This window comes from Daphnia magna, linkage group LG5 (assembly GCF_020631705.1).
Source record: "Daphnia magna isolate NIES linkage group LG5, ASM2063170v1.1, whole genome shotgun sequence".
NCBI lineage: Eukaryota > Metazoa > Arthropoda > Branchiopoda > Diplostraca > Daphniidae > Daphnia > Daphnia magna.
Genome location: NC_059186.1, coordinates 2852585 through 2988568, shown reverse-complemented (window position 1 = coordinate 2988568; position 135984 = coordinate 2852585). Strand labels below are relative to the sequence as shown.

General features: G+C 39.9%; 19 protein-coding genes, 7 long non-coding RNA genes, 3 other non-coding genes and 2 pseudogenes across 42 annotated transcripts; 11 read left to right on the top strand and 20 right to left on the bottom strand.

Annotated features, from left to right (window-relative positions):
- The first annotated feature begins 5309 nt into the window (after positions 1–5309).
- Positions 5310–9334, top strand: LOC123472588. The gene is made up of 3 exons (XM_045174451.1): positions 5310–5567; positions 5727–6518; positions 6644–9334. Exons 1-3 carry the CDS (start codon positions 5310–5312, stop codon positions 9332–9334), a joined length of 3741 nt encoding a protein of 1246 aa, XP_045030386.1.
- Positions 9335–9436: 102 nt separating this feature from the next.
- On the top strand, positions 9437–11559 carry LOC123472280. Its single transcript, XM_045173560.1, is given in 2 exon segments — positions 9437–10643; positions 10645–11559. Coding segments are annotated over 2 exon segments (1893 nt in total). The 5' UTR covers positions 9437–9572; the 3' UTR covers positions 11467–11559.
- A 5552-nt stretch (positions 11560–17111) lies between these two features.
- LOC123472279 lies at positions 17112–19758 on the bottom strand (annotated as a pseudogene).
- Positions 19759–23945: 4187 nt separating this feature from the next.
- On the bottom strand, positions 23946–26357 carry LOC123472226. The gene is made up of 4 exons (XR_006646569.1): positions 26060–26357; positions 25738–25991; positions 25628–25675; positions 23946–24584 (listed from the first exon to the last, which is right to left on the bottom strand). It is a non-coding gene; the product is annotated as an uncharacterized LOC123472226 (long non-coding RNA).
- A 9770-nt stretch (positions 26358–36127) lies between these two features.
- Positions 36128–37155, bottom strand: LOC116930799. Its single transcript, XR_004398567.2, has 4 exons — positions 36885–37155; positions 36634–36816; positions 36477–36563; positions 36128–36408 (listed from the first exon to the last, which is right to left on the bottom strand). It is a non-coding gene; the product is annotated as an uncharacterized LOC116930799 (long non-coding RNA).
- Positions 37156–38257: 1102 nt separating this feature from the next.
- LOC123472544 lies at positions 38258–39009 on the bottom strand. The gene has a single exon (XM_045174248.1). The coding sequence runs from the start codon at positions 38993–38995 to the stop codon at positions 38258–38260; it is 738 nt and encodes a 245-aa protein (XP_045030183.1). The 5' UTR covers positions 38996–39009.
- A 16-nt stretch (positions 39010–39025) lies between these two features.
- Positions 39026–40607, bottom strand: LOC123472587. Its single transcript, XM_045174450.1, has 3 exons — positions 39812–40607; positions 39348–39750; positions 39026–39274 (listed from the first exon to the last, which is right to left on the bottom strand). The coding sequence occupies exons 1-3, from the start codon at positions 40402–40404 to the stop codon at positions 39026–39028; spliced, it is 1245 nt and encodes a 414-aa protein (XP_045030385.1). The 5' UTR covers positions 40405–40607.
- Positions 40608–46355: 5748 nt separating this feature from the next.
- On the bottom strand, positions 46356–48633 carry LOC116916939. 3 transcript variants are annotated; one of them, XR_006647023.1, is made up of 4 exons: positions 48110–48630; positions 47779–48045; positions 47181–47693; positions 46356–47050 (listed from the first exon to the last, which is right to left on the bottom strand). It is a non-coding gene; the product is annotated as an uncharacterized LOC116916939 (long non-coding RNA). The 3 variants fall into 3 exon arrangements; XR_006647024.1 differs by lacking the exon at positions 46356–47050 and having other exon boundaries at positions 47151–47693; positions 48110–48394; positions 48514–48633; XR_006647022.1 differs by lacking the exon at positions 46356–47050 and having other exon boundaries at positions 47151–47693; positions 48110–48625.
- A 483-nt stretch (positions 48634–49116) lies between these two features.
- On the bottom strand, positions 49117–63366 carry LOC116916940. Of its 7 annotated transcripts, XM_045174242.1 has the most exons (15): positions 62176–63366; positions 61955–62089; positions 57167–57290; positions 54864–55202; positions 54545–54802; positions 54409–54486; positions 54269–54346; positions 54133–54210; positions 53993–54070; positions 53853–53930; positions 53710–53790; positions 51915–53635; positions 51520–51856; positions 50912–51462; positions 49117–50853 (listed from the first exon to the last, which is right to left on the bottom strand). In XM_045174242.1, exons 4-15 carry the CDS (start codon positions 55131–55133, stop codon positions 49557–49559), a joined length of 4905 nt encoding a protein of 1634 aa, XP_045030177.1. In that variant the 5' UTR covers positions 55134–55202; positions 57167–57290; positions 61955–62089; positions 62176–63366; the 3' UTR covers positions 49117–49556. The 7 variants fall into 7 exon arrangements, 2 of the variants coding, with proteins under 2 accessions (XP_045030177.1, XP_045030178.1); XM_045174243.1 differs by lacking the exons at positions 61955–62089; positions 62176–63366 and adding an exon at positions 57554–58065; XR_006647019.1 differs by lacking the exons at positions 49117–50853; positions 50912–51462; positions 51520–51856; ... (8 more) ...; positions 54864–55202; positions 57167–57290 and adding exons at positions 59970–60605; positions 60738–60843; positions 60941–61259 and having other exon boundaries at positions 62176–63197.
- Positions 55244–57017, top strand: LOC123472545. Its single transcript, XM_045174250.1, has one exon. It carries the CDS (start codon positions 55751–55753, stop codon positions 56354–56356), a length of 606 nt encoding a protein of 201 aa, XP_045030185.1. The 5' UTR covers positions 55244–55750; the 3' UTR covers positions 56357–57017.
- Positions 57551–57623, bottom strand: Trnar-ccu. Its single transcript has one exon. It is a non-coding gene; the product is annotated as a tRNA-Arg (tRNA).
- Positions 58211–59913, bottom strand: LOC116934581 (speckle-type POZ protein B). The gene is given in 3 exon segments (XM_045174449.1): positions 58211–58894; positions 59154–59264; positions 59724–59913. Coding segments are annotated over 3 exon segments (864 nt in total). The 3' UTR covers positions 58211–58331.
- Positions 63367–63717: 351 nt separating the features above from the next.
- LOC116918031 lies at positions 63718–66715 on the bottom strand. The gene is made up of 6 exons (XM_032923688.2): positions 66500–66715; positions 65945–66445; positions 65681–65851; positions 64444–64577; positions 64280–64386; positions 63718–64215 (listed from the first exon to the last, which is right to left on the bottom strand). Exons 1-4 carry the CDS (start codon positions 66683–66685, stop codon positions 64566–64568), a joined length of 870 nt encoding a protein of 289 aa, XP_032779579.2. The 5' UTR covers positions 66686–66715; the 3' UTR covers positions 63718–64215; positions 64280–64386; positions 64444–64565.
- A 408-nt stretch (positions 66716–67123) lies between these two features.
- On the bottom strand, positions 67124–69787 carry LOC116916011. Of its 4 annotated transcripts, none has more exons than XM_045174244.1 (8): positions 69650–69787; positions 69451–69583; positions 69098–69337; positions 68304–69037; positions 67930–68104; positions 67706–67867; positions 67500–67642; positions 67124–67422 (listed from the first exon to the last, which is right to left on the bottom strand). In XM_045174244.1, exons 1-6 carry the CDS (start codon positions 69665–69667, stop codon positions 67716–67718), a joined length of 1452 nt encoding a protein of 483 aa, XP_045030179.1. In that variant the 5' UTR covers positions 69668–69787; the 3' UTR covers positions 67124–67422; positions 67500–67642; positions 67706–67715. The 4 variants fall into 4 exon arrangements, with proteins under 4 accessions (XP_045030179.1, XP_045030180.1, XP_045030181.1 ...); XM_045174245.1 differs by having other exon boundaries at positions 67519–67642; XM_045174246.1 differs by having other exon boundaries at positions 67706–67864.
- A 183-nt stretch (positions 69788–69970) lies between these two features.
- On the top strand, positions 69971–72577 carry LOC116916569. The gene is made up of 3 exons (XM_032921829.2): positions 69971–70082; positions 70173–70293; positions 70367–72577. Exons 2-3 carry the CDS (start codon positions 70173–70175, stop codon positions 72517–72519), a joined length of 2274 nt encoding a protein of 757 aa, XP_032777720.2. The 5' UTR covers positions 69971–70082; the 3' UTR covers positions 72520–72577.
- Positions 72578–80028: 7451 nt separating this feature from the next.
- On the top strand, positions 80029–83870 carry LOC123466372. The gene is made up of 6 exons (XM_045174251.1): positions 80029–80991; positions 81075–81190; positions 81353–81767; positions 81830–81853; position 83408; positions 83695–83870. The coding sequence occupies exons 1-6, from the start codon at positions 80507–80509 to the stop codon at positions 83866–83868; spliced, it is 1215 nt and encodes a 404-aa protein (XP_045030186.1). The 5' UTR covers positions 80029–80506; the 3' UTR covers positions 83869–83870.
- Positions 83871–85719: 1849 nt separating this feature from the next.
- LOC116933510 lies at positions 85720–87083 on the bottom strand. The gene is made up of 3 exons (XM_045174448.1): positions 87078–87083; positions 86921–87007; positions 85720–86853 (listed from the first exon to the last, which is right to left on the bottom strand). Exons 1-3 carry the CDS (start codon positions 87081–87083, stop codon positions 85771–85773), a joined length of 1176 nt encoding a protein of 391 aa, XP_045030383.1. The 3' UTR covers positions 85720–85770.
- Positions 87084–87719: 636 nt separating this feature from the next.
- LOC123472547 lies at positions 87720–88850 on the bottom strand. The gene is made up of 2 exons (XR_006647026.1): positions 88008–88850; positions 87720–87943 (listed from the first exon to the last, which is right to left on the bottom strand). It is a non-coding gene; the product is annotated as an uncharacterized LOC123472547 (long non-coding RNA).
- LOC116933524 lies at positions 88770–89710 on the top strand. The gene is made up of 3 exons (XR_006647021.1): positions 88770–89179; positions 89246–89498; positions 89561–89710. It is a non-coding gene; the product is annotated as an uncharacterized LOC116933524 (transcript).
- An 894-nt stretch (positions 89711–90604) lies between these two features.
- On the bottom strand, positions 90605–92559 carry LOC123472546. Its single transcript, XR_006647025.1, has 2 exons — positions 91670–92559; positions 90605–91606 (listed from the first exon to the last, which is right to left on the bottom strand). It is a non-coding gene; the product is annotated as an uncharacterized LOC123472546 (long non-coding RNA).
- A 2914-nt stretch (positions 92560–95473) lies between these two features.
- LOC116933523 (protein ALP1-like) lies at positions 95474–97055 on the bottom strand. The gene is made up of 5 exons (XM_045174447.1): positions 96827–97055; positions 96611–96752; positions 96424–96552; positions 96035–96339; positions 95474–95821 (listed from the first exon to the last, which is right to left on the bottom strand). Exons 1-5 carry the CDS (start codon positions 96950–96952, stop codon positions 95474–95476), a joined length of 1050 nt encoding a protein of 349 aa, XP_045030382.1. The 5' UTR covers positions 96953–97055.
- A 3578-nt stretch (positions 97056–100633) lies between these two features.
- Trnar-ccu lies at positions 100634–100706 on the bottom strand. Its single transcript has one exon. It is a non-coding gene; the product is annotated as a tRNA-Arg (tRNA).
- A 1244-nt stretch (positions 100707–101950) lies between these two features.
- LOC116933517 lies at positions 101951–105571 on the bottom strand. 2 transcript variants are annotated; one of them, XM_032941276.2, is made up of 9 exons: positions 105422–105571; positions 105186–105339; positions 104936–105127; positions 104345–104853; positions 104152–104294; positions 103389–104089; positions 102808–103313; positions 102616–102740; positions 101951–102550 (listed from the first exon to the last, which is right to left on the bottom strand). In XM_032941276.2, exons 3-9 carry the CDS (start codon positions 105004–105006, stop codon positions 102125–102127), a joined length of 2481 nt encoding a protein of 826 aa, XP_032797167.2. In that variant the 5' UTR covers positions 105007–105127; positions 105186–105339; positions 105422–105571; the 3' UTR covers positions 101951–102124. The 2 variants fall into 2 exon arrangements, with proteins under 2 accessions (XP_032797167.2, XP_032797168.2); XM_032941277.2 differs by having other exon boundaries at positions 104152–104276.
- Positions 105572–105724: 153 nt separating this feature from the next.
- Positions 105725–106832, top strand: LOC116933521. Its single transcript, XR_004400152.2, has 3 exons — positions 105725–105881; positions 106355–106550; positions 106633–106832. It is a non-coding gene; the product is annotated as an uncharacterized LOC116933521 (long non-coding RNA).
- A 163-nt stretch (positions 106833–106995) lies between these two features.
- On the bottom strand, positions 106996–113040 carry LOC116933518 (trafficking protein particle complex subunit 9). Its single transcript, XM_032941278.2, has 18 exons — positions 112775–113040; positions 112512–112715; positions 112293–112446; positions 111919–112226; positions 111711–111828; positions 111485–111635; positions 111298–111429; positions 110884–111100; positions 110753–110827; positions 110445–110646; positions 109919–110371; positions 109608–109799; positions 109195–109369; positions 108941–109123; positions 108708–108868; positions 108259–108633; positions 107364–107947; positions 106996–107290 (listed from the first exon to the last, which is right to left on the bottom strand). Exons 1-18 carry the CDS (start codon positions 112847–112849, stop codon positions 107090–107092), a joined length of 3960 nt encoding a protein of 1319 aa, XP_032797169.2. The 5' UTR covers positions 112850–113040; the 3' UTR covers positions 106996–107089.
- Positions 113041–113278: 238 nt separating this feature from the next.
- LOC116916228 lies at positions 113279–114969 on the top strand. 2 transcript variants are annotated; one of them, XM_045174239.1, is made up of 4 exons: positions 113279–113411; positions 113562–113722; positions 114265–114502; positions 114590–114969. In XM_045174239.1, exons 2-4 carry the CDS (start codon positions 113570–113572, stop codon positions 114958–114960), a joined length of 762 nt encoding a protein of 253 aa, XP_045030174.1. In that variant the 5' UTR covers positions 113279–113411; positions 113562–113569; the 3' UTR covers positions 114961–114969. The 2 variants fall into 2 exon arrangements, with proteins under 2 accessions (XP_045030174.1, XP_045030175.1); XM_045174240.1 differs by having other exon boundaries at positions 113304–113411; positions 113527–113722.
- A 7770-nt stretch (positions 114970–122739) lies between these two features.
- On the bottom strand, positions 122740–123540 carry LOC116933514. Its single transcript, XM_032941275.1, has 3 exons — positions 123475–123540; positions 123309–123409; positions 122740–123223 (listed from the first exon to the last, which is right to left on the bottom strand). The coding sequence occupies exons 1-3, from the start codon at positions 123512–123514 to the stop codon at positions 122927–122929; spliced, it is 438 nt and encodes a 145-aa protein (XP_032797166.1). The 5' UTR covers positions 123515–123540; the 3' UTR covers positions 122740–122926.
- Positions 123541–123545: 5 nt separating this feature from the next.
- On the bottom strand, positions 123546–124642 carry LOC116933527. Its single transcript, XM_045174446.1, has 3 exons — positions 123937–124642; positions 123734–123880; positions 123546–123655 (listed from the first exon to the last, which is right to left on the bottom strand). The coding sequence occupies exons 1-3, from the start codon at positions 124325–124327 to the stop codon at positions 123546–123548; spliced, it is 648 nt and encodes a 215-aa protein (XP_045030381.1). The 5' UTR covers positions 124328–124642.
- Positions 124643–128495: 3853 nt separating this feature from the next.
- On the top strand, positions 128496–129407 carry LOC123472586. Its single transcript, XM_045174445.1, has 2 exons — positions 128496–128917; positions 128991–129407. Exons 1-2 carry the CDS (start codon positions 128708–128710, stop codon positions 129405–129407), a joined length of 627 nt encoding a protein of 208 aa, XP_045030380.1. The 5' UTR covers positions 128496–128707.
- Positions 129408–129468: 61 nt separating this feature from the next.
- LOC116933509 lies at positions 129469–129811 on the top strand. Its single transcript, XR_004400147.2, has 2 exons — positions 129469–129569; positions 129632–129811. It is a non-coding gene; the product is annotated as an uncharacterized LOC116933509 (long non-coding RNA).
- A 5029-nt stretch (positions 129812–134840) lies between these two features.
- On the top strand, positions 134841–135321 carry LOC123472585 (annotated as a pseudogene).
- The last annotated feature ends 663 nt before the right edge of the window (positions 135322–135984 follow it).

Below are 135984 nucleotides of genomic sequence, written 5' to 3'. Positions count from 1 at the left end.
CGAATTCTTCCTCTTCCTCTCTCTTCACCGTTACCACTTGGCCTTCAGCACGGTCTTCAATTGCCACCTTGACGTTCTTCTTGTCTTTGTCTGGTACTCCTGCCCTCGCTGCAAAAATGTTGGAGACAATGATGGTCCTTACTGGGCGTACCTGTGGTGGATGCTGTTCACGATATCGTGCTGGGCATAGGCTCCTTAGTGGTGGTGGTATCAGTCTCGGTGCCAGCGTTGGTGTTGGATGTACCAATGGCCCTAGTGGAAGTGGAATGTGAGGGTAAATTTGCTCCTCTTTTACCACAACTATTGGTTGCCGTTGGTGTTCTGGCTTCAATGATTCCAGATATCTGGCCTTGTCTGCGTTGACTTGAAGGTTGGTTACTCCTACAGCATCACTGCGGGGCAGGTACTTGATGGCCACGCTGTAGAATCCTGTCTCATAGAAGGCCAACTTCTCATCAATATGAACCCCCGGTGGTAGAGGTTGATAAGGCCTGGTAGGTGTAGGATGCAGTGGGTGAGGTCGTTCCCCAAACTGTACTTGAGCATGGAACTCTCCTAACCTCCTAATTTTCCCCAGGTACTGTGGAACAGGGTTAGTAAAGAGATCTTAACTTATAACGTAAACTTAATATACTCTCATCTTCTGGTGCTCTTCGAAGGTGTATGGCCTTTGCCTAGGGAGCATTGCCTATAGAGTAGTGTGACAACTGCGATTTGACCAAATGGGAATGGTTAGTTAGGAACAGAAAGGTCAAACAAACTTACACTATAAATTAATAGCGGGCTGAAAATTTCCCTAACACGTGATGCCTTACAACACGTGTTGAATCTCTCACTCAAAGTCTACACTTTAAATTACGTCAATTACTTGGACGATATCGTCAGTCTCAAAAAAGGTTCGAAGGACCATGAAAAGTATTTAAATCTAATTAAGAACTCTAATACCTGCGATTCAATACCTTTGTAAATTAACTTAGGCAGGTTCTACCACTAGTTTATTTGAAACTGAGTTTTGACACAAGAAATGGCGTCTGCCTTTACACAGGGAAAAATTCTAACAAAGGCTATTGCCGATATCGGCCACCAAGAAGGCTCTGCTTGGCAGCGCCCCTGGCGGCCTACACAAGGTTTACAATTATAACATAAATTATAAATCAAAAACAGTAGGCCGTCTGACGGGCCTTCCAAACTTGGATACTCTTTCTTCTTGTGGGTTTTTACAATCCGCAACAGGGACTAACAAATAATAAAATCACTAAGAAATAAGACCCATGAAACACCAAACACATTTGTTTTGACACATCCTTATTTCACTCCACTGACCGTTCGGCGGCGACACTCGTCAGATAGGGCAAAACTTGGCACGCGATCCCACCGAAGGGTCGGAGTCCACCACGGAGACCATGTTGTACTGTACACTCTCGGCTATCCCCAAGACCGGCGGGTGTTCAGTAAAGGGTCCCAAGATTCCCCGCCAGGTTCGCTAGTATAGGAGGCCCCTCGCCTCTCGGGGTATAGTAAAAATTGGGGTTTTTCGTTCGTTATCTATAAAATTACCAATCAATGTGTCCAGAAATTGATTTCATTTAAGCTTAATTTAATTCCCTGTCCTTAAATACCTAATTTATCTAGATAAGGCAATTATTAATATGTTAAATTTGTGATTGAAATTCAAAATTTTTTGAAATTTGCGCCTTTCGCAACATTGCCTATTTCATTATATTAAACACGTTTGTCTTCTCTCTAGTGCAGCAACTTTTACACCTTTGTTAAAAATGGATATATTTAATAAATATTGACAAATTCTATTTCTAATGAATTCTGCACTAGAGAGAAGGCAAACGTTCAAGCGCAGTATTGGACCTAAGCGACAATAGATTACCTTCTCAATCAAAAAGTGTACATCCCAACGTGGATGGAAAACGCAGCGAACACACTGAATGCAAATTTAAAGCTTTGGCTGAGTAACACTGTAAAAATTTTGTACATTTCACTAATCCTAAATAAAATTCGTTAATTGGTAAGAAATTCATTAATATTATCTATCAAATAATAATATATTCTTACTTCTGTTCTAATGTCAAATTTGTTTCGTAGTTCTAAAAGAAATAAAATACAGCAAATTTTTTTTCACTAAAAAGTTTATTCTTTTCAAACATATATATATAGATTTTAAAAATACAAACACAAAAACAATTCACTTTAAAACCAAATCAAAAGCAAAAAACAAAAACAATAAACGTAAATAATGGCTGCGATAACTGGCAGCTAGACGATAAGTTTCAACTACTGAGCTAGACGATAACTATCACTCACCTCTACAGAAAAAGTAGCGGTGCAGCTTTGCCATAGGCTTCGTCCAGACGTGCGCGACCATGTTGCATTTGGAGACTACTGCTGTTGTCTAATATCTGCTCTAAAATGTTTGCCAACTTGGGAATTGCACTATAATTAAATTATTCATAACAAGCTGCCTTTAAAATCCAAATCGCGTTTTCCTGCTTCACTATATTCCGGCCTTGTTTAGATCTACAGACCTTTTCGATGTTGGCTATTGACGATGGTGGTCGTAAGTATTTGCGTAGTCGAATTTTAAGGTTTTTATAGTAATGGAGTTTTTGTTGGTTTTAGTTTACTGTACTAGAATGTGTTGGTAAAAATTCTCATTTCTGCTTCTCTTAGAAACGTATTATTCAAATTAACGTGTTATCTGTACTAATCAGTTTACAAACTAAGATATTCCTTCCTAGGTACGATGATCGTAGATTCTTGTTTGCATTTCGACAGATTGCATTTTGTAGGCTAAGGAAGTCAAAGTCAACTTCAATTTTCAAGATTGTGCTGGGTGTTGGGAATGTAATCGCCCAACAGACGACGACAACCCGATCCGGCCGCCGGACGACTGCACCCGCGCATTTGCGCGACTATTGTCTCAGGGGCCCCCGATAGGTGGCCCCAAACCCCCATTGTTTCCCCTCCTTTAATTGTTACCCCCCCACTAAGTGACTGTAAATCTAGCAGTGTAAATCGAATAGACGGTTGGACCAGACACAGTTCTTAGTGTCAATTTAATTCTCAACTTAAACTGTAAGTACGGTACGACACACCGCAAAAAGTATTACAAAGTTTACATGGTCCTTCGAATCCTAAAAAGTTAACTTAAGCCAGTGAAGTACTGTGTCCTTCCCATCCATCACATTCAAAAATTTAATTGCTAAGCCGTTTGGGGCCATTACTAGAAAGGCCCCTCAAAAGAGGGGAGTAACAATCCTTGAAAAAAAAAAAAAAATCTCTTTGAACAATTAGGTAAAGAGGGGCGGCCATTAACCACGCTTAAGTCACGTGTAAGCCTAAGGCTTCCACTACCGCACACAGTTAATAGCCACCGTTCTTTCTCTCTTTCTTTAATTTCTTAAACTTAATCGCCTTCACACACAAAGAAAAAACACTATCACGTCTCTCTAACTTTCCCCTTCTGATTATTGGCTATCTCGCCCTATTGTTATTTGGGATTGATATTAACAAATTCTATCTGTTTCTCACCTGAATTATAGAGGAGTACCGTAAGGTCTCCAAACAAAAATCAAAATAGGCAAGAAGAGTCAGCGAATCAAAAGGGCGCAGTTGCGCCGAGAAGGGCTTTTGCCCGCATGGGTGGAACCGCCCCGTCCTCCCCCGGCACGAGAGCGTATTCCGGACGAGCAGTTGCCAGCAGGAGCCCTCGCTCCTAGTCTACAACCATTCTTGGAAATTGCCCGTAGACACATCACCGTCGAAGAACTAGTAGAAGCGACCCGCCCACGATACTACGGCGATATCCGCTACGCACCTCCAGGAATTCCGGTGGGTTACCCTGCACTCGTGCCCGTGCCAGTACCTGCACCGCAACCCGCGCCAGTGCCAGTACCTGCACCGCAACCCGCGCCAGTGCCAGTACCTGCACCGCAACCCGTGCCAGTACCAGTACCTGCACCGCGGCCCGTGCCAGTACCAGTACCTGCACCGCAACCCGTGCCAGTACCAGTACCTGCACCGCAACTCGTGCCCGTGCCAGTACCCGCACCAGCATCAGAACCAGGACCCGCGCCCCAGGATCCAGCAGCTACAGCTGCTGGTCCAACCAAGCCGCTAGTTTGTAGGCCAGTTGAGGAGGAAGACGAACTACAACTTTGCTGGATAAGTTCGTGCGACTCGTCAGAAGAAGACAATACCTCCACGGAAGAGGACCAGAGCGGATACAACCAGTCAGTGGGGAGAGCAGCTTATCTCAGAGCAGACCAGACAAGACAATTGCGTGGCAACTTCACCGGTCGACAGGGTCCGAGCTGGACTAGAAGAAACACCAGAGGAAGGGAACAACGGTAATACCAGCATTGTATTCATTGGAGAGGGCAGCAAATGAAGACTGCTAAATACATCTGGTAAAATAAAAATTGCAAACGCCGTCCATTCTTCTTAAAAAAAAAAAAAAAGATTTTTTCTAGTGTAAGGAGCCCGGGTAATCGGTGACTTCAAATAAAAAAAAAAAAAAAAAGTCTTGTCTCTCTCTTGTGTAGTGACCACCGCATGTGGCGCTACCAGAAAAAAAAAAAATAAGGTCTTCTCTCTCTCTTGTGTAGTGACCACCGCATGTGGCGCTACTAAAAAAAAAAAAAGGTCTTGTCTCTCTCTTGTGTAGTGACCACCGCATGTGGCGCTACTAGTAAAAAAAAAATAATAAGGTCTTCTCTCTCTCTTGTGTAGTGACCACCGCATGTGGCGCTACTAAAAAAAAAAAAAAAGTCTTGTCTCTCTCTTGTGTAGTGACCACCGCATGTGGCGCTACTAGTAAAAAAAAAATAAGGTCTTCTCTCTCTCTTGTGTAGTGACCACCGCATGTGGCGCTACTAAAAAAAAAAAAAAAAGGTCTTGTCTCTCTCTTGTGTAGTGACCACCGCATGTGGCGCTACTACTAAAAAAAAAAAAGAGTCTTGTCTCTCTCTTGTGTAGTGACCACCGCATGTGGCGCTACTACTAAAAAAAAAAAAAAAAAGTCTTGTCTCTCTCTTGTGTAGTGACCACCGCATGTGGCGCTACTAGTAAAAAAAAAAAAGTCTTCTCTCTCTCTTGTGTAGTGACCACCGCATGTGGCGCTACTAGCAAAAAAAAAAAACACCATTTCTCTCTCTTCACACTAGTGTTACCACAACAAGCGGTACCATCTAAAAAAAAAAAAAAAAGAAGGGTTCTTGGTTAAAACTATTTAAATTTTCTCCTTCCTTCTAAACTCTCAATCTCAAAAGCCCTTAGAAGCCACCTCTCTTAGGAAAATGGCTCCGACAACAAAAGGCTCGAGAACGGCCATTAAGGGCCACATAACAAAAACAATCAACCTAATCAATGGGTTGAAAACTGTGATGACGCAAGAAGAGCTCAGCAACCTAGAAGTCCTGGAAACTAAGCTTAAAGGATGCTACGAAGCCTACAAAGGGTACTCAACAGCAATCCAAGACGAACTCAATGAAGCGGATGCAGCTCAGGCGGAATACGACGCCGAAACTGACATCACGTACCAAACACAAGATGAGGTATCAAATGCCAACGCAGTCATCAAGTTAAAACGTCAGGAATGGCTAAATATGTTAAAGAAAAAAGAAAAAGAGGAAGAAGAAAGAAAACAAGAAGAAAAAGAAGAAGAAAGAGACAAACGAATTCTAGCCCTCATCCAACAACAAGTGATGAATCAGGCAACCATAACCCGCGACATAATCACACAAGTGATTGCAGCCATACCTACGCCTCAAGCGCCAGTGGTTAACGTAACCGCAGCAGCTCCACCACAATCGACACATTCGATGAGGCTACCAAAAAGGCAAATTAAACATTTCAAAGGGGACATTTTAGAATGGACCCAATTCTGGGAATCGTTTAATGCGGCGATTCATTCCTCAACCCTTACCAACGTTCAAAAGTTTGACTATCTCAAAGAGTATTTGAAAGGCGAAGCTAACTTAATTGTTAATAATCTTGAATTAACAGATGCTAACTACCAGGTAGCCATCGACGAGTTAACAAGAAGATATGGCAAAAAACAGGTTATGATCGACGCTCACTTCAACAAACTGCATACCTTGCAGCCAGTGAAAGACGGAAATGATGTGCCAGCCCTCAGGAGTTTTCAGCTGAATCTCCAATCGCACATCAGTGCCTTGGAGACATTAGGAGTCCCAACGTCTTCTTTCGGGGGACTCCTCGGTACTCAACTAATCAAATTAATTCCTTCAAGTTTACAGCTAGAATGGGCAAAATCAGAGTCCAACAAATCAACGGACATTGAAGGAGTAATAAAGTTCATCGGCGACCAAATCGATGCAGCCGAAAGATTCAACAGGATTAGAGGAGTAGAAAAGGAAAAACCATCTCCAGCTTCTAAACAACCAAAGCCTTTCAGCCCACCTCTAGCAACAGCGTCCCAACTGGCCGTTGGCGCTAAATCAAAGCCAGCTCCACAGTTCAAACCAACTTTAACATCTAAAAGTGTTAAATTTAGACCTAATTGGATTGAATGTGAAAGGCCTTGTATATTTTGCGGGCAAATTCATTGGCCGACAAGATGTCCAAAAGACTTAGCGGAGAGAAAATCAATCATTAACAATTTAAAAAGATGCGTGAATTGTTTCGGAGGGAAGCACGAGGTCAAGGATTGCACATCCCCCGGAACTGCAACAAATGTGGAGGGAGACACCATTCCGCCCTCTGCGATAAAGGAGACATCAGAGTCTCCAAACCATCAAAATCGGCAAGCATCGTGGCCAGCAACTCCATCTCGGCCACTACAGCCTGCGCAAGTACGTTCGGGCAGTTAATGTTAAAAACGGCAACAGTGATTGTCAATGGACCAGACGGCAACGAAACTAGAGCAATTTTATTTGCTGACGACGGAAGTCATCGATCATGGGTGCTAAAATCGCTCTCATCACAACTCAAATTGAAAACAGTAGCGGTAGAAAATATCAGCACGAGAGTGTTCAAGAAAAAGGAAGCTAGCCAACCCGAAATGACAAAAACCGTTGAAATGCAAGTAAGGGGCACCTGGAAAGGCGCCCCAAAAATTACATTAATCGCTTTAGAATCAGACCACATTGCAGATACTGGCCCTTACATAGGATCCGAATTTGCAAGGAGCCTCTGGATCCAAAACGAAAAAATGGCTGACGACAGATTTGAAATGGCACATGAGGAAGAAGACCCAATTGGGATTCTGGTTGGAATGGACCAAATGTTCCAAATCATGTCAAATGAAGCAGCAATTCAGAGTCCGTGCGGTCTACGCGCATTCAAAACGAAGCTGGGAAGAATGATAGCCGGTCCCTCACAAGAAACTAATTCTAAGACAGGCAATCAAATAATCCAGCACCTAATTTTAACATCTAATTATCCAGTGCCGCAGATAACGTCATCATTCGCAACAAGCAGCCGAATCGAAAGGAAAGAAAATCCACAACCAGGAACATCATTTTCAGATGCACCAACCGGATCCTGCGGAGAAACAGACACCAAACGGGTTGAACACGACGAAATAACGGCAACCAATTTCGACCTTTCCCACTTTTGGAAAATAGAAAATTTTGCGAACCTAGAAGGCGCTGAAGCAGTGGAGTCAGAGGATCGTTTCGACTCCTTCGACGAGAAAATAACAAGATGGCCAGACGGAAGATACTGTACACCAATACCTTGGTCAACAGATAAATGGAGACTCCAGAAAAACCTACCGTTGGCCACTGGAAGAGTAGAAAGCACAATAAGCAGATTGAGAAAAAATCCAGGAGACTTGGTGAATTATCACCAAGAGATCCAAAAACTGATCGATAGCAAATTCGTGGAAGAAGCAAATATGGACTACGACCAGCCCCATACTTACCTTCCACATCATCCGGTCTTCAGAGTCGACAAAACAACAACGAAAATAAGACCCGTTTTCGATGGAGCGGCAAAGACGAAATTTGGTCCTAGTCTAAACGACGTGCTGGAGACCGGACCGAACCTTAATCCCGATCTCCTATCGGTATTAATGCGATTTCGAAAGTGTAAGATCGCCTGGATTGCGGACATTGAAAAAGCCTTTCTCAACATCGCCCTACAGCCTGAAGACGCGGAGGCAATCAGGTTTTTATGGCCCAAGGATCCAGCAGTAGCTGGATCCCCGCTCAAAGCTTACAAGTGGAAAAGGGTGCCCTTCGGCCTTAGTCCTAGCCCCTTCCTGCTACGTGTAACCATAAACAAACATCTTAAATCACTAAAATCTCGTTTTCCAGAAACAATAGAGCAGCTGGAAAAGAATCTATACGTAGACGACTACCTTGGCGGAGCGAACGACGTGACAATCGCCAAACAAAGAGTCGATGAAACCGACGAGATTTTCAGCGACGCCCAACTCAACATGAGAAGCTGGGCAACGAACAGTGACGAGCTAAGACAACACTTGAAGGAGAAAGGGCTGTCGAACCAAGTCGTCGGCCTACTCTCCCCAGCGTTGGACGGACAACAAAAGGTGCTAGGAATCCGGTGGGACACCGGATCCGACTCCTTTCAATTCGACCCAACAGCTATAATTCAAGCAGTAGAGGAAGTAGGAACCGAGATCACAAAAAGGAAAATTCTTAGCATCTCGGCAAGGATTTTCGATCCAATCGGATTTTTAGCACCTACTGTCCTTCTATTAAAGATTATTTACCAGAAACTTTGGGAAAAGGAGATAGGTTGGGACCAAACTGCTCCAGCCGAAATCCAGAAATCATGGAAGCTGGTGATGACGAGCCTAATCGATTTCACCCAATTGAAAATTCCACGCTGGATCGGATTGTCAGAAATGATCATCTCCCATGAACTCCACGTTTTCGGAGACGCATCAGAAGCAGCGTACGGAGCCGTAGCATACGCACGACTTCAAAGGAGACACGAAGAACCGTACGTCGTCCTACTGACGAGCAAGACCAGAGTTGCACCACTACCCAAGAAAAAAGTAACTTTACCTCGGTTAGAATTACTAAGCTCGCTTTTAGCCGTACGCCTAGGTGAAGTCGTCAAAACAGCAATGCAAATCCAGCATTGGAGGACAATTTACTGGTCGGACTCTTTAGTCTCACTAGGATGGATCAGAGGCGAACCAAACAAATGGAAGCCATTCGTTCGAAACCAAGTAGAAACGATAAGAAAGTTCTCTCAGCCCGAGTGGTGGAGACACTGTCCAGGTCTCCAAAATCCGGCCGATCTTGCCTCGCGGGGGAGCGCCAGCGCCAACGCTGGTAACTTCAACTCTATGGTGGAACGGCCCGATCTGGCTCAAAGAAGATGAATCGGAATGGCCAGATTCCCCCAACACCCAAATTCCACAAACAATTCAATTTGAAATTGAATCAGAAGCAAGGAGTACGACGGTCAGCACGACAGCAGCCATCACAGCTCCAACAACCACCATTGAATGGAATTTGGACAGAATATCTACTTGGAATCGACTAGTAAGAAGAACGGCATGGATCGCACGATTCCTAAGAAGGAGTCAAGGGATATTAAGACCCCCTGGACAAGAATTTATGGAATCAATAAAATTATTCGAAAAGGTGATCCAAATTAACCGACTATCTAGAGAAGAATTGGATGAAGCGGAGCTGACTATTTATCGGCAGCTCCAACGGGAGCGATACCCCAAGGCATTTGAATCTCTGCAGCAGGACAACACAATCCAACCCAAGGAGAAAATCGCATCTCTTCTCCCAATCTGGGACCAAAGAGACAGACTCATCCGTGTACAGGGAAGAGTGTCACTTGCTTTAAGGGATCGAAATATCGAACCCCCAATTCTGCTTCCTGCAAAACATTTAGTAATCTCCTTTTTAATTACAGACAAACACGAGTCTTTACTACATGCAGGAGTAAAAGGAACACTATCGGAACTAAAGGAGAAGTTCTGGATAGTGAAGGGACGGCAGCAAGTTAAAACCGCTTGGTTCGCTTGTGTTGAATGCCAAAAACTAACGTCACCACCGTTCCAAGAACTAGCAGCCCCACTTCCGTTAAATCGACTCCGCCAGGCGCAAGCATTCCATATTACAGGAGTGGATTTCGCTGGACATTTGTTTTACAAACCAGCCCCATCCAGAAGGAAAGCGAAAGCCCTGACATCAGTCCAGGATCCGACTTCAACAGACGATCCAAATAAAGAGCCAGCTGAGGAGCTTATCGCAGAAGAAGACGCTCCAAATGAAGCTCCGCTCGCAGGCGAAGAAACGCCAACAGAAGAGGATATCGAAATCCAAGATATTCCACCGACAACGACTAAAGCTAAGAAGACTAATCAGCTCAAAAGTTATGCTTGTCTTTTCACATGTGCTGTCACTCGTGCGATTCATCTGGAACTGATGCCGGACATGACCGCACGCTCCTTTCTATTTGCCCTCCGCAAATTTGCAGCTAGACGAGGACCTATATCGGTGATGTATTCCGACAACGCACAAACTTTCCGATGTGTCGACCGACATTTAAAACTACTCAACTCCGATCCGACTGTCCAGGATTATCTTGCCGCCAGGAAGACTCTCTGGATATATTCCGCCAGCCGCCCCCTGGTGGGGCGGGTTCTGGGAACGAATGGTGAGGAGCGTCAAGGATCTGCTTCGACGCTCCAACGGTCGAGCTTGTCTGGACTACATGGAATTGGAAGCAAGCTTAATTGAGATAGAAAGCGTGATTAACGCACGCCCGCTCAGCTATATCGGAGAAGGAGCCGATGATCCGCTTCCAATCACTCCTAACCAATTCCTCAACAATCGACGTTCTACTCGCGCGGACCCGGAGCCAGCTACTAATTTAATAGCTCCTACCTCAACTAGCACCAAGTTGTTAGAAATGGATAAGCTCAGAAGAAATTACGTTGCCGATATCTGCTCCAGATTTGTGGACGACTATTTACGTCAACTGGACAACTTTCACTCCAAGGGGAAGTCCGGAAGAAAAATCCGCCTAGGAGAAATCGTCGTAATCCACGACGAAAACTCCAAACGTTTAATGTGGCCGATAGGAGTAGTTAAGGAATTAATACCTAGCCGTGACGGACTTGTTCGTTCCGTGATGCTTAAAATTCCCAACGGGAACCTCATTAATCGAGCAATTCAGTCCCTTCACCCCACAGAACTAAGAGAAGATCGAGATGAGGACATCGAGATTGAAAATCCGGATCCGACCCAGGAGCCGGATGAGGATCCAGCTCCACTTGTCCTAACACCGGAAATTGAGCCAGCGGTCGGAAATGTGGTCCCGGCCGCCGGAGAGACGGACAACGTCGTCGGAGAAGTCGAGCCAGATGGTACGGGCTCTAGTGGGGAGTATGTTGGGAATGTAATCGCCCAACAGACGACGACAACCCGATCCGGCCGCCGGACGACTGCACCCGCGCATTTGCGCGACTATTGTCTCAGGGGCCCCCGATAGGTGGCCCCAAACCCCCATTGTTTCCCCTCCTTTAATTGTTACCCCCCCACTAAGTGACTGTAAATCTAGCAGTGTAAATCGAATAGACGGTTGGACCAGACACAGTTCTTAGTGTCAATTTAATTCTCAACTTAAACTGTAAGTACGGTACGACACACCGCAAAAAGTATTACAAAGTTTACACTGGGCATATTCGCTCAACATCAATCACTCTTGGCTCGTTAAAATCTTTTCTTGACAAGTGAATTTTTGAATGTGTGCTCATGAAAGGCGCATTTGTTTGGGGTAATGTGATAGTCAAAATGAAATTATTTGGATTCAAGTTAATAATTACTTATGTTTATTGCATTATTAAATAATTTGAAAAATTGTTAAAAAGTAGGGTGACAATGGATAACTTCGCATTTCAACAGATTTTTTTTCTGCTGGTACAGTATCCTGCACAAAAATCCGAACATCGATTTAATTTTTTAAAGCCACCTATTGGCGGGGTAAAGGGTTTTTTGTTTGTTTTTCTTTAAGAGGGAGGGTAGACGGGGTGATGGACACATAGGGAAGGGTTGGGTAAGTCTAGACATTTTTTTTATGCCTTAAGGTATTACGCTTTAAGGCAAGTAACAGGTCGGGACATTTTTGCAACCCCCAGGGTGGTGTGTTTTTTTAAACGACAGTTGGAAATGTTGGACTTAGGCTGTGTAATACTCCTTACCCAAATAAATTAGATAGCTGCCTGTGCTCAATTATGTCGACATCGATGGCATATGTGTAGAGCCTCTGATTGCGACGCAGTAGATCAGTGTTCGATTCCCAAAAAGGAATTGCAGAATATTTAGTATCGTTATAATATTTATCATTCGAATTTGCTGGGAATATTAATTTCTCTAGAACGAAGGAGATTATTATTTTTAAAATTATTTAATAAACAAAAAAAGCACATATTGCTCGATGAAAATTTGTTTTATATATAACTTAACCATAATAACTCATCACCTCATCTGGAATCGAACTCCGATCTCAAGCATCACATTCAGAAACGCTACACCTACGCCATTAACAGCGACGTAAACATTTTCAGGCAGCTGGAACATAAGCTAAATTGTTTCGGTAAGCAACATTACCAAGCCCAAGCCGTAAATTTCCAACTGTCGTTTTAAAAAACACACCACCCCGGGGGTTGCAAAAATGTCCCGACCTGTAACTTGCCTTAAAGCGTAATACCTTAAGGCACCTTTTTAAAATGTCTAGACTTACCCAACCCTACCCTGTCGTGTCCATCACCCCGTCTACCCTCCCCCTTAAAGAAAAACAAACAAAAAACCCACTACCCCGCCAATAGGTGGCTTTACAAAATTAAATCGGTGTTCGGATTTTTGTGCAGGATACTGTACCTTCCTCTGCCATTGAATGGTCTTGATGATGTTGCCCCATTAAGATTCGAATCGATCGGGTCGCCTGGTGTGATCCCGCCGAATCTTGCCAGGGTCGAGGCGCCGGTTTCCCTTGGCTGGAAGCTGTTGAACGATGTACCCTGCTGGGCGTCGTTCGGGTCGTACCGCTGATGATTGGAGTGACCCATCGGTCTATCTGCATGCCCCTCATGGGGGCGAGAATGATACCCGCCATTGCGGAAAGGTTGCCCTGACAGGCGTTGGACTGGTTGTAGATTACTCAACTCAGCTTGTTGCTGAGATGATCTGACCATGGATTTAACAAACGACTTGCCAAAGAGGGCGCTAGCCTCATCACTAGCAAAGTTGTCCTGGTCGTCCAGCAGATAGAGGTAGGACGGGCTTGTCTGACGGAGCACGTTCTTCCGTCGCTGCTGCGTAACCTCATGGAACGCATCCCCCAATAACTGCAAAGCATCCTTCACCGCCTCCCGATGTGTGTCGTCTTGGAGCTTCTCGCTCGACAGGAAAAACAACGGGTTGGCTGCGTCCAGAATCTTTTGCTGCACGCCGTACAATGACCTCTCGTTCTGGTTGATCGTGTTCTTGGACGCCGACGATCCCTTCACCTGTCTGAGGCGTTGATAGAGGGCATCGTCCAACGACGGGCACTTAAACGCTGCCGAACGCTTCTTAACCGAGACCAGGTATCGTTCTCTCATCATCCTACCGTCCGCGGACCCCAATCCTCTATTAAACGGTTTAAACAGCTTCCGACTTCTATCTTTTGATAGCTTGAACTTTATCACAGGGTCTTCTTCCCTACGCCTCTTTCTCGGTCTCTCTGTTCTTTCTTCCTTTTTCCTGCGTCTACTCCCGCCTTCTAGTGGCACCTGAGGGTCGTGTGGTATCTCGAGAGCCAAGGATGCCTCCCGTTCGGGGGTCCTCGATGGGCCTGGTTCACCTGTGACTACTGATCCCGATTCCTCCGCGTCCACCAAGCTGAGAGCTTCAGCCTCTCTAGCTCTCCTTACTGCCCCATTCGATCTTCTTGACGACCCACGCGATTCCCTTTCGCTATCACTGGAACTATCCGTACTGGCACTTGAGCTAGACATTACCGAGCCGTAACAGAGCTAGAAAAGGTCTGAAGCAAAAGGGGGCGTATCACCTCCCAACTCGACAAAAGAAAAAAAAATCAGCTGTAAAGAGCTAAAATATACTAGGTCGACACAGTTCAGGTTGAATCGAACATTCGACCACAATTGTCTTTCATTCACAAAGGGGCGTTGTCCTTAAATAGTCCCGACTTGTAGCTCACTACATGGCCACTTGGAGTGGGCTACCTCGCAGACATTCAAACGATACATTGTCTAGCTGCCAAAGCAGCTAAGACGCATTCGCCAGACCACCACGTGGCCACTTGGAATGGGGTGCTTGGGCAGGGATCTGGGAGATACACCGTCAAGTTCCCAGGGCAGCTGAGTCGGGTTTCCCAGACCACCACGCCATCACTTGGAGAGGGGACAATGATCTGAGAGCTACACTGTCAAGTTCTCAGGCCATCACCAGTCCGTTGTGCCATGGATGGCCCATGAATCCTCAAGTCGTTACTCGAAAGAAAATTTTTATGCTCTAGGTGGATTTTGTGTTATCATGAAGAAAAATACCTAATTTGTATGTGAGAAGTAGCTCAGTGTTAGAGCACTGGCACGGGAAGTCATAGGTCTAAGGATCTATTCCTAGATAGGCAATTTTGCAATAAATTTCCTATTTTTTGCTTAAATTTGTGTTTTAGAAGAATTGTTTAGGAAAATAATAAAAAAAACAATTTTTTTTTGAAAAATCCGGCTGAAAAATTTTCGCAGAAAATCACCAAAAAAGATACCACCGAAAAAATTTTCACCGGAAAAATTCCACCGAAATAATTTCCGCAAAAAAAAATTCCGCAGAAAATAATTTCCGCAGAAAAAAATTCCACAGAAAAAATAAAAAAAATTTAAATAAAAAAAAAATATAAAAAAAATTATAAATTATAATAAGTCAAATAGAATTCAATTAAAGGCTTTATATTATCAACTTAAATGTTCATTTAAAAATCATAATCAGTTGGCAAAACAATTTCAGTCAACAGATCCGTCATCAGATATACTCGTGGTATTCCAAATAGAAGGCGGAAAAGAAATTTGACAACTCTTAAGAATAAGTTTTGACGTAAATATCTTGAAAACCAATAACCCACTGACAACATGGAAATGGAAGTAATTTTCATGTTCATATAACGATGATCATTTCCAAGTTTTCTAACAACTATCCCACAGATTTATCACAAATAAAGGTGAAACAAAGCCACAGAAAATGACAGATGCACTGTTGAATTTATGAAAATTAATTAACATTGGAAAACAAAAAATTGTTTTTTTTATTATTTTCCTAAACAATTCTTCTAAAACACAAATTTAAGCAAAAAATAGGAAATTTATTGCAAAATTGCCTATCTAGGAATAGATCCTTAGACCTATGACTTCCCGTGCCAGTTCTCTAACACTGAGCTACTTCTCACATACAAATTAGGTATTTTTCTTCATGATAACACAAAATCCACCTAGAGCATAAAAATTTTCTTTCGAGTAACGACTTGAGGATTCATGGGCCATCCATGGCACAACGGACTGGCGATGGCCTGAGAACTTGACAGTGTAGCTCCCAGATCATTGTCCCCTCTCCAAGTGATGGCGTAGTGGTCTGGGAAACCCGACTCAGCTGCCCTGGGAACTTGACGGTGTATCTCCCAGATCCCTGCCCAAGCACCCCATTCCAAGTGGCCACGTGGTGGTCTGGCAAATGCGTCTTAGCTGCTTTGGCAGCTAGACAATGTATCGTTTGAATGTCTGCGAGGTAGCCCACTCCAAGTGGCCATGTAGTGAGCTACAAGTCGGGACTATTTAAGGACAACGGCCCTTTGTGAATGAAAGACAATTGTGGTCGAATGTTCGATTCAACCTGAACTGTGTCGACCTAGTATATTTTAGCTCTTTACGGCTGATTTTTTTTTTCTTTTGTCGAGGTGGGAGGTGATACGCCCCCTTTTGCTTCAGACCTTTTCTAGCTCTGTTACGGCTCGGTAATGTCTAGCTCAAGTGCCAGTACGGATAGTTCCAGTGATAGCGAAAGGGAATCGCGTGGGTCGTCAAGAAGATCGAATGGGGCAGTAAGGAGAGCTAGAGAGGCTGAAGCTCTCAGCTTGGTGGACGCGGAGGAATCGGGATCAGTAGTCACAGGTGAACCAGGCCCATCGAGGACCCCCGAACGGGAGGCATCCTTGGCTCTCGAGATACCACACGACCCTCAGGTGCCACTAGAAGGCGGGAGTAGACGCAGGAAAAAGGAAGAAAGAACAGAGAGACCGAGAAAGAGGCGTAGGGAAGAGGACCCTGTGATAAAGTTCAAGCTATCAAAAGATAGAAGTCGGAAGCTGTTTAAACCGTTTAATAGATGATTGGGGTCCGCGGACGGTAGGATGATGAGAGAACGATACCTGGTCTCGGTCAAGAAGCGTTCGGCAGCGTTTAAGTGCCCGTCGTTGGACGATGCCCTCTATCAACGCCTCAGACAGGTGAAGGGATCGTCGGCGTCCAAGAACACGATCAACCAGAACGAGAGGTCATTGTACGGCGTGCAGCAAAAGATTCTGGACGCAGCCAACCCGTTGTTTTTCCTGTCGAGCGACAAAAAACATTTTATTATTACGTTTGGTTTATTGAGCTATATACGGATATGGTTTGCACATATCAATCAGAATTTTTTTCATCGAAAATAATATTTTAAAGAACAATTAAGAGACTTTTAAAAAGTTAGTCCCATAAGAGCCCATATAAAAGTAGCAACTCCATCTCGTTCAGGGGCCTGAACGCTGTCAGGCAAAACATGACGACAACTCCTGTTAGGGTTCAGGTCCCTGGCCTCAATTTGCAGCAAGAGACAGGCAGCTCAATTCGCTATACTAGCGCAACTTGCCTTACGCATTCAGTTGCAACTCCATCTCGTTCAGGGACCTGAACCCTGTCAGGCAAAAACACAAAACCCCCGAGCCGTTATTTTTTTGTTTTGTGTTTGTTATTATTTATGTTTATTGTTTATTTTTCTTTCTGTTTCCTTTCCGTAATACAATGCCTTTTAACTTTATAATTTTGTGCTTGTTTAAAATTTATATTCATTTATTAGAATATTACTTAATTAAGCAACGATATAATTTCATTAAAATTTGTACAGCAGTTTAAAAGCTCCTGTCCCTATGGACATTGGAATCCCCATGATGATACACTCGCTAACACCAGTGATTTCATCTTCTTTGCCGTAGTAAGACGCGTCAAATAAATGATCGGATGTTCTCTCGAACTAGCGTGGAGTAAAAAAAATAGAACCTTTATAGTTCAAATCACATAAGAATTATTAGGCAAACTTACTGATGCTAACATTAAAACGGACTCTTTCATCTTAGCCAGCCCGTGTCTTGTTATTCCCAATATCTCGCCTCTGCAACTCATTAGATCGGACAATAAAGCGACATGACGACGATCTACACTCATGCCATGAATTTCCATGGTATACTGAATTTCCTTAGCAATTGTGGCCCTAGATTATTGAAAAGGAAAATTTAATTAACTTAAACTAATCTCATTTTAGGGCATTTCAAATTACTTGGCAGCTTCGATTCCCAAAGTGCTAAAAACTTCTAGGATATTATTGGATGTAGTCGAAGTTCCTTTTACACCGTAAGTCGCCATGACTTCGCGCATGTTGTCACCCTCAACTAAAAGATAATATCTCGGTGGCTTTTTGCTATCATCGACATTAATAACTGCTCGGCTGACGGTTGGTAAGCCCTGTATCCAGAAATGAAAATAAATTAAAACGACATAACGTTGTATATAGAATTGTGGTAACAACCTTAATGACGATCTTGGGCAGTTGTTCTTTAAGGTTCTGCATCACGTGATACATTGATGACTTCGCAGTTGGAGCAGGTTTGACAATAACTATCGTTTCACTAACCACTTTAATGTACGACGGTTTAATTTTAAGCTTACACATGCAGAGACTGAAATCGGGAAAAATCGTAATAATAATTCAAATTATTAATAGTAATGACTAAAGTATTGTTTTTTAATGCTTGTTTTTTTTTTCCAGACCTCTACTGGATGGAATTTGCATCCACCTCAAGTTTCAATAAACGGATTCTATTCATGTCCAGTCTAGTAAGCATGAAACAGTCATCGGGGAGATAAACTTCTTCGAAATATTCCGTCACCTTTTAAAGGTAATGATCAGATATCAAGTTATAAAGCGCAAAACTATTTGTTTTTACCTCTCCGAGTAACGTCTTTTCTATTCTTCCTTTTACGCGGCATGCGTATTCAGGGTCGTTATCTACTAAGAGACTGGTGAAAATAACGGGCGTACTGATGGCTTTTGAAGCATTTATGATTTCCTTAATTCTAAAAGATTGAAGAAACTTAAATTTTGAGCTGCAATTCTTAAACGAAAGAGAGGGGGGGTGGGTGTACCTTGGAACTCCCTGAGTGATGTTCATCGATGCTACACCAGCAAAGTGAAAAGTTTTCAGCGTCATCTGAGTGCCCGGTTCTCCAATACTTTGCGCGCAGAGGGCTCCAACTGCGGTACCTTTGACAATAAACGAAGGTTCGAGTTATCTAGCGTGACAATAGTCAACAATTTGATACCTGGTTCAATCTTAGCCCGTTGATACTTCTCTTTCGAAAACTCACAGAACTCTACAAGTTGACCTACGGTAATACGCTCAAGATGTTTTTCAACTGTAAGGAGCGACCGACCTTCCATGTTTTAACGCTCTCGCACCTTTTTGATTCGTTTAACTTGGCTTTCAACGAAAATTCTGCAAAGCGCATACAACATTAAAGAAATTGAAAACGTCAGGGAAAACAGATAACTAACCGCAGTTCGTGTTGGAAGTCGACTCCAAGTGATTTGAATGGATCCGTCTCCATAATTGTGTTAAAAGCTTGCTGCAATTCCACATGATCCAAGGGTTCTTCATCGGCATACGGAGACGCGGCTTTGATGTGGTCAAGAGATCGTTGAAAATCGACAGGGCGATCTTTCGCTTCCATGTAAGTTGGATCAAGTCCATCACCTCCGTAAACAAACTGAATGATCTCCCCAGTGGAGTTCCTTTCGGTAGAATCATATTGGCAGCAAAGATCTTCCAATGATTTTACAAGTCGCCGTTGCATGTACCTTAAGGGCAATTTTTTAATTTATAAGGACCGTTGTAAGCACCGTCGCAACTAAAATTTTAAGCTACGAGTATACCCAGTTTCGGCAGTCTTCACGGCAGCATCTACCAATCCTTCACGTCCACCCATGGTGTGGAAAAAAAATTCCGTGGGCGTCAGTCCCGAATAGAAACTGTTTGAGACAAAACCTTTTGCAGCCGGGATTTTCGAATGCCGTTTGAAGTGAGGCAAACTGCGATCCTCAAAACCATTCGGAACTCTTTTGCCATTTAAGGCCTGCTGGCCGACGCAGGCAATCATTTGAGAAATATTAATGTAAGATCCTTTTGATCCACTTTTAGACATAACTAAAGGACTGTTGCTAGGATGCAGCTCTTTCTTGCAAACTTCTCCGGCCTGGTCACGGATTCCAGAAAGCTCTGCATACAAAAAGTAATGAAAATTGATTGACTTAAAACATCTACCAAGAAATGAAGAAAAAAAAAACCTTTCAAGATTTTCGACTCCAATTATTCTTCTTCGTTACAACCGGGTAGACATGGAAGTTGACCTAAGGTAAGTTGACGAATGTATTCGTCGCACTTGGCGTAACCACTGTCCAAAAGTATTTGTTTTTCTTGCGGAATTTTTTGCGGAAAAACTATAAGTCCAAATTAAATAATATTTACAGATATCAATAGCCCTCATCAAGATCTATCTATTTCTATTACAAATTTTGAACAAATATTCATAGAAAAAAAAATTGAAAAAGGATTATATTTTTTACTTTTGTCAATAGAGCAGTAAAACATGCTGCGTTGCGCATTCTCCACAAATGTTAAAATCTCATTTGTGTCCAAATTGTCTGCAGCCGCTGCAACCTCTTATGGAGAAAATACCTTTTTCGCTTTTAAAATTGAGTTTTGTAAAAAAAAATTGTGATTTCTTCCCTTCTCTTAGTGAAATTGTAATCGCAACTCATTTCTTTATAATCTGTAAATTTTTTTTAGACCCAAGTCATTGAATTGGTTTTAAATTTAATTATTTATTATTAGGGGTTTATTTTTGTTCTTGTCTTCTAGCAGAAGAATTTCATTGTCATTGTGCGTTTGTTCTCGTTAGAAACGTAAAACTTGACAGGTGTCATGAAGTATTGCGTCTTAAACTGTGTAATGCAACACACGAACGGAGTAAAGTTTTCTCTTACTAACTGCGGATACACTATTATTCTGGTGATAATTTAATTTTTATTACAATTTGAAATTCTAAATAGTTTATTTTATATTTACATTTTTGTAAAGTTGTTTTTTTTTTTTTTGACCAGACGACATGGCTGATGGTGACAATCATGTTGTCATCAGTGAACCTGTTATTACAATTTTTCAACTTAGTGATTTTGCAAAAGGGTTGGTTGGGGTTGAAAAGGAGTTTTATCTTGAAAAATTAACAAAGTGTAATATAGACTGCCCGTATTACATTCCAAAGGAACATTGGGTTTGTGATCCATCCATCATTGAAAAAATATCCCCACGCCAGCTGTCAGAACATGACGTCTATATGTATTTAATTGCTAGAAGTCAGGACACAGGACTTCAATTAAAAGCCATGAAAACTATACAAACAGCCAATTTGGTAAAAGTCTATTTTACCCGACCAAAGTATACTTAATATTTTTACTTAACTAACTTAACTTAACTTAATCTTAATTAACTTAACTTATAATTATACTACTGAAGAAACTAAACGGGACGGAGCCCGAGCAAAGCGAGGAAAATAGGGGATTTGGGTGGGTAAAGTAAAGTATAGTATAATAAAGTAATAATTTAGTAAAGTAAAGTGAATGAAAATATATAAATTGTACATAATAACTTTATTTAACTAAACTATGTTAACTTAAACTTAATAAACTTAACTTTTAATTTTACTAGAAGAGATACTAAAAGGGGACGAAGCCCGAATAAATCGAGAAAAATAAGGGATTTCGATTGGTAAAGTAAGGTATATCATAGTATAGTAATATACTATATTAGTAAAGTACAGTGAATGAAAGTATATATAGTTTACTTTATAATTTTAATTTACTAACTTAACTAAACTAAAACTAAAAATACTAAATTTAAAATTAAACTACTAAAGAAACTAAGCGAACGAAGAAGACAGGAAATTTGTTTAGGTATATTAAGTACCGTTAAAATAAAATATTTACCAATATTAGTTATCCGTATTAAAAAAAGAAAACTACACACCATAAAGTCTAACAACCAAATGACAGGGCATTATATTAATTTTGTTTTTTCCCACCCGATAGGAGAGCCTCTTGCGGGTGTGTAGTTCTCCTCCATACCTGTAAATCGCTAGATGGCAGTCCCACGGAGTAGAAAATCCTTCTTATATATATTTCTATTTTTTTTTATTATTTACAAAAATGACAATGCCGATTTCAATTACTTCTGCTAATTATGTTTCAGTCATATAAGAAAAGTAAAGTAATAATACATTTTAAAATTCAGAATGACATCGGTCCAAAAAAAACAATTAATTACTGAATTAAAAACTACACTTGTAGATAAAATAATTAAGTTAGAAAATGAATTAAATGAATCTAATGAATGCAAGGAAGAATATAAGGTAATTTATTACTATAGTTGCATAACAATATATTTATATATAATAATCTGATTACAGAAGGAGAGTGAACGTTATAAAACTCTATATGAGGAAAGTGAAAATAATTTGGCAAGTCTTATTATTTTATTTCATATACAATATTACAATTATTTATTTAGTTAATAATATTTAATATAGATAGAACAAGTAACAATGTTACAAAATGAAAAAAATGTTCTCCTCGAGAAATAAGAAGAAAAGGAAAAAGGTTAAAAAAAATTTGTACGACAAAAATTTCTAAAGTTTTTGCAATTTTTTTGTGACTTTATAGAAATAAAAGAATTAAAGGAAAAACAACTGCAAATAGATAACATAATAATTCCTGATATAGAGATGAACAACAATGTGATAATTAAAACAGTAGAAGAACACAATGAGGATTCAGAGGACGAACAAGACCTGAATATGGTTAACAATGACTTAAAGGTATATCTATATAAAAAACAAAAACTCCAAGGGTTAAATACTATATACAAATTCATTTTAAGTTCTAAGAAGTAGATAACATGTAAATATTTCTTTATAACAACTATCTATAACCCTAGTGGAGTTTTTTGGTGTGGATCTGGTGTGGTGTAAAACACTTATTTCAAACCCTTCATTTATGGTTCAAATTGGGTGTGCTTCACGCAACCGAGGAATTTCAAATGAAAAGCCTCGTTTAACGTATTTCTGGATTTGCGATGTGAAAGCTGCATTTGATACTCTTCGGATCCTCGTGTTACGAAACTATTTTGCCTCATTTTTACTTAGAGTAAAGGTAATTTTTGTAAACCAGATTCAAGAGCATTCCTAACGGGTGCAGGACACTCCTTAATGATATTTTCCCCTCTAGTTGATGGCATTTTTCGGAGGGTGTCTGACACCAATATGAACTTTAGGTAGAACTAGATTTAAGCACCATAAAAATTAATCTAGTTGGTGTTGGGGATTTATTCGGGGAATATTGGTTTCATAATAGTGTCACACACTTACATTATTTTGTGGTTTCTGCGCCTTTTTAAGTGTGTGTGACACCAGTTTGAAACCGTGGGTAGGCTAGATAACGAAACAGCATATTGGTTTACTTTTTCTGTGATAAGGACTTAGAAATATTCATCAAAGTGGTTGACATATAGCTTTTAAAATTACATCTATATGCATTTCATATTGGTTTGCCACACCCATATTTTTTATTTCAATTTGTTACCACAGTTTGTAAGGAACATATTGGTTTGACACTGCAATGAAACGCGTCTACATCTTGTTTCATAAATATAGTTTTCCATCCAATGTTTACTGCGTTTCAAACGCTCCCTTTACAATATTGTAAAACACAAGTGGGAATGCAGACGACGACATATTGTGGTAGCCATGGATACCAGCAGTAAGAATGCTTTTGCTGTCGCTTATCAATCGTCTTTTGTTATTTGACTTTCCATACCTTTAGAATTCTCCAAGCTGCAAAAGAGCAGACGAACTTGGAAAAAAGATATATCGCGTGGTGATCGCATTTAGTGGTGAATAACGCCGATGGTAAAACTAAGCTTATTAATTTAATATTTCCCGACTAATGTTTAATTATTCCTCGTGCATGTCAGTTGGGAATTCCTGTTGACGAGTTTGTGTGAATTTGTTAATTCAAGCATTAGTTAACTGTTTTAGTCTTTAATTTGTTTTGTTGTTGGTATAGTAAGAAGATTCCAATGTTAGGTTTTTACATTGTGATAATTTTTATTTAACATTTCATGGTTATTAGACCTTCTGGACTGCATCAGTCAATCAATTACTTGTTATGTGCCCTAATGTCATGCTTTTTCATTCAGCAGTACAATAGAAATAAAATACGTGGCAGTAAAAAGCACTTGTCTGTTTACTGAAAATGTCTAGCTTGTTTGCACTCGTGAAAGAGACGGACTAAGATTGTAACTGTGAAAACTGGTATGTTTGAAGGGTTCAAAACCAGTGCGATGCACCAAAAAAATGCAATAGGGTAACACTAGTGTGATCTACCAACAAATTGCATGAGATTAAAACTGAAGAAAATCACCAGTACATGTAAAGGGTTTGATACGGGTTTATGCACCCATTATACAAAAATTTCAGCTGGAGAAGTTCACCAGTTACATATTAGTGTATTACACCGGTTAATATAGTAGGGATAATCAGAGAAGTACACTGGGACAAATTTGAGCTTTATACGGGTATATTTAACTAGAACAATACCGGTGCAAAATAACTATAAAATTTTCGGGTAAAGCTTTATAACTTACACCGGTGTTAAACCCGCCCTATCAGGCGAACAAGAGGTGTAACACCAGTGTGTTTCACCAGTGTCACACTTCACACGGGTGAAGCACACTGGTTCAACACGGGATCCGACCCGACAAAACTCCGCTAGGGAGACTATATACATTAAGTTAAAACTATACACTGCACGATTAAAATATATATTAACTTATTACACAACTTTAAAACAATTCACATTTCATAAAATACTTATAATAATTTTGTTTGTTTAGAAGTTTCAAGACGTAGCAACATTTACAATACCAGCTAAAATAAAAGCTCTTCTGGAAACAAAAGTGCAAAACATTAAACCAGAAGATTGGACGTTAGATACACTGAAAAGTTCTGGATATACATTGTATAGATTCCTCAGTGAATTGATGACATCATCATTTACTGAGGAATACCTAAAAAGTAATATATATATATGTATAAAATTATCAACTAATAACAATATAATCTGAAAATCACAATTTAGCACACAAGAAATCTGGTAAAGGTGGAAAAACTGGTACTGTAAAGCGGGAACCCATGGATCCTAAAATAATAGAAGAAATAGTCGGTAGTAACAAAAAAAATATGATTTTGATCAATATCATTAATTAACATATTTTAATTTTGATTAGATTACACTACACAAACATGGAAGGACCTCAAAGGTACAACACCGCAACTAATGCGCCAGGCCATCTCAAAGTACTCAGGCCAATTCTTAAATAACATGGGAAAAAAGTTAAAGAAATAAATATTTAACTATTTCTTATATGACAAACATGAATGACTACAAATTTATTACAATAAAATAGCCATAATTATGAACCAGGGGTCTATGACTATTTGGGATCTGCCCCGCGCCCCACGGAACCGTTCCCAACCGATTGAAAAGTAGCTACCCGAGTTGCAACCAAACGGCAATTTTTCGGGTAATTCGGTGTGTAATCGGGGCCAATCCCTAATGACCATGCCAACATGTAGATAATAAAATAAACCAATTTCGCAACATTGATAGTTTTCATTTATTAATCATTTTTAAAAATGTCTAAAAAAAATTCACTGGTCCAAAATATTGAAAAATCATGTAGGCAAATTACAAAATGAAAATGAAAACTTCTAGCGCTGCAAACACAAATGTTTTCTGAGATTGTTTATAATTTGTCCCAAACAAGAAATGTAACAAATAACAAATAATTCATTAGTTTAAATTGTATAAGTAATAAATACAAAATCAATTACGTATAATTGAGAACTATTTCATTAATAGATACAATCATCAACAGAATATCCACCATATAGATAGTTAAATTGTAACCCATAGCCAAAAACTAAAAATTTAGTAGTGAAATCTAGATTCATATTTGATTGTACATTCCACAATTTTAACTTCATCAGTTAGCCTGTAATCTTTATCGGTTACAACTAACCCAAGCACAACAGACATGCCATAGTAGATCTTTCTAAATATGGAGTGCATGCCACGAAGCTATTGTGTTGGGGCTATAATAAATTTGTAAATATACACTAATTACTATATCTTACAATCACACACAAGTTCTCAATAACAAAGTGTTATAAAAAACTTACCTCGATTAGTGTTTAGCCCTGAGTTTGCCATGGATAGCATGCCAGCACCTACACATAATGAAACAATATAAATGAAGAAGCCGTGGTTCTATATTTATTCAGGAAATAACCTGTATTGTATCATTCATCATGTAGTTCATCAGAGTAGTTCACTAATATATATAGTGAGCTCACCACCTATTTCTTTTATAATCAACATAATAAAACAATTATTCTGTCACCTTGAATCGTAACTCTCAGATGATGCGATGAAATTTTATGCCAGAATAACAATTCCAAAAAGCTGTGCACAGTTTCTGCAGGTATTAGTGTCACGGTTCCAAAACAACTATATAAAAAGTTCTCCCATACTGCAAGAAAACATCTGAATACCAAAACATGCATTATAAGATGATCATGTGAAATCTTAATCAGAGTATAACAAAAGTTTACCAACGTAGTTTGAAGTACTGAAAACGGTGTTCCCCAGAATCAACAGGAATCGATACCAACCTACAGCAAAACACTATATTTAAGTTAGCAACATTGACAGGTAATTGAACATGGAAAAAAATACAACTGTTAGTATTTTAATAAATTAAATCAAAGCATCCTTTGTGCACAGTAGTATGCATAGTATATTATGGAAAACACCCTGCGACGAGCATAAAATGCGGAACGAGGACTGCAGAATACATTTGCATAGTCGGAACAACTAATATCATCAACAATTATAGATCAATTAATAAATTTGTCAACATATTAATATTTTTACAGTAATACAACAGTAATACAAACAACAGTAATACCTTAAAGATGTCAAAAATACCTTAAGAATGTCAACCAATCCACTGGTCCAAAAAATTAAAACTTACTATAGCCAATTTAGAAACAGAAAACGAAACATTAAAATTAGCACTAGCAGAATCAAATGGAACCATAAAATATGTTGAAGAAGAAACTAAAAAATTAGAAACGGTAATAATTATTAATAACATCACATATATTTAACTTCATACTATTTTTCCATTTCTGGTTTAGAAAATAACAATAGCATTAGGACAAGAAGAAACAAAATCAACTAAACCGGATCTCAAATCAACTTTCCAAAACCTATCAATATTAACCGATGTAAATATAACTATTACTATAATAAAACTTTCTATTACTAGTTACAAGGAAAACAACAAACTTTAGGAACTAATATCAAAAACAATAATCGACGCATCTGAAAACTCAATTAAAACAGAAGAAAACACCACACATCACCAAATTTGCACCACCCCATTAAACAATACGGCAATAAATTTTACTTTTCAATCGACTCTCTAACACACTTAAAAAACTATTTCATAGGCATCCAACTTTACATTCAGTGTAGACTCCCCAAACTTAAACTTCTCCACTGACATAGCTGACGAGACACCTATTCCTAATCAATTTTGTTTTTCCGAATAATAAATATTAATATAAATTTTTTGTAAAATAAGTTAAATAAAGTAAAGTATGTTTTCCTTACAAGCACTCTTTAAACGTTTTGTTTCAGTTACATCTGTAGTAGAATCATCAGAATACAATTTAGCTGCATATTGCATAAATAACTTAAAGCCATCTTTTCCTTTCCATTTGGTACGCAGCATAAAGGTTGCTAAATAACCAGCAAACATTTTTTTGCTTCTGTTTGTATTTGGAAGACTTTTTTTAGCTTAATTCCACAATCCTGAAAAAAACAATAACTTATTACTAATCAGACTAAATATAAATTGATTTACCCTCTATTTGGTTGGTATGTGCTCCATTTTCTAAATCTTTAAAATGCAAGCTATGATTAACTTTCAGATGAATGTAGTTATTGTGGTCCCTAATTTAACAACAAAAATTATTAACAATAAAACATACATCAAATAAATATAAGTAAAAACTAACTCTATTTTGTCATATGCTTTCCAGCAATCAGATATAATGATAGAACCAGGTAGAATCCATTCTTTGATTACATCCAATAATGTATTTGCCGATCTATCACTCACTGCTACAAGAAAACATTTTCCAGATATTCTTTCAACTCCACCAAAAACCCATACTCCCTCTACCCTTTTGCCTCGATTATATTTTCCTATAAAAACGTTAAATTACCATAACTAAAATCACTACAGCATCTAACAGATTACTTTTGCCAAATTTCAATTCGTCTATTTCTACCGTAATACCAAAGCCACCAATCTTTTCAGAATTGTTAATTACTACATCTTCCGAAACTTCACGGCAAAAATTGTACCAATCAATGGGAGTTCCATGAGCTAAGAAAAAAAAATTAACAAATAGTATAGTATAGTATCGTATCATATCGTATAGTATAATATAGTACAGTATAGTATAGTATAGTATAGTATAGTGTAGTATAATATAGTATAGTATGTTACAGTACAGTACAGTACAGTATAGTATAGTATAGTACAGTACAGTACAGTACAGTACAGTATAGTATAGTACAGTACAGTATATTATAGTATAGTACAGTAAAAAATAACAGTACAGTAAAATCATATTAAGTAAAACATAGTTAACACACTAAATTAACAAATAGTTACCTACATAAAACAACAATAACATACCTAAATCCAAAACATTTTCCACATACTTCTGAGAAATTTCACTCCACCAATAATACGTTAGTGTTAAGATCTCATGAATCGTTAGATGAGATTTGTGAAACCAAGAATATCTTCTAATAGTAAATTTTTTAGAACACAACTTTGTTTTGTTAGTACTACCATTAACTCCAATTCTATTATTACATTTCAGTTGGCAACCATCAATGACAGTAGTAGAAGGAATCTATTAATAAATGTAAATAATACAACTATTATCTTAGTACATAGCTTATTGTAAATAATTACCAATGTTAGTTGCCCAGAACACTGAAGACAATAGGAAGACACACTGGTATCAATAAATCCAATTTCCACTAAGTATTTGTACAAATCCATTGGAGTAAGCACAGAACAAATCATCCCATATAGCACATTTCAGCCGTCGGATGTCCGAATCATGGCCGAACATCCGTTAGATATCTATGTACTCAATGGGTAGTTCCAGGGATGTCCGTCGGCTAGTCACCTTGGAAGTGCAATGGATGTGCGAAAATTATATTCTACGGACCTCCTTCCAACAGCCAAAAAGATTTTCAATTGTTTCATTTAAGGATCGGCCTCGAGCCAATCGGGGCGCTTTTTTGCAAATCGGGTTTCTCATTCCGGGCCAAGGAGGCGTGGCTCAGGGTGGAAAATTCTTCTCCCCGAATTCAATTGGGGTTTGCAATCAATTGGATTGCAATCAATCGATTCATCAATGCAAAAAACATTATCGATTGACCCGATCTATCCGATAACAACCCCGATAATAGCTCGTTCTACCCGCTTGCCCCGATTTTAACTCTGAAACCGAAAGAACGGCATTTTTTTTTATTGCTTCGGGGCAACGGGTTAACCTCAAATTTTTTCCCGCACCGCCCCGGTTGAAAAAATGGCACCTTATTTCAACCCCGAATGCACTTTATCGGTGCGGGGCGGTTAACTCGATTAGAACTAATTTGGGGCCGATCATTAAGTTTCATTATTAATTGTCAAAATTTCTTGAGAGGGGGAAAACTTAACCGTGTTCAAATTTTTCCCTTGAACGTATTTTTATTTGAAGTCCAGCATTTAAAATGAAAAATTTAAAAAATAAAGGAGTAATGATCTATTTGCCGGATGGTTTATTTTAAAATTTATTACAAAAAATGAATAAAATATATGAAAGTCGTGAGTTTGTTTGCACAAGCTTTCCGTTTAGCTTATGGGAACCAAGCCATTGAAAATTAACTCACAGAAAATAAATATTATTCGGCATCTAATAATATTAAAAGCAAGTATACTTATGATAGGATTATAATTTCAAATAATAAAAAACTACTTTAAACTTAATAAATCATGCTGAAGTTTAAAATTCAAAAATATTTAGCATAAATTGTTTAATTTCAATTTATACACCTCTGGTTTAACCTAAGTTCGACATCATCTTGACTTTTTAAAAATCCTGTATGTGATTTGTTATCGAAAAAGCTCAAGTGTTTTACAACAATTCGATTGTATTGTTCGAAAATGATACATAATATATCTGTAGATTGGCACAGTGGAATAAGATTCGACTGTGATGCGGGAGACCCGAGTTCGAATCCTGGTATAGCCTAATGTTTTTTCATGAATAGATGTCCAATACATGTCATATTTATAGCCAAATGAAAGCCCGCTCGGATATCCTTAGAATGTCTGACGGCGCTGTTTAGGGCGGTCAAAACCAAAAAAAAATACATCCGTAGGACATCCAAATCGGATATCGGGCTGTCCGGAGGATATCAAAAAGATGTACTCAACATCCGACCCCGACATCTGTCGGACATCCGACGGACTGCCTTGTGTTATGTGGGATTGTTATGGTAAAAGATGTCCAACACAGTTCATCAAATGGTATTTGTGATTTTGAACTAGATTTCCTTTTTTTGCATTTGAAATAAAACTTTTCAAGCATTTCACTATTACTCTTAATAATATCACTTGAGGAACTCATGAAAATAGATACATTAGTAGCCATACCTGAATCAATACTAATATTAAGTAACAACACACCCCTAAACATTAATTAATTAAGTATAGTAAAAAAAAATTCTAACTTAATTATCAAAGACCTACAATACTTAACTAAACAATACTTTTTAAAATGTCGTAATACTAATAAAGTAAATACTAGAATCACTTTATCAACTTAATAACCAATTGAATATACTGAATACTAAACATATAATAACAAATTTACCTCGGACAACTAGATTTGAACCCAGATTCTTTTAATTAATAATCCAGTGCTATACCACTGAGCTAGCAGAATAATGACTTCATATTGTAGCGAATGGTTTCTTGCTATTCATCCTTCATATTCTAGCGCATGGAAGGAGAGGGCGATAATGCAGGAGCAGGTGGACGAGATGTTGCAAAAGGGAGTAATCGAGCGCTCCAGTAGCCCCTGGGCTTCCCCTTGGCTTTCCCCCGTCGGAAAAAAAAAGATGGGAGCTGGAGGTTTTGCGTGGATTATCGGCGGTTGAACGCCATCTCGGTGAAGGACGTATATCCCTTACCGAGAATAGAGGAAACGTTATCTCGTCTGGGGAATGCTTGTGTTTTTAGTACAATCGACCTCGAGAGCGGGTACTGGCAAGTACCCCTCCACGAGGCCGATAAAGAAAAGACGGCTTTTGTGACGCCGGACGGTCTTTACCAGTTCTTAGTGATGCCGTTTGGTTTGTCCACGGCCACAGGGACTTTCCAACGGATGATGGATTTAGTGCTTACAGGTCTCAGGTGGACAGTCTGCCTCGTCTACCTGGACGACATTATTGTTTACGCGGCTGGGGTTGACGAGCATTTGAGCCGAGTCCGTCAAGTCTTGTCTACCCTACAAGGAGCGGGGTTGAAGATCAAGTTAGTTAAGTGCCAGTTCGGGGCGGGCGAGATCAAGGCTCTAGGTCATGTAATCAGTGGGTTAGGTATTCGCCCAGACCCCGAAAAGATAAATGCCGTAGTCAATTTCCCTACCCCCACCTCGTTCAGAAAGCCCAGTGAAAGACTGAAATGCGTGCGTAGCTTTGTGGGGCTGTGTTCGTATTACCGCAGATTTATCCCTCAGTTCGCGCAGTATGCTAAACCCCTGACGGACATGTTTAAAAAAGGGGGGTGTTTTGTATGGGAAGCGCCACAAGAGACGAGTTTTTTCGCCTTGAAGCAAGCCCTGGCCCGAACGGCCGCTCTAGCCTATCCCGACTTTAATAGGCCATTTGAAATTCACCCCGACGCGTGTGATTACGGCATAGGGGCCGTACTATTGCAACGCGTCGACAATGTTGAGAGGCCACTAGCGTATGCGAGTCGACTCCTGTCCAAGAGTGAGTGCAACTACTCCATAACAGAAAAGGAGTGCTTGGCTCTAGTGTGGGCTGTGAAGAAGTTCCGCAGTTACATCTGGGGAATGGAGACTCTGGTGGTGACCGACCACCACGCCCTTTGCTGGCTGCTGACGAAGAAAGATCAAGCGGGACGCCTAGCCCGTTGGAGTCTCCAACTCCAGGAGTTTTTACTGCGTATCGCGTACCGAAACGGGCAATTACACTCGGACGCCGATGCACTGTCTCGTTACCCAGCTGACGCACCTCTGGAGCTTCCTGAGGAATTACAGTGCATGTTTACCGCTCTGAGTGTCGACCTAGAGACCAAAAGTGCAATCCTGAGTGCCCAAAAAGCCGAGTGGAGTCGCGCCTTTTCTGAACTGGAAGAGGGGAAGCGATATCCCCAATTCCGTCTCAGAGATGGAATGCTATGTCGAGCGCAAGAAAGAGAGGACGGCCTCCTTTTACGATTGTGTATCCCTCAGTCATTCCGAGAGGAAGTGATGCGTGCCTGCCACCATGACATTACTGCGGGACATTTGGGGTTAACACGGACCCTCCACAAGGTGCAAGCTCGGTATTACTGACCGGGTATGGGAAATGACATTCGTGAATTTGTGCGGAAGTGCCGCGAGTGTCAGTCGCGCAAACCGATATACCAGCGTCCGGCTGGATACATGGAGATCCAGCAGAGTGAGCATCCCTTCGAGAGACTGGGAATGGACATTCTAGGCCCTTTCCCTCAGTCCAAAACTGGTAATACCAACATCGTTGTTGCCGTGGACTACGTTACAAAGTGGGCGGAGACTAAGGCTCTGCCGAGAGCGGACGCCGCGGAGGTGGCTGACTTCTTAGTGAAAAGTGTATTGTTGCGTCACGGAGCCCCTCGTCAGTTGACAACCGATCAAGGACGCTGTTTTATGGCCGAGGTGACACGAAAGGTACTACAGGCGATGGAAACCAACCATACGCCCACCACGGCATACCGGCCCCAGGCGAATGGTTTGGTCGAACGGCTAAATCACACTCTGGCTGATATGTTATCCATGTATGTAAGTGCGGATCACCGGGATTGGGATGAATCCTTACCATACGTTACCTTTGCCTACAATACCAGTCGTCAGGAGAGCACGGGAAGAACCCCTTTCTACCTCGTGTATGGGAGGGAGCCCATTCTTCCTGTCGACGGAGCCTTAAATTCCGACCCGAATCTTGTTCCTCCTCGCGACCAAGACCCCACGGAATGGGCCCTAGGAAGGTTACACCGAGCGCGTCAAGATGTACAGAGGCTCAGTGCTGCTGTACACAGAAAACAAAAGACTCGGTACGATGGGGGACGCCGAGAACCCCCGACTTACCTGCCGGGTGAGGAGCTGTTAATTTACAAACCAGTCCGGAAGATCGGGAAGTCGGAAAAGCTTCTACATCGCTGGTTTGGTCCCTACACGATCATACGCGAAACCACCCCCAGCAACTACGAGATCAGACTTGGCAGGTCCCCCAAGTCCAAATTGTGCATGTGGAGCGCATGAAGCCCTTCATCGATTGTGTGAGCCCTAGGCCCCAGGTGAAAACTACAAGGGCCTTGAGCTCCGGCGATGAAGAGGCCTCTCAGCAGGACTCGCCCCAGGCCCCCACTGGAAATCGGGAGCAGGTCCAACCACCGGAGCGGCCTCCGTCGTTGGAATCAACCATCGCGCAGCAAGCTACAACAGCCGCTGAAGAGGTAGGCGGAGGCCTCCGTCGTTCCGCGAGGATCCGGGCGGCCAGAAAAACATTCTTGTTGACCTTCCCGCTCCTATTGTTTCTCACGGTGATGGGAGAGTTTAAGCCCACCTCAACCAAGGAAGTAGTGGCTTACCAAGGGGTGATTTTTAAGTCAGAGGGCGAGGTATCGTTCTCTGATTCCGAATGGGTCGTGGCTACCGACCTTACGTTTGATCACCTGACGACCATGATGAAGACCCTGCAAGAGTGGCTCGACGTGAGGATGGATACTATGGCTAATCGTTATGACGGCCCTAGAGACAAATTCAAGCTAACGCTACAACAGCATGTGAAGGGGAGAGCAACCGTCGAGCTAGGGAAGCTGCGACGCTGTAACCAACGTTTCAGTGATCTAAAGGTGGCCGTCAACCTGCAAGCTGCGAGGCGAAAGCGAGGACTAATCGACGGAGGTGGCAAAGTCCTAAATTGGCTCTTCAAAGTGTCCACGCAGGAGGATCTCGAGCATGTACACGGTCGCCTTGACAGGTTATCCACGCAGACTACGTCCATTGTGCATGCTTTGGAGGTTCACGCAACTCTCATCAATGAGACCTTGTGGGAGACTAAAGCAGTCGCTGACGCTGTGGCCGAATTACAGACCGCTTTCGCACAAATCGAGAAGGAAACCTGGAAACTGGACCAAAAAATGGATGGTGTTGCACGGGAAATGGAAACTCATTGGATAGCTATTTCGAAAGTGGAAGATGCGTTTCGGCAGGTGGAGTCCGCCATCGCCTGGCTTGATGAGGCGCTGAATAATTTTTCGGTTGGCATCGCCACTATGTCCATGGGGCGGCTTCCTGTTACTCTTTTCCCTCCATTGCAAGTGCAAGCGGTGCTGAAGGAAATCAAGGCGGTTTTACCGCCCGGCTGGTCGCTGAGTCCCTCCATTCAGAACGGGGATATCTGGAAGGTTTACACAGAAGCGAAGGTTGTCGTAGCGACCGTAGGTAAATACCTCCGCATTTTTATACATTTACCCGTGTTCGAGTTCCCCTTTAGGTTTACGCTATATGAGGTCGTCAGCTTACCGCGCCCCATTGGCAATGCCACACTAGGTGCTCAGTTTGAGCCCCTTCCTCCATTTCTCGCCGTGGCTAGAGATAGCCAGGCCTTCGTGGAACTGACGGCCCCCGATTCTTCCCGCTGCGTGGCTTCACCTACGTCCATATGCCCACTCAGCCGAGCCGTAAGTAGGAAGCACCGGGAGTCGAGCTGTGCTATGGCACTGTTTTTGAAGGACGAGGTGCGGAGCCGCATCTACTGCAGAACTAAGCTTTCGCCCTGGAGAGGCCAACAGACGGTTTATTTAGGTCACCGTAGATGGGGTTACTCCACCACACAAGGAAACACTATCACGTTCACCTGTCCACACAAACGCGGGAGGCCCAACACCGTCATCGAGAAGGAAGCGTTTGATGTCTTCGAGGCTCCCATGTCGTGTTCCGCCCACACCGACGACTGGATTTTTCAAGCAAGCCTCAAGAAAAGTGTCATACATCCACTCAGTAACCATACTTTACCGACTCTGACGCAGCTGGAGAATCGAGATCAGCTCCTACCCGAGGACGCTGAAAGAGAAAATCCCCCTCCCGGCGAGAAAAACAGTGCGCCTACCAAGCCCTTACTATCGCCACACGCTAGGTTTGGGAGCCGTCTTTCACTCATGGGTGAGCACTTGCGCGCCATTGAAGAACAAGAGAAAGCGAGAGTGGATATGGAGGTCAACCGCACCGTCGGCCCCCGATACCCCTATGAACTAGCCGTAGCCATAATTGGCCTACTGCTGGTTCCCGTGACTGTGCTATTTTGCGGCTGGCGCCGATATCAGTTGTCGCTCGCCCTGCTGGTTCTCGCCTCAGTTGTTACTCGAACTGGAAGGCCGATTAGCTTTGCATGAAGCTGAAGTGGAGGGACGGTTGTAATCCGAACCCCCCCCCCCCAAACACAGAACAACTTATTTCAGTTTTGATTTGTGTCATTATTCTTATTCCTAACTGTTTTTTTTTCTCTTTTTTTCCTCCCTTATATGTAGTATGTCCGGTATTTTATGTGTGGTTTTTCTGCCGTTAAAGTTAGTGTGTTGAATTGGTTTCATGTATGTTAATTAGAACGAGACATTAGGCCCGTCTAGTTTCTGTTCGAGGGAAAGTGCGATCGGGTCGAGTCGCCGGCTGAGGAGGGGGATGTAGCGAATGGTTTCTTGCTAGTTCAAGAAATACGAGAGTGGCGTGAGAGAGAGAGCTTCGACGCCCGTTCTCACCCTCCGTTATGGGTGTAACGGAGAGACTCGCCATCCGTCAGAAATGGTCATGTTACATCCTCCAATCGCTTTAGCCTTGAATGGACGGAAGAGTCAAACGATGAAAAACCCGGGGGGAGTTGAGTAGGCTAGCAGTCTTGTGTTAGTCGTGAGTTATTTTCATTCTCTTTGCTAAGTGTAGTTAGTTTTTCTGTCTTGGTGTTACCCTCTTCTATTGCATCTTGTGTACTTGTGAGTGTTGATCGAAAATCCCCTAATAAATAGTGTTACCCCGTGATCGCTCGTGACAATATAAATATATGGCAATATCTATATACGAATTTAATCTATATTACCAATTAATGACGGCAACATTGCATTCCAACAGTTGGCAACATTGGAATTTAAGCCGAACATTTATTCAGTTTACAAGTAAATACATATCAGTTCAGTATACTTGCTTCTCTGAATTCAGTAAAAGTAAAGTAACAATAAAGTTTACTTTGGTCGGGTAAAATAGACTTTATCCGCCAATTTCATGGTAAGTAATGGTTGGGTTAGTAAATTGTGTGCTATTAAACTCCGACATGGGTCATATTTAAAGGAAATGTACGACATTCTATGAGTTTCAACAGCACATTTTGGTTGTTCAGCCTTTTCTGTCTTCATGTTGTGGAGCTCAACATTGAGACAACTAAGTGAAGCAGCTAATTGATCAGTTTGCTCCATTAGTTTATGATTTTCAACCAACAACTGGTTTTTTTCTTCTGTAACAATTTCCAGTTGTTGTCTTAATTCAGCAATGATTACTTGAACCTCATGTGAGAAAGATTTGATAGATTATAAGTGTAAAAAAAAAATATTAAGTGATCTTAGACAATTACTTGATCTCTATCACCATCAACTAAGTTGCTGGAATCTTCGAGAATGCAATTATTGTACGACAAATTGTTATCAGTATCTTATATGACCTAATGTATGTTGTGAATGAATTAATAAACTGAAATAGGGTAAATCATTTTAACTGATATTCTTACTCACAGGCATTTCAACACCAATTTCATTTTTTTTTTTGATTGGCTAGTTCCCTTTCCATTCTTCGGGAGAATCGCTCCTGCTTCAGTTTGTTCAACCGATGTGATTTACCTTTATCATCAAATGTTATATTAAGTGTAGGGGCCCAGTCAGGGTGTGAGTCATCTAAATGAGATGTAAAAATGACTTCTAAAAACATAGTTCATGGTAAGTATATAGCTATATTATATGATTTTAACAAACACTAAAATTTTTACCTCTCACAAAATGATAGGAACAAACTCTAGAATGTTTGTTGATGTTACACTTCTTTAACCATAAATTTTTTAACCACGCTTTCCTCCGTAAACTCTGAAGTTCTTGTAATTTTTTACTACATCGAGGATTTCTTTTCGGAAACACCAAAAACTTTACTCCGTTCGTGTGTTGCATTACACAGTTTAAGACGCAACACTTCATGACACCTGTCAAGTTTTACGTTTCTAACGAGAACAAACGCACAATGACAATGAAATTCTTCTGCTAGAAGACAAGAACAAAAATAAACCCCTAACAATAAATAATTAAATTCAAAACAATTCAATGACTTGGGTCTAAAAAAAAATTACAGATTATAAAGAAATGAATTGCGATTACAATTTCACTAAGAGAAGGGAAGAAATCACAATTTTATTTAACAAAACTCAATTTTAAAAGCGAAAAAGGTATTTTCTCCATAAGAGGCTGCAGCGGCTGCAGACAATTTGGACACAAATGAGATTTTAACATTTGTGGAGAATGCGCAACGCAGCATGTTGTACTGCTCTATAGGGTCGAGTATATCCATAGAGCGCAAAAACTATAAAAAAACGTCTTGTCTTAAGTTTTTTGTTTATGAATATTTTTTCATAATTTTTACAGAAATGGGTAGCTTTTGATGAGGGCTATCGATATCTGTAAAATTTATTTAATTTGGACTTATAGTTTTTCCGCAAAAAATTATTGAAGTTTTACATAAATCAGGGAGGTGGGGGTTACCCGATACCCGTGAAACCGTACCAACCAAAGCAAAATATTGTAAATCGGTTTACTACCCTAGTAAAATTTTTTAATGCGATAATTTTGCACAAATGGATTGATCTAATCAAGAGCTATCCGTTCCTGTAATTTTTTTCAAATATAGAGATTATGGTTTACCGATTATAATTCATTTAGTTCACGATCCGTCAAACCACACCGACAAAAATATCCAATCGGTTTACTACTCGGTTAGGCATTTTTTTAAGTAAAAATTTTACGGAAGTGGATAGCCCCTAGGGTGTTCCGTTTTACAGAAATTTTCGAATTTTGATGACGCTCTTCTATTTTGGGGTGTTCATAGCAATAAAAAAAATTTTTAAAAAAAATGGCGACGATCAAATAAAAATTAGACCCCTCAGCGGGAAAAAACGTGAAAAAGCGTGAAAAAACGCATTTTAAATTCTATATCTCATTATACCGATACAATTTTTATAGTGCTCATCAATAATATTAATTAACACTATATTTTCTACTCATATAAAAATTTGATGAAGATTAAGCTACATTTAGACATCTCAGAAGTTATTATTGTAAAAGAAATTGTATTATTTTCGTTCAGTGATACAACAATTCAAAGGTTTTTCAAACTAGATTTATTGAACGATGTTAAGTGTGTTCTGTGATCTTCTATCACCTGGAATAAATACTCCTGGTCAGTTACTTTTACCACCGTATCTTTAAAGTCTGAAATCAATTTTATCGCCCTCTCAGCGCAGTCATTTACAACTTCAAATGAACGCACAATCTTTTCAATTTTTTTATACCCAGCCATATTTTTCCAAGAATCCACTGGTGTATACATCCAATCAAAGCATTCATCACCTAAATTCAGCAAAGAGAATAACAACCAGCTACAAGGCCCGAGGAAAGTTGTCAATTGATTTGGGTAATCGATAATCGTTCCGGCGCTATTTATTTTGGGAAATTTCGGTTTCCCGGGGGCGTACGATTTAGGACGAGGGATCGTTAGCAGCTTTTCAACCAAACTCTGTCTTAGAGCAGAATCAAGTTCGCTGTCAAAAATAGATAGTACCACTGCTTCTTCAGTTAAGTACCATAAATGATTATGCACAGACTTTATCGCAACGGTAGCAGCTGCCAGATTTTCTTGTTTGTACAGTTGCATTAAAGACAAGTATTTCAAATCCACTGCTGGTGAGATTGTGGACAGCCTGGATTTTAAAAACGCTTCGCTGTGAAAAAGCGCAATGAATATTGACATCTCGTTTACAGCTTTTGATTCCTCGTGGCTCATTTCAAATTGATAAGAAAGAAGTTGCATTTTGAGAAAGTATATCGAATAAGCCATAAAACGGGCATGGTGGTGCGCACCTATTATTCAGAATACAAGTAAACAATATGATGGATTAGACCGTTTCCGTTGAAATAATGAAAGTAGCGAACCTGGTTTTCTGAATCGAAAGTCAGGGACAGTTCCGCCCAAAAATAAAACTGTAAGTTGAACTAATTCACGATAGTCCTCGCCAGGAAATGTTTTGGACGCAAGACATCCCGTTGCCCATTCAAGTACTTGATGTCCAACGTTTATCAGATCATCATTTACCTCCCAATCAAAGAGCACCAGATTCTGAAGGATAAAAGAAAATGTGTTCAATACTTATTCATTTTCATTCACTTATTGTAAGGAGGAACCAACTTACACTTTGTTCTTGATCAAAGTCTTTCCAATCCTTTTGAAACCGGACGAACAGCGCTTCTGATGGGCTGTTTCGCTTTCCCATTACCGAATCAGATACATGTTTGACATGTATTTCGTAAACGTGATGTCTACATGCAAACCATAATACTGCTCGACCAAGTGTTTTTTCAATACTAGTGGCACTTCCCTTCAAGCGACCGGTGTTACTGGCCGTAGTGTCAAACACCAAACCAACAACTTTGTCAAAAACCTTCCACTCTCTAAGTAAATCAATGACGGCGTTGTGTTGAGCTTCCCCAGTAGAATTCGCTATCACTGGAATGCCCAGTAATTTAGGGTTTTCAAGATCAGGTTTTCCACTTATTAGGATCGCAACGCGATCGTCTACTTTTCCAGTTAGATATCTAGTGAACAAAGAATTTTTATTAAGAAAGACATGTAATCTCTCGGATCAATTTAATATACTTGATGAGCTTAGAGTCCCAGTGGATTAGAATGGACGATGGTGGAATAAACCTTTCTTTGATACCATCCGATATTTCTTTCCTTAACTGCTGTCTTTGTCGGTGAACTGTGGTGAGGGACATCGAAAAATCATTGATATTGCCACCTCCAGCAGCAACCAAAGCAGATTGGATCGTCAAATGGTCACGTAAACTAAGATCTCTGCTATCTGCTACCTGGCCTGTTGCTTTGGTAAGATTTTTGGCAGGGATTTCTAATATTACCGATGATGGACGTGGGGTTCTGCGAGGTTCATAATATTCTTCATCACTGGAAAACTGCGATAAGTCCTCTGATTCGTTGCTGCCGACAGATATTGATTCATCGGATGTTTCATTTGATGCGGGCAACGAAGGTGTATTTGTTCGTGAACTTCTCAGTGATTGAATATTTGCTCTTTGAGCTTCGTTTCGGTCAACATTGGCCATACGACCACGCTGTGGATACTCTCTTTGTCCTATTAAGAACATAAAATCTTCTTTCCAGTACGTTTTTCTTGATGCCTTCAGTTTGTTTTCTACATCACTTGGTGTCAGATCGCACAAAGTATTCATTCGTGTCTTAAAATTTGCAATATGCTTCTTTGAATTAACAGTCTGTCTTGAATCAATCTTAATTTTGGTAATGGCAAACCAATCTTGGTGGATTTTGAGGAGTTGTCGTAAACAGTTTCTGTCAACTTTGATGGGAATGGCTGCTCTTCCCCAGATTTCTTTAAGCTCATCAAGAATCACTCTGAATATTTGTTTAGTCGGCTTGTTAACATCCAACAGCCTGAAAGAAAGAAACCTACGCATGACTTTCAGTTGCAATGGAAGTCGTGAGCCAATAGCTAAACTTTTATCGCACGCTTTACCAAGTAGCCAGTCTTCTTTATTTCTATTTACACGAACTGTTTTCACGATTTTTGTAGTTATATTAGTTTCACGCCACACAGTTCAATTAATTCGCACAAGAGTAAAACACAGTAAAAGCAAAACTAGTAATGCCGGATTAAACTGTCAGATAGGAAGAAATATACATAACCAGGGTTGCACAATTCACAAAAATAACTTCTGAGATGTCTAAATGTAGCTTAATCTTCATGAAATTTTTTATATGAGTAGAAAATATAGTGTTAATTAATATTATTGATGAGCACTATAAAAATTGTATCGGTATAATGAGATATAGAATTTAAAATGCGTTTTTTCACGCTTTTTCACGTTTTTTTCCCGCTGAGGGGTCTAATTTTTATTTGATCGTCGCCATTTTTTTTAACAATTTTTTTTATTGCTATGAACACCCCAAAATAGAAGAGCGTCATCAAAATTCGAAAATTTCTGTAAAACGGAACACCCTAATAGCCCCATCATCGGCTATCCATTTTTGTAAAATTTGTTTATTTCGACCTAATATTGTTACCTATAAAGCTATTTTAATTTTGTGTACTGTGATACAGGGATTACCCGAGACACGTTAAACCGCACCGACCTACCTACCTGAAAAATAGCTGATGGGTCATTACTCGGGTAGGTGCTTATCAAGCGGTTTTCTTTCGTTTAAAATACCCAATTTAAAAGATATGGCCCAGCCTTAACTTAAAATGGGTGTGCAAGTGAAGGAAAATAAATAAAACTATGATGTATTGCAAAAAACAAGTCAAATAGGGTACACAGTAATCATATCGGGTTTTGGAACCGGTTCCACTACCCGAATACCCATGAGTGGAAATTCACAATTGTATGAAAATTCGCTCACCTAAAACCTTGTGTCGACCCGTTTATTAGCTGTCTTTCAAAGTGAGTTTTCTTCTGGCCCCCTATCGGTCTTACCCCTCAGACCTTTTTCAGCTGTCGCTCGAAGCGGTCATGTCGTCGAGTAGTGCCAGATCGGGTTCAAGTTCGAGTGCAGGTTCAGATAATAGAAGTGGGCGTAGCCGACATGACCGTTGAGGAGAGGAAGAGAGAGATAGGAGAGATCAAGAGGAGAGAGAAAGAATGGATCGAGAGGACAGAGAAGAGAGAGAGAGAACCTTAAGAGAAGAGGTAGAGAGAGCTAATCGAGAAAGGGAAAGGGAGCGTGAACGTCGCCGGGAAAGAGAAGAACGTGATAGGGAATCACGCAGCCGTTCAAGAGACCGTCCACCACGGGACGGTCCTCCGGGCATGGACGCAGACCCAGGTGTGGCCCCAATTGCTCCAGCCCCGCTCAGCGGAAAATTCACCCTGGACCGCGAGATGGGCAGAGACTTAAGATCCTGGATGACTGCAAAATTGAAGCCGGCGGAGGGTAAGCAGTTAAGAGAGAAGTATGTACCAAGCTTCAGATCGGATTCCTTTGAGCTGGTATGCCCGCAGCTGGACAGCTCTATGGCGAGAAGACTGAAGGATTTGAAGAGTGTGGAGGCGACAAAAGCAGAGTCCATCGAGAAGAGTTTATTGGCCGAGCAATACAAGATTTTGGACATCGCCCGGCCGCTGTTATTCGTATGGGAGAATTTATCGAAAGAACCAGCCTTAAAGGACTCTCCTTTATCCGAAGCCACTGGGACGGCCTTGCAGCTCTGGGGCAATTCATTCTTCAACCTGACGGCGAGGAGACGGGAGAATATTTTGAAGACTACAGACCCCAAATTCGTGTCTTTGCTGAACGAGCCTCATCGTTTCTGCAAGAAAGAGACCGGGTCTCTCTTTGGTAGGAGCTTTTTGAGAAGGATGGTGCGTGATGCAGACGACGACCGGAAGCTGAGAAATATGGGAAGAGCCGGCGGCTCTCATCAAAGATCCTACACGCGTGATAGCAGCAACTTCCGGAGTGGCAGGGAGCATGGACGTTACAACGGGCGTTTCCAGCCTTACAGAGGTTCGAACGAGTTCAACAAGAGCGGTAGTTTCAACCAACAGTCAAGGGGAGGAAGGTATGAACATTTTTCTATCCCTTTAGTTAAGGATTCCACCGGTGACATTCATCATCTGGGTGGTAGAGTTAAACGTTTTTCCGAGTTTTGGCCGACTTTGACTCAAGATCGGTGGGTCTTGGAGGCAGTCTCATTAGGAGTGCGCATCCCGTTTTTAGAGAGGCCAACGGTCACCTTTTATTTAAACAACATGCGTATGAGTGAGAAAGTGATGGCAATTTGTGACGAGGAAATTAAAGCTTTAATCGAGAAAGAAGCGATTAAAGAGGTGGCTGGCCCAGAGCAGAGATTCGTGAGCGGGTTATTTGTGATACCGAAGGGTTCGGGCGGCTATCGGCCGATTATTAATTTAAGACGGCTTAATCGGTTGGTGGAGCCGAAGCATTTCAAAATGGAAGGTATTGGGGTTTTGAAAGAGCTAGTGAGGGAGGGCGACCATTTTTGCAAGATCGACTTGAAGGACGCGTATTTGACTATCCCACTCCACCCAGACGACCAAGAATTTCTTCAGTTCAGGTGGAGGGGGAAGGGTTATCAATTTTTATCTTTATGCTTTGGCCTTGCGTCGGCTCCATGGGCGTTCACCAAAATTTTGAAGCCGGTGGTCGCCTTTTTGCGTAGACAGGGGATTAGGCTGATAATTTACCTGGACGACATCCTTATTCTGAACCAGTCCAAGGAAGGGGTAGAAAAAGATTTTGCTACGACAGTGCGGATTTTGGAAGCTTGTGGGTTCTTAATAAATACGGAAAAATCGATAGGAGAAGGGGCGAAGTGTATCGAATATCTGGGCCTCCTAATCAATTCAGAGAAACTTTCCTTGTCACTTCTTCCGAAAAAGATAAGTGAGATTGTTCTGCTTTGCGAGAAAGCCCTGAATACAGAAACAATATCGTTGCGGGATATTGCAAAAATCTTGGGTAATTTTGCGTGGGCTGTGCAGGCTATTCCATTTGCTCAAGCTCACTTTAGAGTAATTCAGCAACTGTACATCGAGCATGCAGACCGGTTGGGTGAGAACCTCCAGTCCAAAGTCATTTTGAGCGTGGGAGCCCGTCAAGATTTGAGTTGGTGGAAAGACAATTTGGCCATGGTAAACGGGAAAGCTATTTCAGCGAGCATTCCCGATTTGATCATCTACTCCGATGCCTCGCTCTCAGGTTGGGGCGCAGCGCTGAATGGGGCGTCGGCGAGTGGCCCGTGGACTAGTGAAGACAAGAGTCGGCATATTAACGAGCTAGAGTTATTAGCGGCACTGTGGGCGCTGAAGTCCTTTACGGCAGGAGCTTCCAACATTGCGGTTCAATTAATGTTGGATAATCGTACGGCTGTCGCTTATGTGAACAAGTCAGGAGGGACGCGCTCAAAAAATTTATGTTCGATTGCGGCGCGGATCGTAGAATGGTGCGAGGATCGCCTCTTAACGGTGTCGGCTTTATACCTTCCGGGTGCTCTTAATATTCTTGCAGACCGGTTGTCACGGATGCGCCCCGATGTGAGCGATTGGATGCTGGATCAGTCCGTCTTCCGTCAGCTACAGACCATTTGGGACCCACAAGCGGACTTGTTTGCTGCGAATTGGAATCGACAGCTGGAGCTCTTCGCCAGCTGGCAGCACCAACCGGAGGCAATGGCCGTGGATGCTTTCAGCCTGAATTGGAGCCTCTTCGTGGGATATTCCTTCCCCCCAATGATTCAGCGTTGCCTGAACAAGATAAGGAAGGATCGGGCAGAGATGGTTCTGATAGCCCCGATTTGGCCAGCGCAACCCTGGTACCCAGTTCTGATGAGTCTGGTGTGCGAGCCCCCTCGGATTTTACCAACATTCAACGGGATCCTGTCGGATCCGTTGGGATGTCCGCATCCGCTAGTATCCAGTCGGACGTTGTCACTAGCCGCCTGGAGATTATCCGGGAACGATATGAGGCCCAGGGCCTTTCGAAAGGAGTGGTCGAGCATACCAGAGCGCCTGGAACGGTTGGCGTACTTGGTGTTTTCGTCAGAGTGAAGATCCCCTGTCTCCTGGTTTGAATAAGGTATTAGATTTCCTAGCGGGGTTATGTAACGAAGGAAAGGCCTACAGGTCGATAAACGTTTATCGCTCGATGTTGAGCTCGACTCTGAAGGCCATTGATGGCTTTGATGTAGGGAAGCACCCGATGGTGAGGAAGGTCATGCAGGGTATTTATAATGTTAAACCCCCGGCTCCTAAGTACAATAATTTTTGGGACGTAAACGAGGTTTTAAGATTTTTGGATTGGCAGGCAAATTCAGAAACACCCTTTGCCAAGTTATCAAGTAAGACGGTAATGTTATTGGCCCTGACTTCCCTGTGCAGAGTGTCGGAACTGGCGTCAATATCTCGTGACTCGATTGCATTTAGTTCCCAGGGAGTAAAATTGAGCCTAACGCGTCCCAGAAAGGCCCAACGCCAGGCGGCCCTAAAGGTGTTCAACTTGAGAAGGCTGGACCCACCCACTTTTACTTGCCCGGTGGTCTGTCTGGAGGCTTACGTCAAAGCGTCGGATGTATTTAGGAAGAACGACCAGAGTCTTTTATTCCTAGCCACCAGGTCCCCCTTCAGATCAGTGGGAGCGTCAACTATTGGTCGATGGATTAAGGCCTTGTTGGCGGAAGCCGGAGTAGATACTTCTGTGTATTCAGCGCATTCGACGAGAGGAGCTTCAGCATCCAGAGCGGCCAGTGCTGGAGTATCAGTCGAAAATATCCTTCGGAGCGGAGGTTGGGCATCGGAATCAGTTTTTGTAAGACACTACAGACGCGAGGTCGATTCAGGGAGAGAGTTTGCGAACGCAGTGTTGCAAACAGTTTGAGTTATTGAGTATGCTTTAAAGTCACAAGGTTTTAGGTGAGCGAATTTTCATACAATTGGAAAATTGCTCGAAGTCGCGTAGCGACTGAAGAGCAGTTGAGATTGTATGGAAAGTTAAAGCGAAACCTTAAACCTTGGTAAAAAATATCCCACCCTCCAGTCCCAAAGTTAATTCTCTGATGTATTTTTATTTTCAGAGGACGAGGCGGATCCTTCGCGAACGGCGGTCGCCGTGGTTCATAGGATTCATCGCGTTTTTGTCTGGGATTTAATGTGGCTCAATTTTTTGTTGTTGTTATGTTATGCTTCTAAAGGTCTGAGGGGTAAGACCGATAGGGGGCCAGAAGAAAACTCACTTTGAAAGACAGCTAATGAACGGGTCAACACAAGGTTTAAGGTTTCGCTTTAACTTTCCATACAATCTCAACTGCTCTTCAGTCGCTACGCGCCTTCGAGCAATTTTCCAATTATTACAGTAATTTTAATGAAATTATATCGTTGCTTAATTAAGTAATATTCTAATAAATGAAAACAAAATTATAAAGTTAAAAGGCATTGTATTACGGAAAGGAAACAGAAAGAAAAATAAACAATAAACATAAATAATAACAAACACAAAACAAAAAAATAACGGCTCGGGGGTTTTGTGTTTTTGCCTGACAGGGTTCAGGTCCCTGAACGAGATGGAGTTGCAACTGAATGCGTAAGGCAAGTTGCGCTAGTATAGCGAATTGAACTGTCTATCTCTTGCTGCAAATTGAGGCCAGGGACCTGAACCCTAACAGGAGTTGTCGTCATGTTTTGCCTGAAAGCGTTCAGGCCCCTGAACGAGATGGAGTTGAGACTCCTATACCTTGCCTGTAAGAAAAGCCAACAGCGATGCCAAATTTATTCCTTTTCGACCCAAAAAAACAAAAACAAACTTGAAACTTCAAAACTTGATCCAAAATGTAATTTATAGATATTCCATTAGTTGTATGCCCGGCAGATTGAAACATGTCAAACATAACACTTACGTGCGGCATCTCTGTTGTTTTCGCTGTTCTTGCGATGACGTGTGGAGTGGACGAAGGACTGATGGTTGATGGATGCTGATTGTTGCTACTTGCTATGTACAAGGAAAACCGATTGCTGTTGTCGTGATGGCACAGCTAGAACTCCGTACTGCGGGTTAGGACGTTACGACATCTTACATTGCAACTGTAAAGGCGGTTGTCGCCAGGGAACTGGCCATGTCTTTGATAAATAACGCCACTGGCCCTAATGCAAATGTTCTAACGTATCTGGTTAGCATCCCAATAGTGAATTCTATGGGATGGAAGCTCTCCTATTTTGTGGCTCAAACCATGAATTTAATCAGCCAGTAAGGATTCTAGTTGAGCAATCCAGCCCAATAAATCACCACAACAAAATTAGAATGGTTACCGGAAACCAGAACATTCTCTCTCTGTTCTGAAATTGTTCTCCTCTGTTAAAAGCAAATAGGAAATGAAAGAAACTCTTGGATTACATGTAATGTGACATTTGTTTAACATCTAAAGATTATGACCTCGATTAAAAAGCTCATCTCCTAGGAAAATGCTTTATTTTGTCAATACCTTTAAATACACATCATTTGACTTCTGAACCCGTTAAAGCATTTAAACAAATGAAAAACAGCAACAAACGGAAGAGTATCAGCCTGGCGGCGATCAAAACGTAAACACACAACTAGAGAGAAGCACCAGAATTAAATGAACTTTTTTCAATCCTCCCCTTCTAATAGCTGACGTTTGAAGAGGAGAAACTAGCAAATGGTCGGCCATTTTGGATTTCCTTTCTCTCCCTTCCCTTTTCCCTAACTTACCTAATAGGAAACTACCAAACGTGTCACCTGTTTGCCTTAAGTAACTGCCTCAGTTTCAGAAGACGAGAGAATGCTTACCTTTTTGGAAAATTTCAGTTCACTAGTTCACTGTCAACAGCTGTAATGAGGATGTTGTGGTTGGTGATGAAATCTTCCACAGCAAACACAAAGCATCACTGATGAGGCGTTGAAAGACGGGCAAAATGCACGCTGAAGTGAAGTGCTGTCAAGTCCCGATGGCGACAACCCTCGCGTCTGTATGACGCTTTGTAAAAAAAGAAGGAGTAAGGGTTTGCTATGGCGGCCATCATGGATCATTTGCTCTCCCCTTTCCCTTTGCTTCGACTTACCTGAATGTCCTTTTCGATCCTGATGACATAGACGTGTGGGGAGTGGGTAGGGGAGAACTTTCTTTTATCTCGATGGAGTGTCGCAACAGCAAATAAAATGGGACGTTGTTGCTTATGTCAAAGGTTATGACTCGCTTCAATCAGGAAATCTGAATGAATCCGAAACTGACTCCCAAATGCCGAAACGCTCGCAACGATTGTATTTGGAATGATGAAATGTGAGCGTTCATTGGGCATGAAACACTGATTTTTGAAGCTCACATTCCCCTGTAATGAAAGCGATTCGTATAAGACGTGATTGTATTACGTGAATGTAAATAAATGAATTTACCTCTGTGCTAGTGAATTGCGGATCTGAAGCAAAGATCGCAGATATGCTGTAATCCTCGTACTTTACGTCAATAAGAAATTTGAGTCCAATTTTGATGCTCGAGGCGCTTTGGTGTTTTATGGTCTAGCTGCCCGGTCGTCTCCGGTACGGCGCACTGTGTTGGTTGTGACATTTTCTTCAGCTCACGCGTCTGGCTCAATTGCTTTAGCGTTACTGCGCATTTTTCTTGAAATCACTCGTACGTTGCGTGCAAATAAATGAATAGTAAACCAACTTATCTATGGGCTGGCAGCAATAGCCGGGGCCAAGAATTCGATAAAAAAAAACAGGTCAGGATAGCATTGAACGGCGACGCCCACAGTAGGTCATTAGTGTTGTTGATTAAGTGGCTAGACGGTTCTTACCTGTCCACCATTTCGTCAACACCCTCACTCTTTATCCTCTTCATTTCAATGGAATTTTATCCAAGTTGAGTGGCACGACTGCATTAAAAAGGGTAAAAATTACAGGGGGTTTCTTCTTTAGCTACTTTAGCGAATAAACCGATGTTAAATATGTCTCTGTTATTAGCTGACAAACCGATCCCGCATCTTATATCGCCTTGTTATTAGCGGCTCCAATCGCTAATAGTCAAATTTTATTAGCTGTTGGAGTCGCTAATAACAAGGCGATATAATATAAATATTTTTAGATACTTGAACCTATTTGCTGTTCCAACCGCTAATAATTTTATTAGCTGTTGGAGTCGCTAATAACAAGGCGATATAATATAAATATTTTTAGATACTTGAACCTATTTGCTGTTCCAACCGCTAATAATTTTATTAGCTGTTGGAGTCGCTAATAACAAGGCGATATCATACAAATATTCTTAGATTCTTGAACCTATTTGCTGTTCCAACCGCTAAAAAAATTTATTTATTAGCTGTTGGAGTCGCTAATACCTTTATTGAAAACTAATGATTAACGAAACCATTGTGGAATAGTAAAAAATAATTCTTTCAAAATTAAAAATTCTAGATTGATTTATTTCCGAGTTCAAACGACCCACCATGATAGAGAACAATGCAAAAAAAGGCCACTAACAAATTAAACCAAAAGAAAACAATGAAAAAAGTTATTCAATCACCAATTAAAAAGAATAAAATACAAGAATAACTGAAATCCCAGAAGTGAATTGTCAATTAATTCAAGGAAAACGCAGAAAGCTGAACTGTGGGAATAAGAGTTTTCTGCTATGCTTATGATAGCAATTTATCATATTAATAAAAACAACGCCGTTCGATGACAAACTTCCCCTCCCTCCAAAAAAAATAAGAAAACAAACGTGAGCACACATATACAACTCAACAAATGAATTGTCTTTCAAAATTAGGAAAACTAAACTGTAGCCGTAAATGTTATCTACGCAGAACTATGTGAAGAAGAGCTTCCTGCTCGTTTCTTCTTAAGTTGCTGGTTCACTGAATCTTATTGTGTCTGCTGAAAGGTCGCGTATGATCACTGAGTTATTTTTCCATTTTTTGTAATTCGCAACGTACTCTCCTTCGTCGTTAATCCTCTCAATTGTCGCTTCACACCAACCGTGTTGGTTTGTTTTAGCTCCTTTTTTCGTTGTTGTCTTTACCCAAATGGTTTTTGCAATCATTTGCATCATCACGCCTTTTACACCAACGTTCTCGGTTTCTTCATTTCGTTTTTTCAGACGCTTACTCTGACGAGTACTTTCCTCATTTTTACTTTTGGATTTTTCTGTACTGGTTGGTGGCTCACCATCGTCACAGTCGTTGATCACTGTAACCTTTACTTTCATCCGATTTCGTCTTTTTTTCTCGTTCATGGTTTTTCTTTTTTCCGGTGTCACTCCTGTGGTGATTCCAAAAGAAGCACAGACCGTTTTAAAACAAGCCTTTTTGTCTTCCCTGTACCAATGTTCCAGTGCTACTATGAGGAGTGAAGAATGACTTGAATTCGATAGTTTGTTTTGCGCTTCAACGGCGTTGGTAGTCCTTGGACAAATTGCCCAATCTTCATCGCTCATTTCTTTAAAACTTTTCGCAAACATTTTCGCGACTTTGGGTTTAGACCACCAGGCGGCCCAATGAGACGCATTCTTCCATTGGGAAGTATTTACTTCTTGAAGATCGATACTACTTAGTTTAACGGTACTAAGCAGAAAATTGTTGACGTCTTCGTCTTCGCAAGACAACTTGCCGCACAAAACATCGAACGCTAGTTGAGTTTCTTCCACCGTCGTTAAATTAGGAATAACGTAAGCAATTTTCTTGAAAACGGATTTGGAAATAGTGTCGGAATTCACCTTGTCAGAAATTTTCTGAACATTTCGCTTGAAGTGGACTTCACACCCTCTGATCACTGCACAAGCATTTTCTCCCAGGTTGGCAGCAAGCCCATCTCGTTGCGCCAGGCTGAAATCCAATATCCAGCCAATAATGTGTTGTCCGTGCTCGAACTCCGGATGGATGTTGGTGACGAGCCGTAGTATTTTCGAAATTGCTGTTTTGTAGGCTGTAGTTGTAACGCGGGACATCAATACTCTCGCAACAACTTGGAACTGCATCGTGAAGAAGTTAAAGGCCACCATATTCATTAAATATGGAAAGCCCTGGATGCCAGGAAACGTTACGTCCGCCTGCACAAATGTCGCGTCTTTCAACAAATTAAGCATTTGCGGAGTAGCAAAGACCGAGAAACAATCTCCTTCAAAATCTGAAGGCTCAAACCTATTTTAAGAATAAATTATTATTAAATCAGTTTGAGAAAAATAAAAACGAATTTTACCTCGAATAAGGGGATGACATTTCTAGAACTAGAGCGTTACGTTCCTCATCTACACATGCCTTAGTGTCTTGGCTGTCCACTTTGTTTTTGATATACTTGTCAAAATTTTCTATGAGATTTTGGCCACTTGCAGATGCAGAGCCATGTTTGATTTTGTTCTTGTATATGTAGTTGGAAAGGGTTTTTGAGTTTCCTGCGGCATTTGATGCAGCAATGGGAGAATATCCCAGTCCAAAACCATTGCTGATTGCATTAGGTGTAACAGATGGATAAACTTCCAAAGCCTTCTTTATGTCCAATTTCAATTTGGAATCCATTTTCGATTCTATTGGCATTGGATGGTTGTGTTGCGCAGCAGCATTGGCCGTCGACATGAAACCCAGCCATCTTTCATTTGAAGTTTTGTCGTCTGGGGTGACGTAGATAAAGCAGCCTTTACATTCACTTGTGTGTCGAAGAGCTGCTCCCGGATGATTTAGGCAAGGATTATCATGTTTCCGGTTGGAAACAGCAGTTAAACACTCTTCATCTGTACCATCGCCTTCACACACCTGTAAACGAAGCTAAGTTAGTACAGTACTTCACATCAGAGATAAATTTATAATCACCTTAACCCCATTACAAGGGGCTCTTGAAATGATGTATTTCCTGTCTCCAATGCAGATGGTTTTCTTAGGGAAACTCGATCCCTTTGACAAATGGTTATCATTCCAAAGGAACTCCAAATTTCTGCCTGTAGATTGCTTCATGGTCGTGACATCGTTCACGTACAAAAGCTTGGAGGTGTCATGAAAAAATCCAATAAATGTGTACTGCTCCCTATTGTCAATAATGCTCCACTTTGAAGGATCCTTCAGTAGGATCTCAAGTTTGCTGCAAATGTCTTCTTTTTTTCTTGCCCTCTTACTTGAATTCTTGACGATATCAATAGGCTTAGGCTTTACTCTATAAAGAAAATCAGAATTAGTCATTACGATAAACATTCAAATTTAAAGAAAAATACCCTTTTAGACAAGCATAAACTTTGTTGGGTTCCGGAATGTTAGGTGGATCTTGGTTTCCAATTTCAACACCGAAATCCGTGATAGCCCAGGTTCTGGTCAGTATGTACAACTTCCCAGGTAGTGTTTCCAATTTCAGGGACAAGTATTCAAGGGCAAAGGCCTGACGCAATAGGACTTTCACTACTTGCTCCGCTTTGCATTTAGCTTGCGAAGAAAGACACCCAAATGTAGCCTCTTGCTCAGCTTCTCCTTGATTAAAATACATGTTCATCCATCGTTCGTGATCACCGTAGAGCCAGCTTGAAATTCTGTTTTCAAAAACTTGTAGGATTCCTTTTCTCTTCAAGAAAGTAAATGCTTTCAATAACATTTGCAGCTCTTTCACGCTTTCTGGCGGACATTTTTCGACTATCTCGCACCCAGTACAATAAAAACGAGACACTTTGGAGGCTACAACATCATCTCGAAAGTATTGGCTTTGAAACGTACGCAGACATTTCCCGGCATATGCATTGCACATGTATTGAAAAACGTCTACCAACTCTTCTTTTTTTTTGGATTTGTCCTCGTCGGATTTTGATTCGCCTATCCAAAACACAAATCTCTTCATGTCTATGTGTTCGTTGATTAACATGTAAGCATTAGCTTGATTTCCATCTCTACCTGTCCTGCCGTATTCTTGTAGCCACAGGGATAGATTTTCCGGCAAACCGACATTAAAAATATGTCTAATGTCTGGCAAGTTTATTCCCATTCCAAAGGCCTTTGTGGCAACTAGAAGTTGAATGTCGCCGACTTTCACTTTGTTGTAGACGGCAATCTTTTCTTTGGCACTTGTCGTTTTTCCGGTGTATTTTTCACACTTTACTCCGAGTTGAAGAAAGTTGGATTTCAATAATTCACATTCCGAAGCAAATGAGCAGTACACGATTGTTTTTTCTTCGCCGATGATCTCCACTATCTGGTTAGCTGTTGCAAACCAATCGTCTACACCGTCTTCAATCGTTTCCTTCTTGGAGCTGTGATGGTATGGTACAATGTGGATGTCAACGTTGGAGCGTTCTACCGTTCCCTTTAAAAGGACGGGGTTCCGTAACACGACAGAACACATTGTAGATAAATGCTCTGGTTTCATAGTTGCCGACAAGGCCATGATTGGGCAAGTAAATGTATCTTTCAGGTCTTGAAGTTTTCCAAACGATTTCCGAAACGTCACCCATTCAAACGTCAAATGAGCTTCGTCTAGAGTGATAAACTTGACTCTGTTGGTATCTATACGATCGATGATGCCTTTGTGATTGTCATTCCCGAAAAGAAATTCTGGGAGCATTATCACCACAGCTGGTTTTGATGCTTGTTCCGGATTAGAAACAACTTCTGTAGGCTGGAGAATAACATGATACTCCTTCCTGTCGGACGATGCTTTAAGAAATACGGACTGTATCCCCAGTTCTTCCAGCGTCTGCTTGTGGTCCTCTCCGAGTGCAACGGTGGGAACAACGATAAGTCCAATCTGATTTCTTTTCAACATCATGGCTGGGATATGGAAACAAGTTGATTTCCCGGATCCAGTGGCTTGTATAACAATACAGTCTTTCTTCAAATGATATGCCCACAATGCTTCAATTTGAAACTGTTTCAGTTGGCTTTTATTCTTCATGCATCGCGAAGCGAACCCTTGCCATATCATTTCTTGATCGCTGCGACTATCGTTGGTTACCTATGAAAAAAATACAAAAAAAAATCGTGAGTTAGAGGGATAGAGGTATACAACAGTATCAGTCATTAACTTACGTCATCAATCGTCGAAGATTCACTGTGCACTGAGCGAAGCGATGTTGAAAGTGTTGTGGGCGTAGTTTTACCGTCCAATATCTAGTTTTAAGGAAGAAATAATTAAACTATAAAGCGAAATAATAATGGAAAAACAAAATTACTGCGACAGTAGAAGATGCACTAGCAACTGGGTGATACGATGCTGTAAGTGTTGTGGGCGTAGTGTTACTGTCCAATATCTAGTTTTAAAGAAGTAATAATTAAACTATAAAGCGAAATAATAATGGAAAAACAAAATTACTGCAACAGCCGATGATGCACTAGCAACTGGGTGAAACGATGCTGTAAGTGTTCTGGGCGTAGTGTTACTGTCCGATACCTAGTTATAAACAAGAAATAATTAAACTGTTAAGCGAAATAATAATGCAAAGACAAAATTACTGCGATAGTCGAAGATGCACTAGCAACTGGGTGAAACGATACTGAAAGTGTTGTGGGCGAAGTGTTACTGTCCAATACCTAGTTTTAAACAAGAAATAATTAAACTGTAAAGCAAAATAATAATGTACAAAATTACTGCGATAGTCGAAGATGCACTAGCAACTGGGTCATACGATGCTGAAAGTGTTCTGGGCGTAGTGTTACTGTCCGATACCTAGTTATAAACAAGAAATAATTAAACTATAAAGCGAAATAATAATGCAAAGACAAAATTACTGCGATAGTCGAAGATGCACTAGCAACTGGGTGAAACGATACTGAAAGTGTTGTGGGCGAAGTGTTACTGTCCAATACCTAGTTTTAAACAAGAAATCATTAAACTGTAAAGCAAAATAATAATGCACAAAATTACTGCAACAGCCGATGATGCACTAGCAACTGGGTGAAACGTTTTTCCGGCATTTGCCATTTCTTGACTATAAATTTGTGGAACACTATCCTCTGACATGCTATTTGAAAATAGTCTACGTTTAGGTAACGCAGACTGATTGACAAGCAAGGAATGCCTTCTTTGTTCGGTAACAGCCAATTTCAATGGGGAGTACGTTGGGGTGTTAAACGGACCAGTTTTTCCCTCTTCACCAACAGCGTCATCCCCGTCCACAGTCGTCTAATTGAGAAAGAATTAATGAATATAGTATTTAGGAGACTCAATGTAGCAAAAAAGTTACCACTAATTTCTCGATCGCAATGCGAATGTATTCTGCGCTTGGCCTTTGGTCGGGCTCTTGGTGCCACGCCTTCTGCAATAAGGTGCACAAGGTCAGAGTTTCTTCACGTTCTTCAACTTTTGGTCGTCTTCCATTTTTCACGGCATCAATGATTAGAGACGAAATTGATTCAGAACTGCCAACACTAAAATCTGACGCCCAAGGGTGTTGAAGATGGCCATGCAATATTTCATGCATGACCATAGCATACGCATATATGTCGCTCTTCATGTCTTTTTTAGACTGGAGGAAAACTTCAGGGGCATCAAAAGCTACGGTTCCTCTGACAGCTTGACGATTCTGGTTGATCAATAAAATTATTAGCGGTTGGAACAGCAAATAGGTTCAAGTATCTAAGAATATTTGTATGATATCGCCTTGTTATTAGCGACTCCAACAGCTAATAAAATTTGACTATTAGCGGTTGGAGCCGCTAATAACAAGGTGATATAAGATGCGGGATCGGTTTGTCAGCTAATAACAGAGACATATTTAACATCGGTTTATTCGCTAAAATAGCCAATGAAGACGACCCCAGTGTGAGACAACGACCACAGTTATAGTTAGAATCAAGTGAAGAGAACAGTTTTCAACTGTCAACCCTTTCGTGCACTCTCTCGCTCTCCATTCTCTTCATGTCCAGGAATTCAAGTTGATTGAAATGGTGGTTTTGAAAAGCGTGAAAACTATACCACCCGTTTTGGGGATTGTTTCTAGTGTGTGACGTCACCAATGCAGCAACGGATGACAATGTCTTTTAGCAAAAGTGGTGCCTCGGTTGGTAGCACACGCACGCACAAATTGTAATTTGATCCTAGGGCCGATCAGTCGTCCAGCAGCAACAGGAAATGTCGCTGTTACCGTCACCAAGCGCGCCTACTGGTTGCAACTACACCTGCAAATTGTACTTTGATCCTAAAGCCGATCAACCGTCTACAGGTGGCTATTTGATTACGGATGAAGAGCTTCGCCAAAAATTGGCAAACTTAATTGACACCGAAGAAAGGATCCAAAAGGCCTCCGTCTACAGCAATCCGCTTTCTTCGTTGCAAGCAACGAACGCACTGCTTTATCACGCGTTTATTGTAATAGAAACGAACGATTGGTGGTGGTCGATCGAGAAAAACACCGAAGGCATCACGATTCAACGCTCAAAGAATCTCAAGAGTGTTCGTGACATGTACCAAAGGAAGAAACGGACGACTGGTTGGACTTCGTTGACAAGCATCAGGAATAATAAAACAGCGCAAGGTGGGAATACAACAATCAGCGAACTCATCAATTACGTTTGGAGGAAAGATTGCGTCACCAACGTTTACCACGTCCTTAGTGCGAATTGCCAAGGATTTGCTGCTTTAGTTTTTGACCGTATCAGATCGCCACACAACGATCTAATGTATTTTGATGAGGCTGCCGATCAACAGCCTTCTACAACAAGTATAGTTGCTACATGAGCGTGGATTCAGTTTTGAATCAAGTTGAACGTTTAAGCGCTTCAGAGACTTTTACGAAAATAGAGTTACATAAAGTGCCAATGGATTCATTGAACATTCCCGATTATTTCACGCAAAACGCTGTGGTTTCAGATCTTGTGGGAAACACGGTAATGACAAGTGCATTCGCAATTTTTGTTGGTTTAGACCCAGTCGCAATTCCCGTCCTCCTTGCTGGTACTTACCTGGCAAGATTGCTTATGTATTCACATTATTTTGTGATTTTTGAAACGAATAATGGAATTTACTGGTCGCTCGATCGGTTACCTAATCGTTTCACCATACAGCGATCCAGAAATAAAGCCACTCTTTTAAAAGAATGTCAACGCATTTCACGCGACTCCTCGTTGATAGCAGCAAAAAGGTACAAGTCAGCTGACGCCAAAGCGAAAACGATGAACGCCGTAATGATATTTATTTTAAAGAATTGCCCCAATAAGAATCAAATATATCATTTGCCACCAGAGCATTGCGGTACTCAAGCATGTAGGGTCTTCGATCATTTTAAACTGAAATAACTTTTTAGAAGATTTTTCTGTTTGATTCCTGTTTTTGCAATCGCCCAGAAATCGTGTACGCACCATCGTTTCCAACGGTCATCAATACAATCTATATGACTATTTATAGTTTTTCCTTTACTTCATACTTTTGCTTTAAACCGCTCGAAGATGATGAATAAATGATTGTTCAATGAAAACTAATGCTCACAGACACCTCTGCACGAATAAAGCACAAGATTTTTGCTAATGCGAAAGAGTTAGTCTTCCATACCTTTTAGTTAGTGGCACTCCGTATGCGGTGACGTTTTTCAAACTGATTACCGTTCAAACACTTGATGATCTTGAAGATGTCAGAAACTGTTCCATTTCAAGATTCATTCCCTGCTGCTGCTAATCTGAAAGGAACACAGGTAAAGGGATGAGTACGAATCAATGAGTAATGTTTATTGTTCCGTTAATCTTCTCCTTACAACTTGGTGTTCTCTTTGTGCTACTCAATTGAAGTAATTTAAAGCTATATGAAATAAAACATGCGTCGCAACACCTTCAGCTACTTGATCAACAAGCTTCTCTGGCCTAGTGCTACCGTGCGATTTCTCAGACTTGCTTCCAACTATGACATGATACGAATTACTTAAACTGAAGATTAAATCATTACCTCTGGCGAGACTCGAACTCGCAATCACCGGCTTAGGAGGCCGGTGCCTTATCCATTAGGCCACAGAGGCTGATGATTATGATCAAAGAAGCTAAAAAATGGATCAGCTTTATTACGTACGATTCTCATAAACGTGACACAGTAGAAACACAGACGTCTGTGGTGCTGCATCATTCAATGTTACGTGTCTAGTGACGTTGACGACTGATATATCTTCTTTAACTTGATTGAATACATGTATAAATACCGCGTTGACCTGAATGTAAAATAGTGTTAAAATAGTTCAACGATGTAGAAAAAATGACACACACAGGGCCGGGAAGTGGCTCAGACGAGTACGAAAACATGAACAAGAATCGAAGGGAAGCACCAGAACTAAATGGAATATGCAATCTTAACTCTTTGTCTCTTCCAAATGCTGACGATTTAAGGGTAGAGACTAGCAAAAGGTCGGCCATTTTGGATATCTTTCTTCTCCCTTCCCTTTTCTCTAACGCAGATGAGTGAAAAAACAAATCTGTCACCTGTTTGCCTCGGGGTAACTGTCTCGTTATCATTGGCCGATCCGTGTTGGAAATGAATGGCCATAGCCTCCGACGACATCGGTTCATCCGTCCTCCCTGTGTGACTTGTGAATTAATAACCACGGATGAAATATACTTGATTCACTTTTCTTTGTATTTTCGATTTCCTTATTCCTCTAGCACAACTTTAGCAAAATACAAAAAAAACCCACCCAACTGCAAACAACAATTAGATTAGTTCTTACCTATAACTTTCATCTGACAATACAAGGACTTCTTACATCATGATAGACATGGAGCAGCATCAGGCACATAGCATTTCGATCAATTCGACGTTTCGCCTTTTCCCATCCATCGGTCGCTTTCACAAGAGCAGGAGAATGCCGGAGGAAATCAACCGCATACTTTTTCAAATGCGCCGCTGGATGATGAGGCTGATCGGCAAGTGAAAGCAACTCCACGCAACTGTCGGCGGTCATCCTCTTGGTTAAGTGTCTTTCACACTCGGCTTTCAACTGATCTAGCAAATATTTATCGGCAACCGCCAAAACATCGACAGCCATTTTGTCCAGCGTTCCAGAAGACATTCGGCCAGTGTACAGGTAACGAAGCACTTCTGGGAAAACGTCGGGATCGATGTCCTGAATGTCTACGTTGTTCGACAACTTCTCTGCTGTTTCATGATCAAACATGGCAGCAAATACTTTGCTGCTTGCAGATAAAATGTTCTTGTGGGCATGAAAGATTCATCCTCCGACCTTCAAGTTAACGTCACTAAGCGTATTGTTTTTAAATAGTTCTTCAAGTTGGGTCAAAACTAATTAAGACGATTTGGTTCCTTTTAAAGTCCAAAATTTGACAGTACAATATATAGTCCAGTTATCTTCTTTTTTTATGAAATCGTGATTTTCGAAGTTCATTTTTATTGAATCTAGACACTTCCATTTTATTGTAGTGGAAAGTGAACTTATTCTTATTTAAAATAGCTGTTTCTTTTGAAAGGAAATCGCCTTTTTCATTTGTAATTCCAGTGAACACCTGAATGTTTGTGGCGATTGAACTCTCCAAGTTTTTACCTACATCCAGATCAATTACTAAATCGTCATAAAGGCCGTAGAGAACAAGGGTAAAAAAACGACCTTCTCCCGACGAAAACGAGGACGATTCTAGAACATCTAAAGGAATATCTAGAAACGGAAACTGAATGTTCTACTTAAAATTAGTTTTCGTTAGCTCGAACACCGTTTGACACCAATTGTCACAAAATAGACGTCTAAATGTCTTTTCTGGTTGTGTGGTAGATGCTTGCCCAGAGTTTTTATTCATTTTTGTTTAGCAGAAAGAACTTCGACGAACGCTGTCCTCTTCTAAAGTAATGAGGTGGAACGCACTAGCCCAAGAAATTTGGTGTATAAGAACAAAACGGTAACGGATGCTATAGCAATATCTGAAAATGCAAAAGCAAATGCAAACTACACGCATCGACGAGCGTCCGGAACTAAATGACAACTGGGAGCCAGAAGAAACTTTACATAGACTTTGTCATGGACAAACTATTTACGATGATATGACGACTGCAACAGCGAAACAATAGAAAACGATTGATTTCCGTGTAACTGAGACTAGACGTTTAGCCAATGACGTACCGCCAGTGGCATCATCGATTAAATCGTAATTACTTCTGTTTCCTGGAATAGTTTTTTGGCAAAACGCTGTAGAAAAACGTTCATCCCGTGTCTTTTTCAAGTAATTTTGATTGCGATCACGTTCATCGTGTGAAATTCCGACGACTTCCAATGGCCAACTTGTCTTCGTCAGATTTCCCACTAACCGCATGTTTGCGCTTCATTAGCATATTGGTTTTTTCAACCGGTTACTAATCACCAAATCTCAACGCGTTCACTGCACAATCTTTTTCTCTCGCTCAATCGTACATAACATTTACTTGATTAGCTTTTAAACTGTTAGATAAAACAAGAAACGATTAATCACTGAGCAGTTCTTCCCTCGATTTCTCTGCATCTTCCGTTTGAAATTTTCACTGCTTCACTGTCACTAAATGAAAATAAGGATGTTGCGGTCGGTAATCAACTGTTCCACCGTGACCACAAAGTATCACTGAAGAGGGCGTTGAAAGAGGGGCAAAATGCCAGCTGAAGTGAAGCACTTCAGCAGCAAGCAAACAACTTGTGTTTCGACAGCAGCCTCCTGCCTAAGCTCTAAATATTTAAAAAAGGAGTAAGGGTTTGCTATGACGCTACCTGAATGTTGTTCTCGATCTTAAGAGCATATAGACGAGTGGGTAAGGGACAGTTTTGTGTCGATGAGAAACAACTAAAATGGGGGTGTCGCTGCCGTTGCCAGAGAGAAAGGATCGGATTCGCTTCTATAAGTCGATTCGAGTCCAACTTTGATGCTGGGAGCTATGTGGTCCAGCTGTCCGCGGTCATCTCCGGCACTGCAGACTGCCGGCCGTGATGTTTTCATTAGCCTACGCGTCCGGTGCCAGTTGTTTGTTATGAATAACGCTGTAAAATAGATGGCACAGTCACACTCCGTGGACAGGGATTCACAAGATCAAAACGACACAAGGCGACAACATTACAATCAACGAACTCATCAATTACATTTGGAGAAAAGATTTATTAAACGACGTTTACCATCTTTTTGAAGAGAATTGGCAAGACTTTGCTGCTTTGCTTTTTGACCGAATCGAATCGTTCGACGATCGGGTCTATTTTGAAGAGGCTGCCGATCAACCGCCATCTTAAACAAGTGGTTTCTACACGACAGTGGATAAAACTTTTGATGAAGTACGACGCTGTGGCGGTTCAGAGCCTTTTACTGAACATTTTTCACTTACTTATCACTTATCTTTGAAAAAGAAGGTTTCCCAGTAGCGAAAAATGCTTCGATCTTGTTTTCTGTTTGCTTGTGTTTGACCATTTTTTTCGTGCTTTTGCAAGCTATCATATTCTTCTTTTACTGGTGCACTGGGGGAAATGCAGGAGAGAACTTATTAGTCGTTGGAGCAGTTAAAGACTAGATTGGTCATTCACAGGGCCAAAAAATAAGGACGTCTTTTTGAACCAAGGACATCCACGACGTACTTCGTTGAAAGACTCAAAAATGGTCGTCGGAGATTTAGAATGGAAGGATATGAACGAGGTAATGGAATATTTCTGCAAGAATCAGAAGAATAAAAACGACCTATTTTAGTCTGTCGTCGACATTAACGTTATATCTTCACTGGACAACAAAATTAAAAGAAAAACTGCGTAGAGAAACAGTTCATGTTTAGCGCACAATGAAAATTTGCACAACTTGTTTACATTCGCGTAAACATTTCGTGTGCCTATTGGCTGAATAAGCATCAGCAACAATTCCTATATTATTTCTAGCAATTTTCTTTTTTTTTTCTCCTCCTCCCCTTGCCCTCCATGGGTTAAATGTCTAATGAGATCTATGTGGTTCTGTTCCAGCCAAATCTCAATTTTGTAGTTTAAAGGTGGGGAATACACAATTAGTTCAAAATCAATTCAAAATAAGCTTTTGCTATTTTCGTAAATTTTAAACCAACCAGTCGAGTCGTTGCAAAAAACCATATTAAGCCACTGAAAATCCCGATCCGTAAACATACCTCTACCGTATGAAACAGACTTAATAGACTTACATTTTTAAAGGCATGGAAAAAAAAGGCCAAAACAACTGCGGAAACAGTCGTCTCGAGCCCGTCGTTAGGGGAATGGTGATCGGAAACAAGACGTTGAATAATTATGTAAGCAAAATTTTAACTTGGTTATCAACTCTTAACTCCTCATCACGAAACAATGACAACATTTTCTGTATGCTATGGTGAAAAGACATCGTTTCTTACCTTGGATAATGACGTGACGATATCCCTCTAGCCGTCGAGTTTTCCACTTCAAGGGCGAAAGACACGTGATGTTCAACGATCTGATGTCCTCGTTGGCAACTCTGTTGTCACCTGCCAGTAGTCCGTCAGCCCAATCTGAGCAATTTTAATCGAAAACGACCAAATATGTCACAACAGAGGATAAATCAAACAAACAACAGAGGATAAAATAATTTACTCACTTTTCTTCGTATTTTTCACATTTGCAATTAGCAACTTATAATTTGAAAAAAACGTCACTTTAGCATCATTCAAATAACACACACAAACCAACCGGCTTGCAACAACAGACGCGGGACGCTGCGTGATGGGATGACGTCAATGACTAATCTGTCGGTATGGCGTCTACTCTTTGTTAAGACTTTATAAAGGATCGATGCAAATAACAGTGGCAATCGTGATTCGTTTTTTAAAGCGTGGGATTTTAACGACACAACAACAGAAAAGAGGAAAGAGGATGGGCATAAACGGATAATTTTATCATTTTTCTAGGGGACCATAGTTTGATGTATGCGAGAGATTGGAATGCTGTTTGAGGACGCAAAGAAACTCGTCCAGCTCGTTGGAGGCTATAAACGCAACGAGGACGTGGCCGTCGCTAGTTTCCATCGAAACCACGCCCCACTATAAAACTGAAAGCCGAGCAGAGTGCAATCCAAAGGGAAACAGCTGACTATGTCGTAAAACGAGCTGCGTCCTCTAAAACTTGAGGAGATACGTGACACTTTGAAGGGCGCCAAATGTTATTTCTTTTTGGTTTGAGTATCAAGACTACTCAAGTAATTCAATAGCCGAAACAACATGAAATTCACGATCTTGTTTCTAAAGTTGGACCTGCCGCACAAATTGTTAGCACAGCCCGAGATGATTTATCTCGAACACACACACACACACACACACACACACACACACACACAAAATAAGCATTCAATGCTGGGAGAAGTTTAAATCGCAACACTGTGAACGAAAAAAGTGTAAAGGCACATAACTTTATCCTCTCGTTTTTTCCAATTTCCGTCTCGTATTAGCCAACACACGTCGTAGAAGATACACGCAATGAACGTCCCTTAAAAGGTGCGTGACGTCCACGCCAACCAAGAAGTTTGAATGCAATTTGGTTCTTGCAGTTGCAATCGTCCAGCAGCCCGGTTGTCTGCCCTATGGCCGACTTTTGGCCATGACGTTCTCTTTTAACCAATGCAGTCCGACACAGCTGTTTTTTTTTTCTTTTTTTTTAACGGCTAATCTCAATGTTATGGACGGCTTGTGGGTTCCTGGAAATGCTCGGCTTTAAGCGAATGTAAACAACCGGAAACGTAGGTTAGTTGTAGAAATCTCTTTCCAACCCATTCTATGTTACAATGTAAACCACAAATAGCAGAAAGTCAACAATAAACTAAGCCGAAATTAGGTGAATTGGTGTGTACACAGTAAAAAGTTTTCTGTACACTTAAGCCCACTAGCTAGTGGGCTTCGTGAAAGTCCCCACCTATAAGTGTGTGTGTACACTAATAAGTGTACTGGTACACCTATGGGTACACTAAAAATTAAGTGTGTATATCCACTTAGGTGTTTAGTGGGCTTAAGTGTACAGAAATATGTACACTTATTTATGGTAATAAGTGGGCAAATAGGTGTGTTATAAGTGTGAGACTATAAGTGTATACCAAATAATTGAAATGAAATTTTTTTTTGAGTGACAAAAAATCATTGTTACACAAGAGTGAGTTTGAAAATATTTATTACAAACAAGAAGCACACAAAATCTCCATCGAGAATTACATAACATTATGAAATACTTTAAGTAAAACTCGGGTAAAGTTTGATGAATGTTTCAAACGTCCTCAAAAGCAACTATGCTAAACATCACCAACAGCACCAGACATATTTTTTGAAGCGATATCGTCAAGCACATTGGCGAAATCTTGATTTGAAGAAGAAATGGTATAACAGTCTCCTCCTAAAAATACCTGATACACAAATTGCTCAAAAAAAAGAAAAAATTTATCCAGGTATGTTGGATATTCAAGCCTGAAAATCCAAAAGGATGCGAACAAAATATTAAAAGCCCTCCGGCAGTCTGGGCCAAGTGGAATAACAGTTTGGTCCTCAACTAAGTTAAAGAACAAAGGATGCTCAAAAGATCCTAAAATAATAAGGTAGGGCTGTTTGTGGTGGACAGCATCCTTTCCTTTCACAGCCTCTGAAATCGAAGCGTTTTGCTGCAAAAGAAAGCAAAAACCATTAATTACAAAGAATCGTTAAGTAAATCAGTTTTCACTTTACCTTCACGAAGTGAAACATCCGATCTAGTTTTGATTCAAATGATGCTTTTTTTATTTTGTAGACGGACGGCATCAACTTCAAACACAAAGCTAGTGATCTCAGACAATCTGAAAAAAAACGTAATGTATAGGTTAACTAATTGCGAAAATTTTTTTTTTCATTACCATCAGCTGAATTGGGAACATCTATTTTTTGCCTTTTAGCCAACAACGTCAGGGAAGTAGAAAAACGTTTAAGGAAGCGCATTTGTAATGAATAATGCGTGTCCGGATATTTACGATGAAAGTCAAGAAAGAATCTGTTGACGGAAAAAGAATATGCGATTATGTTGTACGTACAGTATCTTGCACAAAAAGGTGAACACCGATTTATTTTGAAAAAGCCATGTGTGGGTAGAAAATATTAATAGTTTACCTTTTAAAGAAGAGGTAGGGCGGTTTTGGCGCAAAATCATCATAACCCCCTTATGATGATTTTTTTGTTGGGTAATGTCAGTCCAGACACTTTTTTTTGCCCTAGGTATTAAATGTCTGGAAAAGTATAGACTCGGTAGACTCCCCTACCCCCCGGCTAAGTAGAACAATTTTTGCAATACAAAATAGTCTTTCCATTACTCGTTATTGTCATTACCGGGTCGGGTAATCGGGTAGCATATGGAAACACAAAATTATTTTTATCAGTATGCTAGCTATTAATTAAAACATTGTTAGGGGCTTATCAGATACGTTTCCGTCGGCGACGCGGGAGTTCCGCGTTCAAAGCTTGTTTGCGTTAATAGTATTCAGAGCAAATCTAACTTATTAATAAAATTAAATAAAATTTTGATGAGATATATAATATTTAAAATTTTAAAAATAGTATTTATATGCGATTAATGATTATTTAATTCGCAAACAATTACACTACTTTCATGAACGCAATACTTTTGTAATCAGTTGTATCATCCTAGTCTAGAACGCGGATCTCCCGCGTTGCCGACGGAAACGTATCCAACAAGCCACTAACAATTTTCTAACTAATAGCTAGCATACTGATAAAAATAATTTTGTGTTTCCATATGCTACCCGATTACCCGACCCGATAATGACAATAATGAGTAATGGAAAGACTATTTTGTATTGCAAAAATTTTTCTACTTAGCCGGGGGGTAGGGGAGTCTACCGAGTCTACACTTTTCCAGACATTTAATACCTAGGGCAAAAAAAAAGGTGTCTGGACTGACATTACCCAACCCCCCTTATAATGATTTTGCGCCAAAACCGCCCTACCTCTCCTTAAAAAGGTAAACTGTCAATATTTTCTACCCACAGATGGCTTTTTCAAAACAAATCGGTGTTCACCTTTTTGTGCAGGATACTGTACAATGACATCATTAACTAGAATATTTATAAAGATAATTACCAGCGATCCTTCTTCAACATCAATAAACCGGGGATATTCCAAAAGAATTTCACTCGCTGACGTAAATCTAAATGTGCTCTCTCTATCACGGAATTCGAACGTCTTTTCCATGTATTCATGAATTTTTCCTCTGGTGGTTACAGAATAAACATTAACCTTTAACCATTCAACCTATAAAGTTAGGAGAAAAAGACAAGCGGATTACATAAAAGCATTTACTATATACATATTTACATGAAGCATTATATATAAAAAAAAGAATACCATTGACTTCATTACGTCCTCATCGAACTCAGCAGCAGCAGGCAGTTTACGTAAGGGTACATTACCCTTTGTCAGTTTTGTTGTTTTCTTCTTTTTATCAGGCATTTTTTCGGAATCCATTGTTTTTGACAATCCATTTGGTTTCCTCTTCCTTATTTCAATTTTTCTTCTTATTTCTTTTAATCTATTTTCAATGTACCCACCAGCTACTGGATGGTAAAATACATCGTGATTCAAATTCAATTTGCCACTGTCATCTGTAACTTTGGTGGCCAGGCAGGGAAAACTATTTACAATAGCATCCGCATACAGGTTCTTTGTTTCCGTAGATGGAAAATGTTTCAGTGGGTCCACTTCCACCATTCGCATACAGACAATGTTGACAAGTTCAATCCGTTCTTCATGTGTAATGTAATCCTCATTTCTTGCTATGTACTTGGCAACAATTACACTTCCTTTTTCTGTCGATTTTAAGATTTCTATCACATTAACTTCCTGTATCTGGTTAAGAAAATTATTACATGTTATTAGAAGCAGTATTTTCATGATTCATACCTTTTCAGTTGTATCCTGTTCGTAACTTGTACAAGCACTAGTAGAAGGTTCTTCTAAACTTTTACCACCACCCATACTTCCAGTTTCGTTATCCTTATTTACAACTTGTTTGTTTACACTTTCGTCGTCACGTAAAGTCTCCAACAACTTTCTTAATTTGGCAGCTGGGCCAATTTTGAAGCCCATGCTAGCAACTTCTGCGTTATTGAGCAAAAGTAATGACTCTCCATCGATTTCATTCCCTAGTAATAAAAAAATAAATAAAAACAGAATTAGAATAACTATTTTCATGTGAAAAGATTTTATAATTTATACCTTTCCCCTGGTAGCACACTGATATCCATAGGATGTCCGTTACCCATCCGACTCGTCCGACTCGGACGTCCGAGCCGACTGCCATAGGATGGGCGCTGGACATCCTAATGTCGCGCCGTACGACGTCGGAATTGGGACATCCTTTGGACGTCATGAAAAATTGTCCATAGGACATCCAAACATCGACATCCAATAGCCATCACCAAATAGACGTCGTCTGGACTTCTTGTTTTGATCCCTATCCCGTCGCAATTGGACTTAATTTGTACTTGCATAGCCCTTTAAATAAAATTCACGAAACCGTATACCCTCGATTAAATGTTTGTATTTCAATTATACGCAACAAATCCACAATAAATCGGTAGAATACGCGCATGGACTTAAACTCAAGAAGCGTTTCCTTAAATTGCAGATGTATGACGTAAGAAGATTTTGTGTTGATCGTTGATAGTATTGGCAACTACTTCTCGATGAATGTCGCCTCCTCTTTGATGAAAAACTCAACTACCTCTTCTAATCCTTCAGTTTCTTCGGGATCAACGTTGTTGCGCAATTCAATACGACATAGACGTTGAACATCATATTCCTCTTGAATATGGAATCCGAGACTGAATAAATCAAAGTAAAATAAAAGTAAATTAAATAAACAGTAACATTATAGATACAAATTATTTAAGATAATTACTCGAGAACCAAAAAGACACCTGGAAGGAGGCATTAAATGCAACTTGAGCAAGGCCAGGTACTTGAACTTTTCTTGGTTGATTGTTTTCATGGACAGTTAATTTGGAAAGGTGTACAAGCTGATTCTCTTCTACACCAATGACCCTTTGAAAAAAAAAATTTAAATAATTATTAATTAACCATCTATAGAAGTGAACAAAAACTTACTTGGGTCGCGTTACTCATCATTGCTGTCAGAACCAGGCTCCTGTGGGACAATTCCCGTCTTATTCCGTACAGTTTCTGCAGCATGCTTCACAGCATTACGGTTCTCCTTCATAAGTGCATTGTCTGTAACTTGAGCAAACTCTTTCGCATGGCGAATTCCTGCTGTAAAATCAATAAGTTAATAACAAGTTCTAAAAGCAAACATAACTTATTTAAATACATACTAAAAATTGCTTCAGTAACTTTCATTCCCTGTAACTTATGCTTTTGGGGTTTGTCCTTTCTTTTTTTTCCACTCCAGTTTACGACGGCTCGAACTTCAAGTGAAAGGACCCTCTCCCAGGCACGTTTTACAGCATCAGCAAGGGTTTCGCCACCAATTTGTTTAACCATCCTTACCTTAAGTTTAAACAAAAACATAAATTTGTGTCATATTTACCACCAAAAAATTGAAATACAAATATACAACGCAAGTCGTATAGGTAAACACTATTAAGTAATGTTGAATTAATTTTGAAATAAGAATAAAATTGCATAGACCAATAAAAAAATCTTAAGATAACTAAAGAAAAGTAAATAAATATATAAGTTTTTTTACCAATTTTAAATATTGATCAGCATTTGTCTCCAAAAGTTTTTCATAGGCAACAAGGTCATCGCGGGTCTTTAATGGCAATTCAGACATATCCACTAAAGTAGACTGATCATTTTCCATAACTGATTGCGATAAATTATTATTGGATTTGGCAATCAGCATATCCATTTTTGCTTCCAACTGAGCCGTTTTTTCCAAGTTTTGACACAGGAAACGCAATACTCTATGTTTGAACGTTGCCTCCTTGTCGTTTGAATCATTAGACTGTGGCTGAGATGGCAATTGAATCTGCTGAGATTGTCTCAATGGAAGTGATAGATGCTCCATATTTGTAGGTAATCGCCGGTTAACATGTGCTAGTGGAGATGTACGATGAGCAGGTGACAATGATGGTGAATGAGACAACACGCCCGTTGGTAAGGCATTTCGGTTATCCGGAAGCAATTGCGTATATGACGTAGCGAGTACACGGGCAGCATCAGCAACAGTACTGTTTACCGGAAGCAATGGTATGATTGATCTATCAGGTACAGAGGGAGCAGCAGCGGCAGTGTTATTGTAGCTTGACAGATTTAAGGTATTGCTATCATCAGCTTCCATTTCGCCTTGGGTTGGAGATCCATTCAATGAATTAATAACTTGACTTTCTTGCTCGTCTGGATATTGTGTAGATGTGAGAAAGCCACTGGTAGCAAATTGGCTTTGTGAATCTTGCAAGTTGTTGTTAGACTGTAACACTAGAAATAAGAAAAAATAATGTAACAATGTTGTAGCTCAATAGAGATAAAGTTTCTTACATGACTTAGTGAAGCTCGCAGCAAAATTTCTAGGGACAGGTGGAAGAGTTACAGTGTTGTTCTCGGTGTCACTGATGTTATCTTCTTCACTCGCTGAATCTTCAGCTGGTGAGTAGACTTGACGTGGCCTTTTTTTCCTTTTACCCCTTCCATACATATTGTCATCAGCCTCAGAGGCAGTATTCAGGTCAGAAAACTCTACCGCTCTTGGTAAACATCTCCTAGCTTCTTTGAAGGATTCTGAAAAAAGATTTGTTAACAAATCTGACTTCACATGAAAATAAACATTACTTTACCAAATTCTCCTCTGTAACTACACTTGTAATGAGTCTAAGAACGTTCTGGTTGCTTACGTTTGGACGCAGCAATATCTCCACCCGTATTAGGGTAGTAGCAAGAGTCATCGAAGAACCAAAAGTCTGGTATGATGGCAACATATTGACCCTCTTGGGTAATTAAATTGACAATGTAAAATTTCCCATTATTCTGATAAAGGAAGAAGAATATGAATAGTACACAAAAATTAAGATAAACATTATTATAATTACATACAATAGTATTAGAAGCCATTTTGCCTAATAAATAAGGAAATCAAATAAAGAATCGGAGACCAACAAAACTAAAATCCAACGACGTGGTCAATGGCGACTGAAAAATGGCGTTGACGTTGAATCTGCCCCAATGATCGATTGTCATTTTCATGTTGCCAGATTAATTTTAAAATTCAAACTTATCCCCAATTGATGTAATTATCTCAAATATTATACGAGAAATACGATAATTAAACAAAAAAATTAATGAAATATTTTTTATATTACAGCTTCGATTTCAAAATTTAAATTACATAATCATTAAATCATATAGCCTACTCGAAAATAATACATGACTTTGCAACGTCGTCTGTTGAAGACGTCAATTCATTATGTGCAGAAGATAAATTCCAGATGTGAACAGATTTCTGACAGTAAATACTAAATTTAAAAAGGTAACAAAATTTAAAATATAGCCTCATTATACCATCATGACGGTTCCTATTAATACAATTTAAAGAGTGTAACAATTTTCAATTAACTAGATGAGCAAGAAAGATGATACAAATGAGAAACTAGGAATAATCCATGCAAGAAAGAAGAAAATAGTTGTTGGTGTTCGTCAGCAACAACGACGAATAAAATTTGCCGTTAAAGAAATGGAAGGTATGTTCTCTGCTGAATAAATGCTATGAGTAATTTTACTTAATTACATTTTCTCTTTTATATTATCTACCAGAACAACTGTTTCAAGATTGTCGAGCACTGCCACAATCTGCTACTTATGATTCCAACATCAGTGATTTAGATCGTGTTGTTGTCCAACCTTGTTTGGAGTATCCTGCAGATGAATCAACCATGGAAGACAATGCGAATGCTGTTGACGAAACAAATAATGCTGCTAGTCCTGAAAATGTGTCATCTTCTGATTACGCTGAGGCAACAGATGACAATTGGTGTAGTGACACAGATTCTTACATTGAACTGTATGACAACTATGACAACAAAAGGGAAAGCTGTGAATACGAACAAGATTCTGTCAATGATGCCACGCTTGACGATGAAGACACTTTTGATGTAGAAGACGACTCATTGGAAAAAGAAAAAAGAAAAGAAGCTGTGACAAAGAGTTCTATAGCAGAATGGGTGATTGAATGCAACATTCCAAGATTTCACGTCAGCAACCTCCTCCGAAGACTGAAATTAGACTGCGGCCTATCATTTCTACCACTGGATAGCCGAACTCTTCTTAAAACTATGAGGAATAAGCCCAACGTCCGAGTCGTACCTCCTGGACAGTATGCCCATTTTGGTCTAGTTAATGGCTTACTTAGTTTGTTGTCCTACCATAAAATCGATAACACGGTAACAAAAATTAAAATCGTGTTACACATTGATGGAATCCCTATAGCAAAAAGTAGCGGTAGCCAGTTTTGGCCCATTCTTTGCTCGATTTATGGCTATGACAAAGTTATCATCATCGGAATATATCATGGATTCAAGAAGCCTGAAGACGTGAATCTGTTCATTTTAGAGCTCGTTGAAGAAGCCAAAGTCGTTCTTAAAGATGGATTGAAATATGGCGGTCGAGTACTTGAAGTGGAAATAGCAGCTCTCGTGTGTGATGCTCCAGCAAGGTGTTTGGTTACAAGTGTTGTTTCACACAACGCATACTATGGCTGTCACAAATGTGAAACGAAAGGTGTCTGGATACGAAGCTCTGTGCTAAGCAACTATGGAGGTCGGGTGACATATCCCAATGTAAATGATCGTCTACGTACTGATGAATCCTTCCGTACGCGCTCGCAGTCATGCCATCACAAAAACGGGAGATCAATAATTGAAGAATTGCCCTTTGATATTGTTAAAAAGGTACCTGTAGACTACATGCACAATGTCTGCATTGGTGCTGAAAAAAAATTACTCTGCACCTGGATATCTGGAAAAATGGATGGAACAAGACTAACAAAAGAACAAGTGATCTCAGTTTCTAATTTTCTAGTCTACATAAAAAGATACGTTCCTGTTGAATTTCCAAGAAAAACTAGAACTCTAGACGATTTCCCACACTTAAAGGCTACTGAGCACCGAAATCATTTACTTTACTTCCTTCCCGTCGCTCTTCAAGGAGTCCTTCGCCAAGATATGTATAACCATTACATGTTATTTCACGTGTCCATCAAGATACTAACAAACACGCACAACAGTCGAACCTACGCTAGCTATGCAGAGATTCTTCTAAAAAAATTCGTACAGGATTGCGTTCAATTTTATGGCCGAAAATTTATCAGCTATAACATCCACAACTTGATCCATCTTCCAAGTGATGTTCAAGAAATTGGCTGCCTTGATAGCTACAGTGCGTTCCCATTTGAAAACAAGCTTCAATCGATCAAGAACTTAATAAGAACAAGCGCAAATCCTCTATCACAAATGATAAGGCGTGTAAAGGAGATAGAAGAAATTGCGACTGATGTTTATGCTCCAGTGTTATCAAAAGAGGTAGTGTGTTCACATGTACATTCAAATGGACCAATTCTTCCTGATTTCAGAGGTGTTCAATTCAAGAATATGAAGTTCCAAAATTGGGAAATCGGAGTAAAACGTCCTAATCACTGTGTTTTCTTAAAAGACGGAAGTGTAGCTTTGATAAAGAATATTCTGAAAAGTATGGACGGTAAAATTTCGATTCTTGCCAAAAAATATTTGATCCAAGATTGTCTTTTCGTTTCTCCTATTCCTTCAAGGGATTTCCAAGAAATCGTAGTGTCTGAATTACATTCTGATTACCAACTTCATGATGTATATTTCATCGCATGTAAAGCTATCCGATTTCCGATTACCAATCCAAAAAACGGAAAATATTATGTGGCCCCACTCCTCATGTCATAGTTGTACATTAGAGTCTAATGATAGGTCCCTCTTCTGTAATAAACAATTTATGAATTGGTATCGCTTTTTTAATTATGAACGTAAAAAAATTTCTAAGCCGAGTCCAGTAGTTAACTGATTATTATGTACTGCGTGATTATTTTAAGCCAAAAGGAGAGGTTAAATTTCATAAGTTCTCGTCGTCATTGTTCATCCAATGGATACATTTATAGGGACGTCTAACAGACGTAAATTTTGTCTATCCATAGGATGGACGATAAAGGTCAGATTTGGGATCTCAAAATGTATGTAGCAGCGGATCGAATCCGTACATCCAGAGGACATCCAAAAGAAGATAGCCTAAAGCCATCGTAAAAGGGTCATCCAAAGGAAGTCTTTTCTACGTCATAGACGGGACGGAACTAAATAGGATATCTCGACGTCCATAGGATGACCGATGGATGGGAGTGTGCTACCAGGGTCAATATCCCAGTAACGTTCTCGTCAAACCCTTTCGTTTTTTAAAATTCTTCTACCTCCGTTACAATCCACAGTTTAATTTCTTCACAACGTCGAGACATTTTTTTAGCAATTGGAATTAGTATGATTTTAGTATTTCGGAGATTCAATGTTGCAGGGATTTGGCGGAATAATGAAAATCTTTGGACAATTAACAAAAATAAAGAGTTAGAAACTAAATTATGTAACGAGGAGCTACGTAATTGTTCGAATCATTAGAACAATTTAAAAGCAAATCAAGTGGTTCTACTGATGCGCAGGATGTGATATTTAAAACCATATTTTGATTTGTTAGTCTTTCTTCGATAAGGTATGAATGGTAATGGGACTCATAAGACACCGTTTTCAAAATGGATATATAGTTGAAGGAAAATTTTTGAATCATTTTGATCATTTTGGACAATTACATTTCTAATGATGCCAAATTTTGGGAGACCAGAATGCGTCTCGTAAGTTTTTTCGTAACAATTATCCCTCCAGGCCGGTATTTTAAACCACGAAATTTAACCCATTTAAAGACTGAAATCTTTAAAGAAGGATCTAAGTTAAGATCCTCATTTAGAGAGAGCGGAAGCATTTCAGTAAGATCAGCAAGCGATATACTTGATTTTCCAGATTTAACTGGTCCAAAAATTGATTTTGTACACATCGCATCATTTGCAACCAAATTAAGACAATTTAAACGTTGAACATGGCAAGCTATGGACTTTGAAATATTAATAAAGTTGCCGATGAATTGAGCTCTGCGTTTCATAACGTAATGAAACGCTTCAAACCGCATACACCAATACCGAATGGGTGGCCCATGCAGTTTGATCATTTCTGGATAGTGCGTCAGATGGTGGAGTTTGTTAATTGGTTGCACATCAGGAAACAACAGGTTAAATTTTTCAAAAAATTCAGAGATCATGTCCTTCAACATGTGACAATGGGCAATCGTAATCTCAGGAGCAAATATTATATCACAAATGGATAGAAGCAATAGAAGGAAACGAAAATGTGGATCGTCTTTGGGAATTTTATCACCGAACATGAGAGGAAAGTTTCTGAATAGGCAAAGATTTTGCGCAGTACGTTGTTTTGTGCTATAATTCCCTCTTTCTCTTAAATTCGCATCGGTGAATTTGGGGCTTGGCTTATTCGCGGCATCATATTGTCCATAATGAAAAGACCTAATTCTTTGATTAATGAACTCAGCAGTGAGTCCATATTCCTTTTTATTTATGGACCACTCCTGTAAACATAATTTTAAGGCAAATGGAATAACTCCTTCAGGAATGTCGTGCATTGAATCAAGAATAAAATTTTCTCCGATGTGAAAATATCTGCTTTCATTTAAGGGACACGCTCCCTTAATACCCGTACTTGGATCTCCGTTCTGAAGGTTTCCTGTAACAAATTGCACTTGTTCGTCAATTGACTTCCTAGTTCTTAGTACAACATTATCTGTCGTGGCATAATTTCTGATATCAGGTCTTTTAATGTCACATAATCGACAGAACGATGTAGCCGACGGACTCATGAAACCACCGATTTCATGAGCCCCTTTCATATCAGCACAAAGAGTCACTATAGTTCCATGTACTCGAAAACCAGGACGATGTTTTATGTCGAGAAGCATTCCCTCTTCACTTTCCAAAACTTTGATTTCCTTCATGAATTCTTCAATCACGAAATCAAATCCATATACTTTCAAATGATTTGTTTTTACAATTGCAAAAGGGAAAATGTTTTTCAGACTGGATTTATCGAGGGGAGGAATATTTAGTATCATGTAGCTAAAATTTCCGATTTCGTGGATTTTCACTTTACTGCCTAGTGGATTAGTTAATTCAACATCATAAAAAAAAATTGAAATCTAACAGCAAATGGCAATTTTTTCAAAAAAGGGTGTTCAGCAAAATGAGAACTATCCCTCAGGCATCGTATGAAGCCGTCTGTCGATTTCTTTTCCGAAAAAAATGTTGTAAAAAAATCGTTATTGGAAAACAAAGCGGTCAATGTTTGTCTTACATTGATATACTGAAACGTACAATTCATTTGCTTCGGCAAATAAACACCATTTACATTTCTAACATGTCGTTCCTCACTGGCAATATATAATTCTTCAGCTGCAACGTAATTTAAATATTTAGAGAAAAATCTTTTTCTTTTAAAGGTAGTGCATAACGTATCTAAAGAATCAACTATTTCCTTTGTACTACAAGCCTCGCAATTAATTAAAGCACCCAATAAACTTTCAGTAAGAAAATTTATCGCTGCTTCACTAACATTGAATTTTGCAGAGAGTTTAAGCAGTATTTTACCCATAAGTAATTCAATTGAATTTTGAGAGTTGATTTGGACTTCTTCTAAATCAGTTTCCAAAACCGCATGGGGAATATCGACCACCATTGCTTCAACTACATTTTCTAATTCAATATTATTGGCGACAAGGTTCCCACAAACATTTTTTTCACAGACTGACAAATGGTAACGAAAATTGGCGAATGAATTAACTTTCTGTGTACAACCATTTTGCCCACAGAAAATTTAATCATTTCTTTCTCTACCTGCTGTTTTAAATCCGTTCTCTTAACGAAATTGGTTAGTAAGAGCTTCATAGAATCCGGGAATGACTTTAAAGCATTTAAAACAAGAAAAATCACTCTTCCTTTGCACGTAAGCCATAACTAACGTTTTACGGAAAAATTTAAAAAAAGATAAAATTCATGAACACTACATTACACTGAAACCATTCGCACAAAAAAAAAGTAAAGATATTAATCGTAATGGCGCACACCACTATGGTGCTGGACGCAAGCACAAAAAGTGTACGGAAGTACAACAAACATCAAATCAAAGATTTTTTGAGTATCAATACCAGAAGGGTCATGACGTAATGTCTCACGTCACTGCCATTGAAACTTTCGCAAGACAACTTGATGACCTTGGGTCACCTCTCACTGAAGCACAGATAATTACCAAAATTACTTGTACTCTTCCTCCCAGTTTTAGGCCACTCTTGTCTGCATGGGAGAATATAGAGACAAGCAAGAAAACTTTACAGCTTCTCACAACTCGTCTCATCAGAGAAGAAAGTATGAATAAAGTTTTTGGAGATAGCAGCTCGTCAGATGCAGCCTTTTTCTCCAAACAGTCTGGTTTTAAGCTCAAAGCTGATGCAAGTAAGATGTCTAATAAGCAAGTAAGATTCAAGAGGAAGTGTAACTATTGTACCGAAGAAGGCCATATTGAAGAAAGATGCTGGCAGAAATCTTTTGACTTGAAAATGGCCCAGTCACTCAAAGTGTATGGTGACGAAACGCAAGCCAAATTCGCCCACCATATGTCTCCTACTCGCAAAGAAGAATCACATCAAGACTGGTCTGGTGACTATGCTTTTCGTTCCTATAGTTTCTTCTCAAAAATTAAAAGGCGGAACTGGATTGCTGATTCTGGAGCGTCAAGGCATATGTCTGATCAAGAATGGTGTTTTACGAACTATGTGCCCGTGAAAGCAGGAACCTGGCCTGTTTCCGGAATAGGAGAGGATTCCCAACCTTTACAAGTTGCTGGTTATGGTGACGTCCCGGTCATGTGTTGTGTAGACGGAAGCTACAATCGAGGAGTCCTTCAAAAGGTTTTGCACATCCCTAAACTCGGTGTCAACCTATTTAGCATCAAGGCAGCCACTAGTCAAGGATTTAAAGCTGTCTTTACAGACTGTAGAGTTGAATTGATCAAGAACGGTGCAGTTCGTTTAGCCGGAATGAGTAATGATAATGATCTGTACACTCTAGATGTCATCAGCTGTCATGGGAAGTCAATCACACTCGAACCCAAGATGGAATCTTTCTCAGCCCTGGCGAAATCGACACCCCAATCAGTACACCTCTGGCATCGACGTCTCGGTCATGTTGCAGTTTCTACAATAAAGAAGATGGCTGAAAATCTCATGGCTGATGGACTTGTTCTCAGCGAAGATTTTAAAAAGGACATCGTGTGTGAAGGGTGTATTTATGGAAAACATCACCGTCTCTCTTTCCCGACCGGTGGTCGAACTAGAGGCAAGAAAATTTGTGACCTCATTCACTCAGATGTCTGTGGACCGGTATCAGTCCCCTCCCCTGGTGGTGACAAGTATTTTGTAACCTTCAAAGATGACTACAGTAGCTATAATGTCATTCACTTCATCAAACAAAAATCAGAAGTTTTTGAACTCTTCAAGCAATTTGTGAAAAGAGTCAAAGTTGAAATAGGCAATGAAGTTGTCTGTCTAAGAAGTGACAATGGTGGTGAATATGTTGGCAAAGAGTTTGAAACATGGCTTCTCAAGAATGGCATACGCCATGAGACAACCGTTCCATATACCCCAGAACAAAATGGCGTGTCCGAGAGACTCAACAGGACGGTACTCGAATCGGCTAGAAGTATGCTTCATTTCTCTTCTTTACCTTTAGAGCTCTGGGCGGAAGCATCTTACTGTGCCGCTTATCTACTCAACCGGGTGGCGACCAGATCCGTTGAGGGAAAAACTCCATATGAAGTATGGATGGGAGTCAAACCGAATGTTTCCCACGTCAGAGTTTTTGGATCCACGGTGTATGTGCACATTCCAAAAGAAAAAAGAAGCAAGTTTGATCCCAAGGCAGTGAAATGTCATCATGTGGGCTACTGTGAAACTCAAAAAGCTTTTAGAGCCTGGGATCCTGTAAGTCGTAAAGTTTTGATTTCCAGGGATGTTGTTTTTCAAGAATTAGATGATCGGGCAGTTGAGATCGAGCAGCCAAATAGTATTTTTGAACTTGTGGCCAATTCCTGTTTTGAAGAGGAAATGAGACTGCCTCAAGCCCCACAACTCGATGTCTCCATTCAATCAGAGAACATTCAAGATGAACCGGCTTTATCCATAGAGTCTCAAGAAGTGGAAATTTCCAACCCCAGCCGTGAAGAAGCTAACACGAAAGAGTTGGCCGGCAACCCTAGAACTGGTGAAACGCAAGAACCTTCCCTCGGACGAAGAATTCGGAGACCACCGGTAAGGTGGATTGACGAGTCTACAAACAAGTTCTACGCAAAATTCGCTGCAGTGGGTGCGTTGGAAGAGCCGACAAATTTTAGGAGCGCCATGGAATCCCCTCAAGCAGACCAATGGGAGATTGCGATGGAAGAGGAAATGGATTCTTTGATAAATAACGAAACCTGGACGCTGACGAACCTGCCACCTGGTCGACAAGCCATTCAAAACAGATGAGTGTACAAGTTGAAGCTAGATGGAGAAGGAAAAATTTGTCGTTTCAAAGCCAGGCTTGTCGCCAAGGGCTTTACGCAGCGCCCCGGAATTTATTTTCATGAAACCTTTTCTCCTGTTGTGAAGTATGAATCTTTACGTGTCATTCTTTCCATAGCAGTGGTGTTGGACCTCGAGATGCTACAGCTCGATGTTAAAACTGCATTTTTGAATGGAGATTTGGACGAAGACCTATACATGGTTCAACCCGAAGGATTCATTTCTCCCGGTCATGAAGAAAAAGTGTGCAAGTTAAAGCGTAGCCTGTATGGACTTAAACAGGCTTCTAGAGCCTGGAATCTGAAGTTTCACAGTTTTCTCACTAGTTTTGGTTTTGTCCACAGCAGTGCAGATCAGTGTGTTTACGTTCTAAAAGAAGAAAAATGCCTAAAAGTGATCGCGATCTGGGTCGACGACGGCTTAGTCTGTAGTAGTCATCCCTCAAAACTTGCCAGTGTGGTGGATTTTCTAGCCAAACAATTTGAGATGACGTCTGGTCCTGCCAATTGTTTTGTGGGGATTCAGATAGTTCGAGACAGATTGAAGAAAACTATTCATATTTCCCAAGAAAACTACATCAAGCGACTTCTTGAAAAATTTCACCTATCTGACTGCAGCACACGCGTCGTCCCTGCGGATCCGTTTACGCGTCTATCAAAAAATCTTGGATGCGACTCGTCTACCTGTCAAACGTTGTTGGAGCCGTTTCGTAAAGCTGTCGGCTCTCTTATTTATGCTGTCACTTGTACCCGACCTGATATTGCATTCGCGGTCAGACAGGTTTCACAGTTTTCTAGTTCTCCAACAAAGGCTCACTAGGACGCCGTTAAACAGATTTTCTCGTACCTGAAGGGGACCCTGAATTATGGAATCATTTTTGGAAATTCTGACTCTCAAAATGAGCTCCTGGCCTACACCGATGCAGATTTTGCTTCAAATCTCGATGACAGGCGTTCGACGACTGGAGATGTTCTGCTGCTAAATGGAGGCCCCGTAAGCTGGAAAAGTCAAAAGCAAAAGTGTGTCTCATTATCAACCACTGAATCCGAATATGTGGCTGCTGCCACGGCCGCCAAAGAAGTGGTATGGATGAGACGTCTTCTTCAAGATCTTCGTCTGCCGCAATCTGCACCTACTACTCTATTTTGTGACAATCAGACTTCAATAAAGCTTGTTAAGAATGCAGAGTTTCATCAGCGAACGAAACACATCGATGTTAAATTTCATTTCATCCACGCTCTGCAAGAGGAACAGGCTATTGACGTCACCTACATTAATACTGATGTGCAGCTGGCCGACATTCTGACGAAAGCCCTTAATGGACCAAGATTTACAAAATTGAGAGAAGAGATTAATATTACTGTCCATGATTGTTAAAAAGTTTATTGCCTATGCTTGAGTGGGTGTGTTGAAAAAGGAGGCAAGCAGAGGATTCTTTATTATGAAGCCCGTATTCCTTTTTGTCGTCTGAATACTCATGTCATGTTCATGTCAAGTGTGTTCTCTCTCTATCTCATCTCAGTTGCAATAAAGGTAATCACGCTGCACTAAATTGTCCTGTCATATATTTTATTGGGCAATTTCAACAAATTGAGTATTGTATAAAAATAGCTAATAAATATAATTAAATCTTTCGTGAAAATAGGGAAAATCAGAATTTATTGCAACGAAACATTTCGTTACAATAGAGCAGTAAAACATGCTGCATTGCGCATTCTCCACAAATGTTAAAATCTCATTTGTGTCCAAATTGTCTGCAGCCGCTGCAGCCTCTTATGAAGAAAATACCTTTTTCGCTTTTAAAATTGAGTTTTGTTAAATAAAATTGGGATTTCTTCCCTTCTCTTAGTGAAATTGTAATCGCAATTCATTTCTTTATAATCTGTAAATTTTTTTTAGACCCAAGTCATTGAATTGGTTTTAAATTTAATTGTTTATTGTTAGGGGTTTATGTTTGTTCTTGTCTTCTAGCAGAAGAATTTCGTTGTCATTGTGCGTTTGTTCTCGTTAGAAACGTAAAACTTGACAGGTGTCATGAAGTGTTGCGTCTTAAACTGTGTAATGCAACACACGAACGGAGTAAAGTTTTCTCTTACTAACTGCGGATACACTTTTATTCTGTTGATAATTTAATTTTTATTACAATTTGAAATTCTAAATAGTTTATTTTATATTTACATTTTTGTAAAGTTGTTTTTTTGTTTTTGACCAGGCGACATGGCTGATGGTGACAATCATGTTGTCATCAGTGAACCTGTTATTACAATTTTTCAACTTAGTGATTATGCAAAAGGGTTGGTTGGGGTTGAAAAGGAGTTTTATCTAGAAAAATTAACAAAGTGTAATATAGACTACCCGTATTACATTCCAAAGGAACATTGGGTTTGTGATCCATCCATCATTGAAAAAATATCCCCACGCCAGCTGTCAGAACATGACGTCTATATGTATTTAATTGCTAGAAGAAGTCAGGACACAGGACTTCAATTAAAAGCCATGAAAACTATACAAACAGCCAATTTCATGGTAAGTAATGGTTGGGTAAGTAAATTGTGTGCTATTAAACTTCGACATGGGGCTGTCATATTTAAAGGAAATGTACGACATTCTATGAGTTTCAACAGCAAGAAAGATTTGTGTACATGGGTAGCCATCCATGAAAATGCTAGTGTTATGGCTGGACACTGTACATGCACTGTTGGGTAACTCTAACCTTATAAATAACATAGTATTTAAAAAATTGTTTTGTTTAACTAATAACATTGTATGCATTACATTTTAACAGGTTAGGTGGAGTTTGTACACACCTTGGTGGTGTACTTTACAGTATCATGAATATTATAACAACCCCTTGCATATCCAAAGAAAACTCTTGGATTTGTTCAACCAAAACCTTACCTGTGGTATTTCTAATATATTTTCATGTTTATATACAGTTTCCTACATTGAGGTTGGCCAATTACAGAACTTAAGTACCAGTATTGCAGATTTAAAGTGTGCAACTACTATTAACAACAAAAGTCCATTGACTGTTTTAAAAAGACAAAAAAATGATGAATATACCAGAAATGAAAGAAAAAGAAATAGATGAATTGAACCAGGTGTTACTGGAAAACCGGGCGGTGCAACTTCATGTAGTAAATGCCTTTGCTGACTACTTTACTCCAAAACCAATCCCAACTCGGTTGAGTTCAGTATTTAACCCTTTATTCAAAAACGGAAAAACGCTACCAGACATTTTAGAGGAATGCAACAGATTGCTAAGGAAACAACTCATTGTAACTAAAGAATCAGCAAAAGAGGCTAAAAGATTAACGTTACACCAACGGAAGAGTCCAATTTGGATGGATTTGCGAATTGGTAGATGTACAGCAAGTAATGCGTACAGCATTTGCAAGACGAACTGTGATAACCCCTCGTTGTCTTTGGTAAAGAAAATATGCTTTCCTGGGAAAAAGTTGTCTACTCCAGCAATTCAGTATTAATGTTTTTTTTAAGAATTTTGATTTCTTGTACATGTTTTTTTATTCACATTTGAAGGTTTGGAATTGAAAACGAGACGAAGTGCGTGGTAAGAACGAATCAAAAGTTAATTGCCAAAAAAAAATCGAAATAAATATATACGGGTTTCGATTTATGCCTACTGTTTGGGCCAGGTTCTTCTTCTTTCGGCATAGAAGGTTTTAATGAAAAAACAAAGTCCTCAAGCCTTTATAGGCTTATCTAAATAATTTTTTGAATAGCTTCTTCTTTTTTTTTGGTTTATCAACCGGACAATTTTCTGGTGGAGGTACAACCGGTTCACCAACAGTTTTTCGTTTTACTATGGTATCTTCTCTGTTGGACGCTTGTTGTCTTGTGCCATCTGGTTGAGAGTTCTGGTTAATGACCGTTATACTGTTATTTACCGTTGGTTTTGGTATATCGAGAACTGATGTCTTTTTTCGGTCCATTGGTGGTTTTTTAACCGGTGTACCATTTTGACCATCCTGTGGTGGTGGATGGCGCGTGTTTTTAGGGGCCAAGTCAGGTGTGTCACAATTCACATCTCTGCGAATGTTTCTGGGGGGATACCGCACATCCTCGAAATGCGGATTCTGGGTACTGTCATGGAAGAAGGCAGGATGACAGATCCTGCATCTGAAATTGTCCGCATGGTTGTCTTTAGGGGCCAAGTTTCTATCCGCATATCTGCGAATGTTTGTGGACCGGCCCCATCCAGGTGTGTCACAATTCACATCTCTGCGAATGTTTCTGGGGGATACCGCACATCCTCGAAATGCGGATTCTGGGTACTGTCATGGAAGAAGGCAGGATGACAGATCCTGCATCTGAAATTGTCCGCATGGTTGTCTTTAGGGGCCAAGTTTCTATCCGCATATCTGCGAATGTTTGTGGACCGGCCCCATTCAGGTGTGTCACAATTCACATCTCTGCGAATGTTTCTGGGGGGATACCGCACATCCTCGAAATGCGGATTCTGGGTACTGTCATGGAAGAAGGTAGTAGGCCCATCCGGTAAGTACTCTTCGAAAATACAACCACAGTCCGGATACCGGATCCTGCATTTGATGTCCGCATGTATAGGACAGTTTCTTCCTTGTTCGCCTCTAATTGGTTGATCGTAGAAGTACAAAGGGGGTTGGTTAGAGGCCTCGCCGCGAATTACATTAATTGTTTGAGGTGCATAAACAAAGGAGGGATACAAAGGGGGGATAGCAGAGGGATCCCTCCCTCGCCTCCCTTCTCTCGCAAGCCCCTGCTGCGTCTGGTACGTTTGGCCGAAAGACATTACCTGATAGTCCATTTTTTCATAAGTACTGGTACTGGTACAAGAAATCAAAATTCTTAAAAAAAACATTAATACTGAATTGCTGGAGTAGACAACTTTTTCCCAGGAAAGCATATTTTCTTTACCAAAGACAACGAGGGGTTATCACAGTTCGTCTTGCAAATGCTGTACGCATTACTTGCTGTACATCTACCAATTCGCAAATCCATCCAAATTGGACTCTTCCGTTGGTGTAACGTTAATCTTTTAGCCTCTTTTGCTGATTCTTTAGTTACAATGAGTTGTTTCCTTAGCAATCTGTTGCATTCCTCTAAAATGTCTGGTAGCGTTTTTCCGTTTTTGAATAAAGGGTTAAATACTGAACTCAACCGAGTTGAGATTGGTTTTGGAGTAAAGTAGTCAGCAAAGGCATTTACTACATGAAGTTGCACCGCCCGGTTTTCCAGTAACACCTGGTTCAATTCATCTATTTCTTTTTCTTTCATTTCTGGTATATTCATCATTTTTTTGTCTTTTTAAAACAGTCAATGGACTTTTGTTGTTAATAGTAGTTGCACACTTTAAATCTGCAATACTGGTACTTAAGAAATAATACTTATGAAACGAGACGAAGTGCATCAAAACAGGTCTTGCACTGTTGAAGAAGAGGAATCTTCATCCTGGTTTTACAACCACTAAGTCAGGATTGGTCCTTTCTCTTGAACAGCCTGGTCTAGCTGCGTCCCCAGATGGCTTCTTTCTGTGCGCGTGCCATGGAAGAGGCGTCATCGAAGCAAAGTGCTGCTGAAGCCATAGACAAGAAAAGGTAATAGATGTCATTACATCTGGAGACAATTTTTACCTGCTAAATAACACTGAAGATCCGGAATACTCTTTCTGTTTAAGAAGTACGCATCCGTACTATTATCAAGTTCAGCAACAAATGTTGGTAACCGAATCGTCATTTTTTAAATTTATGGTTTATACTGAAGTTGACATAGCTGTATCTATGGTTCTCCCCGATGCAGTTGTTTGCCTAGAAATTAAGGAAAAAACCTCTAAATTTTTTTCTACAGTACTTTTACCACAAATGGTAGCAGAGTGGTTTGTAAAAATTGATTACGTCCCAGTAATATCAAATAGTGTTGAAGTGAATGTTAATAACGATGGCATTGTAATTGGGGAGGAGATGCAAGCTGAAAATTTGTGTAATGGAAGTACAACCAAGTCTACTGATGTTATTTCCGCAACGGCAACAAATGGTAATTCCGCAGGTTCAAATAGTAGCCATCAAACATACTACACTTGCTGCACAGGAGTTTCAGACAAGGGAACAGTGATAACATGCAGTAACATTGATTGTTTAATGGGTACTTATCATAAGTCATGTGTGAAGCCGGCAAGGAAACGGTTTGGCCCTACTTGGATGTGTAAATCCTGTGCTGATATTTTGAAAAAAACCAAAAAAAGGAATATCCTTTTGGATAACAGTGAAAACGTAGGGAGTACAGCTAAGTTAAGTAAACGAAGAAATGTGAAACCATTCCAATCTATTAATTCTAATTTGTAATATCACTTGTATTATTATGTATAAATTGTTTAAATGTTATATCAAGAATGAATGTTCAAACATTTTAAATACAGATGTATAATTAGTCCCAAATGTTATGTCATGTATTTTGTTTTAACAGTTATAGGGGAGAGTGGGGCTAGTTGGCAGGAGGGCAAGTTTGCAATTCTTAATTTAGACAAATTGTGTGAAAGAGGTTTTATTGAAATAATTCATAGTCAAAGATGTTTATCGTGCGCACATTTGTGCAAAGTTTTATAAATTTATCCCAAATAGTTTAGGAAATAGAAAATAAAAAAATTTTTTGCGTCAAATCCACAATAGTTGCGTGCTTGGTATTCATCAATTTGATCTTTTCTTGGTATGCATATAATTTTTTTAAAATATTAGTTTTATAGAAAATTGTGTCCTCTATCGAACTGTAACAATGGATTTGTTTTAATCAATTATAAAGGAGTAATAAAAATTTTTATTTGAATAAACCCCGGGTTGGGGCAAGTTGATACATTGCAACATGGGGCATGTCGGCATAGGCATTATACATGCATATGTATAGAGTACATGGCCTGTCAAAATGTCAGGGAATTGTAAGTCAAATTTTTGCTAGATATGACTTATGGTGAACAGTGGTATGCATTAGAGGCCAAAATTTGGCAAATTTTAAGTGTTTCACTTTTCTGTGAAATGTTTGCCTGAATTATGTATATATTTTTTTTAATTTTTTGCATTTAAGGCTATTAATCTTTATGTAAGTTATCACAACTTATTTCTGAGTTTCCCACTCTAAAATAACTATAGGATTTTTGTTTATTGTAATGTTATTCTAGTTTGTTTACAACATCAACATTTCACTGAAATCCGTATTTGAAATACATGGGGCCAACTTACCCCACTACCACTGCCAACTTACCCCGTTAGTGGGGCATGTAGACAAATTTTTTTTAGCTTTTTGAACGTTGATTTCGATATGAATTCTTCAACGTAGATCAAATAAAAAATAGCACAAGAAAGCTGGTTATCTGAGCTTTCTTTTACAATTTTTTGGGTGTCAAAATATGAAAAATTAAAGAAACCAGAGAAGAAATAAAAAAAATTTTACCAACTAGCCCCACCCTCCCCTATTACAAACTGAATACAAACTCAATATTGTGGAACAATAGTTGGCTGGGCGTTCATGAGGCAGCAGCAAGTAACAAATATTTTGGAGATGAATGCGTTATTGTAGTAATCGGTACAAAAATCTTTTATTTTAACTATTCCTCTCAACACCATGAATTTTTTTTTCAAGTTACCTATAACGCGTTCCACATGAATTCGTTCATTAGCTATAATTCTACTTCTTTCCGTCTCTTTTCCTGTTAGTTGGTCCCTTCTTCCCTTAAATGAGGGGATATGAACTTTAGCTCCTAAAGATGTAAAGTCGCCTTCATTGATAAATCCCCTATCTGCCAAAAATTCATCGCCAGGTTCAATGAATTCTAGTAAACCAGATTTTCGAATAGTGTCTACGTCTGTAGCTCGGCCAGTAAACGCTTTTGATAGGAACGCGACTGAACCGTGAGGAGTACTAACTATAGCGAATTTTGAAGTATGGTGACTTTTGTAAGTCGAGTAACAGGAAACTGCGTCAATTTTATTGCTAGGAGTTTCACACTTTAATTCAGTGCAATCAATAATATAATTAACATTGGGATACTGCGCCCTGAACGATAGTGGCAAAGTTTTTAAAGCTGCTTCTCTATCTGGTTTCCGTAACAAAGCGACAGGAAGCCGAATGAACATTGCATTTATGAACTTTTCTATATAACTAGTCACCGTCGGGATAGTGATTTTAAAACGGTATGCTATGTCTCTTCGCGACAAATTCAATCTTAACTTCATAAGTGTTATTAAAAACTGTTCCTCGAGAGTTGCCGCAAATCTCGTATCACTCCGCAACGCAGGCTTCAGCGATTTAAATATACCTGTAAATAGTTTGAAACTATTTAATCCAGTGTAGAAGAGAGTCATTTTGTCGTCAGTCGTAATTTCAGCAAGCAAGCTACATTTTGGTTGTTCAGCCTTTTCTGTCTTCATGTTGTGGAGCTCAACATTGAGACAACTAAGTGAAGCAGCTAATTGATCAGTTTGCTCCATTAGTTTATGATTTTCAACCAACAACTGGTTTTTTTCTTCTGTAACAATTTCCAGTTGTTGTCTTAATTCTGCAATGATTACTTGAACCTCATATGAGAAAGATTTGATAGATTATAAGTGTGAAAAAAAATGTTAAGTGATCTTAGACAATTACTTGATCTCTATCACCATCAACTAAGTTGCTGGAATCTTCGACAATGCAATCATTGTACGACAAATTGACATCAGTACCTTCTATGACCTAATGTATGTTGTGAATGAATTAATAAACTGCAATAGGGTAAATCATTTTAACTGATATTCTTACTCACAGGCATTTCAACAGCAATTTCAATTGTTTTTTTTTTGATTGGCTAGTTCCCTTTCCATTCTTCGGGAGAATCGTTCCTGCTTCAGGTTGTTCAACCGATGTTATTTACCTTTATCATCAAATGTTATATTAAGTGTAGGGGCCCAGTCAGGGTGTGAGTCATCTGAATGAGATGTAAAAATGACTTCTAAAAACATAGTTCATGGTAAGTATATAGCTATATTATATGATTTTAACAAACACTACAATTTTTACCTCTCTCAAAATGATAGGAACAAACTCTAGAATGTTTGTTGATGTTACACTCCTTTAACTTTAGATTTTTTAACCACGCTTTCCTCCTTAAACTCTGAAGTTCTTGTAATTTTTTACTACATCGAGGATTTCTTTTCGGAAACACCAAAAACTTTACTCCGTTCGTGTGTTGCATTACACAGTTTAAGACGCAACACTTCATGACACCTGTCAAGTTTTACGTTTCTAACGAGAACAAACGCACAATGACAACGAAGTTCTTCTGCTAGAAGACAAGAACAAAAATAAACCCCTAACAATAAATAATTAAATTTAAAACCAATTCAATGACTTGGGTCTTAAAAAAATTTACAGATTATAAAGAAATGAATTGCGATTACAATTTCACTAAGAGAAGGGAAGAAATCACAATTTTATTTAACAAAACTCAATTTTAAAAGCGAAAAAGGTATTTTCTCCATAAGAGGCTGCAGCGGCTGCAGACAATTTGGACACAAATGAGATTTTAACATTTGTGGAGAATGCGCAACGCAGCATGTTTTACTGCTCTATAGGGAATTACGGCACCAACAAGCAAGTTGAGGGGCATCATCCTTAACTCATTCTGGTCAGCTGAAAAACAAAATTATCTGATTAAGATTTTACTTTCTAAATATGTAATCAAAATTTAACTTACTTCCTGGTGGTGGTGATGATGGTGATGTTTACGAAAACACCAGTATGCCTCAGGACTTGAAGGGGTTAAGTAAGAAAAACTAGGGTAGGGAGATGATTCCCCTGTGGGTAATATTGGGGAGGGTTGCACAGGGAGGAGGCGCGAGGAATAACAAAGGGTTTTGACAAGTGTGCTGCACACGTATAAAAGGGTACACGAAAAATGTTTTTTTTGTGGGCTAGCCCACTTGTTAAAAGTGCGGTCGATGCCCACATAACCTACACTTAATGTCGGTACACTTGATAAGTGTAGGTAAGTGGGCAAGCCATTTTTAACTGTGTAGTCGATGTCATTAGTTAACGAAATCCTTTACGAGTCCATGATTAAGCAACTCATATTAAAATGCGTTGTTCCATTAAAGCGATTGCTACTGCGCCGACGCGGGTTCGGATCAAAGTTGTAAACACATTGGAGGCGAGGATAGAAATAGAAACAGCCGCGGGACTAGATGCGCCAATGCAAAACGGGTCAGTAGTGCGTCGACGCTTCAGATTTCAAAATGCCACTCCCACAGAATGTCGTCAGGGAAGTACCACTTGCTTCTATTTGCCCCTCTCCGAATGGCTGGAAAATTCGGGTACGGCTGCAATTTTCGAGACCAAGAATAGTGAAAGGTACGTATGTGATTCATATGCAAAACACCATCCGTCTTTCAAAATCGCAGCGGTACTAAAGTTTTCCCGGGGCTCTGGGGCTCATTTTGGCGTCAACCTTCAGTTCAACTTTTTGGTCAACCGTCGTTTTCGCGTAAACAGTTCTACTGGCTTCAGTTGACAAACGCATTTTGGCGTCAACGAAAAGTTGAAGTTGAAATGAAAAAGTTGAACTTTGTCAACGGTGGTCTGGAGCACCGTTGAGCTGTAGTTCAACTATAAAGTTGATGTATTTCTTATGTCTGTTTACATGTGATTAAAAATACATATGACAACCCTGTTTTTTAGCATAAATTATAGTTCTGTTTTCTTGTAAGATAGACATGATTCCCATTATTTTGAAATATTGAGAAGTAAATAAAATGGCAAATAACGTGGAAAACGGGGATTTAAACAATTTATCAAAGAACGAATGCTGGAATGGCAAGAAGACAGCAATCCAAGTTAAAATTGATTGCGAGGCAACAGAATTATTTTTAAGTAAGTGTTTTAACATTTCATATAATGCAAAATGCTATTTATATTTATTATATAACTTTACTAAAGCTTTATTAGAGGATAATTGGGAGTCCCTAAACGATTCCAAAACAAGTAAGAATCAAATTTGGAAACAAATTGCAGATGGGTTAGAGGAAGTTTTCATTGTTCGAGGACAGGACAAAGGGAATACATGCAAGACCAAGTGGGAAAACATGCGTAAAGAATACAGGTCTTATCTATCAAAATTCCAAACTGGAAGTGCAGCCTCCGACACCAAAAAAAAACCCCAAGTTCTTTGATTACATTGAAAAAATTATTGGTATAATTTTAAAACATAAATTCATGTATTATCGTAATGTTATAACTTTTTACACTAATTAGGTTCCAATAATCATTCATACAAGCCAAATATCACCTTGCTGTATGCATATGTTTTGTAACACACAACAAGTAACAACAATATTGATTCCTTTTTCAATACTTGTGTTAATATCCAGACATCTTTTGAATATATTTTTCACATCTCCAAAAGCTAGCTCAATCACCATTCTTGTCGATGAAAGTCTCTTATTAAAAACCTTTTTTGACACTGGCAAACGCCCATTAATTTTTTAAAATGGAGTCAAGAGCCATTCTTTCAAAGAAAATGCTGAATCATCAATTATATGGTATTTTCGTGGATTAAAAAGCTGATCTGCTTGAGCTTCTAATTTATGAAAAAGTGAAGAATTTTGAAATACAGTGGAATCATGAACGCTGCCGGGAAAGCCACAAAACACATACGAAAAAGAACGATCGGGTAAAGCAGCAGCCATTAGGGGGAAACTATAAAATTTCTTGTAGTTTCGATAGGGGACTTGATTTGGGGATTTTGGATGAAATGGTATATGGCATCCATCAAGAGCAGATACTACACCTGGAAAATTAGCCTTACTTTTAAACTTAGAAGCAACTAAACGTATTTGTTCTCGACTTTGAAATTTGATGAAATCTGATTGTTTGTTTAACATGAATTTGCAAAACTCATCTATAACATTGCAAATGGTTGATTCAGTTCTATTAAATTTGTCAGCCAATAACCTCATGGAACCTTGATTTCCTAAATACTGAAGATTTATGTACAATGTCTCATTCACAGTCATCGGTTCAAATCCTCCATGGAATATCACTTGAGATCGGAAACTGCTGTTTTGAAGATAGACTGATAGGTATTGAAAGGTTGTCCTCGTAACTCTGAAATGCCTAAAAAAGTCAGCATCAGAATACAGGGGAATGAGGTTCAAGTATCCAACTTGTCTAGGATGATGTTCGATTGCAGTTGTTTCTATGAAAGCAAGCATTTCTTCATTTTGCAACTCTAAATCATCTTCCTGGTCGCTGCTTGATTCAATATCATTAAAGACATATTGAGACAGAAGTAGAAAAATTGTTCTTCTGTCTGTCATTTTACCTGTTTTCATACAAAGGATATTAATATATTGTTTAAATGTATTACCAATTATTAAACAAACAGGCTTATTACTGAATTGTATAACAATTATTGTAAAAACTGCAGTTAATGTGTTTTTGGACTACACGGATTTTGATTATGACGTAAACAATAGGAAATGGGAATAAACAGTTTGCGCGGATTAGGCGCGGATTATTTATATTGTGCACACCACTTGGCGGGAAAATACACATCAACTATCATTTTCTCGTCAACCCATATACTTTTCCGTAGTTCAACTGCAAAGTTGAACCGCAACGTTGATATCTATTTTACCGTCAACGTCGAAAAAAAGTTGAACTCAAAAAGTTGAACTAATGGTTGACGCCAAAATGCGCCCCTGGGCAAGTGAAGTTGTTGGTTACATCGTACTTGTTTTCTTGGTTGTTGTTGCAAAGAAACGTTTGGTGGATGTTTGTTTTCTTTTTTTGAAATGGTGATCTTCAAACGAAGTAAACAGATGTTGACACTCGACGTCAACTGAAAGAGGAAGACGTAAAATTAGGGCAACCTTCTTGCAACAGACAAGTATGAACAATGAGCAAAACGACGCACATCAGCGAAGCAATCAGAAACGATTGATTTAGCCAAGGGATGTGAGCTAAACGTTTGACAAATCACTCCCATGGGAATTAGTCCTCGTGTCGCAATCATAGCGTCCTGGAGAAAAATATGGCTTCCTGGAAGAGGCATTTCTTCGAAACAGCTGTCTCTAACCTCCACCAGTAACTATCCCTGTCTTTTTTTAGAAGACAGAGAGAAACAACAGGGGTTGTATAGTCTCAATAGCGATGGTGCCGCTTTGTCGATGAATTAGTGATCGATTTCTCTTTGTGATCTGTCTCATCATCTTTGACGAAAAGGCATCAGCATAAAACCACGAAAGGACTAAAAACATGCTTTTCTTGAAGAAACGAGAAAGACAATGCAGCTGCCATCTAGCGACCGAAATGTTATGTCAATCAAACAGCTTTCGTTATAGTTGGCTGATTGTAACATACCCATTATTTGAAACGTGGAATTGTATGTTGCATTGGTGGATTGCAGATTATCTTCAATGAGGAAGGATGATTCTAATAGAAATTGATCCTAGTTTTGTGAACGTCACATTGAATTGTTATCGGATTTAGATCGTTTGACTACCAAGGTCACAAAAATCGTAATGGTGAAAAAAGCAGACCGAGGAACAAAAACAAGGGTAACGGTAAATATCTAGTTACAAAGCGAGTGATATTATACCTTAAAGTCTGGTGCATAGACGTTGTGTCCAACGACGATTACATTCGACGCTTCGCTGCTGGGATAACGTATTGGTGTTCAAAACGAAACTGTTGTAAGCGTTCATCTCGAGATATATTAACAAGTCACTCGAAATTCCAACACACAAGAATAACTTTAAAGGAAGAACCAACGAAAGTACTAGATGGTATCGTCAGAAAATAGAAAGTCTAATTGATTCTTCTTGTTACCACTTGATTTGGCGCCACCAAACAATCACCCAGGGCTTCCATTCCTGCTGTAATGACTTCAGCTATGTCAAGACTTGTTATTACGACCAACAGCCAAATTCTTCCTTACTTTCCCAGCAGATTAAAGGTAAAAGGTAAGCCATCAAGGGCCCCGTTGACCTCAACTATACACTTGATAGAATCTAATAACTGCCCAAGCGGTCAACTTACGTCCTGATAACAAACTGTAGTGGCAGCAGTGTCAAGGGGCGCGTCAAGTGGCAAATCAGACGAATCCTGATTCGTCTGATTAACAACAATACACTAGAAACGCTATATACCTGATCTCAGCAGCCTCCTGCCGGTAATCAGCTTGTACTAAACTTTGTATAGGACCTTATGGAAAATCAGGATTCGCCTGATTTGCCCCTTGACGCGCCCAAGGTCTGCCATTACGCCCCAAACCAGAGTAATAGAATACTGGTGTAGCCACGCTTATGGCGGGCCCTTTCATTGCCTTTTTGGCCTGAAAGTTTTTCTGTCCCATAACGAAAGCGCCACAGTGGCTGTGTTGTGAACTTGTGATGTATTACGTTTTCGCTATGTTTTCGCTCATTTTCGTCGTCTGTACTTCAGAAAGTAAACAAAAATTGGCTTAATTAGTGTGAAAAAATGTATGTATAAACATATGGGTTGTTATAACAATAACAAACCTTAAAACTCAATTCATAGGTGGCAGCAGAGTTGGGGGGAGCGCACTCTTTTCGAGAGCGCGCTCTGAGCGGCGCTCAGAGCGACGAGCGAAGTCGCTCAAACTGGAAAAACGTGAGCGGGAGCGCGAGCGAAGACCTCCTGAGCGGAAGCTCGATGACTGCAACGCCATCTAGCGGTCAATATTTAAAACTAATTGGATGACGGAATATTTCCAAATGCATACTTGGGAAATTACTTGACAAATTAGTTTTTTTGAAAAAAAAACCGGGAATTCCAGTAAGAACCCGTAGGATTCATCTTCTAAGTAAGTTGTAATGCAGTTGTAATGCCTAAATGAAGACGGAAATATACAGATTTCATATGGCATTTTTTGTACGTGAGCGAAGAGCGCGAGCACGAGCGAGAACGCACTCACTTTTTTTTGCGAGTGAGAGCTGAGCTACGCTCACTTTTCAGCACTGAGAGGAAAGCTCTGAGCGCGCTCTCAAATCAGTGAGCTACTCCCAACTCTGGGTTGCAGTTACGGTTATGGCACATTTAAATCGATATCTTGCCTCATTTTCTCACAATCGATACGCAAAATTGGCAACAACTTTTGGGGAAAAATCCGAGAGGGGGAGTTAACATGGCCGTGGCTACACCAGGGTCGTATCAAGTAGCTGAGATTCTCAGCTCGGATCAGTAATTTCTACTGATCCAAGCTGAGAATTCGGAAGTAGCAGACGCCTCTATGTAGAAGCAGACGAACAGTACCAAATGCTGCATTGCAAGCTTGCTTTAATATATGGGAATTCTACAAGAATAACAATGTAATGGAATAGATAGCTATGACAATAAAATGACGATAAAATAAATTATGCATGCATGTAATATTAATTCTAACAAATTTTATATAAAAACGCCCGTGTAAATCACAATATAGAACTATATAGATAGTGAACAATAAATTACGTTAATGGTTTGTGTGCTTAGGAATCGATATGAAAATCGTGTGAAGTTAGAAAGAGGTATTACAAAAAAAGGGGAAGGGGTTGAAATTTGTTAGCGAGAGAAAAAAGTTAGATTCATTTTAGTTCTTTACCGCATGGCTATCCTGCCGAGACACGACGAAAAATGTCGCAGAATATCAATTCGCAATATGGCTCTAGTGTAATAAAATTTACTTTTCCGTGTGGCGGTGTTTGTCATTTGCGAGTGACCCAAGACACCAACCAAAAATTTGAAGCAGGTAGGTGCAAATTGATATTAAAGTTTATTAAAACACGTGCTACAAATCGCGTCTTGTGTGGTAGAACCCGAATATAGGGCAGAAATGATCGGCAAAGCCCATCAACATTTTTTGAAACAAAAAGCTGAGAAACAGTTGATTGAAGAGAAGAAAAAGATAGAAGAGGAAAAAGAGAAGGAAATGGAAAAGCAGCAGGAAGAGACATTTAGAAGGAGTGATAATGAGTCTCGTAAGTTATATGCATAATTAAATTCTAAAATTATACAATTCTACATTGTTGATTGTAAGTAGCATTATCATTCGTGATGTAAAAGTTTAATATATTAATTATAATTAACAACCATTCTTTATTTCTTTTTATGGTATTTAATGTTAGATGTATTTAATGTTTTATTTGTACAAATGTAGAAGGAGAAAATATGCCCGATGAAGAAGCAATCGGTGCCCCTCTGCCAGGCCGTTCCATTATCGAGGTGCCTTCGCGGAGCCATTGCGCTTCGCGGGTAGTCGTCGATGGCGCTATGATAAGCGTATTGCCAAAAAATGCGGGTCCTACCGGTGGTGACATTGCAAAGGCCAGGGGTTCAAAGAGAAAAGTGACGACAAAACCAAACCCTACCGTAAAAAAAAAAAAAATACGTTTCAGGTTCCTAGCCAACGTCAAACCGCTGAAGCGGAGCATTCCATTTATGGTAAGTGTAATGTTGAAGTTATATTTTGAGCATACATTGTACTAAATTGCAATACATATTTTAGAATTATCAGATCACGACGACGTTCACATCAATGACGATCCGATGGTGCAGGAAGATGAGGCGGACGAATCGGATTCAGAGGAGACGACGGTTAAGTGGTCAGTTCGCCAAACTGCCCTATTGCTTGACTCATTTCAGCAATTCAAGCCACAATTGGATCAGCCATACTCCAAAAAGCTAAAAATATGGCAAAAGGTATGAGATATAAAATTAACAAAAAAAAACATTTAATATTGCAATTTGATGATATTTTCCCAGATGACTAAAGCTGAGGGACTTGTGGCTCTTGGCAGAACTCCAGCCCAGCTTTCAAAGAAAATTTATAATCTGAAGCGTACGTGGTGGTTGATGAGGAGGCCTGGTGCCGATTCAAAAGCATGGCGATGGACGGATCGTATGAATGAAATATTCGGGGGAGACGCAACAATCAAATTGCTTCACGTTGCCGAGGTTAATGATGGAGGGGGCAAGGAAAAGCTACCACCGCATGTGGATAACTCTGCTCGAAAAAAAATTGACTGGAAGGCGGATATACTTGTTATCGAGAAGGAAAGAGTTGAAGTGCTGAAAGAAATGGTGTCTGGGCAAGCCCAATAAAATGCAATATTTGATCGTTTGACATCGGCTATTGAGAAAATAGCAGAAAAGTAAGTGTTTGTGTCATATTGTATTACAATTTGATTCAGAAATGTAATAAAATGACATCAGCAAATACTTTATTCTATTTCTTATTTGCTTACCTGCTGTCGTACTATTATCACTGTCCCTTTCTTCTTCTTCATCGTCGTTTTCCTCATCATCTTCTCGGTACTGGTCTTCTGGTTGTACATCTCCCCTTTGTATTATATAATTATGAAGGCAGCATGCAGTTAATATGACATCTGGAATGCGATTTAACAAAAGCATGTCCAAATATCGTAGACGCCTCCATTTTCTTTTTAAAAGGGAAAATGATCGTTCCACGGCATACCGGTTTTGGGACAATACCCGGTTGAAGTTCTTCTCAGTCTGAAACGCAAGATTGAAGTAAAATATTATTAATTTTCTTTAAATGTGATATACAACAATTTTATTATTGCGCATCATTAGCGTGGTCAAACAAGAATGGTTCGAACCGACAACAAACTGTCCTTACATAACCATGAACATGAGCACCAATTGAAATGTTTCATGCTGCAATGCAGTTCTACATACCAATGAAGAACAGTGTTTAATCCATACCTCATCAAGCCGCCCATTATCTGGATACGGCTTCATTAGTGTAGTGGTCAAACCGTAGGCAGAGTCTCCTAGTAGCACGAACGGGGTACCCTCTAGCAATATAGACAAATTGCGACCCAGTTGGCTGTGAGCAAAAACAGATGCATCATGCATCGACGATGGATATCCAGTGGATACATCGATGAACTCTAAATTTGGTTTAGATACAGCTTGAAGAGTAACGGCGCAAAACTTTTTCCGATTTGTATATACATTATACTTCTTGAGTGGTTTCCGAATCCTTATGAAGGTACTGTCGACACTGCCTAAATTATTTGAGTGCACGTAAATGAAATGCAATAACTAATTAGGTTTTGTGTCTTAACGGAAACTGGTAAATTTTTTTTTACCAATGGCGTAGGGAAAACTAAATTGCAGCGTTATAGATCTATATTCGGCCCTGGTTGGCCATTTGATTAATTTGATTGAATTGAGCCGGAATGCTCTGGTAGTACACAAAAAGATGTAGTGGACGTTTCCTATAACATAGTTTACTTTAGATTTGAACGCAATAGTATCCATTTTATAAATACAAACCCATATACATTCCAAACCTATCTCCTATTCCTCTAAAAGACTCAACATTTGCCAAAGTCCACAAAGTCAATAGCAGTTTAGTTTGAACCGGCACTCCAGAATCATTGCTATTTAAATATATTGCCATCATGTGGGCTAAATGCTGAATAAATATAGAAAGAATATAACATTTAGGTTACACCAAATAAGCAAGTCGTATCTCACTAGTAATCATACCTCGAAGCTTTGCCTGGACATCCTGAAATGTTTTTTGAAATAGGGGTCCGAATATCCAGTAATAGTTCTCTCAATGTATTCTTGAACTCCTGAGAACTCTCTTGGACCTTCCCTACTTGATTCCATATTTCCATAAGCAGCCAAAAACGGTCGAACTAATTCTTGAATAATGGTTTCGTCTTCTTCCCCATCCTGCTGAATCAGGTGTTGCAGGATAATAGATAATAGATCGTCATACGCTTTACATTTACTTGATTGCAAGAAGAAATAAAGACACCCTCCTAAACGCAAAAAATACTAAACAGCATCCCTAGCGCCCTACCCTTTTACTTGAATTAATTTTCATGGATAAACTAGGGATGATTAATTATTTAAAATGACTGGAGAAGACGCAGAATGTCTCAAAGTGTAGTATTCTAGAACATTTCCTGAATTGGAAAAGTATTACTAGGGTAAATAAATCAAAAACCCCCTTTTTTCCTATCTCCCCCTGTAATCGAAACCCCCCTGGATTTTTTTAAATTTTGCAACGCAGCATCCGAAACTGGTCTATTACTAAAATCTTTTATTGTAGAAATGGACGGTGAACTACGCACGGAAGACCTACCCGGAAAAAGGTTGAAAGATGACCATAATAGGAGAACTACACTGACAGAAGTCGTCGTTCAACTAAAACCCATAAACAACGTGGTATACAAGTTTTATGCAATTGAGTAATCACCTGAATAACTGTCTATTTATTCTTAGGTTGCTGAAAAAGAAGCAGAATTGCGTCAATTATGTGCTACTGAATTTTCGCCTGCTTTAATCAAAAACATCAAAGATTTAATTCGCCTCGGAATCGACGTGAATGCAAATGGAGAAGAGAAAGGAACGCGATGCATTATTTGTGTGAATACAATTCAATTTCCAACTTAATCGACGCTATGAAACTGTTGGTCGAAGCCGGAATCGACGTAAACGCAAAGGAAAAGGACGGATGGAGTGCGCTCCATTTTTTAAGTGAAAAAAATTCAAGTTCAAACTTGATCGGCGCAATCGAACTCTTGATCCAATCCGGAATCGACGTGAACGCAACAGACATGGATGGATGGAATGCGCTTCATTTTCTATGTCGTTTTCATTCAAGCTCAGACTTGATCACAGCAATTCAAATCTTAATCAAAAATGGAATCGACGTAAACGCCAACGACAACAAAGGGTGGAATGCGCTCCATTTTTTGTGTCGACACAATTTAAGCTCAACCTTAACCGACGCAGTTAAGATCTTAATTCAACATGGGATCAATGTGAACACGAAGACCAACAATGGATCGAATGCGCTCCATTATTTTAGCCAAAATAATTCAAGCTCGAACTTGATCGACGTCATTCGGATCCTAATCCAAAAGGGAATACGCGTCAAATGCAATGGCCACGATGCACGATCTATATTACGCGGACGTCATGGAATATGCAACCTGGACGGAATCGTGAAAATCCTGGACGTAGCAGCACGTGGCCAAGGTTAAGGCAACAACGATTAAACGCTCTTTCCGAACTTGAACGGTAAGTTAACCAAAACGTATCCGTAGGTAGACTAAATTTGTTTTTCCTATTATTTGTACTGTTGGCTTCAATCATTATCTTCAAGGAGAAACAATGTAGTTAGAGTAAAAGCTCAAATAAATCGTGTTGAATAATACATAGATTTACCTTTCGTGAGACTGGAACTTGTAATGCCTTGCTCAGGAAATAAGTGTGTAAGCAATAGAGGATTCACAACATATTGATTGTAATTAAGTTGCACGTATTTGATCAACAGCAAATTTGTCCTGCATCCACCACAGTATGGACGAAATCAAACCACGGATACTTTACCTAAAGTTCCAACTTACCTCTGTATTTCTTTTTATTTAAAAATCCCGTTCACGTCTCAGAAATGATCAAATCTCTTAGAGAGATACCAAACTTGTCGCCTGTTTTTCTTCAGATTTATCTTTCTCCGTCTTTTAAAGTTTTTCACGAGTCTCTTTCCTGAACATCTTCGCTGATAATCGCTCAACGTAGGGGAGAGTGGGGGCAATTGATACACTTTTTGGTTTTTTGTATTTCTTGAAAAAAAAACTGAAAAATTTAATATAAAAATTATATAGAATTGTAGCCTATTATCTCAGCTACTAAACGATATTTTTTTTAATGAGAAAAGATTAATTATAATAGTAGTAAATTGTAAAAAACTGAGGTCGCTTCGAGTGTTTCAATTTCCATGGTAGCAGGGTAATTGAAACGGTGTGTCGACGCAATTGCAACGTGGGTTTTTCCATAAGGAAGCTTCTTCATACCCACATAAAATGAAAATCACGATATCTCAGCAGCCACAACTGCTAGTGTGATCAAATTTTACCATTAGGTACAATGCGATTTACAGATTTTTAAAATATGCATAAATTATATCGTAATTTAGTATAAAATATTTAAATAATTAAATTTAAAAAAAAACCATTAAGCAACATGCTTTTTAAAATAAATCCCAAACAGCGAATACAAGTATTATAGTTGTGTTAATATGATGATTTACATTTGTTTAAATGAATTACGTCAAATACTTGCAAAAAAAATGCAACCACTCGCAGACAGGGAATATAAACAAAGTGTTTCAATTGCCCTGCAATAGGGTCATCGTTACATTTAATTATATAAAATTATTTAAGAATGCAGGGAAAAATTAAATGACATTAAATTGTAGAAAAATGAATTGCAAATCATCTGAAACTAATTTTATTGCTAAAGCGTAGCGTTTTAGGGGTTAAAACAAAAAAATTGAAAACGCAAATTTAACAGACGGAGAACAAAAAACAGTTTTTTCGAGATATCTTAAAAAGTTTTGAATACAAAAACTCGTAAATTTTTCTAAACTTGTAAACCCCCTCATTCTATTAACCCTAATTTTTTCAAGAAAATTCCTCTTATACGGCGAGAGAAACAATTTTTGTTTCAATTGCCCTGTGTCTCAATTGCCCCCACTCTCCTCTACTCAACACGATCCCTCTGCGGTTTCTGAGTGCCTGACTTGGCCGATTTCGGAACTCGGACCTAAAATGACTGTGGAGAGTTCCTCCCTGCTTGCAGAAATGCGGCACCGGCTTCCTTCCAAGCGCAGTGGGATGCAACCACACGAGTAGACCGGACGGCTGAGACGAAACCACTTCCAGGCACTAAGAAGACCCTGAAGGACTTGGTTCGCAAACCGTTTCGTGCTACGTCCGAGTTCTCACCAGATCCTAGACCATTCATTGCCTGAAACACAAGATAATTTAGGTCTCGCAATGATCCTCCTTGACGGAATTAGTTTGCATATATTGGAAGGATTGTGACGGTAATATCGCACTTTTATTTCGTTAAAAGTGCTTGTCAATGCCCTCCCGTGTGTGCAAACTCGTCCGTAAGAGGATCACCGCGAGATAGAATTGTCTTATGATGATGGCAGAGAGTGTTGAGGATTGTTGAAAGTTTTTCGGTGAGACGGTGAGTCAACTTCGTTTACAGAAAGGTTTTGTCCTTTAATGAGTTGTTTCCAGTGCTAGAGGTGCGCTATACTTGGATGATGCTTGTAGTTTGGGTTTGTTCTTCTATCTCATACTGATACAATAAATGAATTTGGTTCCAGCATTTGTGCTTTGAGTTTTTGTTTTCTTCTGCAATTGACCTACGTTGCTCGTTACGCTGCTTTGGCCCGGTATTATAATCCAGAACAGATACCTGTTATAAGTATACATGATTCAATATAGACTGTGGTACTAAATAATTAAACGACAGATGAGTCATTACCTCTGGCGAGACTCGAACTCGCAATCCCCGGCTTAGGAGGCCGGTACCTTATCCATTAGGCCACAGAGGCTGATGATGATGATCAAAGAAGCTCAAAAGTGAATCAGCTATTTCCAGTTCAATTCTTATAAACATGGAGTAGTACACACAAAAGCATCCTTAGTGCATCAGTCAATGGAATGTCTACCAAAGTTGACTGAAATTTTCTTTGATCAAGGCAAGCTAGCTCCACTTCGAATGTATCCGACTTGTTACATCCACACCGGAGGTTGACATTGTCCTTGACTAATGCGCGATCCTGTTGTCGCCTTCTGATTATGGTTAATCGTACGTCTTGTCGCTTTGATTGCTAATCGAGTTGTATCACATCCGCAGTCTAATTCTTTGACTTCTGTCTCAAAGGTCTCGGTGTCTGCAGGACAAGTTATGGTACGACGGTTTTGACATCCGGTGAAGTTCCAGGATGAGAGAATACGTCTGAGCCGATTTCTTTAGCCATCCACATTTCGATTTCGCAGTAGATGTGAAATAATTACAAGCGACACCTTGACACCAACTGGATCGTCCATAACAGCAAGTGACTCCAGCAAAATTCTAAAAACCAGTGCTATTTTCACAGAACGTTAATGTCCATTTCAAACAAGGATTTGTTTTAGATGGGAAAAAAGACGTGGACGGAGATCAAATAAATTCATTCAAGGATTCAAAACAAGGAACTCGAATATTCCATTCGATACTCGGAACACAACAAATGTTGAGCCATCAAGGGCTTAACTGGTTCACTAGATGATGTTTTCCATTGCTTCCATTGCATTCCATTGCTACGTCATTTAAACACTTGAATTATCAAATGGCTGGGCTGTTTATGTGAGCCACGCACTTTGACACTTCACTTGAGGCAATTTTTTTTTTTGCACAAAAATCACTCTGCTAATTAGCAATGAGTTTTAAACCAACGATAAGTGTTGGATGACCTTGCAACATTTAAAATTTTGTTTTTTTGTTTCTTGATTTTTTCTTGTGGTTCTCCATATGAAAAAGTTGTTTTTTATTCGCCCCTTAGTGGACGAAGAAAACTTCATCAATCGTAAAACAGAATCTTTGTAATTCTCATCTGGATATGCTCGTTAATTCTATCATTTTCTATTTTACGCACATGCGGTTTGCAACAAGGCAACGTTTGGTGCTTTCCACTCGATTTCACTTCACTTTTACTCTTCTATTTTACCAGCTCTACCACTCGAGGAATTAAAAAATGGTCGAATGAGTTGCATTCAACTTGGCTAAAGGGTCAATGAATTCACAACACGGCGATTCAGTCACATTTTTGTATTTTTGAAAGGAAAAGTCAAACAGTCGGTGTGTTACAGCAGAGAAAGCGAGAAATTTTACAATTTTAGTGGTTAAAGATTTCGAGTATGAGACACTCGCCTATTTTAATGTCACCGTCGACTAAGCGCTTTGCATCGCCAGGAAATGAGTCAGGATTCAAACGAGAGCTGCTTCGTCCAGTAGTTTTAGGATTTCGTCCTCGTTCTCTATTCTATAATTGCTGCGTAAAATAGAGCGCGCATCGTGGCCATCGGATACGACAGGAATTCCCAGTTGGATTAAGAGTCGAATGGCGTCGAGTAAATTCGAGTTTGATTTGTTCCGACACAAATAATGGAGCGCATTCTGTCCATATTTGTCCTTTGCATTGACATCAATTCCCAGTTGGATTAAGAGTCGAATTGCGTCGATTAAATTCGAGTTTGAATTGTTTCCACACAACAAATGGAGCGCATTCCATCCATCGTTGTTCTTTGCATTGACATCAATTCCCAGTTGGATTAAGTCGTTGATTTTTTCTATTAGACCAGACGAAGAGTCACGGGCACATAGTTGACGCAATTCTTTTTCTTTTTCAGTGAGCTAGATTGGACAAATTTACGATAAGGTTCTTACTTCCTAACTTAGGACATAATATATAATATTACCTTATTGTTGATGGATTCCAGTTGTTCGACGACTTCTTTCGAATTTATTCTTTTTTGCGGGTCGTCTTCCAACATTTTCCTTAGTAAGTCATCCTCATAATATTTGCGCAATTCACCATTAATTTCTATAATAATCCAACAATATCTTTATTATTAGAAAGTAAAAAGGTATGGAATTAAATTGGGAATTACTTTGCATATTCACCGGTTTTTTTTCAATTATGTTTTCATGAATTTCTTTTTTGCTGGAACCGTAAAGATGTTCTCCCTTCAAGAAAAGATAACCGAAAATGAGTCCCAGGACAAACACATCGCTCTTGACGGTGCCCCAAAACTCTTCCTCTTTCGCCTTTTCTCCGTTGATGAGTTTTTCCAGCACTTCGGGTGCGTACCAAGTTTTGGTTCCTTTCACCCCAGTCCACGAGTGTAATCCCTTTTCATTGACGGATTTGGCCAGTCCAAAATCAGACCATTTGATTATTATCTCTTGATATTTGCCAGGACTTTTCATGATGAGGATGTTACACGGTTTAATGTCTCGATGGATTAATTTCTTTGAATGGATGTATTCCAGTCCATTAGCTAATTGGGAAAAAACTTTGATTTGACGTGGCGTGGGTCCTTCGTATTTTTGGGGATCATCCGACTCCAAAAACAGTTGATCTAAAGAAGCGACACATAATTCCAATGCGTAGTACCTTGAACACATTAACGAAAACAAAAAATCAATTTTGAAATTATATTGTTATTTAAAACGATAAAAAATATGTTACATAAAGTCGTTGTCCTTTTCACAGTGAAGAAGTTTGACGATGTTTGGATGTTCTAACTTGAGCATTGCTTCTTCTTCTCTTTTGTCGACATGGCGTAATTCAACTCTTTTTACTGCGACTTCACGACCTCCAAACTTTCCTTTAAATACTAATCCAAAGCCACCTCGCCCGAGAAGAGCATCGCGGTCGAACCAAATTTTCATTTCCTTCTTATCTTTGTTACGCAAATAAAATAATGCATCCCATCCGTTGTTGTCCTCTGTCATGAGATCCAATCCGAGCTTGGTGAAAATTTTTATTGCGTCGTTTAAATTTTGGCTTGCATTGTATCGACACAAATAATGAAGAGCATTTGATCCATCGTTGGTCATTGCTTCCGCGTCGATTCCGAATTGAATCAAGATTTGAATTGCTTTAATTAAGTTTTGGCTTGAATGGTATCGACACAAAAAGTGAATTGCATTCAATCCATCGTTGTCCTTTGCATTCACGTCGGTTTTGTTTTCGATGAGAAGTTGAATTGCGTCGATTAATTTCGGGCTGGAATAGTTTTGACACATAAGATGGAGCGCATTCCTTCCACCGTTGTCCTTTGCGTTCACATTAATTCCGAACTGAATGAAGTTTTGAATATTTTCCGTTAGATCCAATCGATTGTCACGCCCACACAATTCAAGCAATTCATTTTCTTTTCCAGCAATCTAAAGTGTATAAATTGAAATTTGTAAAGATGGTTGTTTGACTAGCATTAAATTAGTTATACCTTATCTTTGATCGATTTTAATTGGTCGACCACTTGTGTTGATGTCATCCTTTTACCAGTGTCGTTTTCCAACATTTTTTTCAATAGGTCATTCTCGTAACAGTCGCGTAATTTGCCATCGATTTCTAAAATTGAGTCAAGATCTATTAATAAAAAAAAAAAAAAAAGGATTCTTGTCTAAATGAGGAATTACTTTGCAGGTTGATGGGATTCCCTTTAATTATGTTTTGGGAAATTTCTTTTTCATTTTCTATGGAACCGTAGAGATGTTCACCGTTCAAGAATAGACTTCCAAAAACGAGTCCTAGTGCAAAGACGTCGCTCTTGGCAGCCTCTTTGTAATTGTTTTCTTTTACGTTGCTGTTTAGTTTAAGCGACAGCAACTCAGGAGCTAACCACGCGTTATTTCCCCCGAGTTGATGTGTTTTCCCTTTTCCTCGTTCACTGACGTTTCTGGTTTGTCCAACGTTTGCCCATCTGAGAGTTGTCTCATCTTTGCCAGCAGATCCTACCGAGATCAGGACATTTTCTGGTTGGATGTCTCCGTGAACTAAATTCTTGGAATGAATGTGTTCGAGACCAGAAGCTAATTGAAGCAAAGCATCAATATGATGTGGCATCGGTCCGTTGTATTTTTTTGGGTCATCAGACTTCAAGAACAGCTGAGCTAACGAGGCATCACACCTTTCAAATGCATAGTACCTTTAAACATGGCAAAGAAATAAAAAAACAAATTATTATCGGCATAAATTTTTCGGTTGAAAACAAGAAAAAAGAATCTTACATAAAATTTTTGTGATCAAACTGAATGTCGTGTACATTTCCAGCAAGACTTGAAGATGATGGCGAGTCCATTTTCAGTTGAGTTGGACGTAAGAGCGGTGAAATCAGGACTTTGCCGAACGGGAAAACACGTAATTTGACGCTGGACAACGTTGACTTGTCAACCAGAATCGCTTTGAGATTACCAGATTATCTGTAAATCATCGAATCAATGTCAAGTCCAATGCAGATAATGATATTTTACTGTGTACCTGTTAATCCGTGGAAAGTGGCAGTGACGATATTTAACGTGCGTTGCTTAAAGTTTCACTCGATTTTTGGCTGTTTTTATTGTTTAAAAGGTCGAATTGTAGACGACTGGTACAACACGAGAAAGAGAACGGCAGACCACGTCACGGGCACGCCCTTTTCCGGCATCGACAAAAGAAGGAACAATTTAGGTGAATTTTTAAAATCTAATTTTGTTTTATTTTCGAAAGAGGTTTACCTTGGCTCTGCGTTCCACTTAATATTCCTCGATTGAAAACGAAGAAATAACCGACAATTCACTGTCGGGATTGTCTTTTCTGCTTCCAATAGCCGTGAGTCGTGTAAAATGGTGAGCGTGATAGTGACAGCTCGACTGGCGGTGAGTTAGCGCACAACGGGCCTTTTTAGTATTTTGGCCTCAATTCTATTTTGCTCAAGCTCCTCCCATTTTAAAGCATTTTCCAGCGCCAGAGGGAGCCAAGCGTTTCTCAAACGGCTTTCTATTTCTTCTCCTCCCTCTTCTTCTCCTCGTTTTCTTTAGTTCGTGTTTTCATCATTTGTCGGAACTCTGTCTGACAGTCTGAGAATTCGAACAAAAGGTAAAAGGAAAAAGGGAAACTGAAACAAGATAAAAAGCTGCCATCAACTCCTTAGTGTTGATAAACAAAATGTGACGTAACTTTGCATCAGGAAAAAACGTAATTTTAAAATGCCGAAATTCGTTAATTTCTTTCGTCACTTCCGTTTTTCACCGTGTTCTACATATATATAGTATATACAGTCATGCTTGGAAGTTTCTTTAGCAGGCTAATCGGTCTATATCCTTCTATTTCTTTTTGATGGAGGGGATACTTTGGTGCCTACCGTACCCCTTTATGCTATTCCTATTTCTCTTTCTTTGCAACCCGCGAAAAAAGTGCAAAATTAAAAGTAGGAAAATTGACTGAAACGTAGAGGAAGAGAAGAATGGAAAGAAAACGAGGGTATGGTAGGCACCATAGTATCCCTTCCGTCCAAACAAAATGAAAGGATATAGACCCATTTGCCTGCTAAAGAAACTTGCAAGCATGACTGTATATATATTTTTTTTTTTTTTTAGTAGCGTTTGATTGAATAAACGTGTGGCACTACTACTGAGATGGATTCCTGATATATTTTTCTTGATTTTCAGAATTACTAGGAACTTTGTGCCGACATTGGGAGTGGGTCTGAAACGCCGACAGTTTCCCGAAAAATCATAAAAAGCGCGTCCTTGAAATTTGTTCACGCGTTTCTTTTTCTAAATATTTTGACTGGTATATGTGTCGCCAGTGTGGTCGAGTCTCGGGACAGGATAAGAGCAGTGTGTAATTACAGTCGTCCTTCGAGTGGGTTCCATACATTCCACATGCTACCACTATTCGTAGTACCTAACCTATTCTTGCACTTTTCGATACCCCAATGGCTCAGTTACTCCGGTTATGGGGTCTCCATCAGACATTACTGTCTTCCAGGCAGACCCTTCGACTTTCCACTTGGAATTCTCGCCAATCCCAGATATTGCTACGGACAATATCATTTCTTCAGGATACTTTGTTTTTACCTAAAATTTACAATGGAGTCTACTTTGACACTTGAATTCGAAATACAGCAGCATTACATGTTTTTAATATCAGAAACAAACCGTCCGTCCTTCGTCTTGGTGGTTATGACTACACGGGCGACTAAAGAGAGCTCAACTTTGAACAAAAAGCGCCATAAAAACTGCAAATTAAAGTGTCAAACACAACACCGTTTTCAATTGAAGGGCAAATAACCATGGATGGTTAGCAATTTACAGCCAAGTCAGATGATATTTACTCATTTATACAACTGGAAAGCTAACAAGTTCCAATTACAACTTCAATGTGATCTTACTCTTCAAAGGTCACGGTTCAGAAACGATGATTTCAACGGAAGGGACAAATTTCCAAATATGTTGTTCGTGAGTTGGATCATATGACATATTGAATTTTGACTCTCTATGTTGCGTTGAAATTTGGAGTGAACAAACCACATCTAGTTTGTAATTTCCAGGCGTAAAAAATATTATGCCACAATTATGTTTGTAGCTACTATTTGGATCCATCTTAAAAAGAAAAGGGCAAAATTAAGAAAAGTAACAGGTTTGAACCTAAACAAAAAAAAAGCAATTTTAATACCTTTCCGACGACAGCACGGTCTGACCCAATAGTTAGGAGACGTGTATCTAATCGCCGATGAAATGTACCATTTTGTAGGTCTTGGTATACGGCTATCTGCAGGTTCAGGGGTCCCAAAAATTTGCTTAACGCGTTGAACAAATTGACAGTTACGTCCAACACATCACCCACTGAACAGACAAATTCGGCTCTCTCAGCCGACCACGTTTCTTGATTTAATTCAATCTCCAATTGGATAGGAGGGATATGAAGAAGGTCCAACATAGATGATGCTATGCGCAGGCTACTCAATGAGGCTTTGCCTTTTATTGGCCTAGGGGAATTATATTCCGTGCTATCAGCGGTGGAAGTACAAGAACTTTGGTTGACACCCGAGATGCTCCATTTCAGTTCGACCAAAGAAGATACATGTTCACAGCATATCTTGGCGATTTTTTCAAGCTGCTGCTCCGGATTCAGATCACTTTCGGTATAAACGTGTGCTAATTTGACCAAAGGGCATCGTTCCACCGGCACAGGGATACGACACGTGTCTTGTGCTTCAATAGCAATGTGTTTGCAACTGCTGTACTGGAGTTCCATTTCTGCCAATGTAAGAAAACTAACCGATTAATTGAATTGCGCCTCCCAAGTAAATAAGGTTAGAGCAAAAATACGGCCATTCCACTTAAACGAACACTCTACTATATTAAAGGCCTATCGTATATTTTGCTTTAATCAGTATAAATATGTTGTGGTTTAATACTGTCAACAATAGAGCTACGTTTGTAAAAATGAAATGAAACTTAACTTCATTAGAAAGAGTACACAGCTATTGTTGACATTTGTATGTAAAAATTATGGGCATTTCACGTATTCTTCATTAATTTAAAGCCTTAAATAATGATTGTCTTACCATGCTGAGTTGCGTTTAGGATGTCGAGCACAAGATAACAGTGCGAAGGGGTTTCTGCAGGTAGTACGTCCCACTTGGTAATAATGACTGACGGTAATATTTCGACAGTCAAAGCAACACTAGTGGACCTACAAAACCCTGCTGTATATCCTGGACCCCCAGAATACTGTAGTTTAAGCAGAGCTGCAACAGTGCGAGGAGCAACGTGACTGTTGCTGTGACATTCGGCTACTCGAAGATTGCTGCTTCCTCCGGATCTGACACTAGATGCTCCGGAGCGGACTGATACAAGAGATTCGGCTCGCTTGGCTTTGTTACGTGGGGAACCAGTAACTCCAGTATGACTGCTCAGTCGCGAAAATATTGATGGTGGACCTGCTCAAAATATTCAAATCAAGCGATGCATCAAAATGGGAACAGCCTTTTTATTTTCGCGTTGATTGAAATACCAGATAAGCTTGGAAGACTGGCAGAGTCGTCCGCCGAGTGGAGATTTGTAAGACAATCGTTCATGGCTGGCATGAGAAAATCACTGGCCCCCTGGACATAGACGGTGACGCTCACGGCCGTACCAGGTTGCCATGGAAGCTGAGCTTTCAGATTATCTATGCTGAAATTTGCCAAAGGAATACCAAATAAAAAAATTTTGACTCTAAAAAAATCATGTATATAGAACTTTTACCTGACGCTGAAAACTTGATTAGACGACAATCGGTTGGCATGGACTAATTCCAAGTCAAAAGACTCCACCGAAGCCTCGCTCGTATTGACCAACGACAAATTACATTCAGTACCTTGTCCCGCATAAAGTTGTACTGAGCTAGCTGCTGATACGGACTGAGATTCTGAGGTGGTGATTAAATTGCTAAAGGAAAGAGCATAATAAAAGTTAAATATAATGAAACGGACGTCATATTGCACGACGTATTTGATTACTGATTCGGCGTGGCAATCTGGACAGATAAACGGGGTAAAGCAGGGACCACATGAATTGAAAAGAAAGAACTGCCCATCAAAGGCATAGCACTTTTCAATTTACAGTGGTTCTTTAAACCAAGCACGGTCATCGAGTAACCCACAATTTTAAGAAGTCCAGGTTTACGTGGTATGCCTACAAAAAAATAAATAAATAAATAAATAACAACTGGAAGATTGTGAAACATGTACAAAGAAAGAAAAAAAGTATAAAACTAAGCAAAAAAAGGAAAATTGAAGCAAGCAGAATCTGGAATAAAAGATGACAACGGAAGGAAAAGACGGAGGAGAAGAAGAAAAAAAAAAATAAAATAAAAAATAATAATAATAAAAAAAAAACTAAAGGAAAAAACTATGACTTGAAAACATATTACCACTTAGGATTACAGGTGTAGGAGCGGTTGTTTTTGGGTCAAGAGTTGGAGGAAGGATAACGCTCGTTGTTTCTGGTTCAAACTCAACGTCTTCGGTCAACAATTGTATGTTGGAAACGCGCAATTCGTAAGCGGAAGGATTAATGACTAGCATTATGACTTCACATCGGTCGCCTTCCACCCATTGGAAATCTATGATACAAATATTCGAAGACTATTAAAAACTCGTTTAAACAGACGGTTAAAAAAAATAGATGAGAAAAAAATAGATGAGAAAAAAAAAAAAAAAAGAAAAAGAAAACATAGTTTACCCATTTCAACTTGTGTTTTTCTTGTTGGTTGCTTCCTAAAAGATCCGAACTGAATAGGGGTAAACAAAAAAGGACCATTGTTGATTTCATCCTCAGGCACCAGCCTTTGGGCGGCCAAGACAGCTCCCGGCGGCTGCAATTTAAAGCTAACAATTTTCGGTAAAAGAGTCAAGGAAACCGGGGGAATTATGGTGCCATTTTCAAGTGCGAGTGGTCCCGGATGCAATGGCGTCTCCGACCGTTGCGATAGCTGTTCAAGCTGTTTAGCCATTTCTGCTTGCTCTTGATTTGACAAGATTGCCGCTGTACCCGCTTGTTGTTGTTGTATCAGGAGTAGGTGCACAAGTAAAGAGGCGTGGCGAATAGCCAATGGAACATTGCCTAGGCGTCGTGCTGTTCCAGTTAGTTCTTGCAAAATCTGAACTTGCAAAGCTGGCCATCCATTAGCGTGTTCTGCAATATTTTCAAAAGAATTCAAGCTTAAATATCTAGGACATGAGGTAAAACAGGGTATTGGGTAGGCTACCGTAAGATAACACGCCAGGATCAAGTGAAAGCTTAAAACCACCAATCGATTCAAAGAGAAGCTGATAACAAAGTGTCCAGTTCGGTTGAAGTGTTGTCATAGGAGCAACACAACGCATCGCAGACACGCGGCGAAAAAAAGAGCTTTTACGTTTAAATCCTAGTTGGTTATAAAGCTCTGATAGGGCAGTGAATCTTTGTATCTAATAAATAAAAAAATAAAATCAAAAAATCAATAAACAATAAAAATAAAATGCATTTTTCACAAACAAATCGTTTAGAAACCTAAAGATCCATAAAGGTATGTACCTTTTCTTCATCGGATAGGTGTAAATTGATGAAAACTACGTTTTGTAGGAATTCTGCAGCCGAAAGGTATTTTCTCTGTCAACCAACGAAAAGTCAGCTTTTTGAATAAAAATACAGAGATTAAACCTAACCTGTTCAATAAGAACATGTACAGCCTTAATGGACGCCTCTGTTTCAATTACCCCAGCATTACGGTACTTGGAGTAATGGACCACAGCTTCGTGATACTTTTCAATAACTTCATCTGGTCCCAACGCATGTTTGAATTTCAAACGATTCTTCAGGAAATGCTGATGGGTATCGATATCAGGAGGAAGAGAACGAACTCCTGCTCCAGAAGAATTCGACCTGAAATAGGACAAGCAATTAAAAAATCACGGTACATTTGTTTGTCAACTGATATACACCAGCTTTCAGTGTAAATACTTCAACACTATAAACGGATGTTACAGCAATTTTTCTTTTCTTTGTGATCAAAATTTCTCTGAATTATTTGCGTTTAAAGGGTTTTCTGCGCTTGCGCTTAAGGGATGATTATAATATACCTTATTCGACCATTGAATCCTTCGCCTGTTAGTGATCCATTTCTCTGAATGGCCGTGGGCCGCCGAAGATGAGGATATAGAAGAGTGATAGAGGCGGCACAAAGTCCTTCGAAAGCGCCAGCAAGCCAAAGCCTATACGATATTCGGTAATTCACTTCTCGATAAGGTTAATCTACGACTTCGCTACCAATCGTTCGCTGGTCGAAGGACATCGGCTGCCGCTTGGTAATGTTCCAGTGCTTCGGCAATTAGGCCTGATTGAAGAGATAAATCTCCAACTTGTTTCCTCCAACGACCAATGCAACGCTTCCGATGTGTTCGAGATTCTAAATCCATTCCTATAAAAATAAAATGCATGTACAAAAATAAAGTGAACCGTCGGCAACGCAATATTTGCCAAATTCAGAGCACACCGATGAGATCCTTTCGTTCAAATGGGGCACACAAAAAAGGCTGCTTCTCCTTGTCGATATTGCCAATAGAGACGAGCCTTTTAGATTCCAATACCCAAAAGAGCGATGACACAAAATCCTGGAATATAGACAGAAAACTTCATGAACTGGCAAGACGAAAGGCACTTGCTAGACAATATTAGCGTCAGTCTAATATTCATTTCAGTACCTGCAAATCTGTTTCTAAAGTGACACACTTGTCCAAACTCGGATAATAGAGGGTGCGAGACGGATGAGATACTACTTTGCTTGCGATGTTACTTATGTTCATAGCGGTCGGTGTTTCATCAAAACTATCATGATCGCTAATACTGGAGGATCTAGGTCCCTCAGCATCGCTGCAAGACGGAAGATAGGACTCCGTTGGAGTACTGTGGGTTTTACTGGACATGGATGAATTTTCTTGATCTTTAGAGAGCACAGGTTGTTGTTTTTCCTTTGGTGAATGCTCAACAGCAGACATGACATAGGGGGTACCTTTCCATAATGCAAACAAATAAGTTAGATTCTTTGACATGAATTTTTTATCATTCAACCACTTACCATCATGTTGTAAACCCAAAAAAAGGCAGCAAGAATCATACAAGGTCCCACTGAATTTAGATCTCAAGGACTCATGAATTTTGCTAAGCTCACTCACTTCTTGTGTATTTGTGCATTCACCAACACAAATGAGACCAAGCACTCTACGGTGAGTCTAATTATCAAGAAGTCAGATGATGTTTTAACAAAATAGAGCTATAAATGGAAATATCAACTGACTTGGAAATCTCCCCATTCATTGTTTTCTATAGGATAAGACTTAATAAACCGGGCTGAAATGGTACGCACACTTCCTGAGCTATCCTTAATTCTAAAAGAATTTTGCTTTGAGATGCGTTCATAGAGCCTAGAAAAGTTTCTTGTGTTGAGCTTTGACCCAAGATGCCTCACCATAATTAACAAAGCAGCATGGTCATGGGCTGTCTAAAATGCAAGTGCAAATTAAGTATCCATCCATTTATGAAATAATGTAATGCATTTACTTGTCTGTAGTCTGGGTGAGACATATTTGACTCAGGGGCCGGGGCTGACAAAATTGCACTAACAGCGGATCGCATGAGTAAATGAAGAACGAACTTCTATTTTTGCGTTCGACCAATTTTTCTTTGTCTCAATAAAGAAAGCACTATAAAATAATCAACTATGTGCAACGAAAACCAATTAATTCCACTCCACGGTAAATGTCAGTTTTAACTTCCGTTATATCTATAGCCCCGAATGACATTTAGGGCTCGGCCCGTGTTGATCGGGTAGCTTTTTTGCTGATCGAGTGGGTCATTTTGGCTTTCGGGGCGGGTTGGCAGGTTGCGGGTTGTCCTTTTTTTCAACCTGTGCTGCGTCACGTTGTGATCGGGTAGTTTGATTTTGGTTGTGCAACCCGATCAAAAGCAATTGATTGTGAATACAAACTGTTGATGTAAAATATGTGCGAAATCTGTTGACATTAAATAAATATGGCAAACCCTTCTCTCCTTTCATTCGTGTGAAATTAATGCGCTTGGGTATAGGGATGCTGTTTAGCACTCCCTACTCTCACTTCTCTTTCAGACAGCTTTAGACAGCTACTGACCCTGTCGCGTGCTTTTTGATTTCTCAATTAGTGGTTTGTTTCTACATCTAGTAAGTATAAAAGTAAACTATATATTGTAATTTAAATATATATATCTGCTGTTTGAACTTATTTAGTAAACTATCACTACTTGATAAACTGCTTGTCAAATATTATTCTTAACAGGTTATGGGCCCAGAATAACGTTTTTTTTTTATGAGGTTTAAAAATGGCCACTCAAAATTTATCTGCTAATGAATTGAGGGATTATGCAAAGTTTAATGGAATTAATTTTCCCCAATGGCGGTATGGTGTCATGCTCAAACTCAGAAGGAAGAAGTTGGAAAAACTTGTGCTCGGACAAGATCCAAAACCAGCAGAGGTAATTACTTTAACAAAACACTTTGTTCGCATGAGTAGATGAATTTTTAGAAGCATATGATGGTATCGTTATTTAAGGTTTGATTTCCACTGAGTAGGAAATAAGATTTTCCACAGTGAATTCTGTTACGTCAATTTTTGGGATTCCACCCATAAGGTGATGTTGGTCATAGTAAATGTTCAGATTCATTTTTTTTTGGATACCACCCGTGAGGTGACGATCACATCCCAGTGATTTTCTTTTGGATTCCACCCATAAGGTGACGAGTGAATTGGTGATGAGTGACATTTTTTAAAATGCAATTTTGCTGGATTCCACCCATAAGGTGACGAGTGAATTGGTGACGAGTGAACATTTTTTTTATGCCATTTTGCTGGATTCCACCAATAAGGTGAAGAATGTTGTTGAGAAATTAATTTTTTCTTGTTGGAATTTTCAGAATGAATTGATTGTCATTGGGAATCCGAATATGAATATTATATTTTTGATTTTGACACAAGAAAAACAAAATTACTAAATCAGATGTTTTTATCTCAATACAGACGTTTAACGATGAAAATGAAGTAACGAATCAAGATGTTATCGACACTTGGATTGAAAGAGATACTGATGCCTGTTCCATTATTTACTACAATATCGAGCCAATATATCAAACTTCAATTGAAGGATCTGCCACGTCAGCTGAAATGTGGAACAGGCTGGCTCAGGAATATGCACAAGTAGCAGTGGCTAATTCAAGTCAACTCACAGCAAAATTCTTTCAGTATCTAATGGACCCTGGTAAAAAAAAAAAAAAAAAAAAAAAAAAAAAATTTATTAATATAGGGGAAGAACAAAAGTTTTATATCAATCTTTTACGTAAAATAGGACACACTGTATCAGCTCATGTCAATAGAATGAGACAGATGGCAGAAGAACTCAAGAGTGTTGAGGCTCCCGTCACCGATCAACAACTTATTGAGAGGATCCTTCAAACGCTACCTCCGAGCTACTATAACTTTATTTCGGCATGGGAAAGTGTTCCGCTTGCAGAGCGTTCGATTTCCAGTCTTACATCACGTCTAATACTTGAGGAAACAAGAATGAAAAGCAGAACCAACGGACCAAATCCGGCAGATATTGCCTTTTTGCGTCTCACCCGAACAACAAGCAACAGCAGGCAGCTGATTGTAATTCAGAGAACGCCTACGCAGCAAGCAAAAGTTATAATGGTGTTAGAGGAGGCTATCCAGGCTTAAGAGGTAATCGAGGCAGCTCTTCAGGTTATCGAGGTGGTTATCGAGGTGGTTATCGTGGCGGTAACAATGGTTTTCGTGGAAGAGGCTTTCACCGAGGCCCTAACTTTGATCAAATTTACTGCTGGGCGTGTAACCAACCAGGACATAAGTCTTTTACGTGCAGAAACAAAGGAAGAAATGAAGAACAAAGATCTTCAAGGCAGAACAAATTCGATAACAACCGCAACCTGAACAACGACAACAATGGTTTTTCTGCCTTGTCTTCCTTCTGTTTCGTAGCAAGAAAGCCGACAGACTGGTACGCTGATTCTGGCGCAACGCACCACATGTCTGAACAACGAAATTTTTTTACTACCTTCAAAGAAGTTCCTCAAGGGACATGGCACGTCAATGGTATAGGATCAGCCCAGCTGTCAGTACTTGGAGTAGGAAAGATTCAAGTGTACTCCCTTGTGGATGGCGAGAGAAAAGAAGGAGAACTCACAAATGTTCTTTTCGTCCCAGGACTTGGTACAAATTTATTTTCTATTGGTGCAGCAACAGAAGTTGGCATCACCGCACACTTCATCGACAATGATGTCTATTTCAAGAAGAACAGTAAAGACGTTATGGTGGGTCAAAGGCTTGGCCAATCCTTGTACCATTTGAAGATAGTTGCCAAAAATCCAAGCAAAGAAGTATCTACGGCTACTGCTGCAAAGGCTCAAACCTCCCTCACACTCTGGCATCAAAGATTAGCTCATTTAAACAACAAAATTATTTTGAAGATGATATCAAGTAACTCTGTCGACGGTTTGACCCTCAAGAAAGAAAATTTGGAACACGGCCTATGTGAAGGATGCATTTTCGGTAAAATGCATAGGTCTCCATTTCCTACAGGTCGTAGCAGAGCCAAAGAAGTAGGTGAAATCATTCACTCTGATGTCGGTTTTGTCAACGTTCCAACACCAAATGGAGAGACCTGTTTCGTTTTATTCAAAGATGACTTCAGTGGTTGGACTAAGGTTTATCTTATGAAGAACAAATCGGAAGCCGACGACTACTTCCTTAAATTTGTGGCATTTGTGGAAGCAACCACGGACAAGAAAGTAAAGATCCTGAGAACTGACCAAGGTGTGGAGTATAAGAAGAACAGAAGCTGGCGGGAAGAACGTGGCATTATTCATCAAACAACAAATCGTTATACACCCCAGCAAAACGGTGTGAGCGAGAGATTGAATCGCACTGCAGTGGAGTCTACACGCAGTGCTCTTTACATGAGCAGAAACAACCCGTCTAATTTGTTAATGAAAAGCAACAAAAGAGTATTAGAATTATGGGGAGAATTTCTGCGAAGCTCTATTTATGTCTTGAATCGTACACTCTCAAGGTCATCTACCAAGACTCCATTTGAATTATTTTACAAAAAGAAACCTAATCTAGATAATCTACGAGTGATCGGTTGTCGAGCCTATGCGCATATTCCTGACTGTTTAAGGAAGAAACTGGATCCAAAGGCAGTGCCATGCTGGTTAGTGGGCTACAACGAAGAAATAAAAGGATGGAAGTTATGGGAACCAGTGTCAAGAAAATTCATCACGAGTCGCGACGTAATATTCAATGAAGATCTACTGATTAACGACTTTGACGGTGATGAAGAAAAACTAAACGAAAACAGTCTATTTGACCCACTTCTTCTCACAACAGAAATCCTTGGCTTGGTAACAAAAAAAAAAAAAAAAAAAAAAAAATTTCATTGTACCAGACTTTGAATTTTTATTTTTTCTTTTCTTTGCATGTCAGCTGGAACCCGTTCATGATGTGACGCAAGAAGTTGAAGAAATGGCTGCTGCAAACGTTCTAGATCATAATGGGGTAAATTACAATTTAATATCGATTTTTTTGTATTCATAGTTGAGTATTCTCAATTTTTTTTCGTTAGGTGATTCATGATGAGGTCCAGCCAGTAGTACGAAAAGATGAGGCTATTGTCGAAAATGATGCTCAAGAGATATTAAATGCTGCTCCACTACTGCATGTTGAAATGGAAGAGGAAAACTACGATCAACATTCAGGAATTATGGAAAATGATCCGCTGATCCCAATAAATGAGTTTGGTGAAGATAACGAGATTCCAGCACAACGAGTGGAGCAACCAATCGAATTCCCGCGTAGATCCTCTCGTCCAAAACAATACAACGCGAGATACAAAGAATTTCGGCAGTCTCTAGGAAGACCTCTTGCAAAAATTGGACTCATTGGTACATTAATAATTTTTCTCTATTGCTTTGTGTTTTAGAATACAATTTCTTCAAAGCAAACTCAATCGAGCAATAGACTAATTTTCTTTTTCATTTTTTTTTGCATTGTATCATTTATACAAAACAGAAACATTCATAAATAGGCACGCATCAGCCTTGTTTACTGAAGCCTTTGAACCACAGAATTATCAGCAAGCATTAGTCTCCCCAGAATCAAAAAAATGGATGGAAGCGTACAGAAAAGAGTTTAATTCCCTAATGGAAAACAAAACATGGGAACTCGTACTTCTCCCAACAGGATGCACAGCTATCAACTGTAAAATGATTGGGAAATTGAAGCCAGCATACGAAGGAGTACCTGAAGTTTATAAGGGAAGACTTGTAGCAATTGGATCGCGACAAAGATACGGCATCGATTACGACGAAACTTTTGCTCCCGTTCCACATAGTGAAGCAGTGAAAGCCACACTAGCTGAAATTGCATCACTGGACCTGGAGATGATACAATTCGACATTAAAACAGCATTTTTGTATGCTAAGCTAGACAAACCTATCTATATGAGGCAACCAGAGGGTTTTGTCGTTCCTGGAAAAGAAAACTTTGTTTGCAAACTCAACAAATCACTGTATGGCCTAAAGCAAGCACCTCGACTGTGGTTTAAGAGATTCGACGACGTTTTACTTAAATTTGGATTGAAAAACAGTGCTGCTGACCGGTGTGTTTACGTTCGCAGAACTGAGGATGAGACCACTTTTGGCGTAATTCATGTTGACGATGCCATTTTTGGTAGCAACAAACCGCAGGTTTTAATTGATATCAGGTCTCATCTTGGAGAGGAATTTCAGATTCATTCACTTCCGCCAACGCGATTTATTGGTATCAACATCAAGCGTGATCGCCAGAACAAACGCATTTTTATGTCACAACAACATGTTATTGAGAAATTGGTAGCAAGATTTGGATTCCAGGATTTAAAGCCAAGAACCGTTCCTGCAGACCCAAATGTGCGTCTCATCTCTCATTTGAAGTCGAAGAGCGAGGGAGAGAAAATTGAGAACTATCGTGAACCAGTTGGCGCTCTTCTCTACTTGGCTCTGCAAACGCGCCCAGATCTTGCATATGCTGTTGGCCAAGTGGCAAGGTATTGTCAAAACCCAAAAGTTGAGCACTGGCAAGCAGTACTTCACATTTTTGGATATCTCAATGGAACAAAAGACTACGGCATCTGGGTCGGTGGAGAAAGAACTGGACTTGTCGGATATTCGGATGCTGATTTTGCTGGAGATGTCAACGACCGTAAATCTACTTCTGGCAGCATATTTTTTTTTCACGGTGGACCAGTAGCCTGGGCCAGCAAAAAGCAGCCTTGCACTGCCCTCTCGACAACAGAAGCAGAATATATATCTGCTTGTGAAGCTGCAAAAACTGCTGTTTGGCTGAGTTACCTACTTCAAGACTTCACCGGAGAGGAACAAAAGAAGGTGCCACTATATTGTGACAACCAAGGAGCTGTCAGACTGGTCTACAATGCTGAATTTCATCAGCGAACCAAGCATATTCAATTGAGATGGCATTGGATCAGGGAACAGGCAGCCAATGAGATAATAGAAGTCAAATTTGTAGGAACTGAAAATCAGCTTGCTGATATATTTACAAAAGCACTTGCAGGACCAGTTTTTCATAACATGAGAAGGAGGATCGGCGTCGGCAAGCTATCCGATTAAGTCAATTCGGGTTTGAGGGAGAGTGTTGATGTAAAATATGTGCGAAATCTGTTGACATTAAATAAATATGGCAAACCCTTCTCTCCTTTCATTCGTGTGAAATTAATGCGCTTGGGTATAGGGATGCTGTTTAGCACTCCCTACTCTCACTTCTCTTTCAGACAGCTTTAGACAGCTACTGACCCTGTCGCGTGCTTTTTGATTTCTCAATTAGTGGTTTGTTTCTACATCTAGTAAGTATAAAAGTAAACTATATATTGTAATTTAAATATATATATCTGCTGTTTGAACTTATTTAGTAAACTATCACTACTTGATAAACTGCTTGTCAAATATTATTCTTAACACAAACATAATCGATCGAACTTCTCGTTTGTTCATAACTACATCGAGTGTCAGTTAGCCAATTAGAACTCTTTTTCAAGTGATCACTCTTTAAGCTGCAATTTTATTATGTCGCACCGGGTTATTCAGGTTGAACCTTCGACCTGACCGAAGACCCGGTAAAAGGTGCCGACCCGATCAAACGTTTTCGGGCGATCTCGGCTGATTGTGGCCGAGCCCAACATGGTCTTCGTGAGTCAACTCGACCGTTCGGGTTGTTCAAGGATAGCCCTATCAGCCATTGTGATTGGCTCTCTCCGTCTCCCTACCCTCAACCCTTCCATGTTCCATCTCTTTCTCCTTCCCCCTCCTATATTTTCCTCGTGTGTAAATAGAGTTGGCTAACGTCCGAAGTTGCCAGTTCGATGAAATTGTGAAAAAAAAATTGGACACGAACTAGAAACAGTTCTTGCATGGCGGCTTACGGAGTATCGCCCGTTGTAGTTTTAGTTTTAATTTTTTCCATTGAAATTATCTTCCGTTCCATTCATAATTGGATTAAAAAATTCCTTCGTTATCAGGTAATCTTGTAATTTTTATTTGACCTCGATATAGACTGTACTTTATTTATTATTAATTTTTTTGTAGACGTGTTTACTTTCTGTAGCAGACAAATGGATGTTGTAGAGGAAACTGGCGGGCTGATAAGGGAGCCCATAATAACAATCTGTGAATTAAGTGACTATGTACAGGGACTTGATGAAAAAGACAAACGACAGTATGTAGAAAAACTAGTTAAACGTGAAATAGATTGCCCATTATAATTAATTAATTTATTATTATAACGAAGGGCACAGTTTTTCGATAACAACGGCTTCCACTACCCACATTTTTTGTGGAATAAAAAAAGGGCAATCTATTTCACATTAAAAAATCCACCTAAGTCAATGAAAATAATTTTGTGACCTAATAATAGATAAAGGTATCTAAACACATTTTTTTTAAATTTTTATGACTTGTAGCCGCTGGCCGGCATATCAGTGCACAAGTATCCGAACGCACAAAAATTCCGATAAACCGAAGTTCATCCATATGAATGAGTCATAAGTTATTCATTAAAGAGAATTCTGGAACCGAAAAAGATAAAGGTATTTATTTGTGGGATACTGCTTGAGAATACGCTTACTGGTAATTGTTTCCTACCAAATTTTTATACTGGTCATCTTCCATAGCTACCAGAAACTTAGAAGTTTAACTTTATAATGTGTGGTTCATAAAAAAATGTAACAAAAATTAAACAGCAATAATTGTTTATTGATGTAATGCATCGTAAATTACCAATCTTACAGAACATTAATCAATTTTTTATAAGATGAGCTATATAAACCAGTTCATATGCAATGTATTAATGCAAGAAAATAAAAAATCGGAGTTAAACCCAAAAAGTGGTGGCTGTTTCAATGTGTGTATTCATGTGTAACATGGATAATATAGTATTCCATGTGAACCGCTGCTTCCGGATCTGGACAGGGTATCAACGCGTTTACGGATTGCTCAGCTTTCTAGTGTTGCGTATTTAGGTTTTTTTTACTAAAATAAATGAAATTAAATAATTAGGTTTTTAAAAATACCAAATACAAATGAAATAATATTAAGTATTTTGGGTAAATCAGATAATAAATTAGATAATATTCGGTTTGTTATCTAGTTTTATCTACTTTTTATTCTAAATAATAAATTAAATAAAAATTTTTTCAGTCTTAAATGTAAACCAGAACAGATAAATTAGAATTCTGATAAAAAATAATAATTTCACTCTAAAATAATAATTGGCAAATTTTAAAAATGTTAAACGAAAAAAGGTTATCAATCAACCTCGTACTAATAACGAATTATTTCGTTTGCTGCTGTCTTGGTTGATGTACTGAATAATTCTTCATTTATTTTAGCTAAATTATGTTTACACCTTCTTTTTTCTTTTTGTTGGTAAGTGCTATTTACAGTTAGTAGCAATAGTTTCTTCATTACAATCTTCAATACGAAACTTCATACAACCCCATACAATCCATAACCCCAATTTTTTCTTTCCCATAGTTAGTCATACAGGGTTGGTTTTCTGTGAACCATTAAGTTTACTACATGATTTTGATAAGCTAAGTGTTTAGGATGATGTGGGTCGTGAAATACGCAGAACATTTCTATCTTAGTCGCTGCCCGTAACAATTTCATTTACATTTTCAACAACATTGGTCTAGCAGACGAGAGAAACCTAGGTTAATAAGATTTTTACAAAACATAAGTAAAGAAATTTTCCAAATAGAAACACGATTTTGAATTACTGAAATATCAAATTCTACTTGTGAAGTGTATAAGAAATTTGCCTTTATCTTCCGGTTTAAGAATTAATCAATACGTTCTCTATTAGTACGCAATTAACAGTTCAGAATTTTTGAATGAAAGAGTTAGTGTGTCAGCCATTTAAGTGGAGTCTGCAACTCTGCATTCTATGAATTTCATAGCCTTACATATTGCCAGATTACTGACAATTGAGTAAAAAACGTTATAGAATATCGTTTTTCTCTCAAACTATTGTTTTGATTGTCTTACAATGAGCTTTTAGAAGAACCAGTAGTTTTTTCAATAGACAAGACTAATTTTTTTATTTATTTTTTATCGAGTTTATCGAGTTTTAAAACCCAATACTAAATAAACAACAAATAAAAATCTGATTAGATTAAAACTGGATAAGACTAAATAGACCGAATAAAACCGTATAACCACATAAACTAGATATTTTGAAAACTAAGTTTGCAACGCTACTGCTTTCCCGCCCAGTCTCTCTGGTTTCCATCCTTCGCCTCCTTCGCCTCCTTCGCCTCCGCCTCCTTCGCCTCCGCCTCCCGCTCTCTCTCGTTGGCCAACAACCTGGGGTTCTGCTTCTTGTTCGCGGAGCTTCTGTTCTTGGTGTTGTTCCGTGGAATCTGTTTCCTGAAACATTGTCTTTCGTTTCTTTCGAATTCCTAGATCTTTTCTTGTGTCCTCCTTCTAATGGTCCTTTTTCTGCTCCTCCTCCAGACCTCCATCAATCAAGGTGAGGTCTACAAATATTTTCACCCTATCCACGTGGAAAAATTCACTCTTTTCTCCGCTTAGACTTTGGACTTCACAATTCAGCGATTTCACCTGCCGCAGCAATTAGTAGGGTCTGTTGTAGCGATGCAGTAATTTCTCCACCCTCTCCACCTTCCTCACACTGTTAAAAAAGACCACCTCTTTTTCGTAGGGAAAACCCCTAAAATGTTGTTCCCTGAGATTCGGGGTTAGAACCCCTCAATTTTAGGAGCGTTTTGCACAACAATAAACTCGTTATTTCAACCCCCAAAAAGTCGAGGCTTTCCCCCCAAATATTTGGTGGATTAAACCATAAAAATCAAGCGTTTCATTTCTTATGGTTTATTTTGTATACCAGAACGAAATAAAATTATTTTACTAACATCAATTAACACCATTGTGTTTTGTATTGCAACATACAACCCTCTTGATTACAGACACAATGTCTCTTGTTTACAGATTTGGCCACAAATGTAAAATACATAAATGTCTAGACATGTATGTAAAATGAGGCACAAATTATGTTATACGCTACTAGTACTTTTAGCGCTACCAATTAGTTGAAATTATTTGACTTTTTCTAAATTTTTAGCAAACAATTTAATGGCAGCATTTCCTGTTTTACTATCAGCTTTCCCCAAAATATACTCCTGCAAAAACAAATATGAGTTCAGAGCCTCCTTATTATAAGCAATATTGAAAACATAAATGCAAGCAAATAGATTAAGGAGCGCTTCGGATGAATTTGTTGATCTGCAGAAACTTTGGCAGTCTGCGATGATATGAAAATTGTCTTCAATGTGTAGAATGAAGGGACCCCGACCTTTACTTTCCTTTAACACATCGGTAATAGATGCTGACTCCTAAAAAATAATTATGACAGTTCGTAAGTTTTTGTTGTGATGCTCCCAGCAAATAACAGGAGTCAATATGAAGTAAACAATATACCTCTTTAGCGCAATAAATGAAATCTGCAGCATTAATATTTTTCTTATTCCTGACTGGAAGCAAGAGAGGCAGCAACTCAAGGGTGGCACAAGATTTTGTATCTAAACAATACAAGGATTTTGAATTCTCAAGGCACTAGGCCAAGTATGAAAAGAAAGTTATATACCGAAACACTCATCAATTAAGAAACCAAAATGTGTAGGCATTTTGAATTTTGTAGTGTTTAAATGAACTTTGTTAAATGAACTTAACTGTGTTAAATGAACGTTGTTTTTTCCTTTCAGTTACAGGAAACACTTGAGTAAAAACATCTTCGGTACTTGCTCCATCAAACTCCTGTGACACATCTTCAAATGTAAAAAAAATATCTATTGGTTACGTACATCCAATAATATTGTAAAATGCACAATAAACTATAAGCAAACCAAATAAATTCTGTTGAGATGGTAACAAAGGAGAGCCATGAGACTGTAACGTAAAAGACTCTTGAGATTGTCTGGCATGAGAACCATGTGAGTCTTCTGAAAGGAGAACTTGTGAGTTAGAACAGGTGAAATCAGCACTACGTGTACCTACAAAATATAATTAGTTTTTTATTTTAAGTTTTCAAGTAAATAAAAGTATATACCTTTCAAAGTACTCGAGATGAACTGAGATTCTTTAAAAGTTAGCTCTGTGGACTGGTCCATTTCTATTATTTCGATATTGTTAAGAATCATCAAACGTAATTCTGAGCCTTCTACAACCGTCTCTTTTTCTCCCAGAGTAATCCATTTCCCTTGCTTAAATTCACTTTCTATGGTGAAGTAAAACCCACGTGCTTTCGAAATTGGGCCTAGTGATGGCTTCTTTACTACCATGGCTTCCACTATCAACTCAATGTCAGATTTTCCTGTAGCACAGCCCTCGTTAATAAAAACTTGGTACGGCATGTTAGCTGCTCCATCAAAGATTTCTATGAAAACACATTTTTTAAAAGAACTATTAAAAACTCGGTTAGATGCCATTTTAGCAGCCATCAACAGCCTACAACGTCCAGTCAAAGTCAAAGGCCACTAGTGTCATATATTCCCTTGTGCAAAGGCATTATCAGAGTCATCTGGCATAAGTGGTCATCAGCGCCACCTAAGTAAAGTGGTTTTAGACAGATTAGTGACTGTTGTTGTAAAGGCTATCTTTATAGTAGGGCAGTGGATCGAAAATTTCGGCGCTTAAAAACCCAAAAATTGGTAGTAAAATTACGCGTACGAAAACATTGTACTTTAAAACCCTTATTTTTAGCGTGTAACCCTATATTTTCGTAGCTATACGAAAATTTAGGGGTGGTTACTAAACTGTCGGGATTACAAACCCCGAAAAAATAGGAACCTTTTTAACAGTGCACCGGTTGGTACAACAATATTTGCTGACCTGGCACAAATATCTATGCCTCTCGCCTCGTCACGTCATAATTACGTTTGTAGCTTGACTGTGCCGCCTGATAACATGCGTCTACCTCTACGAAAGCTAGTAGTAGGTTTCCCAGCATCCATTCTTCGTAGTTTCCCTGATCCTCCGGTTCCACGGACACCAGTTCCATGGAATTGGGCTTGGCTCCGCAGATCGCATCGTCCGGCAGGATCGGGTGTCACCAGTGCAACAAATAAAAAGCAACTTTCCTGTCGTTTCCGGGCGGCAAAAGTTGTACACAAATCGTACAAATGGAAGTGCTGTTTCCCGGACACGATGATCATCGCTTGCATAATTGGAAAGCATATCCGCCAGGGTATGGTTCAGGTGCTCCACCTGGCCATTTGTCTGAGGGTTGCCGTCGTTGTCTGGTGGTTTGTTTCCAGCACCTCCGTTATTTTCTTCATTATACTGGCGATGAAACACTTTCCTTGGTCCGTTGTCAATTTTCTCGGCGCTCCATGTCTCAACAGTAGAAATGGAAGTGCCGTGTCCCAGTCCCGATGATCATCGCTCAAATAATTGGAAAGCATATCTGCCAGGGTATGGTTCAGGCGCTCTACCTGGCCGTATGCCTGAGGGTGACATGCCGTTGTTGTCTGGTGTTCTGTTTCCAGCACCCCCGTTATTTTCTTCATCATGGCGACGAAACACTTTCTTTGGTGCATTGTCAATTTTCTCAACAGTATCTCCAATACGAAGAACTCAGCCCCTTGTGCTGCCCCTGGGATGGGAATAGCCACTGCATTTGTCCACTTCATGATTGCTACCATGATGTAGCAATTGCCGCTCGCTGAAGTCGGAAACGGGAACAGGATATCCATATCAACCCTACTATGCGGTTTATCCAGTTGTGATATTTCCAGGAATCCCGGGGGCTTTTTAAAGACTTTTTTCTTCCTAGCCTGGCACTCCCTGTAGAATTTAATGTAGCGCTCTACTTTGCTTGTGTAAGGAACGGCTAGCCGCGTTCTTCTTCCCTGCCTTTATTTTTATTTATCTCCTTTCCCCCGCTCCCGTTTGTTCTGTCTTCTCTTTTTCCTTTTCCGTCGTCATCATATGAGGCGCCCATTCCCGTTGGCTCACGAATTCCGCCGCCAGGAGCTCCGCACAGGTCCTAGGTTTCCTAACTCACACTTTTTTCCCACTAGTATGTGTCTTAACCCTTTGAACAGGTATTCCATTTTTGCCTCTTCTGTCATTGCTGGATTTACCAGCCGGCTGAGGTTCATAAATTCGTAGTAATATACTCCGCTCCTTTTAATCCCCTGCTTCCTCTTGCGCAATGTCACCTCCTGGTATCTGGCGGGCCCTCCTTGCACAAATTCGTTCATAAAAACTGTTCTCATTCCATGCACGGCCGGTACTGCTCTGATTCTATGCGTCACTGCTACCACTGCTGTTTCTCCCCACAGCAGCAGAGCAGTGAATTGTCTCTCAGGTCCCTCTAAATATAGACCAAAATTTTTTCTTTTATCCAAATCCGTCCACCAGTTGTATTCCACTAGTACTTCGTACCTCTCCATCCAATTGGTCACACCCTCTTCTCCTTTTACTGAAAACCTTGGTGGTGCTTTAAACTTGAGTAGGCACATCGCCATGATTCCTACCGCTGCCCATGGTTAGGCTTCCGGTGTCACAGGAATTCCCGGTTCACTATTCGCTGGCCTTTGCGTCCGTGTACCTTGCCATCGTTTCTCGTTCTGAGTCGCTGAACTGGTGACTGTTTCCGATACTTCACTCAATCTTTCTAATCTGCACGTGTCTTGGCTTACTATTCCGCCTGTAGACGCCGGACTACGGGAACTTGATTGTACAGTATGTTCCAAAAAATCAGACCACCCTTTTCAAATAAAAATACCCCCTATTGTCGAATAGCACAATTGCATGAAGTTTTAGGCCAAATTGGAGCACATGGTAAAATGTGGAAAAACTGTGTAAAAAATTACCATGGAAACGAGACAACCATTAATTAGCTCGCATCCTTACATCAGTGTATGCTGGGAATACTTGCCGTTAGGCATAGCAAAGAATTTTAATGAAAAAAGATTTTCGCCCATCTGTGTTTTGAATTTCGATAGGAAATAGAAAATAGTAAATGTAAAACATTGAAATTATCCACGATTACGACTGTCAAATCACCATTTTCCTATACTAATTTGCAGACCCCCTCCCTAAAAAAAACAATATTTTGATTATCTGTATCGAACAAGGATCCCTATTTTAGTTTTGTTTTTGATAAATAAATTATTTTCACATTCATTGGTAAAGTCACTGCTGATAAGAAAACAAACTTAGTTGTGTTATTCATGTTTCAAATAACAACTTCATAAGGTATTGCGAGATGAATTATCGATACTGACCTCTAGGTAGCGCTCGCTGAATAATAAAAAAACACCACCAGATGGCCATAACTAACACTTTGATACAATCGCCCACCGCTAGGTGATGATAAAAGCTTTGATGCCAATAGCATCCCAGATTCCCAAGTGGTCACCCTCCTAAGTATTAACGGGACTCGACGCAGCTTAAATTTTTTAATATTTCGGTCACCCTTCTAGGTACTTTTTTACTTTCCGCTAGATGGCGTTGAACAGTTCAGCTTTTATGCCACTAGATGGCAATATTACCTTTCTTCTATTACTAGCTATAATAACATAATGTTTAATTCCATTAATATTAATTGTTTTTTTTATCTGGTTGTTTCCTTATTTCATTTTCCAAGTTTTTAAGTGAGTTTACAAAATGATAAACAAAATTTTGTTTCTTTCTTTTTTTCCACACAATTAAACGGAGATTTTCAGCTAAAAATATTGCTTGGTTTTGGTTTTTCTTAGGTTTGTCGGGGAATTCAAATAAATAAATTTGTTGTGCCATCGGAGTAAAAGTGTTTTGTTATATTGTGGAAATTCTGCTTGTAATATTTTTCACCGCAGGGATTGTCACTTTACAATTTAATAAATGATCTATATTTTCTGACTCATTACACTGGTCGAATTGTGGTGTTATGTCTTCTTTACATTTGATTCCAGGAAACCGACGACGAACTTGCATGGAGAAGAGAGGAGAGGGTAAAAGAAAAAGACATTAGATGAGAGAGAGGGAAGAAAAGAATGTTGGAGCGTAGGAAGCTATGCAGATAAAGCACGCGTTTTGTTATTGTATTGCGAGTGAATGATTTAATGTGTTTTTCGTGATTCCTGTTACTTTAATCAAGTGGTGACTGTAAGTCATCGGAATAAACCAAGGTACCAATTATACAATTTACTGATTCTTGTTGTTTTGTTGTCTCGGGAGTTCATGTGTCTGTACATGAGGCGAGGTCGAAGTGACCTGCTCGTAACAATATGTTCTTTTGGCTGCGGAGATAAAAATGGTTTTGTTGTGGCTTTAAAACTAGGTTTAAAGCTAATATTCGAAAAATTTAAAGTTATTTTAGGGTCTTTTTGATTTTCCAAAATTAGACTATCATAAATAGGGGAGACCGGGGCTAGTTGGCTTAGGGGTAAGTCGCTCTTTTGCGTATTACTTGGCGCCACTTAAAAATTAGAGTTTATCAGGATAGCCGAAGTGTTAATTATTATCACTAGATGGTCTGTACAAAATTTTAATTTTGTCTGCACTTAAATGCTGACGTTGTACTGCAAAAACCGTTTTACGCTTCGTCGCGAACTTTTTTTTTCCGTGCATTTTTCTTTTTCAGAAATAAGGTATGTAGTGGATGTTAATGAAATTTTTTTTTTAGATACCTTAGTCTTTTAGCTAAGGGTCAGTCAATTCTAAAATTCAATATAATTTATTTTTAAGTAAATATTTTAAAGAAAACAATGACCCCTACCCATGGGGTAGGTTGGCTGTTTTTTTTGGGGGGCAAGTTGGCCTTTTTTTTTAGCTTCTGACCTTGTTTATTTGTGTGTCAAAATCTTCTGTTTTTTTAGTGTTACACGAGGATGAGGAACTATGTACGAAAAACTGACAGGGGAAAAACGCCTAGTGAGGTTATCGAAAGAGCAATTGATGTTGTTCTTACAGAAGGAAGAGGAATAACTGAGGTTGGAGAAATGTTTCAGATTCCCAGAAGAAGTCTTGCTAGATACGTAGACAAGAATAAGAATGTGCTACCCTGTAAACAAAAATATGGTTATTCAAAGATTCGTCAGGTAAGAAATACATTGAGTTTAGGCTACAGGCATAGTAAGTTAGGCTAATGAGTGTAAACATTTTGTCGAACAGGTTTTCACAGATGAGGAGGAGGCTATACTAGTGAAATATTTGCATCGAGCAGCAGATATTTATTTTGGATTGTCACCACTGGACGTTAGGAAACTAGCATTTCAATTGGCCACCAAAATGAACATCAAAATTCCCTTGTCGTGGACTACAAAATGCTTAGCTGGCCCTGACTGGTTTAGCTCATTTCTTAAGAGACATAATACTTTGTCAATTAGGAAACCCGAGGCTACCTCCTTGGCAAGAACATCATCTTTCAACAAACACAACTGCGACGCCTTTTTTGACAATTACGAGAGATTGTTGACAAGAGAAAACATATCATTTGATTGTGTATGGAATATGGACGAGACTGGTGTTACAACTGTCATGCAACCTGAAAAGATCGTTGGTCGACGTGGCCAAAAGCAAATAGGTTAGAGGACTATAGTATTGGTTTGCAGTTATTTATATTTTATATCATCTTTGAAACTACTTTTCTATAGGGGCAATCGTTTCGGCAGAGAGAGGGACTTTAGTTACCGTTGTTTGTGCAATTTCGGCTTTAGGAAACACAATCCCCCCTTTTTTTGTTTTTCTAAGGTAAATTTATAGTCTTGAAAGCAAGCAGTTTGTGGTATTAATTGATGTTATATGAAAAATAGAGTGAACTTCAAAAGCCACTTTCTTAATGGAGGTCCTATAGGATGTGCAGGTACTGCAAACAAATCTGGATGGATGTAAAAAGATGTAAGGCCAACTTGCCCCGACTTCACGGGCAACTTGCCCCACTTACGGGGTAAGTTGCCAGCTGAAAGTGTCCGAATAAAACTGTTTTTTGGGCAGAAAGCTTTTCTAAATTAGCATTTTTTTTTACGCTACAATTTAGATAAGATAACAAAGCATCAGCTAGGCCATAAATGTTATCATTACAGGAAAAATTACAAGTGGTAAGACTTGGTGTGTAAAAACCAGGCCAACTAGCCCCGGTCTCCCCTATCTTTTGTTGCAATTTCTTGGGTTATGTTTTTGTTTTCCTTATATAGTTTATAGATTCTATTGACTGCAATAAAATTAAGGAAAGTGTTTCACAATTTGGGCCTGAGCGTACTAGGAAAATTTTTCTTAACCTTAGCCCAACACAATATTTTAAAACTTTACCATTTTCCGTAGTTTTTGTTTCAGTTAGATTTTTAAAAATATATTTTAAAAATAAAGAATTATACTTCACGCTAGCATTTATAAAGCCCCTTGGGCGCCTTTGTGATTTAAGGTTAGTTTCGGACAACTATTTGTCTCAAATCTTAATTGCTGTTTTCCAATTTTGTTTACATAAGAAATAATGACGTCTAGTTTTTTAATTTTGAATTAGAAAAAAGTACAAAGGCGCCATCTGTTTTCCAAATATTGAAGCATCCCAAACAGTACAAAATGGCCGATTGTTGACTTTGTTATATACAAAAAAAAGTCACATAGTTTAACAGTTAAGACAATCAAATGGCGTGCATTATCATTTGTTACCTTTGTCATAATTTAAATCTACTAATTTCAGCTTAAAAATATCGTTAATGCTGTTTTTTGCTTTCCTTCATTCCTATTAGTGGAAAAAATTCCAATAAAGCTCTTCGGGTCCCTATCTGGAGGAGGAACATATTGTAAGTTGTGCTACGTTAAAGGCCCCTAAACCTTCGGTAATTTAGTAAACTAAATCCCTCAGAAATAAATTCTATCTATCTATCTAGTTGATGCCTCCATATAAAACTGGAACCTATTTGTTGTATGTACTTCGTATGTCGACCACTAGAGGGACACCTCCGGTGGTGTGACCTACGAACACGGAGACAATACAAGGCAGTTCTTACCTCACGCTTGAGACTACAACATGGTGTCAGAAGTGCCCTGTTCTACACCACGCTGAGCTGACTTTCCACGTGGTGTTCGTACTGAATCCGAGTTTATCGTAGCCATCCGTGGGCTAATAACTCTAAAACTTCTACAGTGTTAACGTGGACATTTCACCATGGCATCCGCGTTGAAATTTCCCGACCCGTTTAATTTTACGGCGTCGAACTTGTCGCTGGAGTGGTCACAATGGAGGCGACAGTTCGAGTGGTTTATCATGGCCACACGCAAAGCCGAGAAAGATGAAGAAGTTATTGTAGGTGTGTTGCTGTCGCTACTCGGTCGTGAAGGATTGAAAATTTACGAAACTTTTACGTTCGCAGACCCTCTCGACGCCAAGAAGATTCTGAGGTACTCGACACGTTCACCGACTATTTTGAGCCTCTGAAGAGTGAGGTGTTCGACCGTTTCTGCTTCCACAAGCGTGTACAAAAACCGGGCGAGTCGTTCGACGCGTGGCTCGTGGATTTGCGGAGTATGGTTAAAACGTGTAACTATGGGACTGAGGCCGTAGTCAAATCGGTGTTGCGTGATCAAATTGTGTTGGGAGTCGCGAACGTTATCGTTCGCGAAAAACTACTGTTCGAGAGTGGTCTATCGTTGCAAAGTGCGTGTGCTATAGTCCGGGCGTGTGAGGCGTCGTCTATGCAACTCGGACAAATTTCTACACGTGCTGAGGCCCAGGTTCATGGTCTGAGGGACAAAGCGGCGAAAGAACACGCGCCAGCCCAATCAAGTAAGCCTCGACACGGAGGTGATGAGGTGAACAGTTGCGTCAATTGTGGCAGACGACACAGAAAAAATCAATGCCCCGCGGCCGGCATCACGTGTTTTGCGTGCGGAAAGTTGGGTCATTACTCCAGGTGATGCTCGGCGTCCAACGGACAACAACGACGAGGTTGGGTAAACGACCGTCAGATGGCGCCACCAACGGGACAAAATACGGCCACGCCACAACACCGACCAGCACAGCGCGGCACGTTTATGCAGCATCAGCTACATTCCCTGGAGGGCGCAGGGGCGGTTGGCCAAGAAGAAGCACGATTCATGGACGAAGAATATGTTATGCATGAACTCAGGTCCTCTAGCGGTGGAGAGGAGTGGCACGAGGAGTTGTCAGTGGATGGCAGCGTTCCTATACGCTTTAAGTTGGACTACGGTGCCACCTGCAACGTCCTTCCATTGGAATCGTACAAGCGTGTACACAAGTCTAGTACAGTGCTGACCCCTGGACCACGAATACGTAATTATGGCGCGAGAGGAGGTTATCTTAATGTTCTGGGTGTGCTGACGAGTGCAATCGTCCGTCGTGGAGTGGCATACACCGTAAAGTTCGTAGTCGTCGACGAACCCGGACAACCGCCGATCTTGGGCCTACCGACGTGCCAGCACATGCAGCTCATCCAGAGAGTTCACTCCATAACACAAGACCAGCTGAAAGACGTACCGCCGATTGTGTCAGAGTTCAAAGACATTTTCACTGGGATCGGCAAACTCCCCGTTGAACACGACATTCGCTTGACGACTGGTGCGAATTACGTCGACCCGGTAGTGTGTGCCGCCAGCCGGTTGCCATTCCGGTTGGAGGAAAAAGTGTTAAAAAAACTAGACCAAATGGTGAAAGACGACATAATAGTTCCGGTAGTAGAGCCAACGGAGTGGGTGAGCAGGATGCTGGTAGTGGGCAAACCGGATGGAGACGTTAGGATCTGCCTAGACCCGTCGGAGCTCAACAAAGCAATTCTACGTCAACATTTTTCCGTCCCGACAATCGAACAGCTGTTCGGAAAAATTGGAAAGGCAAAATACTTTTGCAGCCTGGATGCCACCTCTGGTTTTTACCAAATTCCGTTCTCGGATCGTGCGTCGTATTTATGCACCATGGCCACTCCCAAAGGTCGCTACAGGTATCTTCGTCTACCCTTTGGAATTAAGTCGGCCCCGGAAGTATACCTACAAGTGATGTCCGACCTGTTCGGCGACCTCCAGGGGTTGATCGTCTATTTCGACGACTTCCTAGTGACTGGAGAAACGATTGAAGAGTTGGACGCGAACTTACGGCAGGTATTTGTGAGATGCCGGGAAAACAATCTTAAATTGCAGCTTAAAAAGTGTCGATTCTTCCTTAACCAGTTGCCGTGGTTGGGACACATAATCGGACAAGGCACGCTCAGCCCAGACCCGGAAAAAGTGGAGGCAATTGTCAATATGCCTGATCCTACCGACAAAACCAGTCTAACTCGCCTGTTGGGAATGGTGACTTACCTTGAAAAATTCTGTAAAAATCTTGCAGTACTAACACGGCCTCTTCGCGACATGTTAAAGAAGGATGTGGCCTGGTTCTGGGACAGTCAACAACGGAAAGCCCTGTCGGAGCTCAGAAACGCAATGTCGTGTGCCAACTCTTCGCCTGTTTGACGTCAAACGCCCCGTCGTCGTCTCCGTTGACGCGTCGCCAATAGGGATAGGGGCAGTTTTAATGCAAGAAGGACAGCCGGTGGCGTTCTCGTCCACGACGCTAACGGTCACCCAGAAGAGATATTGCCAAATCGAAAAGGAATTGTTGGCCGTCCAATTCGGCCTTACCCGTTTTCGACAGTACGTGTACGGTCAGTGTGTGACTGTAGAGTCCGATCACAAGCCACTAGTCGGCTTATTAGACAAGCCCATAGCGTCGTGTTCTCCCAGAATTCAACGAATGAGGTTGCAGCTGCAACGATTTGATTTTCAGTTGGTGTACAAACCGGGTAAAGAACTTTTTATTGCCGACACCCTCAGCCGAGCACCGTCCCCCCATGTGTATAGTGACGACGTCACCACCGAGTGCGAGGAACAAGTACACCATGTCATCAACAGCGTAGCGCCAATGAAGTCAACCCGTCAGAGATACGCGAGAGCCACTTCAGAAGACCCTTCACTCCAACTGTTTCAATCAGTCATGCTGGCGGGTTGGCCAGAACATAGAAGCCAGTGTCCCGCAGCGATCAAGCCGTTTTGGCCGGTTCGAAGTGACTTGGCGGTAGTCGACGGCGTTGTTCTGTTGGGGTCCAGACTGGTGGTACCAGTAGCCCTAAGACGCGAAGCGATGGATGGCGTCCACGATGGCCACTTCGGAGAGACAAAAAGTGTACTGCGGGCCAAGTCTTCTGTCTATTGGCCGGGTTGGGAGGACCACATCCGAAATGTGGTAGCCAGTTGTCCCGTTTGTCAGGAAAACAGACCGAAAAATCCCAGACTGCCCCTGTTTCCGGTCCGGATCCCGGAATACGCGTTTCAGTTGGTCTCGGCGGACCTTTTTGAGTTCAATAACGTGAACTACATCTTGGTCGTCGATTCATACAGCAAGTGGCCGTGCGTGGTGCCGTTGCGGTCAATCTCGTCGTCAGCCGTCATCAACGAAATGACACGTTTCTTCTGAGATTTTGGACGCCCAGACATACTAGAGTCCGACAACGGAACCCAGTTCGCCTCTGCCGAGTTTCGTGAGTTCTGTCGCACTTTGGGTGTCGCGCAAGTGACGTCGAGTCCCGAGTTTGCTCAATCGAACGGGCTGGTGGAACGCCACGTCCAGACCGTGAAGAAAACAATCTTGAAAATGTTCGCGGAAGGCAAATCGTTGTGGGACGCGCTGTCAGCAATCCTCTCGACGCCAATATCTAGTGTCCTTCCGTCGCCGTCTGTACTCCTACAAGGACGAAACTTTCGAGGAAATCTCCCGTTTTTGCCGTCGGAATTGACACCCCGGCTCGTGCCTGCGTCAGTATTGACGTCTGAATTATATTCCAGACAAGCTAAAGTCGTGTTCGACACGCCACGACGGGCAGACGCGCGTTCGTCCGTTCTTCATATGGGACAGCGAGTAAGAACCCTTGTCGGCAAGAAGTGGCTTTCCGGTGCGGTCCAGTCAGTCTGCAAGGAACCTCATTCATATTTCGTTCGTCTGGCAGACGGCCGCTCGTTTCGTCGGACAAGATGGGCCGTCAACGTCGACAAGGGTGTTGCAACCACATTGGATACGGGTCTTTGGACTTCAGTAGGAACAAACGCAACTACCCCAGTTCCGTCGTCAGGCCAGCAGCTGATGGCCCCCTCGTCGGTCATCATGCGACGCCCGTTTCAGCCACGAAGTTCACAATCGGTGGAAGTACCACCCGCCTGTCCACCTCCGGCCAGCGTGGCCGTCCCGAGGATCAGTACCCCTGCTCCGCCAACGCCGGTCTCGAGCCACGTCAGCCAACAGAGAGCCCAACAGTACAGTAGCGGTCGTCGAAGTTCGAGTTGGCAGGAGGAAGGCCCTTCGAGAGCAGTTCCGGTCCGTCTCTTTACGTCAGAGCGGCCAGCCACAACAGAGGAGCCGCCAAGCAGTTCAGGTCCAATCCCGACATCGTTGTCTACATCCGAACCGTTTGGTACAACACGGTCGGGTGTAAAATTTGGCATTGGTCATGGGTAGTTTATCCCGGAGCGTCAGTGGGGCTGATTGCGTCTAAAACGTTTGTTTTTGTTTTTCCTACTTGTCTGTCTGTGTGTCTTCCCCTCGTTGTGCCAGTTGTTCAGGTCTTGTTCGTCGCTCGTGAATATTATACTCGTGGGTGCCGTTTGTTGATATGTGTAATGGAGCCAGACGGGGACGTGAAAGTGTTAATTCAGAAGGGTGCCGTTCTTAACCTAGTAATCTAAATCATCTTGTGTTTGTTGTGTTAGTGTATGGAGGGGGGAAGATGTTGTATGTACTTCGTATGTCGACCACTAGAGGGACACCTCCGGTGGTGGGACCTACGAACACGGAGACAATACAAGGCAGTTCTTACCTCACGCTTGAGACTACAACACTATTTGCTGAATTTTTTCTGCATATTCTTTTGGTATAGGTAACATTTTGGCTATATGTGAAAATTTTGGAATAACAAAATTATAGAAAAAAATTACTTTTTGTTGAATTGTAAGTATCCTGTTAAAAGTGGTTTGTATGCTTTGTTTTATTTTACCAATTATGCTGATACAGTTTTGGATAACTGTTTTTAAAATATTTTTATACCAATGAATTCCTAGCAATTTAATAGATTCTACTGAATTAATCCAAGTGACTGATCCTTGATAATTATCTCGGCAACAT

What these genes read in the sequence shown, in the direction of transcription:
- LOC116933523 (XM_045174447.1), bottom strand. Translation starts at nt 96,952, where the DNA reads ATGGAATCAAGTAGGGAAGGTCCAAGAGAGTTCTCAGGAGTTCAAGAA. An exon ending in TAGGTTTGGAATGTATATGG is followed by an intron (nt 96,553 to 96,610) that starts GTTTGTATTTAT and finishes ACTATGTTATAG; the next exon opens with GAAACGTCCACTACATCTTT. An exon ending in TAGTTTTCCCTACGCCATTG is followed by an intron (nt 96,340 to 96,423) that starts GTAAAAAAAAAT and finishes CAAATAATTTAG; the next exon opens with GCAGTGTCGACAGTACCTTC.
- LOC123466372 (XM_045174251.1), top strand. Translation starts at nt 80,507, where the DNA reads ATGGCTGATGGTGACAATCATGTTGTCATCAGTGAACCTGTTATTACA. An exon ending in CACTGTACATGCACTGTTGG is followed by an intron (nt 80,992 to 81,074) that starts GTAACTCTAACC and finishes ACATTTTAACAG; the next exon opens with GTTAGGTGGAGTTTGTACAC. An exon ending in TTCAACCAAAACCTTACCTG is followed by an intron (nt 81,191 to 81,352) that starts TGGTATTTCTAA and finishes TGATGAATATAC; the next exon opens with CAGAAATGAAAGAAAAAGAA.
- LOC123472544 (XM_045174248.1), bottom strand. Translation starts at nt 38,995, where the DNA reads ATGGCTTATTCGATATACTTTCTCAAAATGCAACTTCTTTCTTATCAA.
- LOC116916228 (XM_045174239.1), top strand. Translation starts at nt 113,570, where the DNA reads ATGGCCACTCAAAATTTATCTGCTAATGAATTGAGGGATTATGCAAAG. An exon ending in AAGATCCAAAACCAGCAGAG is followed by an intron (nt 113,723 to 114,264) that starts GTAATTACTTTA and finishes ATCTCAATACAG; the next exon opens with ACGTTTAACGATGAAAATGA. An exon ending in TCAGTATCTAATGGACCCTG is followed by an intron (nt 114,503 to 114,589) that starts GTAAAAAAAAAA and finishes TACGTAAAATAG; the next exon opens with GACACACTGTATCAGCTCAT.
- LOC116933514 (XM_032941275.1), bottom strand. Translation starts at nt 123,514, where the DNA reads ATGCCTACACATTTTGGTTTCTTAATTGATGAGTGTTTCG. An exon ending in CTTAATTGATGAGTGTTTCG is followed by an intron (nt 123,410 to 123,474) that starts GTATATAACTTT and finishes TGTATTGTTTAG; the next exon opens with ATACAAAATCTTGTGCCACC. An exon ending in TCATTTATTGCGCTAAAGAG is followed by an intron (nt 123,224 to 123,308) that starts GTATATTGTTTA and finishes ATTATTTTTTAG; the next exon opens with GAGTCAGCATCTATTACCGA.
- LOC116933517 (XM_032941276.2), bottom strand. Translation starts at nt 105,006, where the DNA reads ATGGACTCGCCATCATCTTCAAGTCTTGCTGGAAATGTACACGACATT. An exon ending in GAAAAGGACAACGACTTTAT is followed by an intron (nt 103,314 to 103,388) that starts GTAACATATTTT and finishes AATGTGTTCAAG; the next exon opens with GTACTACGCATTGGAATTAT. An exon ending in AAAACCGGTGAATATGCAAA is followed by an intron (nt 102,741 to 102,807) that starts GTAATTCCCAAT and finishes GGATTATTATAG; the next exon opens with AAATTAATGGTGAATTGCGC.
- LOC123472545 (XM_045174250.1), top strand. Translation starts at nt 55,751, where the DNA reads ATGTCGCTGTTACCGTCACCAAGCGCGCCTACTGGTTGCAACTACACC.
- LOC116916940 (XM_045174242.1), bottom strand. Translation starts at nt 55,133, where the DNA reads ATGAAGAGCGACATATATGCGTATGCTATGGTCATGCATGAAATATTG. An exon ending in GTGCATCTTCGACTATCGCA is followed by an intron (nt 54,071 to 54,132) that starts GTAATTTTGTCT and finishes GTTTATAACTAG; the next exon opens with GTATCGGACAGTAACACTAC. An exon ending in AATCTTCGACGATTGATGAC is followed by an intron (nt 53,636 to 53,709) that starts GTAAGTTAATGA and finishes TTTTTTTCATAG; the next exon opens with GTAACCAACGATAGTCGCAG.
- LOC116933510 (XM_045174448.1), bottom strand. An exon ending in TTGATGGTGATAGAGATCAA is followed by an intron (nt 86,854 to 86,920) that starts GTAATTGTCTAA and finishes TTCTCATATGAG; the next exon opens with GTTCAAGTAATCATTGCAGA.
- LOC116916011 (XM_045174244.1), bottom strand. An exon ending in AGATATTGCTGCGTCCAAAC is followed by an intron (nt 69,338 to 69,450) that starts GTAAGCAACCAG and finishes ATCTTTTTTCAG; the next exon opens with AATCCTTCAAAGAAGCTAGG. An exon ending in TGCGAGCTTCACTAAGTCAT is followed by an intron (nt 69,038 to 69,097) that starts GTAAGAAACTTT and finishes TCTTATTTCTAG; the next exon opens with TGTTACAGTCTAACAACAAC.
- LOC123472586 (XM_045174445.1), top strand. Translation starts at nt 128,708, where the DNA reads ATGAGGAACTATGTACGAAAAACTGACAGGGGAAAAACGCCTAGTGAG. An exon ending in GTTATTCAAAGATTCGTCAG is followed by an intron (nt 128,918 to 128,990) that starts GTAAGAAATACA and finishes TTTGTCGAACAG; the next exon opens with GTTTTCACAGATGAGGAGGA.
- LOC123472587 (XM_045174450.1), bottom strand. Translation starts at nt 40,404, where the DNA reads ATGAATACTTTGTGCGATCTGACACCAAGTGATGTAGAAAACAAACTG. An exon ending in TGGGACTCTAAGCTCATCAA is followed by an intron (nt 39,751 to 39,811) that starts GTATATTAAATT and finishes TTTGTTCACTAG; the next exon opens with ATATCTAACTGGAAAAGTAG. An exon ending in ACTTTGATCAAGAACAAAGT is followed by an intron (nt 39,275 to 39,347) that starts GTAAGTTGGTTC and finishes TTTATCCTTCAG; the next exon opens with AATCTGGTGCTCTTTGATTG.
- LOC123472588 (XM_045174451.1), top strand. Translation starts at nt 5,310, where the DNA reads ATGGCTCCGACAACAAAAGGCTCGAGAACGGCCATTAAGGGCCACATA. An exon ending in CGTACCAAACACAAGATGAG is followed by an intron (nt 5,568 to 5,726) that starts GTATCAAATGCC and finishes GTGATGAATCAG; the next exon opens with GCAACCATAACCCGCGACAT. An exon ending in CAACTTTAACATCTAAAAGT is followed by an intron (nt 6,519 to 6,643) that starts GTTAAATTTAGA and finishes CAATTTAAAAAG; the next exon opens with ATGCGTGAATTGTTTCGGAG.
- LOC116916569 (XM_032921829.2), top strand. Translation starts at nt 70,173, where the DNA reads ATGAGCAAGAAAGATGATACAAATGAGAAACTAGGAATAATCCATGCA. An exon ending in TGCCGTTAAAGAAATGGAAG is followed by an intron (nt 70,294 to 70,366) that starts GTATGTTCTCTG and finishes ATTATCTACCAG; the next exon opens with AACAACTGTTTCAAGATTGT.
- LOC116933527 (XM_045174446.1), bottom strand. Translation starts at nt 124,327, where the DNA reads ATGGCTGCTAAAATGGCATCTAACCGAGTTTTTAATAGTTCTTTTAAA. An exon ending in CATCTCGAGTACTTTGAAAG is followed by an intron (nt 123,881 to 123,936) that starts GTATATACTTTT and finishes TATATTTTGTAG; the next exon opens with GTACACGTAGTGCTGATTTC. An exon ending in ATCTCAACAGAATTTATTTG is followed by an intron (nt 123,656 to 123,733) that starts GTTTGCTTATAG and finishes TTACATTTGAAG; the next exon opens with ATGTGTCACAGGAGTTTGAT.
- LOC116933518 (XM_032941278.2), bottom strand. Translation starts at nt 112,849, where the DNA reads ATGCGATCCGCTGTTAGTGCAATTTTGTCAGCCCCGGCCCCTGAGTCA. An exon ending in CTTTAGAAACAGATTTGCAG is followed by an intron (nt 111,829 to 111,918) that starts GTACTGAAATGA and finishes TCTATATTCCAG; the next exon opens with GATTTTGTGTCATCGCTCTT. An exon ending in AATCAAGTTTTCAGCGTCAG is followed by an intron (nt 108,869 to 108,940) that starts GTAAAAGTTCTA and finishes GGCAAATTTCAG; the next exon opens with CATAGATAATCTGAAAGCTC.
- LOC116918031 (XM_032923688.2), bottom strand. Translation starts at nt 66,685, where the DNA reads ATGGGCTTCAAAATTGGCCCAGCTGCCAAATTAAGAAAGTTGTTGGAG. An exon ending in AACAGGATACAACTGAAAAG is followed by an intron (nt 66,446 to 66,499) that starts GTATGAATCATG and finishes TTTCTTAACCAG; the next exon opens with ATACAGGAAGTTAATGTGAT. An exon ending in AGGACGTAATGAAGTCAATG is followed by an intron (nt 65,852 to 65,944) that starts GTATTCTTTTTT and finishes CTAACTTTATAG; the next exon opens with GTTGAATGGTTAAAGGTTAA.